The sequence below is a fragment of the Somniosus microcephalus genome, chromosome 20 (assembly GCF_052327205.1).
Source record: "Somniosus microcephalus isolate GS21.2 chromosome 20, FLI_Smic_1.0, whole genome shotgun sequence".
NCBI lineage: Eukaryota > Metazoa > Chordata > Chondrichthyes > Squaliformes > Somniosidae > Somniosus > Somniosus microcephalus.
This window is the reverse complement of record NC_141006.1, coordinates 10,542,274-10,686,452: the sequence shown is the minus strand read 5'-3', so window position 1 is coordinate 10,686,452 and position 144,179 is coordinate 10,542,274. Positions and strand designations below refer to the sequence as shown.

The following is a 144,179-nucleotide window of genomic DNA, read 5'->3' as shown; positions in this document are numbered from 1 at the left end:
GCTAATGTCTGGAATGTTCCACCAGTGTAATCACTAATGCTCCTCCTTAGCCCCGCCCCTCTTCTGGAAGGTTCTACCAAGGGCTGGGTCAGTGATGAACTGTGTTAACTCGATGCCATGTTCTTACTTAATAAAAGCCTTCAGTTCTAAGCTTTAACTTCATGGATTCAGACAGTTATTGGGCACATCACTCTCTTTGTTCGGAACTCTCCAGAACTTTCCTTTCCTTCCTGTATAAAGCACTTCATGTTTGAATCTCTGGGTTCTGAGTTCTAATTGTGTCTAGGTAGAAAGGTACCGACACAACAGGGAGAGAGAGAGAGATAGACTAGGATAGAGAGAGAGAGAAAGAGCGAGAGGGAGAGAGATAGACTAGGATAGAGAGAGAAAGAGAGAGAGAGAGAGAGACTAGGACAGAGCAAGAGAGAGAGAGAGAGAGAGACTAGGACAGGGTGAGAGAGAGAGAGAGAGAGAGAGATAGAACAGGACAGAGAGAGAGAGAGAGAGAGACTGACTAGGACAGAGTGAGAGAGAGAGAGAGAGAGAGAGAGATAGAACAGGACAGAGAGAGAGAGAGAGAGAGAGAGACTAGGACAGAGTGAGAGAGAGAGAGAGAGAGAGAGAGATAGAACAGGACAGAGAGAGAGAGAGAGAGAGAGACTAGGACAGAGCGAGAGAGAGAGAGAGAGAGAGAGAGACTAGGACAGAGTGAGAGAGAGAGAGAGATAGAACAGGACAGAGCGACAGAGAGAGAGAGAGAGAGAGACTAGGACAGAGCAAGAGAGAGAGAGAGAGAGAGATAGACTAGGATAGAGAGAGGGAGAAAGAGAGAGAGGGAGAGAGATAGACTAGGACAGAGCGAGAGAGAGAGACTAGGACAGAGCGAGAGAGAGAGAGAGAGACTAGGACAGAGAGAGAGAGAGAGAGAGAGAGAGGGAGAGAGATAGACTAGGACAGAGCGAGAGAGAGAGAGATAGACTAGGACAGAGCGAGAGAGAGAGACTAGGACAGAGCGAGAGAGAGAGAGAGAGAGAGAGAGAGAGAGACTAGGAAAGAGCGGGGGAGAGAGAGAGTGAGAGAGAGACCAGGGCAGAGCAGGAGAGAGTACTGAAGACTTGTGCTCCAGAATTAGCTGCGCCCCTAGCCAAGCTGTTCCAGTACAGCTACAACACTGGCATCTACCCGGCAATGTGGAAAATTGCCCAAGTATGTCCTGTCTACAAAAAGCAGGACAAATCCGACCCGGCCAATTACCGTCCCATCAGTCTACTCTCAATCATCAGCAAAGTGATGGAAGGTGTCGTCGACAGTGCTATCAAGCGGCACTTACTCAGCAATAACCTGCTAACTGACGCTCAGTTTGGGTTCCGCCAGGGCCACTCAGCTCCTGACCTCATTACAGCCTTGGTCCAAACATGGACAAAAGAGCTGAACTCAAGAGGTGAGGTGAGAGTGACTTCCCTTGACATGAAGGCAGCATTTGGTCGAGTGTGGCATCAAGGAGCCCTAGCAAAACTGAAGTCAATGGGAATCAAGGGGAAAACTCTCCATTGGTTGGAATCATACCTAGCACAAAGGAAGTTGGCTGTGGTTGTTGGAGGTCATTCATCTCAATCACATGACATCACTGCAGGAGTTCCTCAGGGCAGTGTCCTAGGCCCAACCATCTTCAGCTGTTTCATCAATGACCTTCCCTCCATCATAAGGTCAGAAGTGGGGATGTTCGCTGATGATTGCACACTGTTCAGCACCATTCGAGACTCGTCAGATACTGACGCAGTCCGTGTCCATATGCAGCAAGACCTGGACAACATTCAGACTTGGGCTGACAAGTGGCAAGTAACATTCGCACCACACAAGTGCCAGGCAATGACCATCTCCAACAAGCGAGACTCTAACCATCTCCCCTTGACATTCAATGGCATTACCATTGCTGAATCCCCCACTCTCAACATCCTGGGGGTTACCATTGATCAGAAACTGAACTGGACCAGCCATATAAATACTGTGGCTACACGAGCAGGCCAGAGGCTGGGAATTCTGCGGCGAGTGTCTCACCTCCTGACTCCCCAAAGCCTTTCCACCATCTACAAGGCACAAGTCAGGAGTGTGATGGAATACTCTCCACTTGCCTGGATGAGTGCAGCTCCAACAACACTCAAGAAGCTCGACACCATTCAGGATAAAGCAGCCTTCTTGATTGGCACTCCATCCACCACCTTCAACATTCACTCCCTCCACCACCGGCGCACTGTGGCTGCAGTGTGTACCATCTACAAGATGCACTGCAGCAACTCGCCAAAGCTCCTTCAACAGCACCTTCCAAACCCGCGACCTCTACCACTTAGAAGGACAAGGGCAGCAGACACATGGGAACATCACCACCTACAAGTTCCCCTCCAAGCCACACACCATCCTGACTTGGACCTGTATCGCCGTTCCTTCAGTCACTGGGCCAAAATCCTGGAACTCCCTTCCTAACAGCATTGTGGGTGTACCTACACCATATGGACTGCAGCGGTTCAAGAAGGCGGCTCACCACCATCTTCTCAAGGGCAATTAGGGATGGGCACTAAATGCAGGCCTAGCCAGCGACACCCACATCCCATCAATGAATATAAAAAAAAGATAGAGAGAGAGAGAGAGACCAGGATAGAAAGAGAGAGAGAGAGAGAGAGAGAGAGAGATAGACTAGGTCAGAGCGGTAGACAGAGAGAGAGAGAGAGAGATAGACTAGGTCAGAGCGGTAGAGAGAGAGAGAGAGAGAGAGACTGGGACAGATTGGGAGAAAGAGAGAGCGAGAGAGACCAGGACAGAGCGAGAGAGAGAGAGAGCGAGAAAGAGACCAGGACAGAGCGAGAGAGAGAGAGACACAGCGAGAGAGAGAGAGAGATAGACCAGGACAGAGAGAGAGAGAGAGAGAGAGAGAGAGAGAGAGAGACCAGGACAGAGAGAGAGAGAGAGAGAGAGAGTGACCAGGACAGACAGAGAGAGAGAGAGAATGAGAGAGTCCTGTCGTGGTCTCTCTCTGTCTCTCTCGCTCTGTCCTGGACTCTCTCAATTTCCCTCTCTCTCACTGTCCTGGTCTATCTCTCTCTTTCTCTCTCTCTCTCACTGTCCTGGTCTATCTCTCTCTCTCTCTCTATCTCTCTCCCACTGTCCTGGTCTATCTCTCCCCCTCTCTCTCTCCTGCTCTGCCCTGTTCTATCTCTCCCTCTCTCTCGCTCTGCCACCTGCAAATGATAGAAACATAGAAGATAGGAGCAGGAGTAGGCCATTCGGCCCCTCAAGACTGTTTCACCATTTAATGAGATCATGTCTGATCATCCAAATTCAGTACCCTGTCCCTGCTTTCTCCCCATGTCCCTTGATCCCTTTAGCCTTGAGAAATACATCTAACTCCTTCTTGAATATATTTAATGTATTGGCCTCAACTGCCTTCTGTGGAAGAGAATTCCACAGGTTCACCACTCTCTGGGTGAAGAAATTCAGAATCACAGAAATCACAGAAACCCCACAGTGCAGATAGAGGCCATTTCAGCCCATCGAGCCTGCACCGACACATATCCCACCCGATCCCCGTAACCCCTACACCAACACATATCCCACCCTATCCCCGTAACCCCACATATTTAATCCCTCTAACACTAAGGGTCAATTTATCATAGCCAATCATCCTAACCCGCACATTTTTGGACTGTGGGAGGAAACCGGAGCACCCGGAGGAAACCCACGCAAACACGGGGAGAATGTGCAAACTCCACACAGACAGTTACCCGAGGCCGGATTCGAACCCGGGTCCCTGGCGCTGTGAGGCAACAGTGCTAACCACTATGCCACCGTGCTGCCTCCTCATCTCTGTCCTAAATGGCTTACCCCTTATCCTTAGACTGTGACCCCTGGTTCTGGACTCCCCGGCCATCGGGAACATCCTTCCTGCATCTAGTCTGTCCAGTCCTGTCAGAATTTTATAAGTTTCAATGAGATCCCCCCTCATTCTTCTAAACTCTAGCGAATATAAGCCTAATCGACCCAATCTCTCCTCATACGTCATTCCTGCCATTCCAGGTATCAGTCTGGTGAATCTTTGCTGCACTCTCTCCATGGCAAGAACATCCTTCCTCAGATAAGGTGACCAAAACTGCACACAATACTCAAGGTGTGGTCTCACCAAGGCCCTGTACAACTGCAGCAAGACATTCCTGCTCCTGTACTTGAATCCTCTCGCTATGAAGGCCAACATACCATTTGCCTTCTTAACCGCTTGCTGCACCTGCATGCTTACCTTCAGTGACTGGTGCACAAGGACACCCAGATCTCATTGCACTTCCCCTTCTCCCAATCTATTGCCATTCAGATAATAATCTGTCTTACTGTTTTTGCCACCGAAGTGGATAACCTCGCATTTATTCACATTATACTGCATTTGCCATGCATCTGCCCAATCACCCAACCTGTCCAAATCATACTGAAGTTTCTCTGCATCCTCCTCACAGCACACACGCCCACCCAGCTTTGTGTCATCTGCAAACTTGGAGATATTGCATCCAGTTTCCTTGTCTAGATCATTTATATATATTGTGAATAGCTGGGGTCCTAGCACCGATCCCTGCGGTACCCCACTAGTCACTGCCTGCCACTCGGGAAAAGATTAGTTTATTCCAACTCTTTGCTTCCTGTCTGCCAACCAGTTCTCTATCCAAGACAGTACCTTACTCCCAATCCCGTGCGCTTTAACTTTGCACGCTAATCTCTTATGCGGGACCTTATCGAAAGCCTTCTGAAAGTCCAAATACACCACATCCACTGGTTCTCCCTTATCTATTTTACCAGTTATATCCTAAAAAAATTCCAGTAGATTAGTCAAGCATGATTTACCTTTTGTAAATCCATGTTGACTTTGTCCGATCCTGTCACTGTTTTCCAAGTGCTCTGCTATTACATCTTTTATCATGGACTCTAATATTTTCCCCACTACCGATGTCAGGCTTACCGGTCTGTAATTCCCCATTTTCTCTCTACCACCTTTTTTAAATAGTGGGGTTACATTAGCTATCCTCCAATCCATGGGAACTGTTCCAGAGTCTATAGAATTTTGGAAGATGATCAGCAATGCATCTATTATTTCTAGGGCCACTTCCTTAAGTACCCTAGGATGTAGATTATCAGGCCCTGGGGATTTATCGGGCTTCAATCCCGTCAATTTGCCTAACACCATTTCCCTACAAATACTGATTTCATTCAATTCCTCCCTCTCATTAGACCCTATGTTCCCTGACATCTCTGGGAGGTTATTTGTGTCCTCCTTTGTGAAGACAGAACCAAAGTATGTATTTAATTGGTCTGCCATTTCTTTGTTCCCCATTATAAATTCCCCTGATTCTGACTGCAAGGGACCTATGCTTGACTTCACCAATCTTTTTCTCTTCACATATCTATAGAAGCTTTTACAGTCAGTTTTTATGTTCCCTGCAAGCTTACTCTCATAATCTATTTTCCCCCTCTTAATTAATCCCTTTGTCCTCCTTTGCTGAATCCTAAACTGTTCCTAATCCTCAGGTTTGCTGCTTTTTCTGGCCAATTTATATGTCCTCTCCTTGGATCTTATGCTATCCCTAATTTCCCTTGTTAGCCATGGTTGAGTCACCTTTTTGTTTTATTTTTATGCCAAACAAGGATGAACAAATTCTGTAGTTCATCCATGCGATCTTTAAATGTTTGCCATTGCCTATCCACCGTCAACCCTTTGGTGAAAACTCCTTTTTAATGGTGGAGCTGCAGCTGTTAGTAAGCAATCCACTTGTGAAGCTGCCAGGATTAACTGGCGTGTTCCAGAGGAGACGTGCAGGACGGGGGAAAGTATTAAATTCAGAAAGGCCTTTCAAAATGGGATTATAGAGGCAATTAACTGGTTGTTAAGGGCCTTAAGGGCCTATCCCGCCTCTTTTAGGTGGGATGGAAATGGGGTCTGAAACCCCGATTCTGGGAAAATTGCTCGGAGGCGGGATCGGAGCTGCCCGCCACTTTTTGCAATTTTATCACCTCACACGCCTCCAATCCCGCCTCCTCGGGCCTGGCAAAATCAAGCCCCTTGTATCTCTCTCTCTCTCCCTCACTGTCCTGCTCTATCGCTCTCTCTGTGTATTGGCATTAGGAATGACCAACCTGTAAAATTGTACAGGGCTCCGACAGTATTTAGTCTCATTGTCCCATAAAATATCAATGCCTGGAGTTTCCTCCATCTGCCCAACCCAGAAATTAGACTCAAGATTTCACCAGAAGCTGCCAGTAGCCTGATTATTCCTTCCAATCTCATCAGAATACGCCGGAACTTAAAATGTGCATAAATCAGCGTAAACAATCAGAGCCCGAGGACGGCATCGAGCCCACACCGCATATTCCTTCTTCAAGTGTGAACAGTTATGTTTCAACTTATTTAACCACCATTCATGCACATCAGACAGAGCATGTTTAGGACCCTGCTATCAAGGTAGCGGCATGGTATACTTGCTCTCGAGGCGGTTCAGAGAAGGTTCACTCGGTTGATTCCAGAGATGAGGGGGTTAACGTATGAGGAAAGGTTGAGTAGGTTGGGACTCTATTCATTGGAGTTCAGAAGAATGAGAGGCGATCTTATCGAAACATATAAGATTGTGAGGGGCTTGATCGGGTGGATGCGGTGAGGATGTTTCCACTGATGGGTGAGACTAGAACTAGGGGGCATAATCTAAGAATAAGGGGCTGCCCTTTCAAAACTGAGATGAGGAGAAACTTCTTCACTCAGAGGGTAGTAAATCTATGGAATTTGCTACCCCAGAGAGCTGCGGAAGCTGCAACATTAAATAAATTTAAAATGGAGATAGACAGTTTCCTAGCAGATAAGGGAATTAGGGGTTACGGGGAGAGGGCAGGGAAGTGGACGTGAGTCTAGATTCGGATCAGCCATGATCCTATTGAATGGCGGAGAAGGCCCGAGGGGCCGTATGGCCTACTCCTGCTCCTACTTCTTCTGTTCTTATGTTATGTTCTTATGGTGCTGTAACTGGACTAACCCGCCGCATCTGCTCCGACGATGCCACCTTCCACACCAGTGCTTCTGACATGTCTTCCTTTTTCCTCAACCGAGGAATCCCCTCTACCGTGGTTGACACGGCCCTCGACCGGGTCCATTCTATCTCCTGCACTTCTGCCCTCACCCCTGCCCCTCCCTTCCGGAACCATGATAGGGTTCCCCTTGTCCTCACCTTTCACCCCACCAACCTCCACATTCAACGGATCATCCTCCGCCATTTCCGCCACCTCCAACGTGACTCCACCACCAAACACATCTTCCCCTCCCCTCCCATTTCAGCATTCCGTAGGGACCGCTCCCTCCGAGACACCCTAGTCCACTCCTCTATCACCCCCAGCACCCCTTCCCCTTGGCCCGTCACCTTCCCATGCAAGCGGAGGAGATGTAACACCTGCCCATATACCTCCTCCCTTCCCACTGTCCAGGGCCCCAAACGCCCCTTCCAGGTGAAACAGCGATTTACTTGTTGTACTTTCAATTTAGTATACTGTATTCGCTGCTCACGATGTGGTCTCATCTACACTGGGGAGACCAAATACAGATTGGATAACCACTTTGTGGAACACCTCTGTTCATTCTGCAAGCATGACCCTGAGCTTCTGGTCGCCTGTCACTTTAATTCTCCGTCCCACTCTCACTCCCACCGCTCTGGCCTCCTACACTGTTCCAATGAAGCTCAACATAAGCTCGAGGAACAGCACCTCATCTTTCGATCAGGCACGTTACAGCCTTCCGGAGTCAACATCGAGTTCAACAATTTCAGATCATAACCTCTGCTCCCAGTTATTCAGCCAGCGGGTGCTGGTAATGACTCTGCTCTTGTTTAAATCACTCCTGCCCTCCACCCTATCACAGACCTCGCCTTCCGTTCGTTCCTCCCCTGCCCCACCCCTTTCCCTGCCTCTGCACTTGCTTAAAACCCGTTACATCTCCAGCATTTTCCAGTTCTGACGGAAGGTCCCAGACCGGAAACGTTAACTCTGTTTCTCTCTCCACAGATGCTGCCTGACCTGCTGAGGATTTTCAGCACTTCCTGCTTTTATTTTTGAATAAAAAGCTGTTCTCAGTAAAAGTGACCATGAAGCTGTTGATTGTCGTAAAAACCCATCTGGTTCACTAATGTCCTTTCGGGAAGGAAATCTGCCGTCCTTACCTGGTCTGGCCTATATGTGACTCCAGACCCACACCAACATAGTTGACTTTTAACTGCTCTCAGAAATGGCCTCACAAGCCACTCGGTTGTGTCAAAACTGCTACAAAAAAGGAATGAGAATAAACCCAAATGTACCGCCCGGCATCGACCTCGGCAACGGCACGCCCAACCCAGTCGACCCTGCAAAGTCCTCCTCACCAACATCTGGGGACTTGTGCCAACATTGGGAGAGCTGTCCCACAGACTAGTCAAGCAACAGCCTGACAAAGTCATACTCACAGAATCATACCTTTCCGCCAATGTCCCGAACTCCTCCATCACCATCCCTGGGTACGTCCTGTCCCACCAGCAGGACAGACCCACCAGAGATGGCAGCACAGTGGTATACAGTCAGGAATGAGTGGCCCTGGGAGTCCTCAACATTGAGTGCAGACCCCATGATTTCTCATGACAGTAGGTCAAACATGGGCAAGGAAACCTCCTGCTGATTACCACCTACTGTTAGATCCGTGATTCTGAGAGTATGATGTTTTTCAATAACTACACGGGTGCTGTAACTTAACAATCAACAGGTATTTACTGGAGTAGGGTAGTCTCAAGACTGGGGGTACAGAGGCATGCTGAAGGCTTATATACAGGTGTGGTCACTGCCGGTACTACAGTATACAGGAGCTGTAAAAGTAGTTCTCTCTTAAAGGTACATACACTACAATTCCTCCCGTTTTAGATTAGCCCATAATATTCAAATAACAATTAACACTTTAACATGTACATTAAACAACAATAGTCTATTTATAGATTCAGTCTTTGGGGCGGCTTCCTGATCCTTTCGGGATAGCGCCTTTCCTGAGGTTCTTTTTCTTGCTGCGGAGGCGATTCTGGCCCCTTTTTGTCGGTTAGTTCATCGGTTTCCACTGCTACTGGTTTGGAGGTAGATGCTACCAGTATGTCGGGTTCATCCCCAGGTACGCGAGACATGGGGTTGACTCGTTCCTGTGACGCTAAGATCTGATCGACGTGGCGTCTCACAATGTTCTCCCCGACATCCACTGTGTACATTAATGGCCCCTGCCTTGTGCATATCGTTCCGGGTTGCCATTTCTCTGTTCGGTAGTCACGGGCCAAGACTGGTTGTCCTACGTTGAAGCTCCTTGTCGGCTTCTCATTGATGTGCTGGAATTGTTTATCCTCAACATTTCTTCGCACATTTGGTCTGAGCAAGTCCAGACGAGATCTCAACCTTCGGTTAAAGAACATCATGGCCGGGGTCTGGTTGGTAACTGCATGTGTCGCGTTTCGGTAGGCTAATAAGAAATTGTCCACCTTATGCTGTAGTGGAATTTCATCGTCGCACATGGCCTTTATCGCCTTTTTAAAGGTTTGTACGAACCTCTCAGCCAATCCATTTGTGGCTGGATGATACGGGGCAGATGTGTAATGCCTTACCCCATTCCTTCTCATAAATTTTTGAAACTCTTCGGACACAAACTGTGGTCCATTATCAGAGCAAATCTGCTCTGGCAAGCCGTTCTTGGCAAATATGGTCCCTAGGACTGCAATCGTTTTCTCTGTAGTGGTTGAGGACATTTTTATCACCTCAGGCCATTTCGAATGAGCATCCACTGCTATTAAGAACATTGAGTCCATGAATGGACCAGCAAAATCAATATGCACCCATTGCCATGGAGAGGAGGGCCACTCCCATGGGTGTAGAGGGGCATGTGGTGGTGCATTTTGGACCTTCTGGCATCCTGAGCAGCTCTTGGTTAGGTCTTCGATTTGTTGATCGATTCCCGGCCACCACACATAAGCCCTAGCCAGGCTTTTCATTTTCACTCCCCCCAGATGACCTTAATGAAGCTCATTTAGCACTCTCTCCCTTAACTTGGGTGGAATCACCACTCTGGATCCACACATCACTGTCCCCTGGCATACTGACAGCTGTTCTCTTCTGGATGAGAATGCTGGCAACAGTGAGTCGCCATGTGTTGGCCATCCCCTCACCGTCAAATCATATACCCGAGACAGCGTCGGGTCATTGCGGGTCTCCTTCTCTATATCCGCGTTCGTTGCTGGCAATCGTTCAATTATTGACAAATAAAATATCTCGATAGGGTCCACTGCTGGTGCTTCCTCCACAGTAGGCAGTGGCAAGCGTGATAGCCCATCAGCGTTTCCATGCTGTTTCGTGCCTTTATATTCTATTTCATATTGATTTGCCCCTAGAAACAGGGACCATCTTTGTAACCGTTGTGCAGTCATCACTGGAACGCCCTTCTTTGGATTAAAGATGGAGACAAGTGGTTGGTGGTCAGTCAGCAAGGTGAACTTCTGCCCATGCAGATAGTGGTTGAATTTTTTTACTCCCCATACTAGGCTGAGGGCCTCCCTGTCAATCTGGGCGTAGTTGCGCTCGGCTGAGGTTAGTGACCGAGACGCAAAGGCTACTGGCCTCTCCAACCCGTCTGGGAATTTGTGCGACAGCACCGCTCCAATACCAACGAATTGGTAGTGCTGGGTTGAAATGGGCCAACACCTCTTTTGACGTGATCAATCCTTTGCACTTCTGGAAACCTCATCTACGTTCGTCATTCCACTTCCATGGTATCCCTGTTTGCAGTAGGGTGTTCAGTGGGTGTAATACCGAGGACAAATTTGGTAAGAACTTATGGTAGTAGTTTACCAGCCCGAGGAACGACCTCAGTTGTGACACATTTTCCGGTGCTGGAGCCTTGCCTACTGCCTCAATCTTTTCAGGGGACTTATGTAACCCCTCTTCATCGATGACGTGGCCACAATACGAGATCTGCTTCTGGAAAAACTCGCACTTGTGGCGATTAGCTCATAGCCCATATTCCTTTAATCTGGTGAGCACCTCCTCCAAGTTGGCGAGGTGATCACTGTCATTTTTGCCCGTGACCAGGATGTCATCCAAATAACACTGGGTCCCTGGAATCCCTTGCAGGACTTGATCCATCGCCCTTTGCCAAATAGCCGGAGCCGATGCTACCCCGAACACCAGCCAGTTGTATTGATAGAGACCTTTATGAGTGTTGATCGTGAGGTATTGTTTCGAGGCTTCTTCTACCTCCATTTGCAAGTACGCCTGGGCTAGATCAATTTTGGTGAAGCGTTTACCTCCAGATAGCGAGGTGAAAATATCCTCAATTCGTGGAAGCGGATATTGTACCGTGTGAAGGACTGGGTTCACTGTCACCTTAAAATCCCCACAGATGTGGACCTTCTTTGGTTCCCCAGGCGTATTACTCAACGTTAGGCCACAGCTGGAATACTGCGTGCAGTTCTGGTCGCCACACTACAGGAAGGATGTGATCGCATTGGAGAGGGTGCAGAGGAGGTTCACCAGGATGTTACCAGGGCTGGAGCGCTTCAGCTATGAAGAGAGACTGGGCAGATTGGGTTTGTTTTCCTTGGAGCAGAGGAGGCTGAGGGGGGACATGATTGAGGTGTACAAAATTATGAGGGGCATAGATAGGATGGATGCTGAGGAGCTTTTTCCCTTAGTAGAGGGGTCAATAACTAGGGGGCATAGATTCAAGGTAAAGGGCGGGAGGTTTAGAGGGGATTTGAGAAAGAACTTTTTCACCCAGAGGGTGGTTGGAGTCTGGAACTCACTGCCTGAAAGGGTTGTGGAGGCAGGAACCCTCACAACATTTAAGAAGCATTTGGATGAGCACTTGAAATGCCACAGCATACAAGGCTACGGACCAAATGCTGGAATATGGGATTAGATTAGACAGGGCTTGATGGCCGGCGTGGACACGATGGGCCGAAGGGCCTCTATCCGTGCTGTATAACTCTATGACTCTATGACTCTATGACCTCTTCATTACAGGAATGATGGGTGTAGCCCACTCGCTCCAGTCTACTTTGGACAGTACTCCTGAACGTTCCAACCCTTCCAGCTCTGCTTCAACGGCTGGTCTGATCGCATAAGGCACTGGTCTGGCCTTAAGAAACTTTGGGCTTGCATTTTCCTCTATTTTAATCATTGCTGTTATGCCTTTTTAGTGTTCCGAGTCCCTCCTGGAACACTTCTTTTGCATCAGTTAGCATTTTTGACAGTCGTCCAGGTGTGACGTCATCATCCTTTTTGGCCTCAACCTTCAGTGCCTGTATGGAATGCCAATCTAATTGTATCTTCCGGATCCATTCACGTCCTAGCAGTGGTGGTCCTCCATCTGGCAATACATATAAGTCCATTTTAGGTATTTCCTGGCCTTTGTATATCACTTTCACCCTTATTTTTCCTTTGGGGTAGACTTTTTGCCCCGTGTACGTCTTCAAGACAATCTCAGTAGCTTTCAAGGGTATATGTGAAAATAGCCGCTCGTAGTCCCTTTGGTTTATGACTGTTAGGGCTGATCCTGTGTCCAATTCCATTTTCACTTGGACTCCGTCTATCTTGAGTGTAACCCAGATAGTCTGGTGATCCTCCATTTTGGTTACCTTATGTAGTTTCAGACAACCCAGCTCCCTGCTTCCGGAGTCTGTGTCACTTTTCTGTTCGTCTGGACTACTGTCCATCACCTTGTGTACCTTTTTGTACTTCTCCTGTGGAGATTTCTTGCTGTTGGTTTTCTTCCCAGACCTGCAGACTCTTGCTATGTGTCCTGCTTTTCCACACTGTCTGCACACTTGGTCCTTGAACCAACAATCCTTCTGGTCGTGTGTTGTTCTGCCGCAGCGATAACACTTCCCTGTTCCATAGGACATTTCATTGGTGCCATATTCTTGCGGTCTCCATTGTATCTCTGCAGCGCCCCTTGCGGCTGCTTCGTGTGATACTGCCATACTGAAAGCCTTGTCCAGCGTAAGATCCTTTTCTGATAGAAGCCGTTTCTGGGTTCCTTCACTTTGAAGCCCACACACAAACTTGTCCCTTAACATATCTGCTAGTCCCACTCCAAACTGGCAGTGTTTCGATAGCTTGCACAGTTCCGTTAAGTACTCAGCATTGCTTTTGTCTTTGTGTTGGTTCCTTTTATGGAACTTAAATCGTTCTGCTATCAGCAGCGGTGTGGGGTTTAAGTGGTCCTGTAGGATTTCTACTATGCTTTTGAAATTCTTATTCACGGGCTTCTCTGGGGTTATTAGGTTTCGCAGTAACCCATAAGTTTTTACGCCCGTGGAATTTAACAAAACCAGTGCTTTCCTAGCATCTGGCACTTCATTCACCCTGCAGTACACCTCAATACGTTCCACATATGTTGCCCAATCTTCGACTTCATTGTCGAACGTAGAGATACTGCCACTCTTCGGCATCCCTGGGTGTGATTTAACTGTCCAAAAATGGCGTCTCCCGTGCTTTCCCTTCTTCTCTGCTGGCACAAAATGGCGTCTCCCGCGCTTTCCTTTCTTCCCGCGCTTGCCCTTCTTCTCCGCTGCGGATTCTAAAAATGGCATCTCCCGCGCTCTTCCTTCTTCTCCGCGGCTGAATGGCGTCTCCCACGCTCTCCCTTCTTCTCCCCGCGGACACTGTTCAGCCCTTGAGCCCTGGCTGTGCTCTGCGCGTTTTGTTTTTTTTCTGTGCGCCTTTCCCATTTCCGCCGCTCGGTCCTGAACCCGACTGCTGCTTTACCCTCTCTCTCTCCGTTTTGTTTTTCCTCGACGCCGCTCGGTTTTGAACCCCCGGCTGCGCCCTGTGCGCTTCACCCTCTATCTTACCCCGTCGACGCTGCTCGGCTTTTTCTCTGCCGTCGGTCGGCTCCAGTTGCCGCTGTCCGGGAAGGGTCTGCGCTGTACCTGTCGTCAGTCTGTTGCTGATCGTCGTGGCTGGGGAACCAAGCCCGGCTCTCCACAGCCTCCCCTGCGATGTTCACTCTCTCTGCCGGACGACTGGGCAGTTGCTCGTGGTCGACGCCCGTGTTTCTGGCCTCGACTTTCTTCCACCGCGAATCCTCGAAGGGAAATGCAGAGTTGCAGGTAGATTCGAATCGACACTCGTCGCCACTGTTAGATCCGTGATTCTGAGAGTATGATGTTTTTCAATAACTACACGGATGCTGTAACTTAACAATTAACAGGTATTTACTGGAGTAGGGTAGTCTCAAGACTGGGGGTACAGAGGCATGCTCAAGGCTTATATACAGGTGTGGTCACTGCCGGTACTACAGTATACAGGAGCTGTAAAAGTAGTTCTCTCTTAAAGGTACATCCACTACACCTGCCGCCCTCCCTCAACTGATGAATCAGTACTCCTCCATGTTGAACACCACTTGGGAAAAAGCACTGAGAGTAGCAAAGGCACAGAATGTACTGTGGGTGGGGGATTTCAATGTCCATCACCAAGAGTGGCTCATTAGTATCTCCACTGACCGAGCTGGCCGAGTCCTGAGGACATAGCTACCAGCCTGGGCCTGCGACAGGTGGTGAGAGAACCAACATGAGGGAAAAACCTACTTGATCTCGTCCTCACCAATCTACCAGTCGCAGATGTATCTGTCCATGACAGCACTGGTAGCAGTGACGAAAGGAAAATCAGGAATGCGGTCGGGCCACTAAGGGATGCACAAGGTATAGCCACAGGTAATGACAGCGAAATGGCAGAAATATTGAATAATTACTTTGCTTCAGTATTTACCAGGGAAACTAACATGGTGGACATGACATTAGAGGAAGAGATCAAAAAAGATATAACAACATTTAATATATATATGTGGGAGGTAATTGTTAAACTAATCAAACTTAGAGAGGACAAAACCCCTGGTCTTGAAAAGTTAGTGAAGAGATAGCAGAGGCACTATTATACATATATATAAAAATTAATTCAAAAAGGGAATAGTGCCAGAGGACTTGCGGACAGCTAATGTGATTCCTGTATATAAAAAGGGAGATAGAACAAGTCCAGGGAACTATAGACCAGTTAGCTTAATGTTGGTGGTAGGAAAGATAATGGAACCTTTACTAAAAGATTCTTTTTTAAATTTATTCACGGGATGTGGTCGCTGATGGCAAGGCCAGCATTTATGGCCCATCCCTAATTACCCTTGAGAAGGTGGTGGTGAGCCGCCTTCTTGACAACGGAGTGGCTTGCTAGGCCATTTCAGAGGGCAGAGGGGCAGTTAACAGTCAACCACATTGCTGTACGTCTGGAGTCACATATAGGCCAGACCAGGTACGTGACGGCAGATTTCCTTCCCTGAAGGACATTAGTGAACCAGATGGGTTTTTACAACAGTCAGGTAGTCATTGATACGAGCTTTTTATTCCAGATTTTTATTTAATTGACTGAATTTAAATTCCCCAGGTTGCCGTGGTGGTATTTGAACTCATGTCTCTGGATCATTAGTCCAGGCCTCTGGATTACTAGTCCAGTAACACAACCACTACGCTACCATTCCAGAGAAACATAGAAAAACCAAACATTTATTAAAGAATAGTCAGCATGGATTTCAAAATGCAAGGTCATGCTTGACCAACCTTATTGAAATCTTTGAAGAAGTAACAGAAAATTTAGACATGGGTAATGTAGTAGATGTAATATACTTGTATTTTCAAAAGGCCTTCGATAAAGTACTGCATAGTAGATTCATAAGTAAGGTCAGAGCATGTGGAGCCAGGGGATAAGTAGCAGAATGAAGAGTAAGCTGGCTACAAAACAGAAAACAGAGAGTAGGGGTTAAAGTTAGTTACTCAGACTGACGGAAGGTGGGAAGTGGTGTTCCACAGGGATCAGTGCTGGGACTACTGTTGTTCTAAATTTACATAAACAATTTGGACGTGGGAATCGGAGGTACAATTTCAAAATTTGTGGGTGACACCAAATTGGGATGTATAGTCAATACTGAGGAAAACTGCGACAAAATTATTCTTCATTAAGGAAGCAGTAGCAGGGCATTTGGAAAATCATAATGCAGTCAAGCAAAGCCAGCATGGTTTTATGAAAGTGAAATTATGTTTAACAAATTTGCTGGAGTTCTTTGAGGATGTAACGAGTAGGGTGGACAAAGGTGAGCCAGTGGATGTGGTGTATTTGGATTTCCAGAAGACATTCGATAAGGTGCCACATAAAAGGTTACTGCATAAGATAAGAGCTCACGGAATTGGGGGTAATATACAAGCATGGATGGATAGAGAATTGGCTAACTAACAAAAAGCAGAGAGTCGGGATAAATGGGTCATTTTCCGGTTGGCAAACGGTAACTAGTGGGGTGCCACAGGGATCAGTGCTGGGGCCTCAGCGATTTACACAAAACATTAATGACTAGGATGAAGGGACCGAGTGTAATGTAGCCAAGTTTGCGGATGATACAAAGATGGGTGGGAAAGCAAGTTGTGCAGAGGACTCAAAAAATCTCCAAAGGGGTATAGACAGGCTAAGTGAGTGGGCAAACATTTGGCAGATGGAGTATAATGTGGGAAAGTGCGAGGTTATCCACTTTGGCAGGAAAAATAAAAAAGCAAACTATTACTTAAATAGAGAGCGATTACAAAATGCTACAGTTCAGAAGGACCTGGGGGTCCTTGTGCATGAAACACAAAGTTAGCATGCAGGTGCAGCAAGTAATCAAAAAGGCAAATGGAATGTTGGCCTTTACTTAAAGGGGGTTGGAGTATAAAAGCAGGGAAGTCCTGCTACAACTGTACAGGGCATTGGTGAGACCACACCTGGAGTGCGGCGTACAGTTTTGGTCTCCTTATTTAAGGAAGGATATACTTGCATTGGAGGCAGTTCAGAGATGATTCACTACGTTGATTCCAGAGATGAGGGGTTTGACTTATGAAGAAAGGTTGAGCAGGTTGGGCCTATATTCCCCTCATGGGGAAATCTAGAACTCGGGGGCACAGTCTCAGAATAAAGGGTCGCCCTTTTAGAACTGAGATGAGGAAGAACTTCTTCTCTCAGAGGGTCGAAAATCTGTGGAATTCTCTGCCCCAGAGAGCTGTGGAAGCTGGGTCATTAAATACATTTAAGGTGGAGATAGACAGATTTTTACAAGATAAGGGAGTGAAGCGTTATGGGGAGTGAACAGGGAAGTGGCTTTGAGCCCAAGATCAGCCATGATCTTATTGAATGGCGGAGCAGGCTCGAGGGACCAAGTGGCCTATTCCTGCTCCTATTTCTTCTGTTCTTAAAATGCAGGAAGACATTAATAAACTTGCAGAATTGGTGTGTAAATGGCAAATAAATTTTAATATAGATAAGTGTGAGGTGCTGCATGTTGGCAGGATGAATCAGGAGGCCACATACTCCTTGGAAATAAGAGTCTAAAAGGGGTAGAGGAGCAAAGGGATCTAGGGGTACAGATACACAAATCATTAAAAGTAGGTTAACAAGACCATAAAAGTGCAAAAAAAGCACTGGGATTCATATAGAAACATAGAAACTAGGAGTAGGCCATTCGGCCCTTCTCTGCCATTCAACGAGATCATGGCTGATCATCCAAACCCTAGCACCCGGTCCCTACACCAACAGCCATCCCACCCAAGCCCTATCCCCGTGTATTTAATCCCCCCTAACACTAAGGGCCAATTTTTTATCATGGCCAATCAACCTAACCCACACATCTTTGGACTGTGGGAGAAAACCGGAGCACCCGGAGGAAACCCACGCAAACACGGGGAGAATGTGCAAACTCCACACAGACAGTCACCCGAGGCCGGATTTGAACCTGGGTCCCTGGCGCTGTGAGGCAACAGTGCTAACCACTATGCCACCGTGCTAGAGGAATAGAATTGAAAAGTATGAAAGTTATGTTAAACTTCTATAGAACCTTGGTTAAGCCACACATAGAGTACTCATCTTTTGATCAGGCACTTTACAGACTTCCGGACTCAACATTGAAGTCAACAATTTCAGACCATAACCACCGCTCCCATTTTTCGGACAGCAGGTGCTGATAATGATTCTGCTGTTGCCATTTACACCTCCTCTAGACTCATCTTTTGTTTCTTTACTTGTCCCATTACTAACCCGTTCACTTAAAACCTGTTACATCTCTAACTTTTTGCAGTTCTGATGAAAGGTCCGCGACCTGAAATGTTAACTTTGTTTTTCTCTCCACAGATGCTGCCTGACCTGCTGAGTATTTCCAGCATTTTCTGTTTTTATTTGAGAGTACTGTGAACTGTTCTGGTCACCATATTACAAAAAGGATACAGAGGCGTTGGAGAAGGTGCAACAAAGACTTGCAAAGATGATACCGGACTGAGAGGTTATAACTATCAGGAAGGGCTGAACAGACGAGGGCTCTTTTCTCTAGAAAAGGCTGACCTAATAGAGGTCTTTAAAATGATGAAGGGGTTTGATAGGGTAGACATAGCGAAGATATTTCCACTTGTGAGGAAGTCCAAAACGAGGGGCCAAAAATATAAAATAGTCACTAATAAACCCAATAAGGAATTCAGGAGAAACATCTTTATCCAGAGAGTGGTAAGAATGTGGAACTTGCTGCCACAGGGAGTGGTTGAGGCAAATAGTATTGACACCTTTAAGGGGAAGCTCGATAAGTACATGAAGGAGAAAGGAATAGAAGGTTATGCAGATAGAGTTCGATGAAGTAGCGGTGGGAGGAGGCCTGTGTGGAGCATAAACACCAGCACAGAGCAGTTGGGACGAATGGTCTGTTTCTGTGCTGTAAATTTTATGAAATAATTCTATGTAATTCTATGTATTGACTACCGCACAGTCCTTTTGGAGACCAAACCCTGTTTTTACACTGAAGACACCCTCTATCGTGTTTCAACTAAATATTGGGCATTGTCTTCGGTCCCCTCCACAAACTCCGTTCCCGAGCCACCGACTCCATCTCTCTCCCGAGCATCTGTCTGAGGCGGAACCACACTGTTCACAACCTTGATGTCGTATTTGACCCCGAAATGAGCTTCCGACCACATATCCGCTTCATAACTAAGACCGCCTATTTCCACCGCCGTAACATTGCCCGACTCCGCCCCACTTCAGCTCATCTGCTGCTGAAACCCTCATCCATGTCTTTGTTACCCCTCAACTTATCTATTCCAACGCACTCCTGGCTAGCCTCCCACATTCTACCCGCCGTAAACTTGAGGTCATCCGAAACTCTGCTGCCCGTGTCCTAACTTGCACCAAGTCCCGTTCGCCCATCTCCCCTGTGCTCGCTGACCTAAATTGGCTCCCGGTTAAGCAACACCTCAATTTTAAAATCCTCATCCTTGTTTTCAAATCCCTCCATGACTTCACCCCTCCCTATCTCTGTAACCTCCTCCAGTCCTACAACCCTCCCCTGAGGGAGGATTCGATATTGGATCTAGTAATGGGGAATGAACCAGAGCAGATAAGAGAAGTAAAGGTAGGGGAACATATAGGCAATAGTGACCATAATATAATATGCTTTAAGATGATAATTGAGAAGGACATAAGTATGACGAAAACCAGGTTACTAGATTGGAGAAAAGCTGATTTTGAGGGGCTGAGAATAGAACTTGGGAAACAATAATGGGCAACAATATTGGCAAACAAAGATGCAGAACAGCAATGAGAAACATTTAAAATGGCGTTCAACAGAGTGCAGGAAAAATATATTCAGCTAAAAGGAAAGAACAAACTAAACAATAATGAGACTCCATGGATGAATAAAGACATAAGGGAACAATTGAGGGTAAGAAAAGAGGCATTCATTAAGTACAGAGACAGCAGGGGAGTGCATGATAAGAGAGAATACAAAAAGATTAGGAGAGAAGTCAAAAAAACAATTAGGGAGGCAAAGAGAAACTATGAAATTAAATTATCAAGGAACATGAAACAAAATAGTAAAACATTTTATAGGCACATCAATATAAAAAGGAAGGTTGGGATGGGAATAGGGCCATTAAGGGATAGACAGGATAATACCACAGGTAACGATAGAGAGATGGCAGAAATATTAAATAATTATTTTGCTTCAGTGTTTACCAGGGAGATAGAACAGGTGGACATGACATTGGATGCTGGAGATTAGTAATGAGATAAGTGCATTTAAAATTTAAAAAGGGTATATATTAAATAAATTAATCAAACTCAAAGAGGATAAAACCCCTGGTCTGGACGGATTGTAGCCACACATTTTTAAAGAATCTAGGGAAGAGATAGCAGAGGCATTACTACACACATTTAATAATTCGTTAGAAAAAGGCATAGTGCCAGAGGACTGGCGGATAGCTAACATAATACCAATATTTAAGAAGGGAGATAGAACATGTCCAGGGAACTATAGGCCAGTCATCTTAACATCGGTGGTAGGAAAAATAATGGAATCCCTACTAAAGGAGAAAATAGAAGAACATCTAGAAACAAAAAATATAATAATGAATAGTCAACATGGATTTCAAAAGGGAAAGTCTTGCTTGACCGACCTTATTGGATTTTTTGAAGAGGTAACAGAGAGAGTAGACAAGGGTAATGCAGTAGATGTAATTTATCTGGATTTTCAAAAGACCTTCGATAAGGTGCCCCATAATAGACTGATGAATAAGGTCAGAGAGTGCGGAGTCAGGGAACAAGTAGCAGAATGATTGCTGGCTGGCTTCAGGAGTAAAGGGCAGCTATTCATGGTGGCAGAAGGTGGGTAGTGGTGTTCCACAAGGATCAGTGCTGGGACCACTGCTGTTCACAATTTACATTAATGATTTAAACATAGGAATCAAAAACACAATTTCTAAATTTGTGGATGACACCAAATTGGGATAGTCAATACTGAGGAGGACTGCAACAAGTTACAGGAGGACATTAATAAACTTGCAGAATGGGCATATAATTGGCAAATGAAGTTCAACTCAGGTAAATGTGGGGTATTACATTTTGGTAGGAAGAATAGGGAGGTCACTGATCACTTGGAGGGTGCGAGTCTAGGTGGGGTAGAGGAACAAAGGGATCTAGTAGTACAAATACACAAACCACTAAAAGTTGCGACACATATTAGCAAGGCCATAAAAAAGCAAACCAAGCACTAGGGTTTATTTCTAGAGGGGTAGAATTGAAAAGTAGGGAAGTTATGCTAAACCTGTATCGAACCTTGGTTAGACCACACTTGGAGTATTGCGTACAATTCTGGTCGCCATATTATAAAAAGGATATAGAGGCACTGGAGAGGGTGCAGAGAAAATTTACAAGGATGATACCAAAAATGCGAGGGTATACATATCAGGAAAGGATGAACAGGCTGGGTCTCTTTTCTCATGAAAAAATAAGGGTGAGGGGTGACCTAATAGGGGCTTTAAAATTATGAGAGGTTTTGATCGAGTGGATACAGAGAGAATGTTTCCATTTGTGGGGAAGAGCATAACTAGAGGCCATCAATATAAGGTAGTCACCAAGAAATCCAATAGGGAATTCAGAAGAAACTTCTTTACCCAAAGAGTGGTGAGAATGTGGAACTCGCTACCACAGGGAGTGGTTGAAGTGAATAGTATCGATGCATTTAAGGGGAGGCTGGACAAGCATATGAGGGAAAAGGGAATAGAGGGTTATGCTGATAGATTTAGATGAGGAAAGACAGGAGGAGGCTCGAGTGGAGCATAAACGCCGGCATGGACTGGTTGGGCCGAATGGCCTGTTTCTGTGCCGTATATCCGATGTAATCCTATCTGCGCTTCTCTAATTCTGCTCTCCTGAGCACCCCTGATTTCAGTCACTCAGCCATTGGTGGCTGTGCCTTCAGTTGCCAAAGCCCTAAGCTCTGGAATTCCCTCCCTAAACTTCTCCGCCTCTCTTTGCTCCTTTAAGACACTCCTTAAAAGCTACCTACTTGACCAAGCTTTTGGTCATCTGCCCTAATATCTCCTTATTTGGGTTGCTATTCTTGTTCTTGATCTTTGTTCTTTTTTCTTGTTCTTGTTCTTTGGACCTACCACCGTGCTAAATGGGATAGATTCAGAACAGATCTAGCAATGCAAAACTGGGCCTCCATGAGGCACTGTGGTCAACAGTAGCAGCAGAATTGTGTTCCACCACAATCTGTAGCCTCATGCCCAGCATATCCCTCACCCTACCATTACCATCAAGCCAGGGGACCAACCTTGGTTCAATGAGGAGTGTAGAAGAGCATGCCAGGAGCAGCACCAGGCGTACCTAAAAATGAGGTGCCAACCTGGGGAAGCTGCAACACAGGACTACATGCAAGCTAAACAGAGGAAGCAGCATCTATAGACAGAGATAAGCAATCCCACAACCAACAGATCAGATCAAAGATCTGCAGTCCTGCCACACCCAGTCGTGAATGGTGGTGGACAATTAAACAACTAACGAGAGGAGGAGGCTCCATGAACCTAACCATCCTCAATGTTGGCAGCCTGGCATTGAGTGCAAAAGACAATGCTGAAGCGTTTACAACCATCTTCAGCCAGAAGTGCTAAGTGGATGGTCAATCTCGGTCTCCTCCTGAGCTCCCCACCATCAAAGAAGCCAGTCTTCAGCAAATTTGGTACACTCCAGGTGATATCAAGAAACGGCAGAGCACACTGGATAGAGCAAAGGCTGTGGCCCCGACAATATCCCGCTGTAGAGCTGAAGACCTGTGCTCCAGAACTAGCCGTGCCTCTAGCCAAGCTGTTCCAGTACAGCTACAACACTGGCATCTACCCAACAAAGTGGAAAACTGCCCAGGTATGTCCTGTCCACAAAGAGCAGGACAAATCCAAACCAGCCAATATCCTCCCCATCAGTGTACACTCAATCATCAGCAAAGTGATGGAAGGTGTCATCGACAGTGCTATCAAGCAGCACTTACTCACCAATAACCTGCTCACCGATACTCAGTTTGGGTTCTACCAGGACCACTCAGCTCCAGGCCTCATTACAGTTTTGGTCCAAACATGGACAAAAGAGCTGAATTCCAGAGGTGATGTGAGAGTGACTGCCCTTAACATCAAGGCAGCATTTGACTGAGTGTGGCATCAAGGAGCCCTAGTAAAACTGAAGTCAATGGGAATCGGGGGAAAAACTCTCCACTGGGTGGAGTCATACCTAGAGCAAAGGAAGGTCTCTTCTTCTTTTGTATGGCAGTAGCAAAACAAATCAAATGTCAATATCTAAGTCAGATATCCAGGCCAAAGCTTCCGGTGTAACAGCGTGGATATCTTGTAGGCTGCTTGTGAATTTCCTCTGAGGGCAGTGCTCAATGATGTGCTCTAGGGACTGATCAGGAGCTCCACAGTCGCATGATGGGGATGCTTTAATCTTCCATCGATGGAGAAGGTGGCAGCATCTACCATGCTGTTCTGAGAGGGTTGATGGGTGTTCACTGTTTGCGAGGAAGGTTTGATCCTTCAGGTTGTACTGTGGGGTCCTCTATAAGGAATCCATTCCGTATGTCGCAGTTCTTCCCAGCATTTCGCCATTGATCATCAAGGCTGAGGGGAGATCGCTGAAGGGCTTCAGCGACGGTCCAAAATGACCTTCTAGAGTTGAGACGGGTTGGTGCTAGGTTGTTCAAGTCGGCCTGGATTGGCATGTCTTTGCTGGTGTAACGGTTCTATTCTCTGGAGACTGCATATTCACGGTGTAGGTGTGGTGGTGTGATGTTTGCAAGCACGGGCAGCCAAGGTGTTGGTGTTGATAAAAGCATACCAGTGATAATTCTCATAGTAGAGTTCAGTTGGACATCAACATAATTGACATGCGGACTTGAAACCATGCCGGAGCCGGAGAGCAGTGCTCTGCTGTAGAGTACACCAGGGCGAGTGCTGCCCTAACAGCTTTAATAATTCCTATAAATCTGTTGAAGGCTTTGGTGGTTGGTGGAATCCACCTGATGTTGGTGCCAACTGACCTTTGGAAGGTTTCCCTGTCTGCTTTTTTGAAGTTCCGTCGTGGTTCCGGTGTTGATGTAATGACAGGAATTTCGATGCCAATGTTGATGATTGAGGGCCTGTGTTGACTGTTGGGGAAATCATCAAGAACGGTTCTGGAGGCGATGATTGGGTTTCCTTTGCTGCCTTTAGAGAGGAAACATAGGTCTGGGTTAGATTCCCTCTGCCACCTTGACGAATGGAACGTTCCTCGATCTTTGGCATCAAAAAGGTGGAATTTATTCTCTAGTGAAGCCCACTGTACAACTGCTTCTCCGTTATAGTCAGCGTCTGCAGAGCCCCACATTGTGTGGTGGCTGTTAAAGTCTCTGAGATGGATGATGGATGTTGACTAGGAGGGAGTGGTGGGTCAGGCCACTGTGTGAGTGGTGGTTTGTAGACGTTGGAGATTGTTCGCTCTCCTACACGTATATTGCTGTAGTGAAAACTCCGGTAGTCCTGGTCTGCTCGAGTTCGGTGCAGCCTTCGATGCCTTGTTTGACAGAGCACGTCCGGTCATATTTGGGATGGTTATTGCAAGCGATTGGGTCAAAACCTGTGATACGTCCTCTTGTGTCGAATTGGTGGATGTGTTCGATGTGTGTTTCCTCAAGAACCAGGACATCGACGCTGTGTTTCTTCAGTAAGAGGTGCCTTTGATGTTAAGTTGGCATATTCGGAGGGTTGGGGTTACATTTGGTTTTCTTTGGTCCTGACGTGGACCAATCAATTTGCTTGATTTGTTACTGTCACCAGGAGGTCAATTTAACGACAAGTTGAGTGTCCTTTGAGACGACATTAGTTGTGATCTAAGATCACGTAACAGGGTGGGCCATGAGAAGGCTGTTATCATTGACAAAGGAAGGTGATCATGGTTGTTGGAGGCCAATTATCTCAGCCCCAGGACATCACTGCAGGAGTTCCTCAGGGCAGTGTCCGAGGCCCAACCATCTTCAGCTGCTTAATCAATGACCTTCCCTCCATCACAGGATTAGAAGTGAACTATTCGCTGATGATTGCACAGCGTTCAGCTACCTTTGCAATTCGTCAGATAATGAAGCAGTCCGTGCCCATATGCAGCAAGATCTGGACAACATCCAGGCTTGAGCTGATAATTGGCAAGTAACATCTGCGCCACACAAGCAGCAGGCAATGAACATCTCCAAGAAGAGAAAGTCTAACCACCTCCCCTTGACATTCAATGGCATTACCAATCGTCGAATCCCCAACTACCAACATCTTGCAGGCCACCATTGACAGAAGCTCAACTGGGCTAGCCACATAAATGCCATGGCTTCTGGAGCAGGTCAGAGGCTGGGTATTCTGCAGCGAATGACTCACCTCCTGACTCCCCAAAGCCTTTCCACAACCTACAAGGCACAAGTCAGTAGTGTGATGGAATACTCCCCACTTGCCTGGATGAGTGCTGTAGGATAGGGTGTACCTGTAGGATTTAGTAAACATTATTAAGATTCTATAACCATTTTTATATAACTATAATATGTTAAATTGTATGTTAAAAACCTAAAAAGCCTGTATAAAATGGCAAGTGGCAGAGAGCAAAGCAGGATGGGAAATTATACCAACCTGACTAAAACCTCTGTTATAAATTACTGAAGTAATGGAATGTTGTGTTAAGTAAACCCAGAGATAGTAGGAGGCATGGAATTCAGTAATGTTATGGAAAAGAGATAGAAGTTGGAGACAACCTTCATTTAAGAAGCTGCAGAATAGACAAACTGTTTAGAAAATACCTCAAGGATGTTCTGTAAAGCTCACAGCAGAAAAGGGGAGGGAATCATAAACCGTACTTGTGAAGGTCAGAATGGTGAAATAGCCCAAGCAGCTGCAAGTTGCTATGTATTTTGAAGGGAATAAAGGTATAAAGGAACAGCTATTGAACACTGGAAGCAGTGCAAAACCAGAGGATGAGAAGCTTCAGTCAACAGAACACAGCAAGAGAATAAAGAGACCGTGCCAGTCACTTGGAAGGAACGCCGGGGTTCGATGAACAGACTGTGACTACAACAGTCAAGAAGCTCAACACCATCCAGGACAAAGCAGTCCACTTGATCAGTAGCCCATCCGCCACCTTAAACATCCACTCCCTCGAGCGCATAGTGGCTGCAGTGTGTACCATCTACAAGATGCACTGCAGCAACTCACCAAGACTTCTTCAACGGCACCTCCCAAACCCACAACCTCTACCACCTGGAAGGACAAGGGCAGCAGGCGTATGGGAGCACCACCACCTCCAAGTTCCCCTCCAACTCACACACCATCCTCACTTGGACATATATTGCTGTTCCTTCATCGTCGCTGGGTCAAAATCCTAGAACTCCCTCCCTAACAGCACTGTGGGAGTACCTTCACCACACGGACTGCAGTGGTTCAAGAGGACAGCACACCACCACCTTCCCAAGGGCAATTAGGGATGGGCAATAAATGCCGGCCTTGCCAGCAATGCCCATAACCCAAGAATTTGTAATGTGACTTCTACTGACACCATAAAACTCCATTCAAAAAACAAGTACAGAGCAGGTCTCTGTGAGGATAAATTTTTAAACGCTCAAATGATTGCAATAAAACACCAGAAAAATGACTTTATTTCCATCTGCGCCTGAAAATCTGGTTGCGATTTTGAGAGACCCCTGAACAAGTAAAATTGGAGGATTCTCGCGTCTGAGAGTCGGGTCGTAGACACATTCAGACCAAGGGTTTGATGGCAAAATATAAAAGATGGAGGAGGCTTGGGCATATTGTAGTTACGCTCGTAACTCACATACACCCAAAATGCGCGATCACATGATTGGTCGGCACCCAGATTAAGTGTCTCTCTGGGCACAAATAACTCCAGGCCAGACCCCAAAACCTGTACAGGGCCCCAGTAATGAGAAAACTGACCCTGCTCTCTCCCAAACCCTTACCGCCAATCACCTCCTCTCTCTCATCCCTCACCCCAATCACCTCCTCTCTCTCATCGCTTACCCCATCACCTCTTTCTCTCATCCCTCACCCCAATCACCTCCTCTCTCTCATCCCTTCCCCATCACCTCCTCTCCCAAACGTTTACCCCAATCACCTCCTCTCTCTCATCCCTCACCCCAATCACCTCCTCTCTCTCATCCCTTCCCCCATCACCTCTCTCTCATCCCTTCCCCCAGTCACCTCTGTTATGTTCATTAATAACTAGTTGTTTGCATTATGAACAGCTAGCTTAGAGCTAGACATTTATTCAGTACACGTTCTCTAGGTACAGCATCTGTAGAGATTCCACATGTGTACTTCTGTGTGCAGGCAGCCATCTTGACTACTGCCTCCTGGGTACCTTAGTGCATCATGGGTAGTGTAGTCTTAAACACATACAAATAAATATACAGCTCTATGGCTCCATCTAGTGTACCACTCCAGAATGACATGTTATTGATCATTACATCCCCCTTTCTTTGAGGTTAACAAAATCAATATCAATCAACTTTCAAGAAAAACGATAAAGATGATATCAGTAACACTTTTGTTAGTGCTCTATAAACATAAACGTTTTCACAACAGTCAATACTGTTGTGTCTGTGTATAATAAGACACAGACTGCAGGAGAAACGGTACAACAGGTGTTTACTGAATGAGGGTTACTCTAGAACTAACTATACAGATCACTACTCAGGGTTTATATGCAGGTGTGGTCACTGCTCGGTACTACAGTATACAGGAGCTGTAAAAAGTAGTTCTCCCCTTAAAGGTACATACATTACAATTCCTCCCCTTTTAGATTAACAGTACCATAACACTCATTTAACAATTAAATATCAAACTAATTACAATTAACACTTTTAACATGCAACATTAGCTGAAAATAGTCTATTTATAAATTCAGTCTTTGGGGAGGCTTCCTGATCCTTTCTGGATAGCGCCTTTCCCGAGTGTCTTGCTCTTGGTGCGGAGGCGATTCTGGTCCCCTGTCGTCGGTTGGTTCATCAGCTTCCGATGCTACTGTTTCTGGGGTAGATGCTACCTGTACGTCGGGTTCATCACCAGGTACGTGTGGGCGAGGCATGGGGTTGACTTGTTCCTGTGACTCTAGGATCTGGTCAGCATGGCGTCTCACGGTGCTCTCCCCAACGTCCACTGTGTACATTAGTGGGCCCTGCCGTGTGCATATCGTTCCTGGTTGCCATTTTTCTGTTCGGTAGTGGCGGGCTAAGACTGGTTGCCCGACATTGAAGCTCCTTGTTGGCTTCTCATGGGTGTGCTGGAATTGCTTACTCTCAACATCTCTTCGTACATTTGGTCTGAGCAAATCCAGGCGAGATCTTAACCTTCGGTTAAAGAACATCATGGCTGGGGCCTGGTTGGTGACTGCATGTGTCGCATTCCGGTAGGCGAACAGGAAATTGTCCACCTTGTGCTGCAGCGGAATGATGTCATTGTACATAGCCTTTATTGCCTTCTTAAAGGTTTGTACGAACCTCTCAGCCAATCCATTTGTGGCTGGATGATACGGGGAGGATGTGTAATGCCTTACCCCATTCCTTTTCATAAATCTTCGAAACTCTTCGGACACAAACTGTGGTCCGTTATCAGAGCAAATCTGCTCTGGCAAGCCGTTCCTGGCAAAAAATGTCCGTAGGACTGCAATAGTTTTCTCCGTGGTGGTGGAGGACATTTTGATCACCTCTGGCCATTTCGAGTGCGCATCCACGGCTATTAAAAACATTGAGTCCATGAATGGACCAGCAAAATCAATATGCACCCATTGCCATGGAGATGAGGGCCACTCCCATGGGTGTAGAGGGGCATGTGGTGGTGCATTTTGGACCTTCTGGCATCCTGAGCAGCTCTTTGTCAGGTCCTCGATTTGCTGATCGATCCCTGGCCACCACACATAAGCCCTAGCAAGGCTTTTCATTTTCACCCCTCCCAGAAGACCTTCGTGAAGCTCATTGAGCACTCTCTCCCTTAACTTGGGTGGAATTACCACTCGGGATCCACACATCAAGGTCCCCTGGCATACTGACAGCTGTTCCCTTCTGGATGAGAATGCTGGCAACAGTGAGTCGCCATATGCTGGCCATCCCTTCACCGTCAAATCATATACCCGAGACAGTGTCAGGTCATTTCGGGTCTCCTTCTCTATACCAGCGTTAGTTACTGGCAAGTATTCAATTATAGTCGAATGAAATATTTCGACAGGATCCACTGCTGGTGCTTCCTCCGCAGTAGGCAGTGGCAGGCGTGATAGCCCATCAGCGTTTCCATGCTGTTTCGTGCCCTTATACTCGATTTCGTATTGGTGCGCCCCTAGAAAAAGGGACCATCTTTGTAGCCGTTGCGCAGTCATCACCGGAACGCCCTTCTTTGGATTAAAGATGGAGACAAGTGGTTGGTGGTCAGTCAGCAAGGTGAACTTCTGCCCGTGCAGATAGTGATTGAATTTTTTCACTCCCCACACTAGGCTGAGGGCCTCCCTGTCAATCTGGGCGTAGTTACGCTTGGCTGAGGTTAGTGATCGTGACGCAAAGGCTATTGGCCTCTCTGAGCCGTCCGAGAATTTGTGCGACTGCACCGCTCCAATGCCGTAGGGTGACACATCACATGCCAACCGAATTGGTAATGCCGGGTTGTAATGGGCCAATACCTCTTTCGATGTGATTAGTGTTTTGCTCTTCTGGAAAGCTCGTCTACATTCGTCACTCCACTTCCATGGCACCCCAGTTTGCAGTAGGGTGTTCAGTGGGTGTAGTATTGTAGACAAATTTGGCAAGAACTTATGGTAGTAGTTTACCAGCCCGAGGAACGACCTCAGTTGTGACACATTTTCCGGTGCTGGAGCCTTGACTACTGCCTCAATCTTCTCTGGGGACTTATGTAACCCCTCTTTATCGATAACGTGGCCACAATACGAGATCTGTTTTCTAAAAAACTCGCATTTGGGGCGGTTAGCTCGGAGCCCATATTCCTGCAATCTAGTGAGCACCTGCTCCAGGTTGGCAAGGTGATCACTGTCATTTTCGCCCGTGACCAGGATGTCGTCCAAATAACACTGGGTCCCTGGGATCCCTTGCAGGACTTGTTCCATTGCCCTCTGCCAAATAGCCGGAGCTGATGCTACCCCAAATACCAGCTGGTTGTATTGGTAGAGACCTTCATGGGTGTTGATTGTGAGGTATTTTTTTTGATGCTTCTTCTACCTCCATTTGCAGATACGCCTGGGCCAGATCAATCTTAGTGAAGCGTTTCCCTCCAGATAGCGAGGCGAAAATATCTTCAATCCACGGAAGTGGATATTGTACGGTGTGAAGGACCGGGTTCACTGTTACCTTAAAGTCCCCACAGATGCGAACCTTCCTTGGTTCCCCAGGCGTGCTGCTCAACGACTTTTTCATCACAGGGACGATGGGTGTAGCCCACTCGCTCCAGTCTACCTTGGACAGTACACCTGAATGTTCCAAACTCTCCAGCTCTGCTTCGACGGCTGGGCAGATCGCATAAGGTACCGGTCTGGCCTTAAAAAATGTTGGGCTTGCGTTTTCTTCAATTTTAATCGTCGCTGTCATGCCTTTTACTGTTCCGAGTCCTTGCTGGAACACTTCTTTCACGTCAGTTAGGATCTTTGACAGTCGCCCAGGTGTGACGTCGTCATCCTTTTTGTCAGCCACAGTCAGTGCATGTATGGAATGCCAATCTAGCTGTATCTTCCGGATCCATTCACGTCCTAGTAGTGGTGGTCCTCCATCTGGCAATACATATAGGTCCATTTTTGGTGTTTCCGTGCCGTTATATATAACGTTCACCCTTATTTTTCCTTTGGGGTGGACTTTTTGCCCCATGTACGTCTTCAAGACAATCTTTGTATCTCTCAAGGGTATATGTGAGAATAGCCGCTTGTAGTCCCTTCGGTTTATGAATGTTAGGGCTGATCCTGTGTCCAATTCCATTTTCACTTGGACTCCTGCTATCTTGAGCGTGACCCAGATAGTTTGGTGATCCTCCGTTTTGATCACATTATGTAGTTTCAGACAACCCAGCTCCTTGCTTCTGGAGTCTGTATCACTCTTCTGTTCGTCTGAACTACTCTCCGTCACCTTATGTACCTTCTTGTACTTCTCCTGTGGAGGTTTCTTGCTGCTGGTTTTCTTTCCCGACCTGCAGACTCTTGCTATGTGTCCTGATTTTCCACACTGTCTGCACACTTTGTCCTTGAACCAGCAATCATTATGGTCGTGTGTGTTCTGCCGCAGCGATAGCACTTCACTGTTCCGTATGACATTTCATTTGTGCCATATTCTTGCGGTCTCCGTTGTATCTCTGCAGCGCCCCGTGCGGCTGCTTCATGTGTTACTGCAATGCTGAAAGCCTTGTCCAGCGTAAGATCCTTTTCTGATAGAAGCCATTTCTGGGTTCCTTCACTTTGAAGCCCACACACGAACTTGTCCCTTAAAGTATCTGCTAGTCCCGTTCCAAACTGGCAGTGTTTCGATAGCTTGCGCAGTTCCGTTAAATACTCAGCATTACTTTCATCTTTATGCTGGTTCCTTTTGTGAAACTTAAATCTTTCTGCTATCAGCACTGGTGTGGGGTTTCAGTGGTCCTGTAGGATTGACACTATGTTTTCAAAATCCTTTTCTACTGGCTTCTCTGGGGTTACTAGGTTTCGTAGTAAGCCATACATTTTTGCACCCATTGAATTCAACAATACCAGCGCTTTCTTGTCATCTGGCACTTCATTCGCCTTGCAGTATACTTCTATGCGTTCGACATATGTCGTCCAATCTTCGACTTCATTGTTGAACGCTGTGATACTGCCACTCTTCGGCATTTTTGGGTGTGGTTAGACTGGCTTAAAATGGCATCTACCACGCTTTCCTTTCTTCCCCGCTGCGGCTTAAAATGGCATCTCCCGCGCTGCTGCCAACGCCGCTCTCGGCAGTCCTCATGGCAAATGGCGACGCCCTGTGGGTTTCGTGCACTGCTCCTGCGCTGCTGCCAACGCCGCTCTCTGCGGTCCTCGTGGCAATGGCAGCGCCTCGCGTTTTCCTGCGCGCCTCTCTCCCCCGTTCATGCTGCTCAGCCCTTGAACACCGGCTGCGCTCTGCTCTCTCTCGCCTCTCTCCCCCGTTGACGCCGCTCGGTCCTGAACACCAGCTGCGCCCTGTGCGCTCTGCCCTCTCTCTCTCCCCCATCGACGCTGCTCGGCCTTTTTCTGTGCCGCTTAGTCAGGCTCTAGCCCGTCGCTGTCCGGGAAGGGTCTGCGCAGTACCTGTTGCCAGCCCGTTTCGCTGGACCACCGTGACTGGAAAACCAAGCCTGGTTCTCGACAGCCTCCCCTGCGATGCTCAAATCTCCGCTGGATGACTGGGCGGTTGCCCGTGGTCGACGCCCGTGCTTCTGGACTCGACCTTCTTCCACTGTTCCCCAGGAGCGAATCCCTGGGAGGTGATGCAGAGTTGCAGGTAGGTTCGAATCTGCTTGTCGCCAATGTTGTGTCTGTGTATAATAAGACACAGACTGCAGGAGAAACGGTACAACAGGTGTTTACTGAATGAGGGTTACTCTAGAACTAACTATACAGATCACTACTCAGGGTTTATATACAGGTGTGGTCACTGCCGGTACTACAGTATACAGGAGGTGTAAAAAGTAGTTCTCCCCTTAAAGTTACATACATTACAAATACATTTTCAATATAGTTTTTCTTTGTACTCAAAGATTAAGTCTATCAGGCTTTTTTACTACACGTGTGGGTCTTCTCAGCACGGGTAAGTCTGATGTGTTTTCATGAGATTGTTCTGGTGGTGAATGACAAGATTCAGTTGCGGCATTGTCATCAATCTGCTCTTGGATAGTTTCTTGTGTTTTTAGGAGGGAACGGCGGTTCCTCCTGAGAATCTGTCCTTCCTCAGTTCTAACAGTGTATGACCTTGCTTCCTCAAGAACTGTAGCTTTCCTGTTCCATGCATCTGGATCCTCAATCCTGACAACATCATCCCTTGTCAATGGTTTTAGAATTTTGGATGACTTGTCATAGTATGATTTCTGTTTCAGCTTTAACAGTTGAAGTCTCTGTCTCAGTTCCTTACTTTGCTGTTCTTTTGCACAGCAGGGTAGCGTGGTGTGCAACGTGCGACCCATTAGTAGTTCAGCAGGTGAAGAACCACAGTCTAAAGGTGAGGCTCGGTAGCTCAGCAGGGCGAGATAAGGATCAGACTTGCTTTCTGTCGCTTTCTTCAGTAGCTGCTTGAGAACTTGAACACCTTTCTCTGCCTTACCATTCGACTGAGCATACAGAGGACTGGATGTGATGTGCTGAAAGTCATAATGTGCTGCAAACTGTTGCCACTCATTGCAGTTGAAGCACGGACCATTGTCGCTAACGGCAATCCTGGGAATTCCATGTCTGGCGAAGATGGATTTCACATGCATTATGACACTGCTTGCTGATGTGCTTGAGAGCAGCGCCATCTCAGGATAGTTAGAATAGTAGTCAATCACTATTAGATATTCTTTACCATTTAAATGAAAGAGGTCCATACCAACCTTTTGCCATGGTGCTGTTGGTAAGTCAGCTACTATCATTGGTTCCATTGTTTGTTTGTTTTGGTGTTTCTGACATGTCTCACATTTGCCTATCATGTTCTCAATGTCCTTATTTATGCCAGGCCAATAAACAGTGTCTCTTGCTCTCCTTTTGCATTTTTCAATTCCGAGGTGTCCCTCATGAATCCTTTTGAGCATGTCTTGACGTAGAGCCTGTGGAATGACTATTTTGTTCTGTTTTAGTAATAGTCCACTTGCGACACTCAATTCTGACCTTATGTGAAAATATTTTGAACAGGAACCTTTTGGCCAACCATGATGAATGTTCTCTATTACTGTTTGTAATACTGTATTATTTACTGTTTCTTCTGCTATTTGCTTTGATTTTGTGTCTGACATACTCACTGGGTTAGTGACGCAGCAGTGACCATACTCACATGAACATCCACGTCTTCTTCAGTAGAGCTCACATGACTCATTGTGGGTGCTCGGGATAGTGCATCTGCTAACACTATGTATTTGTCTGGTGTGTAGATCAGTTCAAAGTCATATCTTTGCAGCTTCATCATGAGTCGTTGAATCCTTGGAGACATCTTTTTTTTATGATGGCAACCAGTGGGCTGTGGTCTGTCTCAACTGTGAAGGTGGGAAGTCCATATATGTAGCCATGGAACTTTTCTAATCCAACTACCAAGCCTAGACATTCCTTTTCAATCTGGGCGTATCAACACTCAGTATCAGTCATAGACCTGGAGGCATAGGCAACAGGCTTCCAATCTTCACCCTCTGCTTGTAGCAAGACCGCGCCTAGGCCATCTTTTGATGCATCCGTTGACACTTTGATTCTCTTTGTCGGGTCAAAGAAAGTGAGTACAGGTGTGGTTGTCAGCACTGTTTTGAGGTTCATCCACTCTTGTTCATGTCTTTCTGTCCATGCGAACTCATTTGTTTTATGTAGCAGGTCTCGCAGACAGGTTGTCTTGGCTGACAAGTTAGGAATGAACTTTCCAATGAAGTTTATCATCCCCATGATGCGTAGTACTCCTTTTTTGTCAGTGGGTCGGGGCATTTTGAGTATGGCGTTTACTTTTTCCATATCTGGCTCTATTCCTTTAACAGATAGATTATCTCCTAGGAAAGTGACTTCCTGGACGCCAAACTGACACTTGGCTTTGTTGAGCTTCAGTCCATTCTGGCGTATGCTCTGTAGCACTTTAGTCAGTCTCTCATTGTGTTCTTTCAATGTGGAGCCCCAGATGATGATGTCATCAACATAGACCCGAACTCCTTCCAGACCTTCAATTATGTGTTCCATCGCTCTATGAAAGATTTCAGATGCAGATGTTATCCCGAAAGGCATTCTGAGGAAACAATACCTGCCAAATGGTGTGTTGAAGGTACAGTATTTGGTGCTCTCTTCATCCAATTTTAGTTGCCAAAATCCTTGTGAGGCATCGAGCTTTGTAAAGTATCTGGCACCTGACATTTCACTGGTGATTTCTTCTCGCTTGGGAATCTGGTAGTGTTCACGTTTTATGTTTGCATTTAAGTCCTTTGGATCCATGCATATTCTTAGATCATTGTTCTTTTTCTTTACACATACCATGGAGTTAACCCAGTCTGTTGGCTCTTCGACTTTCCTGATGACTCCTAGTGTGGTCATTCTGTCCAGTTCTTTCTTGAGCCGGTCACGCAGGGGTGCTGGAACTCTTCGTGGAGCATGTACCACTGGCTGAGCATCCTCCTTTAGCTGGATCTTGTAAATGATTGGTAGAACTCCAAATCCTTTGAACACATCCTGGAAATTGTTTACTACAGAATCCACTGAGTCATCTGGTCTGCTTATGGCACAGTTTATACGGTAGACTCTCTTGACCAGTTCTAAGTCTTCACAAGCTTTGTCACCCAGTAGTGAATCAAGTCCTTCAGCCACAACAGAAAACATGAGATGATGCACTTTGTCTTTGACTGTCACTTTAAGTCTGCATACACCTAAGCTATCTATTTTCTGTCCAATGTAGCTCTTCAGTAGTACTGACTTTTTCTGTATTTTGGGCTTTTCTTTCATATTTTTAATGTCACTCATACTGATTAAATTTGCTTTTGCCCCAGTGTCTAGTTTCAATGTAACTAATGCTCCATTTACCTGCAGTGGGATCATCCATTTGTCCTCTTTTACTGCATTGACGTTATGTTTAGCATTGTTTATTCCTGAGGGCTGCTCATTTTCTGTATCCTTTTCTATATTGTCACATGACACCATTCCTACAAAAAATGTCTCACTTAAATCAGTGTCCTCAATCACATTAACTCGGACTTGTTGCCCTTTCTTTGTTTTTACTTTTGAAAAGCATTGTTTGGCAAAGTGATTCTTTCCATGACATTTTGTGCACGTTTTTCCAAACGCTGGGCATTGTTTTAACTGGCGTTTGTAACCACAGCGTTTACAATTAAAAATTCCTTCCTCCGATTGCTTTTCATTTCTGTTCTGCCCATGTTGCTTCCCCTTGTAGAACACAGCACCGACAGCAGCACTTACTACAATCGCATCATTATTGATTTCACTGAAAGTCTTTGCGTGCTGTCGAGCTAGCTCACTGGCTTGGCATATATTCACAGCATTTTCCAATGTTAGTTAGGTTTCTCTCAACAGACATTCCCTGACTTTTTTATCATGAATACCAAACACAATCTGGTCACGAATCATGCATGCTTTCAGCTCAGAGAAATTACATGTCTGTGCTTTCAGTTTCAGATCGGTCACAAAGCTATCAAAAGTCTCATTTTGCCGCTGTGTCCTCGAACGGAACACGTATCTTTCATAGGTTTCATTCTTTTTGGGAGAACAATGTGTATTAAATTTCTTTAGCACATCGTCTAAATTTTCTCTGTTCTCCTCTGGATTAAATACAAATGTATTAAATACCTCTATCGCCTGTGGGCCTGCAACCGTGAGCAGCAACGCTATTTTACTTGCGTCTGGCTTCGTACCGAATCCGATGACAGCAATGTAGAGTTCGAATTGTTGTTTGAAAGTCCGCCAATTGTAGTCGACATTTCCCGTGAGATTCAAAAACTCCGGTGGCCTCAAATTCTCCATGTCACTTTTCACAATTTTCAGCAGATCTTCACCAATCCTGGTACCATGTTATGTTCATTAATAACTAGTCGTTTGCATTATGAACAGCTAGCTTAGAGCTAGACATTTATTCAGTACACGTTCTCTAGGTACAGCATCTGTAGAGATTCCACATGTGTACTTCTGTGTGCAGGCAGCCATCTTGACTACTGCCTCCTGGGTAGCCTAGTGCATCATGGGTAGTGTAGTCTTAAACACATACAACTAAATATACAGCTCTATACAGCTCTACGGCTCCATCTAGTGTACTACTCCAGAATGACATGTTATTGATCATTACAACCTCCTCTCTCTCATCCCTTACCCCATCACCTCTCTCTCTCATCCCTCACCCCAACCACCTCTCTCTCTCATCCCTCACCCCAACCACCTCTCTCTCTCATCCCTTACCCCAATCACCTCCTCTCTCATCCCTTACCCCAACCACCTCTCTCTCTCATCCCTTACCCCAATCACCTCCTCTCTCATCCCTTCCCCCAATCACCTCTCTCTCTCATCCCTTACCCCAATCACCTCCTCTCTCATCCCTTACCCCATCACCTCTCTCTCTCATCCCTTACCCCAATCACCTCCTCCATCTCAACCCTTCCCCCAATCACCTCTCTCTCTCATCCCTTACCCCAATCACCTCCTCTCTCATCCCTTACCCCAATCACCTCCTCTCTCATCCCTTACCCCAACCACCTCCTCCATCTCAACCCTTCCCCCAACCACCTCTCTCTCTCATCCCTTACCCCAATCACCTCTTCTCTCATCCCTTACCCCAACCACCTCCTCCATCTCAACCCTTCCCCCAACCACCTCCTCTCTCTCATCCCTTACCCCAACCACCTCTCTCTCTCATCCTTTACCCCAACCACCTCCTCCATCTCAACCCTTCCCCCAACCACCTCCTCTCTCTCATCCCTTACCCCAACCACCTCTCTCTCTCATCCTTTACCCCAACCACCTCTCCCTCATCCCTTACCCCAATCACCTCTCTCTCTCATCCCTTACCCCAACCACCTCTCTCCCTCATCCCTTACCCCAATCACCTCTCTCTCTCTCATCCCTTACCCCAATCACCTCTCTCTCTCATCCCTTACCCCAATCACCTCCTCTCTCATCCCTTACCCCAATCACCTCTCTCTCTCATCCCTTACCCCAATCACCTCTCTCTCTCATCCTTTACCCCAACCACCTCCTCTATCTAACCCTTACCCCAACTACCTCCTCTCTCTCATCCCTTACCCCAACCATCTCTCTCTCCGTAGTTGTATCTGTCTTTGTCTGCCCCTCTCTCTATATATATATTTGTTTCTCTGTCCCTGGTGTCTGTCCTCATATATCTGTCTCTCTATAAATATATATCTGTCTCTCTCTCTGTCCCCGTGTCTCTCTCTCTATATATATCTGTCTGTCTGTCTCTGTCCCCGGTGTCAGTATCCCGCTCTCTCTCTCTCTCTCTATCTGTCCCCCGCTCTCTCTCTCTCTCTCTCTATCTGTCCCCCGCTCTCTCTCTCTCTCTCTCTATCTGTCCCCCGCTCTCTCTCTCTCTCTATCTCTATCTCTCTCTCTATCTGTCCCCCGCTCTCTCTCTCTCTCAGGTTAGTGCCGCCGACTCCTATGGATCCGAGCAGGAAGAACGGGGCCCCGGGACCGGCCGCTCACTGTCTGTCCCCCAGGAAGAAGCCGAAAACGGTAAATGTGTTGACTGGCGGGAGGCTGAGGCCCGGGAGAGAGGAGCGGGGCCACACTGTCAGAACAAGCTGCTCCAGCCGGTTTAGAGAGAGAGAGAGACTGGGAGAGAGAGAGGGAGAGGGAGGGAGGGAGAGAGAGTCTGGGAAAGAGAGGGGGAGGGAGGGAGAGTGAGAGAGAGAGAAATAGGTAGGGTGAGAGAAGGAGGGAGAGAGGGTGAGAGGGAAGGAGCGAGGGTAAGAGAGGGAGGGAGAGAGAGGGAGCGAGATGGAGAGAGGAAAGGAGAGACAGACAGGGGGAGGGAGAGACAGACAGAGGGAGGGAGGGAGGGAGAGAGAGACTGGGAAAGAGAGTGAGGGAGAGAGCAGGAGAGAGAGAGAGATGGAGGGAGGGAGAGAGAGATGGAGAGAGAGAGGGAAGGAGGGAGGGAGAGAGGGAAGGAGCGAGGGTAAGAGAGGGAGGGAGAGAGAGACTGGGAAAGAGGGAGGGAGGGAGGGGGAGAGTGCGTGAGAGTGGGAGGGAGGTAGAGAGGGAGAGAGGGAGGGAGAGAGGATGAGAGAGGGATGGAAGGAGAGAGTGGGAGGGAGGGAGAGAGAGGGTGAGCAAGGGAGGGAGAGAGAGAGAGGGTGAGAGAGAGAGACAGAGAGAGAGGGAGGGAGAGAAAGAGAGGGAGAGAGAGATGGATGGAGGGAGGGAGGGAGAGCGCGATGGAGGGAGTGAGAGGGAGAGAGAGAGGGGGAGAGAGAGAGGGAGAGAGAGAGAGAGGGAGAGAGAGAGAGGGAGAGAGAGAGAGAGGGAGAGAGAGAGAGGGAGGGAGTGAGAGGGAGAGTGAGAGAGAGGGAGGGACCTGAACCCACAACCTTTTGACTCAGAGGCGAGAGCGGGATCCACTGAAACAGGCTGATTTGTGAGTGGATTGCAGGAGTGATAGGCAGGGTTGTACAGGGGTGATGGGCAGGGTTGTACAGGGGTGATGGGCAGGGTTGTACAGGGGTGACGGGCAGGGTTGTACAGGGGTGATGGGCAGGGTTGTACAGGGGTGACGGGCAGGGTTGTACAGGAGTGATGGGCAGGGTTGTACGGGAGTGATGGGCAGGGTTGTACGGGAGTGATGGGCAGGGTTGTACGGGAGTGATGGGCAGGGTTGTACAGGGGTGACGGGCAGGGTTGTACAGGGGTGATGGGCAGGGTTGTACAGGGGTGACGGGCAGGGTTGTACAGGGGTGATGGCAGGGTTGTACGGGAGTGATGGGCAGGGTTGTACGGGAGTGATGGGCAGGGTTGTACGGGAGTGATGGGCAGGGTTGTACAGGAGTGGTGGGCAGGGTTGTACGGGAGTGATGGGCAGGGTTGTACGGGAGTGATGGGCAGGGTTGTACGGGAGTGATGGGCAGGGTTGTACAGGGGTGATGGGCAGGGTTGTACAGGAGTGATAGGCAGGGTTATCCAGGAGTGATGGACAGGGTTGTACGGGAGTGATGGGCAGGGTTGTACAGGGGTGATGGGCAGGGTTGTACGGGAGTGATGGGCAGGGTTGTACAGGGGTGATGGGCAGGGTTGTACAGGAGTGATGGACAGGGTTGTACAGGGGTGATGGGCAGGGTTGTACAGGAGTGGTGGGCAGGGTTGTACAGGGGCGATTGGCAGGGTTGTACAGGGGTGATGGGCAGGGTTGTACAGGGGTGATGGGCAGGGTTGTACAGGAGTGATGGGCAGGGTTGTACAGGAGTGATGGGCAGGGTTGTACAGGGGTGATGGGCAGGGTTGTACAGGGGTGATGGGCAGGGTTGTACAGGGGTGATGGGCAGGGTTGTACAGGAGTGATGGGCAGGGTTGTACAGGAGTGATGGGCAATGTTGTACAGGAGTGATGGGCAGGGTTGTATAGGGGTGATGGGCAGGGTTGTACAGGAATGATGGGCAGTGTTGTACAGGAGTGATGGGCAGGGTTGTACAGGAGTGATGGGCAGGGTTGTACAGGAGTGATGGGCAGCGTTGTACAGGAGTGATGGGCAGGGTTGTACAGGAGTGATGGGCAGGGTTGTACAGGAGTGATGGGCAGCGTTGTACAGGAGTGATGGGCTGGGTTGTACGGGAGTGATGGGCAGGGTTGTACAGGGGTAATGGGCAGGGTTGTACGGGAGTGATGGGCAGGGTTGTACAGGAGTGATGGGTAGGCTTGTACGGGGTGATGGGCAGGGTTGTACAGGAGTGATGGGCTGGGTTGTACGGGAGTGATGGGCTGGGTTGTACGGGAGTGATGGGCAGGGTTGTACAGGGGTGATGGGCAGGGTTGTACGGGAGTGATGGGCAGGGTTGTACGGGGTGATGGGCAGGGTTGTACAGGAATGATGGGCAGGGTTGTACAGGGGTGATGGGCAGGGTTGTACAGGAGTGATGGGCAGGTTTGTACAGGAGTGATGGGCAGGGTTGTACAGGAGTGATGGGCAGGGTTTTACAGGATTGATGGGCAGGGTTGTACGGAGTGTGGATAATGCACCTACTGACGGGATGTTCCTTTTCAGAGGGACAGATTTACAAATAGTGTTACATGGCAATTGTTTTACCCGTTTGTCCCGTAGCCAAGTCCACAGTATGCTACGACCATCGCAGTGTCATCCCGGGCCCTCTTTAACATGGAGGAGGAAACTAAGATCTTCCAGAAGGATGGGGTGGAGGCGTATGTCAAATACCAAGTCGAACATGAGAGTGAGCCTTTTGCACCAGGTGCTGCGTTCCCCTTCATCCAGGTAGGAGTCAAGAGTCCTCCCCCTCCGCACATCACCTGCACTGGGCATGCAGTACAGCATCAGCAATGGATCCTTGCTTCTGGTACCCAGAACTGAACACAGTGTCCAGATGGGGTCTGACCAGAGCTCTGTACAGCTGTAACATAACTTCACCCCATTGTATTCCAGCCCCCTTCAGATAAAGGCCAATCTACCATTAGCCATTTTGATTGTTTTTTTGTATCTTTCCAATAACTTTTAGTGACTTGTGTACATGGACACCCAAATCTCTCTGTTCATCCACAGTTCCTCGTCCCTCATCATTAAGAAAATATTCTGATTTGTTTTTCTTGGATCCAAAGTGGATGACCGCTCCCTTCCCCACATTGAACTCCATCTGCCACAGTTTTTCCCACTCACTATCTATCTGTTGGAGCTGCACTCATCCAGGCAAGTGGAGAGTATTCCATCACACTCCTGACTTGTGCCTTGTAGATGATGGAAAGGCTTTGGGGAGTCAGGAGGTGAGACACTCGCCACAGAATACCCAGCCTCTGACCTGCTCTTGTAGCTCTTCAGCAGTGAAGTTAGGAAACACTTCTACACAAAGGGTGGTAGAAGTTTGGAACTCTCTTCCATAAATGGCAATTGATGCTGGATCAATTGTTAATTTTAAATCTGAGATTGATAGATTTTTGTTAACCAAAGGTATTAAGGGATATGGGCCAAAGGCGGGTATATGGAGATAGGTCGCAGATCAGCCATGATCTCATTGAATGGCAGAGCAGGCTCGAGGGGCTGAATGACCTCCTCCTGTTCCTGTGTTCATTGGATGGCGGAGCAGGCTCGAGGGGCTGAATGGCCTCCTCCTGTTCCTATGTTCATTGGATGGCGGAGCAGGCTCGAGGGGCTGAATGGTCTCCTGTTCCTGTGTTCATTGAATGGCGGAGCAGGCTTGAGGGGCTGAATGGCCTCCTGTTCCTGTGTTCATTGGATGGCGGAGCAGGCTCGAGGGGCTAAATGGCCTCCTCCTGTTCCTGTGTTCATTGGATGGCGGAGCAGGCTCGAGGGGCTAAATGGCCTCCTCCTGTTCCTGTGTTCATTGAATGGCGGAGCAGGCTCGAGGGGCTAAATGGCCTCCTCCTGTTCCTGTGTTCATTGGATGGCGGAGCAGGCTCGAGGGGCTGAATGGTCTCCTGTTCCTGTGTTCATTGAATGGCGGAGCAGGCTCGAGGGGCTGAATGGCCTCCTCCTGTTCCTGTGTACCAACAGTTTCCTGACCTGCTTCTTTCAATACCCTGGGATGGAAACCATCGGGTCCTGGGGAATTGTCTATCTTTAATCTCATTAGTTTCTCCATCACCATGTTTTCACTTACCTTGTATCGAGTTTGTTGTGTATGTACCTTTAAGAGAATAACTGGCCTCAGACTGCAGTACCGGCAGTGACCACCCCTGTATAAAAGGCGCTAGTAAGCCTCTGTAGTTTCAGTTTCCCGATTGACTCCATTCAGTAAAGACTTGTTTTGTTCAACTCCTGCTGTCCGTGTCTCAATCATACACGGATATAATACTGGCGACGAGCAGATACGAACTTACCTACAGTCTGCACCACCTCCTGGGATCCATTCCTGCAGCGAAGTGAGCAGAGGTCGAGGCCAGAAGGAAGAAATAAGCAGTAGAAACAGACGTCGACCGTGGGCATCCACCCCTGTGTTAGCGGAGTTGAAGATTGCTGGAGAAGCTGTCGAAAGCGGGGCCTGGTTCCTGTCGACGGTGCTTCAGCTAACCGGGCTGGTGGCAGGTAGTACACTGATCCTTCCTGGGCTGCGGCGGTCGCGAACTCGAGCGGGTGGCTTGCAACGGGGCCGAGCAGCGTTGTCGGGAAGAGGAGAGAGAGAGGGTGGAGCACACAGGGCGCGGCCGGTGCTACGAAGCCGGGCTGCGTACAGACCCGAGAAGAGGGAGGCAAGAGTCCCACAGGGTTGTTCCACGACGGGAAAATAATAAAAAAAGAAATATTAAATGCGCAGGAAACCGCGAGGAGCTGCAGGTTACAACGGAAACCGCGGAAAGCAGCGCTAGCAACAGCGGGGAAGAAGGCAAAGCGCGGGAGGCGCCATCTTAATCAGCGGGGAAGAAGGCAAAGCGCGGGAGGCGCCATTTTGTTAAATCGGGGAAGAAGGCAAAGCGCGGGAGGCGCCATTTTAGATTTTCAAGATGCCGAAGACTGGCTGTATCACTGCCTTTGATAATACAATAGAGGACTGGACCACGTATGTGGAAAGAGTCGAGGTATATTGCGAGGCAAACGAAATAGCCGATGAGAAAAAGGCATCGGTATTGCTAAACTTAATGGGCGCTAGAACGTACGGCCTAGTGCGGGACCTGATTACTCCAGCCAAACCGAAGGCGAAGAGTTTTAACGAAATTGTTGCTGTCCTACAGGAACACCTAAACCCTGCACCGCTGCTGATAGCAGAAAGATTTAAATTCCACAGGAGAACTCAGCATAAAGATGAGAGCAATGCTGAGTACCTTACAGAACTACGCAAGCTATTAAAGCACTGCCAGTTCGGAGCAGGACTGGCAGATACCCTACGGGACAAATTTGTCTATGGACTCCTGAGTGAAGGAACACAGAAGAAGTTACTCTCAGAGAAAGAGCTGACGCTAGATAAGGCTTTCAGCGTGGCAGTATCGTACGAAGCAGCAGCCAGGGGAGCTGCGGAAATACAACAAAAGCCACAGGAATACGGCACCTACAAAATGACACGGGGATTTGCAAAATGTTATCGCTGCGGCAGAACTAACCATGACCATAAGGACTGCTGGTCCAAGGACAAAATATGCAGGCAATGCGGAAAGATGGGACACATTGCACGAGTTTGCAGGTTTGGGAAGAAGACCAGCGACAACAAAAAGGCTACTAAGGAACCGTACAAGAAAGTACAAAAGATGACGGACAATAGTTCCGAAGACCAGATGAGCGATAGTGAATCCGGGAACAAGAGACTAAGCTGTCTCAAACTTCACAATGTAATCGCAAAAGAGGATCACCGAACCATTTGGGTCACCCTCACGATAGCAGGGTCCCAAGTTAAAATGGAATTGGATACAGGATCAGCGCTAACCGTCATGAATCGACGAGACTACGAGCGGCTATTCTCACACATACCCTTGAGAGAGACATCCATTGTCTTGACGACATATATGGGGCAAAAAGTATACCCCAGAGGAAAAGTAAGGGTGCCTGTCGAATACAACGGCAAGAAAATACGGAAATTGTATCTCTACATACTGCAAAATGGTGGACCACCGTTATTGGGACGTGAATGGATCAGGAAGATAAGCCTAGATTGGCACTCCATTCATGCAATGACGGTGGATGGTAAAAAAAATGAAGACGTCACTCCTGGACGATTGTCAACAATCTTAGCTAACGCCAAAGAGGTATTTCAACAAGAACTGGGCACTCTTAAAGGCGTAACCGCCTCGATAAAAATAGAAGAGAATGCAATTCCCAAGTTTTTCAAAGCAAGACGGTACCATATGCAATTCGCCCAGCCGTCGAGGCAGAGCTGGAGAATCTGGAGAAGACAGGCGTGTTGTCTAAGGTCGACTGGAGCGAGTAGGCAACACCCATCGTTCCTGTCATGAAGAAAATGTTAAGCAATAAGTCTGAGGAGCCAAGGAAGGTTCGCATCTGTGGGGACTTCAAGGTGACGGTGAACCCAGTCCTTCACACAGTACAATATCCTCTTCCAAGGATAGAAGACATCTTCGCCTCACTGTCTGGAGGGAAGCGTTTTACAAAAATTGACCTAGCACAAGCACATTTGCAGATGAAGGTTGAAGAATCCTCTAGGAAGTGTCTCACGATAAACACTCACAAAGGTCTTTACCAGTATCATCGATTGGTATTCGGAGTAGCATCGGCTCTGGCGATATGGCAAATAGCGATGGAACAAGTCCTGCAAGGGATTCCGGGGACTCAGTGTTACTTGGACGACATCCTTGTGACAGGTGAAGATGACAGTGAACACCTTAACAACCTAGAACAGGTGCTCACTTTCCTACGGGAACATGGGCTACGAGCCAACCGCCCCAAGTGCGAGTTTTTTAAGAAACAGATATCGTATTGTGGCCACGTGATTGATGAAGAGGGGTTACATAAGTCCCCTGACAAAATTGAAGCGGTTGTTAAGGCCCCAGCGCCTGAAAATGTGTCGCAACTGAGGTCATTCCTCGGATTGGTGAATTACTACCATAAGTTTTTACCGAATTTGTCCACAATTCTGCACCCACTGAACGCCCTACTACGAACGGGAGTAGCATGGAAATGGAGCAATGACTGTAAGCGGGCCTTTCAGAAGAGTAAGGACTTAATCACTTCAAGAGAAGTATTGGCTCACTACAACCCAGCACTGCTGATCAGATTGGCGTGTGATGCGTGTCCCTACGGCATTGGGGCGGTACTGTCACATAAATTCCTTGATGGTTTAGAGAGCCCGATAGCTTTTGCGTCATGCTCGTTAACTTCTGCCGAGCGTAACTGCGCCCAGATTGACAGAGAGGCCCTCAGCCTAGTGTGGGGGGTGAAGAAGTTCAATCACTACCTGCACGGTCAAAAATTTACTCTACTAACCGATCATCAACCTCTTGTCTCCATTTTCAACCCTCAGAAGGGCATACCGATAATGACAGCGCAACGGCTGCAGAGGTGGTCCCTTTTCCTAGGGGCACACCAATATGACATCGAGTACAAAGGAACTAAACAGCATGGGAATGCTGATGGATTGTCACGCCTACCGTTGCCGACGTTGGAAGAAGACCTTGCAGTGGATCCAATGGAGATATTCCACTCAACCATAGTCGAATGTCTCCCTGTGACGAATGCAAACATAGAAAAGGAAACACGAAATGACCCGACAGTATCCCGGGTCTATGATTTAATGGTGAAGGGATGGCCAGCACATGGCGAACCACTGCTGCCAGCAAACTCGCCGAGAAGAGAACAGCTGTCAGTGTGCAGAGGAACCTTGATGTGTGGATCCAGAGTAGTAATTCCACCTAAGTTGACGGATAGAGTGCTCAATGAGCTTCATGAGGGTCATCTGGGTGGGGTAAAAATGAAGAACTTAGCCAGAGCATTTGTGTGGTGGCCGGGAATCGATAGAGAAATCGAAGAGATGACCAAGAGCTGTGCAGGATGCCAGAAGGTCCAAAACGCCCCACCAGAAGCTCCTCTACATCCATGGGAGTGGCCCTCACCTCCATGGCAAAGGGTGCACATTGATTTTGCTGGTCCCTTCATGGACTCATGTTTTCAATTGCGGTGGATGCACATTCAAAGTGGCCAGAGGTAATAAAAATGTCCTCAACCACCACAGAAAAAACTATCACAGTTTTACGAACCATATTCGCCAGGAATGGGCTGCCTGAACAGATTTGCTCTGACAATGGACCACAGTTTGTGTCTGAAGAGTTCCGGAGGTTCTTAAAGAACAATGGTGTAAAGCATTACACATCTGCCCCATATCATCCAGCCACTAATGGATTCGCCGAGAGGTTTGTTCAAACATTCAAGAAGGCTATCAAGGCAATGTGTAATGAAGATATACCCCTACAACACAAGGTGGACAACTTCTTATTTGCCTACCGGAATGCGACACATGCGGTTACCAACCAAACTCTAGCCATGATGTTCTTCAATCGAAGACTACGATGCCGCTTGGATTTGGTTAAGCCAAACGTCCGAAGAGATGTGGAGAACAGGCAGTTTCAGAATATGAATGAAAGGCCGACCAGGAGTTTTAAGATAGGTCAACCAGTTTTGGCCCGGGACTACCGCACTGAGAAATGGCTGCCAGGAACGATTTGTACACGGCAAGGACCTCTCATGTATACCGTGGACGTTGGAGAGAGCATTGTAAGACGCCATGCTGACCAGATTCTAGAGTCACTGGAAAACGTCAACTCCACACCACGATCTGATACACCTGGCAATGAAATCGACGTACCAATTGCAGCTACCGCAGAATCGGTGATATTGGAAGCAGATGAACCAAACAACGACATTGGTCCCGACTCAACCTTGCCAGAAGAACCTGATACCCCAAAGAGGCGTTATCCAGACAGAATCAGGAAGCCTCCTCAAAGACTGAACTTATAATTGCTTAAACTCAACCAATGTATCTAGCAACCGTAATTGTGATTGTAATTAGTTATCATTTAGTTGTTAAATGAATGTTATGTACTGTTTATCTGAAAGGGGAGGAATTGTTGTGTATGTACCTTTTAAGAGAATAACTGGTCTCAGACTGCAGTACCGGCAGTGACCACCCCTGTATAAAAGGCGCTAGTGAGCCTCTGTAGTTTCAGTTTCCCGATTGACTCCATTCAGTAAAGACTTGTTTTGTTCAACTCCTGCTGTCCGTGTCTCAATCATACACGGACATAATAGTTATTTTTAGTTTTCCTCATAGCTCATCCTCCACTGTGAAGACTGATACAAAGTAGCTATTTCATTAGTCTGCCATTTTCTGATTTCCAATTACAGTATCAATTAAATAGTTAATTGTCCTCGCCCCTCCTTAGCTCTCTGTAAGCTGCCCAGGTCCTGAGCTCTGGAAACCTCTTCGCCTCTCTACCTCTCTTTCCCCTTCTTAACACCAACCTCTGTGACCAAGCTTTTGGTCACCTGTCCTAATATCTCCTTACGTGGCTTAGTGTGAATTTTTGTCTGATTACTCTCCCGTTCAGTGCCTTGGGGCGTTTTACTACATTAAAGGCGCTATATAAATACAAGTTGTTGTTTGTGTTTAGGCTGTGGAGGCTGTCAACGAGCAACTGCGAGATCTGTACCCAGACACTGAGGAGCTCTTTGATATTGTTCTGGTGACCAACAATCACGCTCAAGTAGGTGTGCGGCTCATCAACAGCATCAACCACTACGGTAAGTGAAGTGCTGCCCTCGCACGCTGCCCTTGCACACTGCCCTTGCACACAGCCGTCTCTCTCACACACACTCCTCTCTCTCACACACTCCTCTCTCTCACACACTCCTCTCTCACACACACTCCTCTCTCTCACACACTCCTCTCTCTCACACACTCCTCTCTCTCACACACTCCTCTCTCACACACACTCCTCTCTCTCACACACTCCTCTCTCTCACACACTCCTCTCTCTCACACACTCCTCTCTCACACACACTCCTCTCTCTCACACACACTCCTCTCTCACACACTCCTCTCTCACACACACTCCTCTCTCACACACACTCCTCTCTCTCACACACTCCTCTCTCTCACACACTCCTCTCTCTCACACAATACAATACAATACAATACAAATCGCTTTATTGGCATGATAAGGTACATCTTATGTTGCCAAAGCATCAAAATACATTTATGGTTGAACACATAAACGCGGTTCCATTCATACAGTGTATAAACAGGTATATCCCTGAGTTTATAAATATATTTTCGCCTTGTTTATATATACTCTTGTCTTAGTTTACTGGTTGTCCCTCTGTTCATGGCAGGCTGTAACATAGTGTGCCGCCAGTGTTACACAGCTTCTCTCCTCCCCCAGTAGGAATGGGAGTTTTTGGTTGTCAGTCAGATTTCTGAATTCAGGGCATATTTGTGAGAATTTTTGATAGAAATTCTCTCTGATGCCCTGATATTTTCCACAGGCTGTGAGGAAGTGCAGCTCTGTCTCAACTACTCCCTGACTGCAGTGAGAGCATATCCTGTCTTCTCTTGGCAGCCTGGTCTGCCTGTGTCTGCCTTTTTCGATCGCTAGGCTATGTTCGCTAAGTCTGTACCTTGTCAAGGTTCTTCTCAGTTTGTTATCCTTTACCATGGTCAGGTAATCAGCTATGTTGTATTGTCTGTTTAGGGCCAAGTAGCAATTGAGTTTGCTTTGGGTTTTTGTTGTTTCTGCCCAATATGACAGATATTTTTCCTTTTGCTTAGCGACGATTGTGTTGGGTCGAATTCTTTGTGTTACCCTGTCACTGTCCTGGGGCTGGTTATTGTTAGTATTGTTATTAGTTACTTTATTGAGTCCCAGGACTAGTTGACTGAGGGTATTCTTCTTTATGGTCAGCTCTTGGCATTTCAGGGCGTCGTAGTGATAGCATTGGGGGTTGCTCATTTGTAGGTGATTCCAAAATTTGGTGGCTCTTTTTTGGATAGTGATTATTAATGGGTATTGGCCTAGTTCCGCCCTGCATGCGTTGTTTACTGTTTTCCTTTGAGTCCGGAGGATACTTTTACAGAATTCCGCATGTAGGATCTCAATTGGGTGTTTGTCCCATTTTGCAAAATCTTGTTGTGTTAGTGGTCCCCAGACCTCACTGCCATAGAGTGCAATTGGTTCAATTACTGATTTGAAAATTTTGAGCCAAATGCTAGTTGGGATTTCTATTTGGATTGATTTTTTGATGGCATAGAAAGCCCTTCTTGCTTTCTCTTTCAGTTCATTCACAGCCAGTTTGAAGTTTCCCGTAGAACTGATTTTTAAGCCCAAGTATGTGTAGTGAGTGGTTTGTTCAATTTTGGTTGTTCCGACTGTGAAATTTATTGTGGGTCCATGTTGTTTGGATCTTTGCTGGAACACAAGGACTTTGGTTTTTTGGGGATTTATTGTCAGGGCCCAAGTCTGGCAGTACGACTCCAGCAGGTCCAGGTTCTGCTGTAGACCCTCCTTAGTTGGTGACAGCAGAACCAGGTCGTCGGCATAGAGGAGGAATTTAACCTTGGATTCATATAGGGTGAGGCCGGGTGCTGTAGATTGTTCAAGTAGTTTTGCCAATCCATTAATGTAAATATTAAAGAGTGTCGGTGAGATTGGCGAGCCCTGCGTCACCCCCCGCCCCTGTGGGAAGTATTTTGTTTGTTTGTCTCCAATTTTAACTGCACATTTATTGTTTGTATACATTGATTTAATTACATCATATGTTTTACCTCCTACCCCGCTTTCGATAAGTTTCAGGAATAAACCGTCATGCCAGATGGAGTCGAAAGCCTTCTGGAAATCTACAAAGCATGCGTAGATTTTGCTTTTGTTATGGTGAACGTGTTTGTCAATTAGGGTCTGTAGGGTGAAGATATGATCGGATGTTCTATAGTTTGGCAGGAATCCAATTTGGCTTTTACTCAAGACATTGTGCTCTTCAAGGAAGTTTATAAGTCTTTTGTTTATGATGCTACAGAATACCTTCCCCAGGTTACTGTTTACACAGATGCCTCGATAGTTGTTTGGGTCGATTTTGTCCCCACTTTTGTATATGGGTGTTATGAGTCCTTTGTTCCAGATGTCAGGGAAATAACCGACACTCAGAACCAAGTTGAAGAGTTTTAGGATAGCCAGTTTCAGTTTGTCGTCTGCGTGTTTAATCATCTCGTTTAGTATGCCGTCTGTCCCGCAAGCTTTTCCTGGTCGCAGGTCCTTGAGTTTTTCAAGAAGTTCTTTTTCTGTTATTATGGCGTCTAGCGGGTTTTGGTTATCTTTTATGGCCATTTCAAGCTTTTCAAGTTTTTTGCGTATTTGGTGTTGCTCTGGTCCTAGTGTGTTTTTCTGGTATAATTTTTCAAAGTGGTTTACCCATGTGTCCCCATTTTGAATGGACAAATCGTCGTGTTGTTTTTTGTGTAGTGTTTTCAAGTTGTCCCAGAAACAATTCGACTCAATGGATTCCTCCATGGAGCTGAGTGTATTCTTAATAAATTGCTCTTTTTTGGTCCTGAGTGTGTTTCTGTATTGTGTTAGCGTCTGACAATAAGTAAGGCGTAATTCCTCGTTTTCTGGATGTCTGTGTTTTTGGTTTGATAGTTTTCTAAGTTTTTTCCTCATGTTATGGCAATCATGGTCAAACCATTTTTCATAGTTTTTTGTTTTGGGTTTGTTCTTGCGAGCTTTCAAGTTTGCATTTGTTGCCAAATTATCAAAAATATTGTTTAGTTTACTAACTGCCCGGTTTACGCCTTCTTTATTGTGAGTGTATATGTTATCCAGAAAGGTGTCTAAGAGAGCTTGAGTTGATGCATTGCTAATTGTTTTCTGGTATTTTTCCGTGTCGTTTTTGGCCCATCTGTACGATTTTTTGGTGTTGTACAGTTTACTGGGTTGTGTTTCTATGTTGTTTGTTTCTGTCTTTTTGAGAAACATAGTAATTTGACTGTGATCTGACAGTGTTGTTTGTGGTTTGACTGTGAATGCTCTGAAAGAGGATGGGTCCAAGTCTGTAATCATATAGTCTACTGTGCTGCAGCCAAGAGGTGAGCAGTAGGTCGATCTTCCTAGGAGGTCTCCTATGAACCTACCATTGACAATGTACAGACCCAGGTTTCGACAGAGCTGTAGTAGCTGTTTACCGTTGGTATTTGACTGCTTGTCGCAGTTATGCCTGTATGGAAGGGAAGGGATGTCAAAGTGGTTATTCCCGAATACGTAATTGTTTCCCTGATTATTGGTGAAGTCTGGTTCTTCGCCCGTTCTTGAATTGAGGTCCCCACAGATCAACACGTTCCCCTGGGCCTGGTATTGGATAATTTCCCCCTCCATGTTGGAGAAGGTGTCCTCTTTGTAGTACGGGGAATCGATTGGAGGGATATAAAGTGCGCAAATATAAACATCTTGGGTGTTTGAGATAATCTCCCTCTCAAGTTTGAGCCACATATGGTTTTCGCCCTTTTTTATAAATTTGATGTAATTCTTAAGTTCTGTTTTAAACCAGATCAGTATGCCTCCGGAGTCTCTGCCTTGGGTTACACTTGGTAATTTATTGGAGGGGACCACTAGCTCAGTGTACCCTTGGGGACAGCCGGTGTGTCCTTTTCCTTTATACCAAGTTTCCTGTAAAATGATAATATCTAGATCTTTAGTTTCCTCTATGAACTCTGGGGTCCTACTCTTCACTTCTCGCAGTGAAGAGCGTAGACCTTGGATATTCCAGGTCGAAATATATAAGGATTTCATGTTAAGTTTTATCTTTTTCTATGATAGGTTAAAGAGTGGAACGTGTTTGTCGTGTCTAAGTGTGGGGAAAAAAAAAGATCACCCCAGTTGTCTACAAAAGTTAATACAATTTGGTTACAGTTCTTTCTATTAATTAGTCCTTGATCCATAAGGCGGAAGTAGATGCTGCTGCACATCTGCTTATTGTCTCTTAATGGATTGTTTCTGTCTGAGGTATTGCGTACGTCCTGTGCATCTCTCCCTCTGTCTGGCTGGTAGCGGTCCTATTCCCCTGTGGGACAGGAGTGGTGCAGGTCTGATAATGTTGTTTTGCATGGGGATCCTCTCCGGTCTCGGTTGGTGTGGTGGTGGTCTTTGTAGTGTTCCTGATATGTACCCCGCTGATCTCTGGTGGTCGGGGGGGGCTCCTCTTGGAGTCTGGGTATGGACCCGGTTAAAAGCGACGTCCTTCAGGGCTTTAGCAAAGATCGATATTTTTTGCCTTTGGATGTGGACGTGGTCGTAAAGACATTCTTCATCGAGGGTGGGGTGTTGGGCCAGGTGTACGTTGTGGTTTGATTCGCATTCTGTTGCTATGCTGGCATTTATCTCATGAATTGTGTTGTTGTTGAAGTCTGTTCTCGGCAATATTGTGGAAACAGTGATTCTAGTGTTTGGAAATGTACTGCTTGCCTTCCTAATCATTGCTCTGAGCGATGTTGCTACCTCTTTCTGTTTGGCCTTTAGGTCATTTGTGCCCGTGTGTATTATTATGTGTTGGGGGGAGCCTAATCTGGCTTTGGTCAGCCATCCCATGGCTCTGTCTGTTGTTGGGCACCAAATCTCCTCTCTCTCACACACTCCTCTCTCTCACACACTCCTCTCTCACACACTCCTCTCTCTCACACACACTCCTCTCTCACACACACTCCTCTCTCACACACACTCCTCTCTCTCACACACACTCCTCTCTCTCACACACACTCCTCTCTCACACACACTCCTCTCTCACACACACTCCTCTCTCACACACACTCCTCTCTCACACACACTCCTCTCTCACACACACTCCTCTCTCACACACACTCCTCTTTCACACACACACTCCTCTCTCACACACACTCCTCTCTCACACACACTCCTCTCTCACACACACTCCTCTCTCACACACACTCCTCTCTCACACACACTCCTCTCTCTCACACACACTCCTCTCTCACACACACTCCTCTCTCTCACACACACTCCTCTCTCACACACACTCCTCTCTCTCACACACTCCTCTCTCTCACACACACTCCTCTCTCACACACACTCCTCTCTCACACACACTCCTCTCTCACACACACTCCTCTCTCACACACACTCCTCTCTCTCACACACACTCCTCTCTCACACACACTCCTCTCTCACACACACTCCTCTCTCTCACACACTCCTCTCTCTCTCTCACACACTCCTCTCTCTCACACACACTCCTCTCTCTCACACACTCCTCTCTCTCACACACACTCCTCTCTCACACACACTCCTCTCTCACACACACTCCTCTCTCTCACACACTCCTCTCTCACACACACTCCTCTCTCACACACACTCCTCTCTCACACACACTCCTCTCTCTCACACACTCCTCTCTCTCACACACTCCTCTCTCTCACACACACTCCTCTCTCACACACTCCTCTCTCACACACACTCCTCTCACACACACTCCTCTCACACACACACTCCTCTCTCTCACACACTCCTCTCTCACACACACTCCTCTCTCACACACTCCTCTCTCACACACACTCCTCTCTCACACACTCCTCTCTCTCACACACTCCTCTCTCACACACACTCCTCTCTCACACACTCCTCTCTCACACACACTCCTCTCACACACACTCCTCTCTCACACACACTCCTCTCACACACACACTCCTCTCTCACACACTCCTCTCTCACACACACTCCTCTCTCACACACTCCTCTCTCACACACACTCCTCTCTCACACACTCCTCTCACACACACACTCCTCTCTCACACACTCCTCTCTCTCACACACTCCTCTCTCACACACACTCCTCTCTCACACACACTCCTCTCTCACACACACTCCTCTCTCACACACACACTCCTCTCTCTCACACACTCCTCTCTCACACACTCCTCTCTCACACACACTCCTCTCTCACACACACTCCTCTCTCTCACACACTCCTCTCTCTCACACACACTCCTCTCTCACACACACTCCTCTCTCACACACACTCCTCTCTCACACACACTCCTCTCTCACACACACACTCCTCTCTCTCACACACTCCTCTCTCACACACACTCCTCTCTCACACACACTCCTCTCTCTCACACACTCCTCTCTCTCACACACACCTCTCTCTCACACACACTCCTCTCTCACACACTCCTCTCTCACACACTCCTCTCTCACACACACTCCTCTCACACACACTCCTCTCTCACTCACTCCTCTCTCACACACACTCCTCTCTCACACACTCCTCTCTCACACACACTCCTCTCTCTCACACACTCCTCTCTCTCTCACACACTCGTCTCTCACACACACTCCTCTCTCTCACACACACTCCTCTCTCACACACACTCCTCTCTCTCACACACTCCTCTCTCTCACACACTCCTCTCTCACACACACTCCTCTCTCACACACACTCCTCTCTCACACACACTCCTCTCTCACACACACACTCCTCTCTCTCACACGCACTCCTCTCTCACACGCACTCCTCTCTCTCACACACACTCCTCTCTCTCACACACACTCCTCTCTCACACACACTCCTCTCTCACACACACTCCTCTCTCTCACACTCCTCTCTCTCACACACACTCCTCCCTCACACACACTCCTCTCTCTCACACACACTCCTCTCACACACACACTCCTCTCTCACACACACTCCTCTCTCTCACACACACTCCTCTCTCACACACACTCCTCTCTCACACACACTCCTCTCTCACACACACTCCTCTCTCTCACACACACTCCTCCCTCACACACACTCCTCTCTCACACACACGCCTCTCTCACACACACTCCTCTCTCACACACACGCCTCTCTCACACACACTCCGCTCTCTCACACACTCCTCTCTCACACACACTCCTCTCTCACACACTCTCCTCTCTCACACACACTCCTCTCTCACACACACTCCTCTCTCACACACACTCCTGTCTCTCACACACTCCTCTCTCACACACACTCCTCTCACACACACACTCCTCTCTCACACACACTCCTCTCTCACACACACTCCTCTCTCTCACACACTCCTCTCACACACACACTCCTCTCTCACACACACTCCTCTCTCACACACACTCCTCTCTCTCACACTCCTCTCTCTCACACACACTCCTCCCTCACACACACTCCTCTCTCTCACACACACTCCTCTCACACACACACTCCTCTCTCACACACACTCCTCTCTCTCACACACACTCCTCTCTCACACACACTCCTCTCTCACACACACTCCTCTCTCACACACACTCCTCTCTCTCACACACACTCCTCCCTCACACACACTCCTCTCTCACACACACGCCTCTCTCACACACACTCCTCTCTCACACACACTCCTCTCTCTCACACACTCCTCTCTCACACACACTTCTCTCTCTGTCTCTCTCCCACTCCTCTCTCACGTACATGTGGCTTTCTCACACACTCTCTCCTCTAGAATCCTAGAATGGTTACAGAATGGAAGAATGGAAGGAGGCCATTCGACCTGTCAAGCCTGTGCCAGCTCTCTGCAAGTGCACTTCAGCTAGTTCCACAGCTCCGCCCTTTCCCCGGAGCTCTGCAAATGTTTTGCATTGTGGTAGTTACCCAACTCGCTTTTGAAAGCCCTGATTGTGTCTGCCTCCACCACCCTCTCAGGCCGTGCATTCCAGATCCTTCCCACTCGCTGAGTAAATAAAGTTTTTCCTCATGTCGCCTTTGGTTCTTTTGCCAATTACCTTAAATCTGTGTCCTCTGGTTCTCGACCTCTCTGCTAATGGGAACAGTTTCTCTCTCTCTACTCTGTCCAGACCCCTCATGATTTTGAACACCTCTATCAAATCTCCTCTCAACCCTCTCTGTGGCTTTGCAGTAACGTTTCGTGATCTACTGAGATCATTGAAAGGTTAGTGCCATTGCAGCCTGGTCCTCCTGACGACATCCCTGCTTGTGTCCTCCTGTGCAATGTGCAACCAGGCTCCTGGGGAGGTCTCTTCCACCCATTGGAGGGAGTCATGGGAGAGCCTGTGTGCAGCCGTGCACCTCTGTGCAGTGCTTGCAGCATCTCACTGCGGTAGAACACTGACAGCACAACTGTCAAAATCAATTTGCGCATGGTCCCTTTAAGGAAACCGGCTGATGATGCATCATCAAATGACATCATCAGACACGCTTCCTTCAATTGGCCGGCAAACTCACTGGGCAGGCTTAACAAGTCCAATCAGCGTAAAATTCATTTCACAGAGTGGGCTGGAGCCAGCATCGGGGTTGCACCCTGCCACCGACCCCGGCCGCACCAGACCCGCCTCAGTAGGCGAAATCGCGGCCCGTGTCTTTTATCAATATTGCTCCTCCTCCTCCTCCTTTCCCAATTTCCCAGTCCTTTCTATAGATTCTCTAGCCTGGAATATTTAGCTCCCAGTCATGCCCAGCCTGTAGCCAGATCTCTGCAATGGCCACTACATCATCCCTTTTAAGCTGAATTTGTGCTTCTAACTCATTTGTTTAATTTCTTATGTTACGTGTATTTGTGTACAGATTCCTATTTGGGTACCTGACCCCCCCCCCACCCTGCACATCTGTCCTGATGGTGTATTTCTCTCACTTTTTAACTGACCACACCTTTGCTTACTGATGCTCTGTACATTGCTATACAGGCAATTTAATGTTCATTCATCTTTCATTAATCCTGCCTCATTTTTAACAGGTATTTTATTATTGCTTCCTATAATGGTTTCTGTTCCCAGAGTATTTATGTTATTTTGATCACTGTTTGTACTCTGACCTTTGCTCATATTCCTTCATTTCCTTATCTTGAAATTAGTCTGATTTCCACCCACACCCTTTGCTGGTTTAAAGTCCATTCTACAATCCGGTGATGGTGAATGTGTCATTTTCATCCTGTTTCCCACACTGCGCTGTGAGAATTAACCAGCAGTTAGTTTCTTCTTGTCTTTTTTAAGAGAAATAAATTCCTTCTGAACGCGATTGATCCACCTTTTCTCACTGCCGTTCTATCTCTATTCGGATTGTCTTAAGTACAGCCCAGTAAAGTATACAGTTGTTACAGTTAATAAGTTGCGACCTGCTTCCTGAATTAAGGATTATTATCTCATTATAAGAAAGAACTTGCATTTCTACAGTGCCTTTATATGACCCCAGGACGTCCCAAAATGCTTCACAAATAATAAAGTACTTTGAAGTGTGGTCACTGTTGTAATGTAGGAAACGCGGCAGCCAATTTGCGCACAGCAAGCTCCCACAAACAGCAATGTGATAATGGGCAGACAATCTGTTGACAGGCCTTCCAGGCACACAGCCCACGATTACAGGGAGAATGGAGGAGTCCGGCTCAAGCATGAGTGGGAGGATGTCGCAGGGAATTGCGAGGATGTCTTCTTCCATGGATAGAGTGGCCAACTCCGTGGAACATCAAACGCGGCAAACACGAGTCCATGCAGGCCTAGACCACGGCCGTGCAGACTCTGGATACCAGCGCGTTTGGCATCTTAAACAGGATGACAGATACCCTAGCCTTGGCCTTACAGTGCCGCACTGATCTGCACCAAAGTGCTCTCCAGCAGAGTGGCCGCAGTGAAGTGTGGCTGACCCATGAGAGGGATGATGGCGAAAGGGGACATGGAAGTGGGAACTCCACTCAAAGTGCTCCCACTCCTCACCCGTTGCCCCCGCTGAGTCAGTACCCCACATGCTGCCTCGTCTCCCGATGCCCCTGTACAGGTGCAGGTGGAGCAGTCTTTGGCGGGGCTCTCACAGGCTCCAAAACCCAGAGCTCGTCGGCCAAGAGCATCTCAGTATTCAGAGCAGGGACAGGAGCAGCCTGCCTCAACTCTGCTGAAGCCACAGGGGCTGCACCACATAGGAGCAGTAGGAAAAGGAAGAGTGAAGCTTTGTAGTTGCACAAGGGTATGCACACGGGGGTATGAGAAAATGTTATGTTGTGAAGTTTCTGTTCTTTAGTTCAATCACAAATATTATTTTGCACCACTTTCCTGTCTTGTCCATTCTTGGGTACTGGGTGGCAAGTCACTTTTTAACTTGTTTGATGAAGGGGAAGCCATGATTTGATGGGGACCAATGGGGGGCTGTCCAAGGGCTGGTTGGTTGTTTGCGGGACTGCTTCGTGTCAGTGGCATTGCGGGGCAGCAGGATTCTCCTTGACCAATACTACCACCCCACCGCCTTTCTTTCCTGCCCTATCTTTCCTAAACATCTTATATGCCGGACTATTTAGTACCCAATCCTGCCCTTTTTTGAGCCGGGTCTCTCTTATTGCCATGACGTCATATTCCCATGTGGTTACTTGACCCTGCAGCTCACCAGCCTTGTTACTGTGCTTCATGTATTCACATACACACACTGTAAACCTAGCTTAGACCGTCCTGTGTTCTCTCTTAGTCTGACCCCACCTAATAACTTACTATTTCTTGCTTTAGTCCAACTGTCTCTCCCAATCCTTTGTGCCCTTTGTTTCTCCTTCTCTAATACCACATCCTGGTGCCCATCCCCCAGCCAACTCAGTTAAACCCTCCCCAACAGCACGAGCAAACCTCGCTCACACTCACTCCTCGCTCGCACTCACTCCTCGCTCACACTCACTCCTCTCTCACACACACTCCTCTCTCACACACACTCCTCGCTCGCACTCACTCCTCGCTCGCACTCACTCCTCGCTCGCACTCACTCCTCGCTCGCACTCACTCCTCGCTCACACTCACTCCTCTCTCACACACACTCCTCTCTCACACACACTCCTCGCTCGCACTCACTCCTCGCTCGCACTCACTCCTCGCTCGCACTCACTCCTCGCTCGCACTCACTCCTCGCTCGCACTCACTCCTCTCACACTCACTCCTCTCTCACACTCACTCCTCGCTCATTCACTCCTCGCTCACAGTCACTCCTCTCTCACACTCACTCCTCGCTCACACTCACTCCTCGCTCGCACTCACTCCTCGCTCGCACTCACTCCTCGCTCGCACTCACTCCTCTCTCGCACTCACTCCTCGCTCGCACTCACTCCTCTCACACGCTCACTCCTCGCTCACACTCACTCCTCGCTCACACTCACTCCTCGCTCACACTCACTCCTCTCTCACACTCACTCCTCTCTCACACTCACTCCTCTCTCACACTCACTCCTCGCTCACACTCACTCCTCGCTCACACTCACTCCTCTCTCACTCACTCCTCTCTCACACTCACTCCTCTCTCACACTCACTCCTCTCTCACACTCACTCCTCTCTCACACTCACTCCTCTCTCACACTCACTCTTCGCTCACACTCACTCCTCTCTCACACTCACTCCTCGCTCGCACTCACTCCTCGCTCGCACTCACTCCTCGCTCGCACTCACTCCTCGCTCGCACTCACTCCTCGCTCGCACTCACTCACTCCTCGCTCACACACACTCCTCTCACGCTCACTCCTCTCTCACACTCACTCCTCACACTCACTCCTCTCTCGCGTTCACTCCTCTCACGCTCACTCTCACACTCACTCCTCTCTCACTCACTCCTCTCACACTCACTCCTCTCTCACACTCACTCCTCTCTCACACTCACTCCTCTCTCACACTCACTCCTCTCTCACACTCACTCCTCTCTCACACTCACTCCTCTCTCACACTCACTCCTCTCTCACACTCACTCCTCTCTCACACTCACTCCTCTCTCACACTCACTCCTCTCTCACACTCACTCCTCTCTCACGCTCACTCCTCTCTCACGCTCCTCTCACACTCACACCTCTCTCACACTCACACCTCTCTCACGCTCACACCTCTCTCACGCTCACACCTCTCTCACGCTCACACCTCTCTCACGCTCACTCCTCTCTCACGCTCACTCCTCTCTCACGCTCACTCCTCTCTCACGCTCACTCCTCTCTCACGCTCACTCCGCTCACACTCACTCCTCTCTCACGCTCACTCCTCTCTCACGCTCACTCCTCTCTCACGCTCACTCCTCGCTCACGCTCACTCCTCTCTCACGCTCACTCCTCTCTCACGCTCACTCCTCTCTCACGCTCACTCCTCTCACACTCACACCTCTCTCACACTCACACCTCTCTCACACTCACACCTCTCTCACACTCACTCCTCTCTCACGCTCACTCCTCTCTCACGCTCACTCCTCTCTCACGCTCACTCCTCACTCACGCTCACTCCTCTCACGCTCACTCCTCTCTCACGCTCACTCCTCACTCACGCTCACTCCTCTCACGCTCACTCCGCTCACGCTCACTCCTCTCTCACGCTCACTCCTCTCTCACGCTCACTCCTCTCTCACGCTCACTCCTCTCTCACACTCACTCCTCTCTCACACTCACTCCTCTCTCACACTCACTCCTCTCTCACACTCACTCCTCTCTCACACTCACTCCTCTCTCACGCTCACTCCTCTCTCACGCTCACTCCTCTCTCACGCTCACTCCTCTCACACTCACACCTCTCTCACACTCACTCCTCTCTCACACTCACTCTTCTCTCACGCTCACACCTCTCTCACACTCACACCTCTCTCACGCTCACACCTCTCTCACACTCACACCTCTCACGCTCACTCCTCTCACGCTCACTCCTCTCACGCTCACTCCTCTCACGCTCACTCCTCTCTCACGCTCACTCCTCTCTCACGCTCACTCCTCTCTCACGCTCACTCCTCTCTCACGCTCACTCCTCTCTCACGCTCACTCCTCGCTCACACTCACTCCTCTCTCACGCTCCTCTCTCACGCTCACTCCTCTCTCACGCTCACTCCTCTCTCACGCTCACTCCTCTCTCACGCTCACTCCTCTCTCACGCTCACTGCTCTCTCACGCTCACTCCTCTCTCGCACACCCTGTCTCTCTCGCACACCCTAGGGGCTAAATTCGATAGCCCCCGTAAACGGGCATGGAGATCATGATTAACCCGCGTCCATTCACTGTGATGCAGGCAGTACGCCAACTAACCATGCTGTTGATTGGCTGCACGCATGAGCAGGGGGACCAAATTGGTGAGAGGTTTGCACCACTTACAGCGAGCCTGCACCTTTAAAGGGACGGTGCATTGAGGCTGGAGCTGGTGGTGGAACTCGTTGTACAACAGATTTTGACCTGGGAAACACTCAATAATGGCACAACATGGGAGAGAGCAGGCTCCAAGTTTCCCGATGCTGCACTGAAGGCCTTGGCGGAAGAGTTGTAAAGGAGGAGAGATGTGTTGTATCCACAGGGGGTCAGGAGGCCCCCCAGATAAACGCTCAGACAGCAGATAGCTATGGCAGTCAATGGCAGGAGTCAAGCCTCAAGGACCTGGATGCAGTGCTGCAAAAATTCAAAAACCTCACACGAGTGATCAAGGTCAGTGAATACATCTTCAAATGCCATATTGCACCAATTGCACCACTAGCCTCACACACTGCTCAATGCACCACACCCCCAGCACTCACCTACCAACAATCTTGATCAATCAGGACTCATACCTCACAGTCATAGCTTCACCTCACTCTCACACACTTAGCACTGCTGCAATCCTCACACCCACATCTCACAGCTTACACACACTGCCAGCTATTCAACCATCACCCAAACAGATTTCACCACAGTCACTGACACACTTCCCTCTCTCTTGCAGGACAAGGTGGCGCACAAACAGAGGCAGCAGGACCTAACCGGCGGGGGACAGGCGCACCTGCTTGTCCTTAGCCCCATGGAGGAGACGGTGCTCACCGTCATTGGAACGGCCACTGCTGAGGCCGTGGCCAATGGCGAGGCTGAAACCACAGAAGATGCCGGTATCCTCATACCTAATCCCCCTTCTCACATCCCACTTCCCCCTCATCCCATAATCTCTTGTGATTTACAAGCTGCAGGTGGTGTACGCATGCACCTTTTGTTTACTGCCCCTCCCCTCACCACAGCCTTACCCTTGTGCCTTTCAGAGACTCAAGAACTGCAACCTGGCCGGGCAGTGGTGTAAGAGCAGGTAGAGAGTGATGATGAAGAGACACCGTCACTCGATTTCACACTTGCAGCCACCAGCTCAGATACTGACACTGCACATAATTTGGAGGATAGCATAGAGGTGAGACACCGAGCACGATTGGGCTGCTGCCAGTGCAGTGTGCGGGGACGGTGCAGGGTGCGGGGACGGTGCAGTGTGCGGGGACGGTGCAGGGTGCGGGGACGGTGCAGTGTGCGGGGACGGTGCAGTGTGCGGGGACGGTGCAGGGTGCGGGGACGGTGCAGTGTGCGGGGACGGTGCAGTGTGCGGGGACGGTGCAGGGTGCGGGGACGGTGCAGGGTGCGGTGACGGTGCAGTGTGCGGGGACGGTGCAGTGTGCGGGGACGGTGCAGTGTGCGGGGACGGTGCAGGGTGCGGGGACGGTGCACTGTGCGGGGACGGTGCAGTGTGCGGGGACGGTGCAGTGTGCGGGGACGGTGCAGTGTGCGGGGACGGTGCAGTGTGCGCGGACGGTGCAGTGTGCGGGGACGGTGCAGTGTGCGGGGACGGTGCAGTGTGCGGGGACGGTGCAGTGTGCGGGGACGGTGCAGTGTGCGGGGACGGTGCAGGGTGCGGTGACGGTGCAGTGTGCGGGGACGGTGCAGTGTGCGGGGACGGTGCAGTGTGCGGGGACGGTGCAGTGTGCGGGGACGGTGCAGGGTGCGGGGACGGTGCAGGGTGCGGGGACGGTGCAGTGTGCGGGGACGGTGCAGTGTGCGGGGACGGTGCAGGGTGCGGGGACGGTGCAGTGTCCGGGGACGGTGCAGGGTGCGGGGACGGTGCAGGGTGCGGGGACGGTGCAGTGTGCGGGGACGGTGCAGGGTGCGGGGACGGTGCAGTGTGCGGGGACGGTGCAGTGTGCGGGGACGGTGCGGGGACGGTGCAGTGCGCGGGGACGGTGCAGTGCGCGGGGACGGTGCAGGGTGCGGGGACGGTGCAGGGTGCGGGGACGGTGCAGTGTGCGGGGACGGTGCAGTGTGCGGGGACGGTGCAGTGTGCGGGGACGGTGCAGTGTGCGGGGACGGTGCAGGGTGCGGGGACGGTGCAGGGTGCGGGGACGGTGCAGTGTGCGGGGACGGTGCAGGGTGCGGGGACGGTGCAGTGTGCGGGGACGGTGCAGTGTGCGGGGATGGTGCAGGGTGCGGGGACGGTGCAGTGTGCGGGGACGGTGCAGTGTGCGGGGACGGTGCAGTGTGCGGGACGGTGCAGTGTGCGGGGACGGTGCAGGGTGCGGGGACGGTGCAGGGTGCGGGGACGGTGCAGTGTGCGGGGACGGTGCAGTGTGCGGGGACGGTGCAGTGTGCGGGGACGGTGCGGGGACGGTGCAGGGTGCGGGGACGGTGCAGGGTGCGGGGACGGTGCAGGGTGCGGGGACGGTGCAGGGTGCGGGGACGGTGCAGTGTGCGGGGACGGTGCAGTGTGCGGGGACGGTGCAGTGTGCGGCGACGGTGCAGTGTGCGGGGACGGTGCAGTGTGCGGGGACGGTGCAGTGTGCGGGGACGGTGCAGTGTGCGGGGACGGTGCAGGGTGCGGGGACGGTGCAGGGTGCGGGGACGGTGCAGTGTGCGGGGACGGTGCAGTGTGCGGGGACGGTGCAGTGTGCGGGGACGGTGCAGTGTGCGGGGACGGTGCAGGGTGCGGGGACGGTGCGGTGTGCGGGGACGGTGCGGTGTGCGAGGACGGTGCGGTGTGCGAGGACGGTGCGGTGTGCGAGGACGGTGCGGTGTGCGCGGACGGTGCGGTGTGCGGGGACGGTGCGGTGTGCGGGGACGGTGCAGTGTGCGGGGACGGTGCAGGGTGCGGGGACGGTGCAGGGTGCGGGGACGGTGCAGGGTGCGGGGACGGTGCAGTGTGCGGGGACGGTGCGGGGACGGTGCAGTGTGCGGGGACGGTGCAGTGTGCGGGGACGGTGCAGTGTGCGGGGACGGTGCAGTGTGCGGGGACGGTGCAGGGTGCGGGGACGGTGCAGGGTGCGGGGACGGTGCAGTGTGCGGGGACGGTGCAGTGTGCGGGGACGGTGCAGGGTGCGGGGACGGTGCAGGGTGCGGGGACGGTGCAGGGTGCGGGGACGGTGCAGGGTGCGGGGACGGTGCAGTGTGCGGGGACGGTGCAGTGTGCGGGGACGGTGCAGGGTGCGGGGACGGTGCAGTGTGCGGGGACGGTGCAGTGTGCGGGGACGGTGCAGTGTGCGGGGACGGTGCAGGGTGCGGGGACGGTGCAGGGTGCGGGGACGGTGCAGTGTGCGGGGACGGTGCAGTGTGCGGGGACGGTGCAGTGTGCGGGGACGGTGCAGTGTGCGGGGACGGTGCAGTGTGCGGGGACGGTGCAGGGTGCGGGGACGGTGCAGTGTGCGGCGACGGTGCAGGGTGCGGGGACGGTGCAGTGTGCGGGGACGGTGCAGTGTGCGGGGACGGTGCAGTGTGCGGGGACGGTGCAGTGTGCGGGGACGGTGCGGGGACGGTGCAGGGTGCGGGGACGGTGCAGGGTGCGGGGACGGTGCAGGGTGCGGGGACGGTGCAGGGTGCGGGGACGGTGCAGGGTGCGGGGACGGTGCAGTGTGCGGGGACGGTGCAGTGTGCGGCGACGGTGCAGTGTGCGGGGACGGTGCAGTGTGCGGGGACGGTGCAGTGTGCGGGGACGGTGCAGTGTGCGGGGACGGTGCAGTGTGCGGGGACGGTGCAGGGTGCGGGGACGGTGCAGTGTGCGGGGACGGTGCAGTGTGCGGGGACGGTGCAGGGTGCGGGACGGTGCAGGGTGCGGGGACGGTGCAGGGTGCGGGGACGGTGCAGTGTGCGGGGACGATGCAGTGTGCGGGGACGGTGCAGTGTGCGGGGACGGTGCAGTGTGCGGGGACGGTGCAGGGTGCGGGGACGGTGCAGGGTGCGGGGACGGTGCAGTGTGCGGGGACGGTGCAGTGTGCGGGGACGGTGCAGTGTGCGGGGACGGTGCAGGGTGCGGGGACGGTGCAGGGTGCGGGGACGGTGCAGTGTGCGGGGACGGTGCGGTGTGCGGGGACGGTGCAGGGTGCGGCGACGGTGCAGGGTGCGGGGACGGTGCAGTGTGCGGGGACGGTGCAGGGTGCGGGGACGGTGCAGTGTGCGGCGACGGTGCAGTGTGCGGGGACGGTGCAGTGTGCGGGGACGGTGCAGTGTGCGGGGACGGTGCGGGGTGCGGGGACGGTGCGGGGTGCGGGGACGGTGCGGGGTGCGGGGACGGTGCGGGGTGCGGGGACGGTGCGGTGTGCGGGGACGGTGCGGTGTGCGGGGACGGTGCGGTGTGCGGGGACGGTGCGGTGTGCGGGGACGGTGCATTGTGCGGTGACGGTGCAGTGTGCGGGGACGGTGCAGTGTGCGGGGACGATGCAGGGTGCGGGGACGGTGCAGTGTGCGGGGACGGTGCAGTGTGCGGGGACGGTGCAGTGTGCGGGGACGGTGCAGGGTGCGGGGACGGTGCAGTGTGCGGGGACGGTGCAGTGTGCGGGGACGGTGCAGTGTGCCGGGACGGTGCAGTGTGCGGGGACGGTGCAGTGTGCGGGGACGGTGCAGTGTGCGGTGACGGTGCAGTGTGCGGGGACGGTGCAGTGTGCGGGGACGGTGCAGTGTGCGGGGACGGTGCAGGGTGCGGGGACGGTGCAGTGTGCGGGGACTGTGCAGTGTGCGGGGACGGTGCAGTGTGCGGGGACGGTGCAGGGTGCGGGGACGGTGCAGTGTGCGGGGACGGTGCAGTGTGCGGGGACGGTGCAGTGTGCGGGGACGGTGCAGTGTGCGGGGACGGTGCAGTGTGCGGGGACGGTGCGGGGACGGTGCAGTGTGCGGGGACGGTGCAGGGTGCGGGGACGGTGCAGTGTGCGGGGACGGTGCAGTGTGCGGGGACGGTGCAGTGTGCGGGGACGGTGCAGTGTGCGGGGACGGTGCAGTGTGGGGGGACGGTGCAGTGTGCGGGGACGGTGCAGTGTGCGGGGACGGTGCAGGGTGCGGGGAAGGTGCAGTGTGCGGGGACGGTGCAGTGTGCGGGGACGGTGCAGTGTGCGGGGACGGTGCAGGGTGCGGGGACGGTGCAGTGTGCGGGGACGGTGCAGTGTGCGGGGACGGTGCAGGGTGCGGGACGGTGCAGGGTGCGGGGACGGTGCAGGGTGCGGGGACGGTGCAGGGTGCGGGGACGGTGCAGTGTGCGGGGACGGTGCAGTGTGCGGGGACGGTGCAGTGTGCGGGGACGGTGCAGTGTGCGGGGACGGTGCAGGGTGCGGGGACGGTGCAGTGTGCGGGGACGGTGCAGTGTGCGGCGACGGTGCAGGGTGCGGGGACGGTGCAGTGTGCGGGGACGGTGCAGTGTGCGGGGACGGTGCAGGGTGCGGCGACGGTGCAGGGTGCGGGGACGGTGCAGTGTGCGGGGACGGTGCAGTGTGCGGGGACGGTGCAGGGTGCGGGGACGGTGCGGTGTGCGGGGACGGTGCGGTGTGCGGCGACGGTGCGGTGTGCGGGGACGGTGCGGTGTGCGGGGACGGTGCGGGGTGCGGGGACGGTGCGGGGTGCGGGGGGGGTGCGGGGACGGTGCGGGGACGGTGCGGGGTGCGGGGACGGTGCGGTGTGCGGGGACGGTGCGGTGTGCGGGGACGGTGCAGTGTGCGGGGACGGTGCAGTGTGCGGGGACGGTGCAGGGTGCGGGGACGGTGCAGTGTGCGGGGACGGTGCAGTGTGCCGGGACGGTGCAGTGTGCCGGGACGGTGCAGTGTGCGGGGACGGTGCAGTGTGCGGGGACGGTGCAGTGTGCGGGGACGGTGCAGTGTGCGGGGACGGTGCAGTGCGCGGGGACGGTGCAGTGCGCGGGGACGGTGCAGGGTGCGGGGACGGTGCAGTGTGCGGGGACTGTGCAGTGTGCGGGGACGGTGCAGTGTGCGGGGACGGTGCAGGGTGCGGGGACGGTGCAGTGTGCGGGGACGGTGCAGTGTGCGGGGACGGTGCGGGGACGGTGCAGTGTGCGGGGACGGTGCAGGGTGCGGGGACGGTGCAGGGTGCGGGGACGGTGCAGCGTGCGGGGACGGTGCAGCGTGCGGGGACGGTGCAGTGTGCGGGGACGGTGCAGTGTGCGGGGACGGTGCAGTGTGCGGGGACGGTGCAGTGTGCGGGGACGGTGCAGTGTGCGGGGACGGTGCAGTGTGCGGGGACGGTGCAGTGTGCGAGGACGGTGCAGGGTGCGGGGATGGTGCAGTGTGCGGGGACGGTGCAGTGTGCGGGGACGGTGCAGTGTGCGGGGACGGTGCAGTGTGCGAGGACGGTGCAGGGTGCGGGGACGGTGCAGTGTGCGGGGACGGTGCAGTGTGCGGGGACGGTGCAGTGTGCGGGGACGGTGCAGGGTGCGGCGACGGTGCAGTGTGCGGGGACGGTGCAGTGTGCGGGGACGGTGCAGGGTGCGGGGACGGTGCAGTGTGCGGGGACGGTGCAGGGTGCGGGGACGGTGCAGGGTGCGGGGACGGTGCAGTGTGCGGGGACGGTGCAGTGTGCGGGGACGGTGCAGTGTGCGGGGACGGTGCAGTGTGCGGGGACGGTGCAGTGTGCGGGGACGGTGCAGGGTGCGGGGACGGTGCAGTGTGCGGGGACGGTGCAGGGTGCGGGGACGGTGCAGGGTGCGGGGACGGTGCAGTGTGCGGGGACGGTGCAGGGTGCGGGGACGGTGCAGGGTGCGGGGACGGTGCAGTGTGCGGGGACGTTGCAGTGTGCGGGGACGGTGCAGGGTGCGGGGACGGTGCAGGGTGCGGGGACGGTGCAGTGTGCGGGGACGGTGCAGTGTGCGGCGACGGTGCGGGGACGGTGCAGGGTGCGGGGACGGTGCAGGGTGCGGGGACGGTGCAGGGACGGTGCGGGGACGGTGCAGTGTGCGGGGACGGTGCAGGGTGCGGGGACGGTGCAGTGTGCGGGGACGGTGCAGTGTGCGGGGACGGTGCAGTGTGCGGGGACGGTGCAGTGTGCGGGGACGGTGCAGTGTGCGAGGACGTTGCAGGGTGCGGGGACGGTGCAGTGTGCGGGGACGGTGCAGTGTGCGGGGACGGTGCAGGGTGCGGGGACGGTGCAGTGTGCGGGGACGGTGCAGTGTGCGGGGACGGTGCGGGGACGGTGCAGTGTGCGGGGACGGTGCAGTGTGCGGGGACGGTGCAGTGTGCGGGGACGGTGCAGTGTGCGGGGACGGTGCAGTGTGCGGGGACGGTGCAGTGTGCGGGGACGGTGCAGGGTGCGGGGACGGTGCAGTGTGCGGGGACGGTGCAGTGTGCGGGGACGGTGCAGTGTGCGGGGACGGTGCAGTGTGCGGGGACGGTGCAGGGTGCGGGGACGGTGCAGGGTGCGGGGACGGTGCAGGGTGCGGGGACGGTGCAGTGTGCGGGGACGGTGCAGGGTGCGGGGACGGTGCAGGGTGCGGGGACGGTGCAGTGTGCGGGGACGGTGCAGTGTGCGGGGACGGTGCAGGGTGCGGGGACGGTGCAGTGTGCGGGGACGGTGCAGTGTGCGGGGACGGTGCAGTGTGCGGGGACGGTGCAGTGTGCGGGGACGGTGCAGGGTGCGGGGACGGTGCAGTGTGCGGGGACGGTGCAGTGTGCGGGGACGGTGCAGTGTGCGGGGACGGTGCAGTGTGCGGGGACGGTGCAGGGTGCGGGGACGGTGCAGGGTGCGGGGACGGTGCAGTGTGCGGGGACGGTGCAGTGTGCGGGGACGGTGCAGGGTGCGGGGACGGTGCAGTGTGCGGGGACGGTGCAGGGTGCGGGGACGGTGCAGGGTGCGGGGACGGTGCAGTGTGCGGGGACGGTGCAGTGTGCGGGGACGGTGCAGTGTGCGGGGACGGTGCAGTGTGCGGGGACGGTGCGGGGTGCGGGGACGGTGCGGGGACGGTGCAGGGTGCGGGGACGGTGCAGTGTGCGGGGACGGTGCAGGGTGCGGGGACGGTGCAGTGTGCGGGGACGGTGCAGTGTGCGGGGACGGTGCAGTGTGCGGGGACGGTGCAGTGTGCGGGGACGGTGCAGTGTGCGGGGACGGTGCAGTGTGCGGGGACGGTGCAGTGTGCGGGGACGGTGCAGTGTGCGGGGACGGTGCAGTGTGCGGGGACGGTGCAGTGTGCGGGGACGGTGCAGTGTGCGGGGACGGTGCAGGGTGCGGGGACGGTGCAGTGTGCGGGGACGGTGCAGTGTGCGGGGACGGTGCAGTGTGCGGGGACGGTGCAGGGTGCGGGGACGGTGCAGTGTGCGGGGACGGTGCAGGGTGCGGGGACGGTGCAGTGTGCGGGGACGGTGCAGTGTGCGGGGACGGTGCAGTGTGCGAGGACGGTGCAGTGTGCGGGGACGGTGCAGTGTGCGGGGACGGTGCAGGGTGCGGGGACGGTGCAGGGTGCGCGGACGGTGCGGGGACGGTGCAGTGTGCGGGGACGGTGCAGTGTGCGGGGACGGTGCAGTGTGCGGGGACGGTGCAGTGTGCGGGGACGGTGCAGTGTGCGGGGACGGTGCAGGGTGCGCGGACGGTGCAGTGTGCGGGTACGGTGCAGTGTGCGGGGACGGTGCAGTGTGCGGGGACGGTGCAGGGTGCGGGGACGGTGCAGTGTGCGGGGACGGTGCAGTGTGCGGGGACGGTGCAGTGTGCGAGGACGGTGCAGGGTGCGGGGACGGTGCAGGGTGCGGGGACGGTGCAGTGTGCGGGGACGGTGCAGTGTGCGGGGACGGTGCAGTGTGCGGGGACGGTGCAGTGTGCGGGGACGGTGCAGTGTGCGGGGACGGTGCAGTGTGCGGGGACGGTGCAGGGTGCGGGGACGGTGCAGTGTGCGGGGACGGTGCAGTGTGCGGGGACGGTGCAGTGTGCGGGGACGGTGCAGTGTGCGGGGACGGTGCAGTGTGCGGGGACGGTGCACGGTGCGGGGACGGTGCACGGTGCGGGGACGGTGCAGTGTGCGGGGACGGTGCAGTGTGCGGGGACGGTGCAGTGTGCGGGGACGGTGCAGTGTGCGGGGACGGTGCAGTGTGCGGGGACGTTGCAGTGTGCGGGGACGGTGCAGTGTGCGGGGACGGTGCAGTGTGCGGGGACGGTGCAGTGTGCGGGGACGGTGCAGGGTGCGGGGACGGTGCAGTGTGCGGGGACGGTGCAGGGTGCGGGGACGGTGCACGGTGCGGGGACGGTGCAGTGTGCGGGGACGGTGCAGTGTGCGGGGACGGTGCAGTGTGCGGGGACGGTGCAGGGTGCGGGGACGGTGCGGGGACGGTGCAGTGTGCGGGGACGGTGCAGTGTGCGGGGACGGTGCAGTGTGCGGGGACGGTGCAGTGTGCGGGGACGGTGCAGGGTGCGGGGACGGTGCAGGGTGCGGGGATGGTGCAGTGTGCGGGGACGGTGCAGTGTGCGGGGACGGTGCAGTGTGCGGGGACGGTGCAGGGTGCGGGGACGGTGCAGTGTGCGGGGACGGTGCAGTGTGCGGGGACGGTGCAGGGTGCGAGGACGGTGCAGTGTGCGGGGACGGTGCAGTGTGCGGGGACGGTGCAGTGTGCGGGGACCGTGCAGTGTGCGGGGACGGTGCAGGGTGCGGGGACGGTGCAGTGTGCGGGGACGGTGCAGTGTGCGGGGACGGTGCAGTGTGCGGGGACGGTGCAGTGTGCGGGGACGGTGCAGTGTGCGGGGACGGTGCAGTGTGCGGGGACGGTGCAGGGTGCGGGGACGGTGCAGCGTGCGGGGACGGTGCAGTGTGCGGGGACGGTGCAGGGTGCGGGGACGGTGCAGGGTGCGGGGACGGTGCAGTGTGCGGGGACGGTGCAGTGTGCGGGGACGGTGCAGGGTGCGGGGACGGTGCAGTGTGCGGGGACCGTGCAGTGTGCGAGGACGGTGCAGGGTGCGAGGACGGTGCAGTGTGCGGGGACGGTGCAGTGTGCGAGGACGGTGCAGTGTGCGGGGACGGTGCAGTGTGCGGGGACCGTGCAGTGTGCGAGGACGGTGCAGGGTGCGAGGACGGTGCAGTGTGCGGGGACGGTGCAGTGTGCGGAGACGGTGCAGTGTGCGGGGACGGTGCAGTGTGCGGGGACGGTGCAGTGTGCGGGGACGGTGCAGTGTGCGGGGACGGTGCAGTGTGCGGGGACGGTGCACTGTGCGGGGACGGTGCAGTGTGCGAGGACGGTGCAGTGTGCGGGGACGGTGCAGTGTGCGGGGACGGTGCAGGGTGCGGGGACGGTGCAGGGTGCGCGGACGGTGCGGGGACGGTGCAGTGTGCGGGGACGGTGCAGTGTGCGGGGACGGTGCAGTGTGCGGGGACGGTGCAGTGTGCGGGTACGGTGCAGTGTGCGGGGACGGTGCAGTGTGCGGGGACGGTGCAGGGTGCGGGGACGGTGCAGTGTGCGGGGACGGTGCAGTGTGCGGGGACGGTGCAGGGTGCGGGGACGGTGCAGGGTGCGGGGACGGTGCAGGGTGCGGGGACGGTGCAGTGTGCGGGGACGGTGCAGTGTGCGGGGACGGTGCAGTGTGCGGGGACGGTGCAGTGTGCGGGGACGGTGCAGTGTGCGGGGACGGTGCAGTGTGCGGGGACGGTGCAGTGTGCGGGGACGGTGCAGGGTGCGGGGACGGTGCGGGGACGGTGCAGTGTGCGGGGACGGTGCAGTGTGCGGGGACGGTGCAGTGTGCGGGGACGGTGCAGTGTGCGGGTACGGTGCAGGGTGCGGGGACGGTGCAGGGTGCGGGGACGGTGCAGTGTGCGGGGACGGTGCAGTGTGCGGGGACGGTGCAGTGTGCGGGGACGGTGCAGGGTGCGGGGACGGTGCAGTGTGCGGGGACGGTGCAGTGTGCGGGGACGGTGCAGGGTGCGAGGACGGTGCAGTGTGCGGGGACGGTGCAGTGTGCGGGGACGGTGCAGTGTGCGGGGACCGTGCAGTGTGCGAGGACGGTGCAGGGTGCGGGGACGGTGCAGTGTGCGGGGACGGTGCAGTGTGCGGGGACGGTGCAGTGTGCGGGGACGGTGCAGTGTGCGGGGACGGTGCAGTGTGCGGGGACGGTGCAGTGTGCGGGGACGGTGCAGGGTGCGGGGACGGTGCAGTGTGCGGGGACGGTGCAGTGTGCGGGGACGGTGCAGGGTGCGGGGACGGTGCAGGGTGCGGGGACGGTGCAGCGTGCGGGGACGGTGCAGCGTGCGGGGACGGTGCAGGGTGCGGGGACCGTGCAGTGTGCGAGGACGGTGCAGGGTGCGAGGACGGTGCAGTGTGCGGGGACGGTGCAGTGTGCGAGGACGGTGCAGTGTGCGGGGACGGTGCAGTGTGCGGGGACCGTGCAGTGTGCGAGGACGGTGCAGGGTGCGAGGACGGTGCAGTGTGCGGGGACGGTGCAGTGTGCGGGGACGGTGCAGTGTGCGAGGACGGTGCAGTGTGCGGGGACGGTGCAGTGTGCGAGGACGGTGCAGTGTGCGGGGACGGTGCAGTGTGCGGGGACCGTGCAGTGTGCGAGGACGGTGCAGGGTGCGGGGACGGTGCAGTGTGCGGGGACGGTGCAGTGTGCGGGGACGGTGCAGTGTGCGGGGACGGTGCAGTGTGCGGGGACGATGCACTGTGCGGGGACGGTGCAGTGTGCGAGGACGGTGCAGTGTGCGGGGACGGTGCAGTGTGCGGGGACGGTGCAGGGTGCGGGGACGGTGCAGGGTGCGCGGACGGTGCGGGGACGGTGCAGTGTGCGGGGACGGTGCAGTGTGCGGGGACGGTGCAGTGTGCGGGGACGGTGCAGGGTGCGGGGACGGTGCAGTGTGCGGGGACGGTGCAGGGTGCGGGGACGGTGCAGTGTGCGGGGACGGTGCAGTGTGCGGGGACGGTGCAGTGTGCGGGGACGGTGCAGTGTGCGGGGACGGTGCAGTGTGCGGGGACGGTGCAGTGTGCGGGGACGGTGCAGTGTGCGGGGACGGTGCAGTGTGCGGGGACGGTGCAGGGTGCGGGGACGGTGCAGTGTGCGGGGACGGTGCAGTGTGCGGGGACGGTGCAGTGTGCGGGGACGGTGCAGTGTGCGGGGACGGTGCAGTGTGCGGGGACGGTGCACGGTGCGGGGACGGTGCAGTGTGCGGGGACGGTGCAGTGTGCGGGGACGGTGCAGTGTGCGGGGACGGTGCAGTGTGCGGGGACGGTGCAGTGTGCGGGGACGGTGCAGTGTGCGGGGACGGTGCAGTGTGCGGGGACGTTGCAGTGTGCGGGGACGGTGCAGTGTGCGGGGACGGTGCAGTGTGCGGGGACGGTGCAGTGTGCGGGGACGGTGCAGTGTGCGGGGACGGTGCAGTGTGCGGGGACGGTGCAGTGTGCGGGGACGGTGCAGGGTGCGGGCACGGTGCAGTGTGCGGGGACGGTGCAGTGTGCGGGGACGGTGCAGTGTGCGGGGACGGTGCAGGGTGCGGGGACGGTGCAGTGTGCGGGGACGGTGCAGTGTGCGGGGACGGTGCAGTGTGCGGGGACGGTGCAGTGTGCGGGGACGGTGCAGGGTGCGGGGACGGTGCACGGTGCGGGGACGGTGCAGTGTGCGGGGACGGTGCAGTGTGCGGGGACGGTGCAGTGTGCGGGGACGGTGCGGGGACGGTGCAGTGTGCGGGGACGGTGCAGTGTGCGGGGACGGTGCAGTGTGCGGGGACGGTGCAGGGTGCGGGGACGGTGCAGGGTGCGGGGACGGTGCAGTGTGCGGGGACGGTGCAGTGTGCGGGGACGGTGCAGTGTGCGGGGACGGTGCATGGTGCGGGGACGGTGCAGTGTGCGGGGACGGTGCAGTGTGCGGGGACGGTGCAGTGTGCGGGGACGGTGCAGTGTGCGACGACGGTGCAGTGTGCGGGGACGGTGCAGTGTGCGGGGACGGTGCAGTGTGCGGGGACGGTGCAGTGTGCGGGGACGGTGCAGGGTGCGGGGACGGTGCAGTGTGCGGGGACGGTGCAGTGTGCGGCGACGGTGCAGTGTGCGGGGACGGTGCAGTGTGCGGGGACGGTGCAGTGTGCGGGGACTGTGCAGGGTGCGGGGACGGTGCAGGGTGCGGGGACGGTGCAGTGTGCGGGGACGGTGCAGTGTGCGGGGACGGTGCAGTGTGCGGGGACGGTGCAGTGTGCGGGGACGGTGCAGTGTGCGGGGACGGTGCAGGGTGCGGGGACGGTGCAGCGTGCGGGGACGGTGCAGCGTGCGGGGACGGTGCAGCGTGCGGGGACGGTGCAGCGTGCGGGGACGGTGCAGCGTGCGCGGACGGTGCAGGGTGCGGGGAGGGTGCAGTGTGCGGGGACGGTGCAGTGTGCGGGGACGGTGCAGTGTGCGGGGACGGTGCAGTGTGCGGGGACAGTGCAGTGTGCGAGGACGGTGCAGGGTGCGGGGACAGGTGCCAACTCGCCGGAGGGCGAGGTCGCTCAGGAGTTCAGCTACAGAGGATTCAGATGAGGACTTCGATGTACCAGTCTACAGAAGGAGGCTGATGGGTGTACACAACAAAGTGTTTGGTGCAATGGGAAGCTTGCCAGGAAGCCTGCGTTCAATGTCAAGGAGCATGGACGAATCCATCACCAGTTTGGCGCAGGGTTTTGCGCAGAGCTTGGAGCCCATCCATTCCTGCATGGAACTGATGGCCAACTCCCTCAACACACTTGTGGAACTAACCATCATGCACCATCCGATGGCTGATGTCACAGCTTCTATTGCAGCACAAGCAGCAGCCACCCAACGTCTGAGTGCTGCAGCGGAAGCTCAGACTGCCCTGATTCCAGTGTACAAAGGACATGCATGGTTTCAATGCAGTCCAGCAATCTATCCTCCAACAGATTCCTAGGATTGCTGAGATGCTGCCCCAGGGGTGTGGCAGTGGCTCCGTGAAGCACGAACCTGCTGTCCTCTCTCAGGATGACAGCATTCATCCTCCCACCCTTGTCACTCCACCCGTGCCCTAGCTGTTGCCTGTCAGCCAGCCAGCCCAGACTGCTATCGCCCAGGCTGAGATAGTGCAGTCTGAAGCCGGGCCTTCGAGGCCCAGAGCTGCTCGAGGTCGTCCTCCAAGGCCATCTGCAGTCTCCCCCACTGAAAGTCAGCAGCCTTCCACCAGCCAAGCTGTAGCCACTGGGGTAACACTGCGTAGGAACACTAGGACAGTCAAAGGCACGTGGAAAACAGGCACTAAGTGAATGCACAAGGGTGATTGGTTTATGTTTGTATGCAATATGGCATGAGTTAATTTATAAATTTGTTTTGCAATATTTATTTTCTGTTGGCTTTTGCTTTTGCATCGTGGCCAAGCGGATGCTGTGATGGTCAGTGACAGAGGGAAAGTAAGTAGTGGGACTGTTGGTGAATGGGGAATTGGGGTTGTTTTTCCAGGTATCGCAGTCTGATGCGTTCTTCACGGACAGCCCAACCAGAAAGGGGCTGTTTAGGTTGCCTCCTCCCTTCCTCCACCTCCTCAGAAGCGTTGTTTCAGCACGCCAATGGTCTGCTCTATTACATTTCGTGTGGCAGCATAGCTTTCATTGTATACCTGCTGCCCACATGTGCGTGGGTTGCACACCAGAGTCATGAGCCATGTCGTCAGCGGACAGCCCTTGTTGCCAAGTAGTCACCCATTGGTTTGTCGTGGTGGCTCTCTCTCACACCCTGTCTCTCTCTCGCTTGGTAGCCCTAATTTTGCTTTTGTTAGCAGGCACTTAACTCTTACCTACATCTGATGTATTGAATTATCTGCCTTCCTCTAACTAATGGAGTTCTTAAACTGCACTGAACTCCTGTAACCTCTTTCTCTCCATCTCTCTCTCTCTCCCTATCTCGCTCTCTCACTCTCTATCTATCTCACTCTCTTTCCTATCTACCTATCTCTCTCGCTCTGTCTTTCTCTTTATCTCCCCCATGTCTCTTTCCCTCTCCCATTTCACTCTGTCTGTCTGTATCTCTCACTATTTCTCTCTCTCATATATATATCTATAATATATATATAAATAGTATGTCTGTCTGTCTGGCTCTCTGTCTGTCTCTCTCTGTCTATCTTTCTGTCTGTCTGTCCGGCTATACAATCAAAAGTTATAGAGCGTACCTACACATATGTTATATCAAAAGAAAGCTTATCATTAGGGGACTCTCGTAGGTGTATTTACTTTTTCGTCTCACAAAAATTGTTATGACAATATACAAAAAAGGCTCAAAAATCCTACCTGTCATTAGCGTTGACTGACGTGCTGCTTGACCAATCCTACAGTTCAGTCCCCTGATGGTTGACCAATCAGTGCGTCACGGGCGGGTCCTAATCCTCCAGTCTCCCTAAACTTTGCCGCCATTTTTTCCATCCCCACAGGGACAGCAACACCAAAACAAACCTCCACATTCCGGCTCCCGATCCCGCTCCCGCCCCACCGGAGCGGCAGGTAAGTTGGGCTCACTCGGGCCGTGCCTTGCAACCGCTCGGCCCGACACACACAGCGGTCGGCCGTCAGCCGCGCGATCCGCGGGGGAGCTCAGCTCGGGTCCATCTCGGCCCGACAGCCCGGCCGCGCCTCAACCGCTAGGCCCCGCATGGCCGCTATCACAACGGCACCGGGCCTCAGGTGCTAGGCAGGGAGAGGGGAGGGAGGGAGAGGACAGCACAGGGAGACGAGGAGAGGGACAGAGAGGGGGGACACACAGGGGCACGGAGACCGTGCGGCCCAAAATTGCCCTGGCAACGCCGGGCTCCCCTGCTATATATATATATATTTCTCTCTATGGAGGGAATTTTAACCGGGAGGATGTATGAGCTTGGGTGCGGGTAGGGGGTGAAAACTGGGAAATATGTCAGCCCATCAGGAAGCTGATTCCAATCCATTGACATCCGGGTTTAACTGGAGTCTGTTTTCGGCTGCTTGTGCACAACCCCCTCGGGAAAGTGGGAAAGGGTTTATTCACAGTACTTTTGCTGAGAGTTTATTTTCTGCATTTTGAAGGTTTTCTGAATCACATTAGGCCGAGTGGGTGGCACCTTGGCTCCCTTAGATTGTAGCTCAGAGGAGCAGCAATATGACCAGCTCGCAGGAGGCACTGCCCGCGACACAGGGTCTGCAGGCAGAGGCTCAGCTTCCTCGCCATGTCTAACACCAGTGTCTCAGGAGGCTCAGGATGCTCAGGATGTCACGTCAGGTGGTGGCAGACACCTGCAGCCTGATAAAAGAAGACCTGCTCCCTGCTGGACCTGGTGGTCATGCGTTACTGTGTTGTGGCGAGTGGCTGTCAAAGTCAACACCGCCCTCAACATTTTAGCCTTGGGTCCTTCCAGGGTTCTGCCGGAGACATATCCAGGATCTCCCAGTCAGCGGACCACAATTGCATAAGGCAGGTGATTGATGGCTTGTTTGCCAGAGCCGGAAATTATGTCAACTTCGCCTGCGATGATCCAGTCAGAATGAGCCGGCACTCGGGTTTGTGTCTCTGGCTGGCTTCCCACAGGTGCAGGGCGCCATCGACTGCACACGTGGCAATCCAGGCACCCCCAGATCACCGAGGAATATTCGTGAGCCATAAGGGCTTCCACTCCATCAATGTGCAGCTGGTGTACACCCACAAAAAGATATTTCTGCAGATGTGCGCAAGATTCTTGGGGAGCTGCCATGATGCTTTCATCCTGCGGCACTCCAAGCTCCCTGACATCTTCAGACCTGCAAGCACACTAAAGGTGTGGGTGCTCAGAGACAAAGGATACCCCCTTCAAACTTGGCTGATGATACCCGTCAGAAACCTGAGCAATGAAGCCCAACAGCGCCACAATGACTGCCATATGACCACCAGATGTGTGATTCAACAAGCCATCGGCATGCTGAAGATGATCTTCAGGTGCCTGGACAGATCTGGAAGCGCCCTTCAGTACGTACTAGCCAGGATCTCCAGAATGCTCATGGTGTGCTGCGCTCTGCACAACATTGCGTGGCGAAGTTTTGACCTGCAGGAGGAACAAGGTGCAGAGCTCCGATCCTCCTCGGATGATTTGGAGGGGGAGGAGGAGGATGTGCAGAAGGAAAGTGATGAGGGCAATGCAGCACCAGCTACTCACATTGCTGTCAGGGCTGACTTTATTAATGCAGAGTTCACTTAGGTTGCACCAGTGGACCTATGTCAGAACCACATGAGGCTTCCTGCTGCCCCGCAATGCCACTGACACAAAGCAGTCCCGCAAACAACCAACCAGCCCTTGGACAGCCCCCCATTGGTCCCCATCAAATCATGGCTTCCCCTTCATCAAACAAGTTAAAAATTGACTTGCCACCCAGTACCCAAGAATGGACAAGACAGGAAAGTGGTGCAAAATAATATTTGTGATTGAACTAAAGAACAGAAACTTCACAACATAACATTTTCTCATACCCCCGTGTGCATACCCTTGTGCAACTACAAAGCTTCGCTCTTCCTTTTCCTACTGCTCCTATGTGGTGCAGCCCCTGTGGCTTCAGCAGAGTTGAGGCAGGCTGCTCCAATCCCTGCTCTGAATACTAAGATGCTCTTGGCCGACGAGCTCTGGGCTTTGGAGCCTGTGAGGGCCCCGCCAAAGACTGCTCCACCTGCACCTGTACAGGGGCAGTCTCGGCCATCGGGAGACGAGGCAGCGTGTGGGGTACTGACTGAGCGGGGGCAACGGGTGAGGAGTGGGAGCACTTTGAGTGGAGTTCCCACTTCCATGTCCCCTTTCGCCATCATCCCTCTCATGGGTCAGCCACACTTCACTGCTGTCACTCTGCTGGAGAGCACTTTGGTGCAGATCAGTGCGGCGCTGTAAGGCCAAGGCTAGGGTATCTGTCATCCTGTTTAAGATGCCAGACAGGCTGGTATCCAGAGTCTGCATGGCCGTGGTCTAGGCCTGCATGGACTCGTGTTTGCCGCGTTTGATGTTCCACGGAGTTGGCCACTCTATCCATGGAAGAAGACATCCTCGCAATGCCCTGCGACGTCCTCCCACTCATGCTTGAGCCGGACTCCTCCATTCTCTCTCTAATCGTGGGCTGTGTGCCTGGAAGGCCTGTCAACAGATTGTCTGCCCATTATCACATTGCTGTTTGTGGGAGCTTGCTGTGCGCAAATTGGCTGCCGCATTTCCTACATTACAACAGTGACCACACTTCAAAGTACTTTATTATTTGTGAAGCATTTTGGGACGTCCTGGGGTCATATAAAGGCACTGTAGAAATGCAAGTTCTTTCTTATAATGAGATAATAATCCTTAATTCAGGAAGCAGGTCGCAACTTATTAACTGTAACAACTGTATACTTTACTGGGCTGTACTTAAGACAATCCGAATAGAGATAGAACGGCAGTGAGAAAAGGTGGATCAATCGCGTTCAGAAGGAATTTATTTGTCTTAAAAAAGACAAGAAGAAACTAACTGCTGGTTCATTCTCACAGCGCAGTGTGGGAAACAGGATGAAAATGACACATTCACCATCGCCGGATTGTAGAATGGACTTTAAACCAGCAAAGGGTGTGGGTGGAAATCAGACTAATTTCAAGATAAGGAAATGAAGGAATATGAGCAAAATTCAGAGTACAAACAGTGATCAAAATAACATAAATACTCTGGGAACAGAAACCATTATAGGAAGCAATAATAAAATACCTGTTAAAAATAAGGCAGGATTAATGAAAGATGAATGAACATTAAATTGCCTGTATAGCAATGTACAGAGCATCAGAACATAAGAAATAGGAGCAGGAGTAGGCCAATCGGCCCCTCGAGCCTGCTCCACCATTCAATAAGATCATGGCTGATCTGATCCTAACCTCAAATCTTCTATCACTCTGCATCCACCCGAACCCATGTGATCTCCCGGGAGAGGCGAAAAACCAGATAAAGACCCAATGGCCAATTTGGGAGAAAAAAATCTGGGAAATTCCTCTCCGACCCATCTAGGCGATCGAAATTCTTCCAGGAGATCACTCTGTCCCTATATTTTCTACAGTACTTACCTTCTGTAAAGGCGATCTCCACCCCAGCCAGGAACAGGAATAAAACCATCTCCTGAAATCTAACACAGAATTAGAACACAGTAGGAGCAGAACCAGGCTACATGGCCCCTGGGCCCACTCCACTACCCACAGAGCCATGACCATTCCGAACCTAGACTCATGTCCAATTTCCTGCCCGCTCCCCGTAACCCTTAATTCCCTTTACTTCTAGGAAACTATCTATTTCTGTTTTAAATTTATTTAATGATGTAGCTTCCACAGCCTTCTGGGGCAGCAAATTCCACAAACCCACCACCCTCTGAGTGAAGAAGTTTCTCCTCATCTCAGTTTTGAAAGAGCAGCCCCTTATTTTAAGATTATGCCCCCTAGTTCTAGTTTCACCCTTCATTGGGAACATCCTCACCGCATCCACCCGATCAAGCCCCTTCACAACCTTATATGTTTCAATAAGATCGCCTCTCACTCTTCTGAACTCCAATGAGTAGAGTCCCAATCTACTCAACCTCTCCTCATATGACCACCCCCCTCATCCCCGGGATTAACCGAGTGAACCTTCTTTGTACTGACTCGAGAGCAAGTATGTCTTTTCTTAAGTATGGACACCAAAACTGTATGCAGTATTCCAGGTGCGGTCTGACCAATACCTTGTACAACTGCAGCAATACCTCCCTGTTTTTATATTCCATCCCCCTAGCAATAAAAGCCAACATTCCATTGACCTTCTTGATCACTTGCTGCACCTGCATACTAACTTTTTGAGTTTCGTGCACCAGGACCCCCAGATCCCTTTGTACTACAGTACTTTCCAGTTTCTTGCCATTAAGATAATAACTTGCTCTATGATTTTTCCTGCCAAAGTGCATAACCTCACACTTTCCAGTATTGTATTCCATCTGCCAAATCTCTGCCCACTTACTTAGCCTGTCTATGTCCCTTTGCAGGTTTTTTATGTCCTCCTCACTCACTACTTTCCGTCCCATCTTTGTATCATCTGCAAACTTTGATATGTTACACTCGGTCCCCTCCTCCAAATCGTTAATATAGATTGTAAAGAGTTGGGGGCCCAGCACTGACCCCTGCGGAACACCACTAGTTACTGATTGCCAGTCTGAGAATGAACCATTTATCCCAACTCTCTGCTTTCTGTTAGAGAGCCAATCCTCCACCCACGCCAGAATATTACCCCCAATCCCGTGATTTTTTATCTTGAGCAATAATCTTTTGTGTGGCACCTTGTCAAATGCCTTTTGGAAGTCTAAATACACTACGTCCACTGGTTCCCCTTTATCCACCCTGTATGTTACATCCTCAAAAAACTCAAGCAAATTTGTCAAACATGACTTCCCCTTCATGAAACCATGCTGACTTTGCCCTATTAAATTATGTTTATCCAAATGTCCCGTTACTGTCTCCTTAATAATGAACTCTAACATTTTACCAACCACAGATGTTAGGCTAACCGGTCTATAGTTTCCAGCCTTCTGTCTACTGCCCTTTTTAAATAAGGGTGTTACATTAGCAGTTTTCCAGTCTGCCGGGACCTTTGCTGAGTCCAGTGAGTTTTGGAAAATTATTACCAATGCATCCACAATCCCTACCGCCACTTCCCTCAAGACCCTAGGATGCAAGCCATCAGGTCCAGGGGATTTATCCGCCTTGAGTCCCATTATTTTACCAAGTACCACTTCGTTCGTGATTTTAATCGTATTTAGTTCCTCCCCCCCTAGAGCCCCCTGTTTGTCCAGTGTTGGGATATTCTTAGTGTCCTCTACTGTAAAGACTGATACAAAATAATTGTTCAGTGTTTTTGCCATCTCCATGTTTCCCACCATTAATTTCCCGGTCTCACCCTCTAAGGGACCAACATTTACTTTAGCCACCCTTTTTCTTTTTATATAACTATAGAAACTTTTGCTGTCTGTTTTTATATTTTTTGCTAATTTACTTTCATAATCTATCTTCCCTTTCTTAATCAATCTTTTAGTTATTTTTGCTGTCTTTTAAAGGCTTCCCAATCTTCCATCCTCCCACTAGATTTGGCTACCTTATATGCCCTTGTTTTTAGTCGGATACTATCCTTAATTACTTTACTTAGCCACGGATGGCTATCTTTTCTTTTACACCCTTTTTTCCTCAGTGGAATATATTTTTTTGGAAGTTGTAAAATAACTCCTTAAATGTACACCACTGATCATGTACCGTCTTACCCTTTAATCTATTTTCCCAGTCCACTCTAATCAATTCCGCTCTCATACCTTCATCGTCTCCTTTATTCAAGCTCAGCATGCTTGTTTGAGATCCAACCTTCTCACCCTCTAATTGAATATGGAATTCAACCATGTTATGGTCACTCATTCCAAGGGGATCCTTTACTTGGACATTTTTAATTAATCCTGTCTCATTACACAGGACCAAATCTAAGGTTGCTTGCCCCCTGGTTGGTTCAGTTACATACTGCTCAAGAAACCCATCCTAATACACAAAATGAACTCATCCTCAAGGCTGCTCTGCCCAATTTGATTTGTCCAGTTAATATGATAATTAAAATCCCCCATAATTATAGCTGTTCCCTTATTACAAGCCTCAACTATTTCCTGATTAATACTCCGTCCAACAGAGTTGCAACTGTTCGGAGGCCTATAGATCAGTAAGCAAAAGTGTGGTCAGTTAAAAAGTGAGAGAAATACACCATCAGGACAGATGGGCAGGGTGGGGTCAGTTACCCCAAATAGGAATCTGTACACAAATGCACGTAACATCTATATATATAACAGGATATGTCTGCCTGTCTGTCTCTCTGTCTGTCTGTCTCTGTCTGTCTGTCTCTCTGGCCGGCTATACAATCAAAAGTTATAGAGCGTACCTACACATATGTTATATCAAAAGAAAGCTCATCATTAGGGGACTCTTGTAGGCGTATTTACTTTTTGCTCGGACAAAAATTGGACAAAATTTGTGCCGATGGTATCCAAAAAACGTTCAAAATTCCTCTCATTATCCGCTCATTTGCATCGAGTGGGGGCGGGTTCATTGTGTGTGCGGGTGGGCCATCCTACAGTGGAGTGACGTGATGATTGACCAATCCTACAGTTCAGTGACCTGACGGTTGACCAATCGGTGCGTGTGTGGGCGGGCCTTATCATTCTGAACCGAGGCGAGTCGCCGCCATCTTGATTCCAAACTTTTCATTTCTTTTTCCCACTTTCTGCGTGTTTCTTTTCAAATCTGCATTTCCAGCAAAAAAAAAGTAGCTTTTAAAACACAAATTGTTTTTAAAAAAAAGTTAATTAATTTGTAAATCTTTTCTCTAACATCTAGAATTTTCCTACCTTTCACCGTTTTTTCCAGGCCTGTAAGCCTGGGCCTCTGTTGCCCAGCCACGCCCGAGCTAGGCACCACCCGTCGCGCTCAACAAGCGGCTCCCAATCGCCGCCATCTTTGTGAAGGCTGGAGGGGGGCGGGCCTGAGCCGAGCGTCGCCACCGCCGCCATCTTAGTAAAGGCGGGTGGGGCAGGAGTCAGCGCGCGCGACTTGAGTCCGGCCGGGCCTCATGCGGTAGGTTGCGCGGCGGCGTCTCTCTCTCTGCTCTTGAAGCCGGCTCGGGTGGGGGGCGGGGCTCGGGAAATCGGGGGCGTGGCTCGGGGACTCCCCCCCCTCCTTCCACCTTCCCCCCTCTCCCCTTCCTTCCCCCTTCCCCCCCGTTGCCGGCAGAGGGGAGAGGGTCTGCTGGCTCCCCCCTCCCTTTCTCCCCCCCCTCCTTCCCCCACCTCCCCCTCTCCTCCCCTCCCCTCCTCTCCCTCCCCTCCCCTCCTCCCCCCCGCCCCCTCTCTCCTCCCCTCCTCCTCCTCCCCCCTTTGCCCCCCCTTCCCCCCTCCCCTCCTTCCCCCCTTCCTCCCCTTCCCCCCTCCTCCTACCCCCCTCCTCCTTCCCCCCTTTCTCCCCCCCCGCTACTCCCCCCCCTCCCCTCCCTTCCCCCCCTCCCCTCCCCTTTCCCCCCTTCCTCCCACCCCTTCCCCCCAGTCGCGCTCTCTCTTCCCCCGTCGCGCTCTCTCTTCCCCCCAGTCGCGCTCTCTCTTCCCCCCAGTCGCGCTCTCTCTTCCCCCCAGTCGCGCTCTCTCTTCCCCCCAGTCGCGCTCTCTTCCCCCCAGTCGCGCTCTCTCTTCCCCCCAGTCGCTCTCTCTCTCTCTTCCAACAACAACTTGCCCTCAAAAATCCCTCGGCACCGCCGGGCCCTTCAGCAAGAAATAAAACAAATGAGTTAGAAGCACAAATTCAGCTTAAAAGGTATGATGTAGTGGCCATTGAAGAGATCTGGCTACAAGCTGGGCATGACTGGGAGCTAAATATTCCAGGCTAGGGAATCTATAGAAAGGACTGGGAATTTGGGAAAGGAGGAGGAGCAATATTGATAAAAGACACAGGCCGCGATTTCGCCTACTGAGGCGGGTCTGGTGCGGCCTGGGTCGGTGGCGGGGTGCAACCCCGATGCTGGCTCCAGCCCACTCTGTGAAATGAATTTTACGCTGATGGGACTTGTTAAGCCCGCCCAGTGAGTTTGCCGGCCAATTGAAGGAAGCGTGTCTGACGATGTCATTTGATGATGCATCATCAGCCGGTTTCCTTAAAGGGACCAGGCGCAAATTGATTTTGACAGTTGTGCTGTCAGTATTCTACCGCAGTGAGATGCTGCATGCTTATGGAGGGAGTCACAGCACGCAGGGAGGTTCTCTTCTCTTCCCATGGGTGGAAGAGACCTCCCCAGGAGACCAATGCAGCCTGGTTGCACATTGCCCAGGAGGACACAAGCAGGGATGTCGTCAGGGGTCCATGGCTGCAGTGGCACAAACCTTTCAATGATCTCAGTAGATCACGAAACATTACTGCAAAGCCACACTCAACCTCATCCTGCTGTGCCACTGATCACATCCCCATCACTCTGCCTTCCCTCCCGTACTCCTGCACATCTTTACTCATACCAACTTACCTTGTACCTCCACCCATCCCTCTCTATCTACATTATCACTTCCCTATCTCACTAGTCACCCCTCACACTCACCCTCATCCTAGTCCAATAATAAGAATAAAACCGGAAGGACCACCCAGCATTGGCACACACCCCGCCCAGTCAACCCTGCAAAGTCATTCTCACCAACATCTGGGGACTTGTACCAAAATTGGGAGAACTGTCCCACAGACTAGTCAAGCAACAGCCTGACATAGTCATACTCACAGAATCATACCTTTCAGCCAATGTCCCGAACTCCTCCATCACCACCCCTGGGTAGGTCCTGTCCCACCGCCAGGACAGACCCACCAGGGGTGGTGGCACAGTGGTATACAGTCGGGAAGGAGTGGCCCTGGGAGTCCTCAACATTGACTCCGGACCTCATGAAGTCTGATGGCTTCAGGTCAAGCATGGGCAAGGAAACCTCCTGCTGATTAGGATCTATCGCCCTCTCTCAGCTGATGAATCAGTACTCTTCCATGTTGAACACCACTTGCTAGAAACACTGAGAGTAGCAAGGGCACAGAATGTACTCTGGGTGGGGGACTTCAATGTCCATCACCAAGAGTGGCTTGGTAGCACCACTACTGACAGAGCTAGCCGAGTCCTGAAGGACATAACTGCCAGTCTGGGCCTGCGACAGGTGGTGAGAGAACCAACACGAGGGAAAAACCTACATGACCTCGTCCTCACCAATCTACCTGTCGCAGATGCATCTGTCCATGACAGTATTGGTAGCAGTGACCACCGCACAGTCATTGTGGAGACAAAGTTCTGTCTTCACACTGAGGACACCCTCCATCCTGTTGTGTGGCACTACCATCGTGCTAAATGGGATAGATTCAGAACAGATCTAGCAGCTCAAAACTGGCCATCAGCAGCAGCAGAATTGTATTCCACCACAATCTGTAACCTCATGGCCCGGCATATCCCTCACTCTACCATTACCATCAAGCCAGGGGACCAACCCTGGTTCAATAAGGAGTGTAGAAGAGCATGCCAGGAGCAGCACCAGGTGTACCTAAAAATGAGGTGCCAACCTGGGGAAGCTGTAACACAGGACGACATGCATGCTAAAAAGCAGAAGCAGCATGCTATAGACAGGGCTACGCAATCCCACAATCAATGGATCAGGTCAAAGCTTTGCAGTCCTGCCACATCCAGTCGTGAATGGTGCTGGACCATTAAACAACTAACAGGAGGAGGAGGCTCCATGAATATCCCCATCCTCATTGATGGTGGAGCCCAGCACGTGAGTGCAAAAGACACAGCTGAAGCATTTGCAACCATCTTCAGCCAGAAGTGCCGAGTGGATGATCCATCTCGGCCTCCTCCTGAGGGCCTCACTATCACAGAAGCCAGTCTTCAGCCAATTCGATTCACTCCACGTGTTATCAAGAAACGGCTGAGCGCACTGGATACAGCAAAGGCTATGGGCCCCGACAACATCCCGGCTATCGTGCTGAAGACTTGTGCTCCAGAACTAGCCGCGCCTCTAGCCAAGCTGTTCCAGTACAGCTACAACACTGGCATCTATCCAACAATGTGGAAAACTGCCTAGGTATGTCCTGCCAACAAAAAGCAGGACAAATCCAATCCGGCCAATTGCCGCCCCATCAGTCTACTCTAAATCATCAGCAAAGTGATGGAAGATGTCATCGACAGTGCTATCAAGCGGCACTTACTCACCAATAACCTGCTCACTGATGCCCAGTTTGGGTTCTGCCAGGGCCACTCGGCTCTTGACCTCATTACAGCCTTGGTCCAAACATGGACAAAGGAGCTGAATTCCAGAGGTGAGATGAGAGTGACTGCCCTCGACATCAAGGCAGTATTTGACCGAGTGTGGTATCAAGGAGCCCTAGCAAAACTGAAGTCAATGGGAATCGGGGGGGGAAACTCTCCACTGGCTGGAGTCATAGTTAGCACAAAGGAAGATGGTTGTAGTGGTTGAATGTCAATCATCACATCCCCAGGACATCACTGCAGGAGTTCCTCAGGGCAGTGTCCTAGGCCCAACCATCTTCAGCTGCTTCATCAATGACCTTCCCTCCAACATAAGGTCAGAAATGGGGATGTTCACTGATGACTGCACAGTGTTCAGTGCCATTCACAACTCCTCAGATAATGAAGCAGTCCATGCCCGCATGCAACAAGACCTGGACGACATTCAGGCTTGGGCTGATAAGTGACAAGTAACATTCACGCCACACAAGTGCCAGGCAATGACTATCTCCAACAAGCGAGAGTCTAACCACCGCCCCTTGACATTCAACGGCATTACCATCACCGAATCCCCCCATCAACATCCTGGGGTCACCATTGACCAGAAACTTAACTGGACCAGCCACATAAATACTGTGGCAACAAGAGCAGGTCAGAGGCTGGGTATTCTGCAGTGAGTGTCTCACCTCCTGACTCCCCAAAGCCTTTCCACCATCTACAAGGCACAAGTAAGGAGTGTGATGAAATACTCTTCACTTACCTGGATAAGTTCGCAGATGACACGAAAATTGGTGGGGTGGTAAATTGCGAGGAGGAAAGCCTCAGGCTACAGGACAATATAAACGGGTTGGTCAGATGGGCGGAAAAGTGGCAAATGGAATTTAACCCTGAAAAGTGCGAGGTGATGCATTTTGGACGGACAAATAAGGCAAGGGAATACACAATGAGTGGTAGGACCCTAGGAAGTACAGAGGGTCAGAGGGACCTTGGTGTACATGTACATAGATCCCTGAAGGCAGCGGAACAGGTAGATAAGGTGGTTAAAAAGGCATATGGGATACTTGCCTTCATTAGCCGAGGCATAGAATATAAGAGCAGGGAGGTTATGATGGAGCTGTACAAAACGCTGGTGAGGCCACAGCTGGAGTACTGTGTGCAGTTCTGGTCGCCTCACTATAGGAAGGATGTGATTGCTTTGGAGAGGGTGCAGAGAAGATTCACCAGGATGTTACCTGGGATGGAGCGCCTCAGCTATGAAGAAAGACTAAACAGGCTGGGGTTGTTTTCCTTGGAGCAGAGAAGGCTGAGGGGGGACCTGATTGAGGTGTACAAAATGATGAGGGGCATAGATAGGGTAAAGAGGAACTTTTCCCCTTAGTAGGGGGGTCAATAACAAGGGGGCATAGATTCAGGGTAAGGGGCAGGAGATTTAGAGGGGATTTGAGGAGGAACTTTTTCACCCAGAGGGTGGTTGGAATCTGGAACTCACTGCCTGAAAGGGTGGTAGAGGCAGGAACCCTCACAACATTCAAGAAGCATTTGGATGAGCACTTGAAATGCCATTGCATACAAGGCTATGGACCAAATGCTGGAAAATGGGATTAGACTGGACAGGGATGGATGGGCGGCGCAGACACGATGGGCCGAAGGGCCTCTTTCTGTGCTGTAAAACTCTATGACTCTATGAGTGCAGCTCCAACAACACTCAAGAAGCTTGACACCATCCAGGACAAAGCAGCCCACTTGATTGGCACCCCATCCACCACCTTAAACATTCACTCCCTCCACCACCAGTGTACCGTGGCTGCAGTGTGTACCATCTACAAGACGCACTGCAGCAACTCGCCAAGGCTTCTTCGGCAGCACCTCCCAAACCCGTGTCCTCTTCCACCTATGGTGTGGAGATGCCGGAGTTGGACTGGGGTGGACAAATGTAAGAAGTCACACAACACCAGGTTATAGTCCAACAGTTTTATTTGAAATCACAAGCTTTCGGAGCGCTGCTCCTTCGTCAGGTAAGACTTCACCTGACGAAGGAGCAGCGCTCCGAAAGCTTGTGATTTCAAATAAAACTGTTGGACTATAACCTGGTGTTGTGTGACTTCTTACACTCTTCCACCTAGAAGGACAAGGGCAGCAGGCGCATGGGAACACCACCACCTGCAAGTTCCCCTCCAAGTCACACACCATCCTGACTTAGAAGTATATCGCCGATCCTTCATCGTCACTGGGTCAAAATCCTGGAACTCCCTCCCTAACAGCACCGTGGGAGTACCTTCACCACACGGACTGCAGCGGTTCAAGAAGGCAGCTCACCACCACCTTCTCGAGGGCAATTAGGATGGGAAATAAATGCTGGCCTTGCCAGTGACGCCCACATCCCATAAACGAATAAAAAACAAAAAACACCCGACCTCCTTACCTGATGTGATCCCCGAGCAGTAGGGAAGCCATTGGCGAACTCCATGGCCTAGAAATTCAGTGGCCTGCGCCACCAGTTTGCACCCAAAGAGGGCTTTTGCGCCACTGTGCAAACCTACCGCGATATTTAGCGGGGCGCTAATGGCGGCGTTAGCCATTAGCGCTGCGCCGCCACCGATGACGTCATCGGTGTGCGCAGCGCCCCGCTATCGCCCCGCTGGCCATATTTAGTTGCTGCCACCTCCCCCGCGCCGGCTGCAAACAGCGACCGGTACACGGGGCCTACCTGTGGCGGTAGTGGGGCGAGTTAAGGTGGAGGTGCGGCCGGCCGCTTTTTTGGCGGCCGCCTGCCCGCACCTCCGTCCCCGGCCTCCTACACCCCCCCCGCCCCCCCCGCGGCATTGCCGGCTGTTTCCAGAGAGCCCGGCACTTCTCCTTGGTGCCGGGCTCATTTGCCGGCACTCGCGAGCGGGGATCGCGCTGTTGCAGGCACCTCCCCCTTAAGAGTGGGAGGAAGGCCTGCAGTACCGCAGGCTGCCGTGCCGCAGCGGGTGGCGCTGCGGCACTTTACACGCCGATATTCAGTTTCAGCGCCCCAAGCGGGGCGCCGAAACCCTTGTTTAGCGGCCGGCTTCCACTTGGGGCGCTGAAAGTGAATTTCCCGCTGGCGCAAGTGGCTCCGCGCGCAGCGGTAATTCCGGTGCCCAGGCGAGCTGGGCGCCCCTAACTGAATTTCTAGGCCTAAATATCTAAAGGTGAGCTTAAAATAGTTTTTAAGTGCCTGTTAACAAGTTCTTAATAATCTAAATTGCCTCCCCTGCCGCTTGGTGTCAGGTCTGTTCGGTGATGACAGACCCGATATCTGGAAGACTAGCGCCCCCTGACTCCCTGAAAAATTCTCCCACAATTCTAGCAGTAGAAAGGATTTCAGCAATAAATAAAGTACTAAGAGTTGCTAAAATGAACATGAAAAATACTTGCAAGGGCTGTCAAAGCTAAGAGCCAAAGCTTTTATCAATATATTAAGAGAAAGAGAGTGGTAAAGGGAATATGGGCCCATTAAAGACATATGCTGGTGAGACAATAAGGAAATGGCAGACTTGTTAAATGAAGACTTTGTATCTGTTTCACAGTAGAGGAAGAGGACAAAATACCAGCGGTACATGAGAACCTAAAAATAAATCAATGGGAGGAACTTGGTGGATTTCCTATAAATGTTTTAAATGGTAATGGAAAAAATAATGGGACTTAAGATGGACAAATCTCCAGGACTTGATGGTTTCCACCCCAGAGTATAAAAGAAAAAGGTGCAGAAAAATACAGATGCTTTAGTATAATTTTCCAAAGCTCTCTAGATCAAGAATTGTGCATTTAGATTGGAAAATTAAAAATGTCACTCCATTACTTAAGAAAGGAGGGAGAGATAAACCAGGAGACTACGGTCCTGCCAATTTAACAGTGGTTGTGGGGAAGTTACGGGAATCTATCAACAGGGCAGAGTGACTGAGCACTTGGACAATATCAGCTGATCAAAGAGTCAGCGTGGGTTAGTGAAGGGGAGGTCATGTCTGACTATTCTAGCTGAAGTTTTGAGGAGGTCATTAGCATGGTGGATAGAGCAGTGTCTATGGATGTTGTCTGTATGGATTTCCAGAAGGCATTTGATAAGGTTCTGCACAAGAGATTGTTAGCAAACATGAGATTGTATGGGATTGGAGGTAAGCTTGTGACATGGGTCGGTGATTGGTTGGGAGGCAGGAGACAGAGAGTGGGGATAAAGGGAATATACTCTGATTGGCGGGATGTGACAAGTGGTGTTCCCCAGGGATCTGTACTGGGGATTCAGCTTTTCACCATATTTATCAATAACAATGAAGGAATAGACAGTTGTATATCCAAGTTTGCTGATGACACAGTTAAGAGGCACAGTAGATGGGAGCAGGAAGTTACAACAGGACATTATCGAATTTTCAAAAGGCATTTGATAAGCCACATAAAAGGTTATTACACAAGATTAGGGCTCATGGGGTTGGGGGTAATATAGTAGCATGGATAGAGGATTGGTTAACGGGCAGAAAACAGAGTAGGGATAAACGGATCTTTTTCAGGTTGGCAGGCTGTAACGAGTGGGGTGCCGCAAGGATCAGTGTTGGGGCCTCAGCTATTTACAATCTATATTAATGACCTAGATGAAGGGACCGAGTGTAATGTATCCAAGTTTGCTGATGATACAAAGCTAGGTGGGACAGTGAGCTGTGAGGAGAGCACAGAGAGTCTGCAAAGTCTGAAGGCTTTGTGTCTTAATGCGAGGAGCATTCGTAATAAGGTGGATGAATTAGCTGCGCAAATAGAGGTAAATGAATATGATTTGATTGGGATTACGGAAACATGGCTCCAGGGTGGCCAAGGCTGGGAACTCAACATCCAGGGGTATTCAATATTCAGGAAAGATAGCCAAAAAGGAAAAGGAGGTGGGGTAGCATTGCTGGTTAAAGAGGAGATTAACACAATTGTAAGGAAGGATATTAGCTCTGATGTTGTGGAATCTGTATGGGTAGAACTGAGAAATACCAAGGGGCAGAAAACGTTAGTGGGAGTGGTATATAGACCTCCAAACAGTAATGCGGAGGTTGGGGATGGCATTAAAAGGGAAATTAGAGAAGCGTGCAATAAGGGCACAGCAGTTATCATGGGTGACTTTAATCTACATATAGATTGGGCTAACCAAATTAGTAACAATACTGTGGAGGAGGAATTCCTGAAGTGTATACGGGATGGTTTCCTGGACCAATATGTCGAGGAACCAACTGGAGATCAGGCCATCTTAGACTGGGTATTATGTAATGAGAAAGGATTAATTAGCAATCTTGTTGTACGAGGCCCCTTGGGTCAGGGCGATCATAATATGATAGAATTCTTCATTAAGATGGAGAGTGAAGTAGTTGACTCAGAGACTAGGGTCCTGAATTTAAATAAAGGAAACTACTATGGTATGAGGCGCGAGTTGGGTAGGATTGATTGGGGAATGTCACTCAAAGGGTTGACGGTGGATAGGCAATGGCAAACATTCAAAGACCGCATGGATGAACTACAGAATTTGTTCATCCCTGTTTGGCATAAAAATAAAACAAAAAAGGTGACTCAACTGTGGCTAACAAGGGAAATTAGGGCTAGCATAAGATCCAACGAGAGCACATATAAGTTGGCCAGAAAATGCAGTAAACCTGAGGATTGGGAGCAGTTTAGGATTCAACAAAGGAGGACAAAGGGATTAATTAAGAAGGGGAAAATAGAGTATGAGAGTAAGCTTGCAGGGAACATAAGAACTGACTGTAAAAGCTTTTATAGATATGTGAAGAGAAAAAGATTGGTGAAGTCAAGCGTAGGTCCCTTGCAGTCAGAATCAGGGGAATTTATAATGGGGAACAAAGAAATGCCTGACCAATTAAAAACATATTTTGGTTCTGTCTTCACAAAGGAGGACACAAATAACCTCCCAGAGATGTCGGGGAACATAGGGTCTGATGAAAGGGAGGAACTGAAAGAAATCAGTATTTGTAGGGAAATGGTGTTAGGGAAATTGACGGGATTGAAGGCCGATAAATCCCCAGGGCCTGATAATCTACATCCTAGGGTACTTAAGGAAGTGGCCCTAGAAATAGTAGATGCATTGCTGATCATCTTCCAACATTCGATAGAATCTGGAACAGTACCCATGGATTGGAGGATAGCTAATGTTACCCCACTATTCAAAAAAGGTGGTAGAGAGAAAACAGGGAATTACAGACTGGTAAGCCTGACATTGGTAGTGGGGAAAATGCTAGAGTCCATTATAAAAGATGTAATAGCAGAGCACTTGGAAAACAGTGACAGGATCGACAAAGTCAACATGGATTTACAAAAGGTAAATCGCGCTTGACTAATCTGGAATTTTTTGAGGATGTAACTGGTAAAATAGATAAGGGAGAACCAATGGATGTGGTGTATTTGGACTTTCAAAAGGCTTTCGATAAGGTCCCGCATAAGAGATTAGCGTGTAAAGTTAAGGCACATGTGATTGGGGGCAAGGTATTGACTTGGATAGAGAACTGGTTGGCAGACAGAAAGCAAAGAGTTGGAATAAACATGTGATTGGGGGCAAGGTATTGACTTGGATAGAGAATTGGTTGTCAGGCAGAAAGCAAAGAGTTGGAATAAACGGGTCTTTTTCCGAGCGGCAGGCAGTGACTACTGGGGTACCGCAGGGATCAGTCCTTGGACCCCAGCTAGTCACAATATATATATTAATGATCTAGACGAGGGAACTAGATGTAATATCTCCAAGTTTGCAGACGACACAAAGCTGGGTGGGCGTGTGTGCTGTGAGGAGGATGCCGAGAAACTCCAGTATGATTTGGACAGGTTGGGTGATTGGGCAGAAGCATGGCAGATGCAATATAACGTGGATAAATGTGAGGTTATCCACTTTGGTGTCAAAAACAGGAAGGCAGATTATTATCTGAATGGCAGTAGATTGGGAGAAGGGGAAGTGCAATGAGACCTGGGTGTCCTTGTGCACCAGTCACTGCAGGTGCAGCAGGCGGTTAAGAAGGCAAATGGTATGTTGGCCTTCGTAGCGAGAGGGTTTGAGTACAGGAACAAGGATGTCTTGCTGCAGTTGTACAGGGCCTTGGTGAGACCACATCTTGAGCATTGTGTGCAGTTTTGGTCACCTTATCTGAGGAAGGATGTTCTTGCCATGGAAGGAGTGCAGCGAAGATTCACCAGGCTGATACCTGGGATGGCAGGAATGACGTATGAGGAGAGATTGGGTCGATTGGGCTTATACTCGTTGGAGTTTAGAAGAATGAGAGGGGATCTCATTGAAGCTTATAAAATTCTGACAGGACTGGACAGACTAGATGCAGGAAGGATGTTCCCGATGGCCGGGGAGTCCAGAACCAGGGGTCACAGTCTAAGGATAAGGGGTAAGCCATTTAGGACAGAGATGAGGAGGAATTTCTTCACCCAGAGAGTGGTGAACCTGTGGAATTCTCTACCACAAAAGGCAGTAGAGGCCAATTCATTTAAAATATATTCAAGAAGGAGTTGGATATATTTCTTAAGGCTAAAGGGATCAAGGGATATGGAGAGAAAGCAGGGACAGGGTACTGAATTTGGATGGTCAGCCATGATCTCATTGAATGGCGGAGCAGGCTCGAGGGGCCGAATGGCCTACTCCTGCTCCTATCTTCTATATATATAGACTAAGTGCGTGTGCAGTAAAGTGGCAGATGGAGTAAAATGTAGGGAAATATGAGGTTATTCACTTTGGTAGGAAGAATAGAAAAACAATATTTTTTAAATGGTGAGAAATTTTCAAATGTTGGTGTTCAGAGAGATTTGGGTGTCCTCGTGCAAGAAACACAGAAAGTTAGCATGCAGGTACAGCAAGCAATAAGGAAGGCAAATGGCATGTTGGCCTTTATTGCAAGGGGGTTGGAGTATAAGAGTAAGGAAGTCTTGCTACAATTGTACAGGGCCTTGGTGAGACCACACCTGGAGTACTGGGCACAGATCTGGTCTCCTTATCTAAGGAAGGATATACTTGCCTTGGAAGCGGTGCAACGAAGGTTCACTCGATTGATTCCTGGGATGAGAGGGCTGTCCTATGGTGAGCGATTGTGTAGAATGGGCCGATACTCTCTGGAGTTTAGAAGTATGAGAGGTGATCTCATTGAAACATACAAGATTCTGAAGGGGATTGACTGGGTAGATGCTGAGAGGTTGTTTCCCCTGGCTGGAGTGTCTAGAACTAGGGGGCACAGTCTCAGGATAAGGGATCGTCCATTTAATACCGAGATGAGGAGGAATTTCTTCACTCAGAGGGTGGTGAATCTTTGGAATTCTCTGCCCCAGAGGGCTGTGAATGCTGAGGCTTTGGGTATATTCAAGGCTGAGATCGATAGATTTTTGGACTTTAGGGGAATCAAGGGATATGGAGATCGGGCGGGAAAGTGGAGTTGAGGTCGTTGATCAGCCATGATCTTATTGAATGGCGGAGCAGACTCGAGGGGCCATATGGCCGACTCCTGCTCTTAATTCTTATGTTCTTATTGATAGATTAAGTGAGTGAGCAAAACTATGGCAGATGGAGTTCAACGTGGGGAAACATAGAAACAGGAGTAGGCCATTCGGCCCTTCGAGCCTGCTCCGCCATTCAACGAGATCATGGCTGATCATCCAAACCCTAGCACCCGGTCCCTATACCGACAGCCATCCCACCCAAGCCCTATCCCCGTAACCCCACGTATTTAATCCCCCTAACACTAAGGGCCAATTGTTATCATGGCCAATCAACCTAACCCGCACATCTTTGGACTGTGGGAGGAAACCGGAGCACCCGGAGGAAACCCACGCAAACACGGGGAGAATGTGCAAACTCCACACAGACAGTCACCTGAGGCCGGATTTGAACCCGGGTCCCTGGCGCTGTGAGGCAACAGTGCTAACCACTATGCCACCGTGCTGAAGTGTGAGGTAATCATCTTTGGATCTGAGAAAGATAAATCAGAGTATTTTCTTAATGGCATGAGACTAAGAACTGTGAATGAGCAGAGAAATTTAGGTGTCCATGTATACAAATCACTAAAAGCTAGTGGGCAGGTACAAAAAATAATGTAAATGGCTAATGGAATGTTGGCCTTTATCTGAAGGGGGCTGGAATACAGTGGGGTGAAGTTATGTTCCAGCTGTACCGAGCTCTGGTTAGACCCCGTCTGGACACTGTGTTCAGTCTGGGCCCCGCCCCTCAGGAAGGATATACTGGCCTTGGAGGGGGTGCAGCGCAGATTTATCAGAATGATACCGGGGCTAAAAGGGTTAAATTATGAGGACAGGTTGCAGTGACTGGGCTTGTCTTCCCTTGAGTTTAGATGATTGAGGGGTGATCTGATTGAGGTTTTTATATAATGATAAAGGAATTGATAGGGTAGAGAGAAACTATTTCCTCTGGTGGGGGGGGGGCGGTGGCGGAGTCCAGAACAAGGGGCATCACCTTAACATTAGAGCCAGGTCATTCAGGGAGGGGTGATGTCAGGAAGCACTTCTTCACACAAAGGGTGGTGGAAATCTGGAACTCTCTCCCCAAAAATCTGTGGGTGCTGGGGGTCAATTGAAAATGTCAAAACTGAGATTGATAGAGTTTTGTCAAGTAAGGGTATCAAGGGTATGGAGCTAAGTCGGGTAACTGGAGTTGAGTTACAGGTTTAATAGAATGGTGGAATAAGCTCAAGGGAATCTGACGCCTGAATGGTCTCCTCCCGTTCTCGGCTTCCAATTTCCCTATATTCCTACGGCACTCGTATATGACAAATTGTTGTCCATTTGGGAACTCACCAAACCTAGGAATTATATGGTCATCAGCTTAAAGCTTTGCTGCCAATATCTAAAGGGATGTGGCCACTTAAAGATAAAGGGGCTGCATTTGAGGCAAAAATTGTCTCAGCCTTTTCAAAACTGTATAGGAAAATTGGCTACAGACAGCGAGGGCAGGCAGAGTAAATTGGGAGGCGGGAATGGAGCCTGTGGGCAAGTGACAGAGGAGCACAGACTCTGAACCCCAGTGTGATGGGCTAATGGCAGAGCTCAGTAACTGCTTCCCAATGGAATGAGTATCCCTCAATCATTGCTCCATCCTTCCTGTGGTTCCTGGTATAATGGTGGTTGTGAGCAGCCAGGCCTTGGTATAATGGTGGTTGTGAGCAGCCAGGCCTTGGTATAATGGTGGTTGTGAGCAGCCAGGCCTTGGTATAATGGTGGTTGTGAGCAGCCAGGCCTTGGTATAATGGTGGTTGTGAGCAGCCAGGCCTTGGTATAATGGTGGTTGTGAGCAGCCAGGCCTTGGTATAATGGTGGTTGTGAGCAGCCAGGCCTTGGTATAATGGTGGTTGTGAGCAGCCAGGCCTTGGTATAATGGTGGTTGTGAGCAGGTGCCTGATGATCTCCCTGCCATACCTCCTTCCATCCAGCATCACTTCTACCACACTATTATTTTGTGCCCTTTAAAAGCAGACCTTATGAATAATTTTGCCAGGACCTACAGATTAGCACCAGACCTCCAGCTCGCACTGAACTACCCAGCGTCTGTCCGAGTTCCCATGGAAGCTGCTGTTAGTTCTTGGGTTGGATTTCCCCCACTGCTGCCAGTCACAATCGGGAGTGAGGAATGTGTTGGGATGCTGCGTCACTGGTTTTCCAACATCCTCCAGCGCCTCTGGGTCAATTCGGGTGGTCGTAGTCAAGGGATGCGTCCTTCAACCTCAGCCATGCTGATCATCAGGGGTACCCAGTGTCGCCATGGCAGTGGAGCAGGGTTCAAAGGTTAACGGGCCAAAATATTTAAAAATTTTAAAGTTGTTTCTGTTCTGTCGCTGGTCACTCTGAGTCGCTGGTCACTCTGAGTCACTGGTCACTCAGTTGCTGGTCACTCTGAGTCACTGGTCACTGAGTCGCTCATCACTCTGAGTCGCTGGTCACTCTGAATCGCTGGTCACTCTGAACCGCTGGTCACTCTGAGCCGCTGGTCACTCTGAACCGCTGGTCATTCTGAGTCGCTGGTCACTCTGAGTCACTGGTCACACTGAGTCACTGGTCACTCTGAGTCACTGGTCACTCTGAGCCACTGGTCACTCTGAGCCACTGGTCACTCTGTCACTGGTCACTCTGAGTTGTTGGTCACTCTGAACCGCTGGTCACTCTGAACCACTGGTCACTCTGAGTCACTGGTCACTCTGGGTCGCTGGTCATTCTGAGTCATTGGTCACTCTGAACCGCTGGTCACTCTGAGTCACTGGTCACTCTGGGTCACTCTGGGTCACTGGTCACTCTGGACCACTGGTCACTCTGGACCACTGGTCACTCTGAGTCACTGATCACTCTGAGTCACTGGTCACTCTGAGTCACTGGTCACTCTGAGTCACTGGTCACTCTGAGCCGCTGGTCACTGTGAGCCGCTGGTCACTCTGAACTGCTGGTCACTCTGAGTCGCTGGTCACTCTGAGTCACTGGTCACTCTGAGCCACTGGTCACTCTGAACCGCTGGTCGTTCTGAGTCCCTGGTCACTCTGAGTCGCTGGTTTCTCTGAACCGCTGGTCGCTCTGAGTCGCTGGTCACTCTGAGTCACTGGTCACTCTGAACTGCTGGTCACTCTGAACCGCTGGTCACTCTGAGTCCCTGGTCACTCTATGTCGCTGGTCACTCTATGTCGCTGGTCACTCTGAGCCACTGGTCACTCTGAGTCACTGGTCACTCTGAGCTGCTGGTCACTCTGAGCCGCTGGTCACTCTGAGCCGCTGGTCACTCTGAGTCGCAGGTCACTCTGAACCACTGGTTACTCTGAGCCACAGGACACATTGAACCGCTAGTCACTCTGAATCACTGGTCACTGAGTCATTGGTCACTCTGAGTCGCTGGTCATTCTGAGTCATTGGTCACTCTGAACCGCTGGTCACTCTAAGCTACTGGTCACTCTGAGCCACTGGTCACTCTGAGCCACTGGTCACTCTGAGCCACTGGTCACTCTGAACCACTGGTCACTCTGAACCGCTGGTCACTCTGAACCGCTGGTCACTCTGAGTCGGTGGTCACTCTGAGTCGGTGGTCACTCTGAGTCGGTGGTCACTCTGAGTCGGTGGTCACTCTGAGCCACTGGTCACTCTGAGCCACTGGTCACTCTGAGTCACTGGTCACTCTGAGTCGCTGGTCATTCTGAGTCACTGGTCATTCTGAGTCACTGGTCACTCTGAGCCACTGGTCACTCTGAGCCAGTAGTCACTCTGAGTCGCTCGTCACTCTGAGTCGCTGGTCATTCTGAGTTGCTGGTCACTCTGAGTCACTGGTCACTCTGAGTTGCTGGTCACTCTGAGTAACTGGTCACTCTGAACCACTGGTCACTCTGAGTCACTGGTCACTCTGAACCACTGGTCACTCTGAGTCACTAGTAACTCTGAGTCACTAGTCACTCTGAACCGCTGGTTGCTCTGAGTCGCTGGTCACTCTGAGCCACAGGTCACATTGAACCGCTGGTCACTCTGAATCACTGTTCACTCTGAACCACTGGTCACTCTGAACCACTGGTCACTCTGAACCACTGGTCACTCTGAACCACTGGTCACTCTGAGCTGCTGGTGACACTGAGTCACAGGTCACTCTGAACCACTGGTTACTCTGAGCCACAGGACACATTGAACTGCTAGTCACTCTGAATCACTGGTCACTCTAAGCTACGGGTCACTCTGAGCCGCTGGTAACTGTGAGTCACTGGTCACTCTGAACCGCTGGTTACTCTGAGTCGCTGGTCACTCTGAGTCACTGGTCACACTAAACCGCTGATCACTCTAAACCGCTGGTCATCTGAGTCCTTGGTCACTCTGCGTCGCTGGTCACTCTGCGTCGCTGGTCACTCTGAGCCGCTGGTCACTCTGAGCCGCTGGTCACGTTGAACCGCTGGTCACTCCGAATCACTGGTCACTCCGAACCGCTGGTCTCTCTGAGCCGCTGGTCACTCTGAGTTGCTGGTCACTCTGAGCCGCTGGTCACTCTGAGCCACTGGTCACTGAGCCACTGGTCACTCTGAGCCGCTGGTCATTCTGAGTCGCTGTTCACTCTGAGTCGCTGTTCACTCTGAGTCGCTGGTCACACTGAGTCGCTGGCCACTCTGAACCGCTGGTCACTCTGAACCGCTGGTCACTCTGAATCGCTGGTCACTCTGAATCGCTGGTCACTCTGAATCGCTGGTCACTCTGAGTCACTGGTCACTCTGAGTCGCTGGTCACTCTGAGTCGCTGGTCACGTTGAACCGCTGGTCACCGATAAACGTCACGCCCGATAAACGTCACGCCCCGCTCACTGACCCATTATTTGTTCCTCTCCAGGACTATCGGTTGAAAGATTCTGCATGACTGGTGGGAAGAGTCCGATCGAGTATTTGAAAGCTTATCACACCAATCTTTATCTATCGGCTGATTCGGAGAAAGTGCAGGATGCCATCGAGCAAGGTAAGCACAGAGCAACCATTCAGCTCTCGGTTTCCATAGAAACTCATAGCACACACCACAGAAATCTTCCAGTGGCACAACAATGACAGAGGCAGGAAACCCACCTGCTGCAAACTTCAGCCAAGGTGACAGACCTTGTAACGACCTTGTGGAGACGATTGGCCACTTTCAGCTGAGTCTGGCTCTCTTCCACTGTTGGCCAGAGCACCGACTCAGTTACACTCCTGGAGCGAGAATCCCGAGGGACAGGCTCCCCAGAAGGAGTTTTCGGATATGGTACCTGAACATGAGAAGTTTCCCCTGTGCAAACTCTTCCACTGCCACTCTGTCTAAGGCACACCCCATCACTCAGGATTCAGTTGTTACCTTGCAATGCGAGGATACCTGGACCATAACAAGCCCTCAGGGTGAGGCGGGGGCCTGGTGTACGGAGGATGGGAGCGAGCCTTCAGTAGCCAGTGTCCACACACTGCCCATCCATCCTGCCCTATTATAAGGTACAGGAGTCCAGTGACTGCAAAAGGCAAGGAGAGTTTGGGGCACAAGTCCTAACTTTTTCACTTAATTAACGGATTTTATGTTTAAATTGCATTAGTAACTTCATTTCAGCTGTTCAATCCCGGGAGCTGTTTAAACCTTGTTACTTGGTGCCTTACCTGTGGGCTGGTTAGACCTGGTAAAGAGGTAGTTAATTGGTTACAATTGAGGTGCTCCAGTGCTGTTCCCTGGCAGATTTTCCCAGCCGCAGTTGGGCCTTTGTACAAGTGAAGATAGTTTGACAAGGGTAATCGCAGGGAGAGGTCAGAGAGTAATCGCAGGGAGAGGTCAGAGAGTAATCGCAGGGAGAGGTCAGAGAGTAACCGCAGGGAGAGGTCAGAGAGTAATCGCAGGGAGAGGTCAGAGAGTAATCGCAGGGAGAGGTCAGAGAGTAATCGCCGGGAGAGGTCAGAGGGTAATCGCAGGGAAAGGTCAGAGAGTAATCGCAGGGAGAGGTCAGAGAGTAATCGCAGGGAGAGGTCAGAGAGTAATCGCAGGGAGAGGTCGGAGAGTAATCGCAGGGAGAGTTCAGAGAGTAATCGCAGGGAGAGGTCAGAGAGCAATCGCAGGGAGAGGTCGGAGAGTAATCGCAGGGAGAGTTCAGAGAGTAATCGCAGGGAGAGGTTGGAGAGTAATCGCAGGGAGAGGTTGGAGAGTAATCGCAGGGAGAGGTCGGAGAGTAATCGCAGGGAGAGGTCAGAGAGTAATCGCAGGGAGAGGTCAGAGAGCAATCGCAGGGAGAGGTCGGAGAGTAATCGCAGGGAGAGGTCGGAGAGTAATCGCAGGGAGAGGTCGGAGAGTAATCGCAGGGAGAGGTCGGAGAGTAATCGCATGGAGAGTTCAGAGAGTAATCGCAGGGAGTGGTCGGAGAGTAATCACAGGGAGAGGTCAGAGAGTAATCGCAGGGAGAGGTCAGAGAGTAATCGCAGGGAGTGGTCAGAGAGTAATCGCAGGGAGAGGTCAGAGAGTAATCGCAGGGAGTGGTCAGAGAGTAATCGCAGGGAGAGGTCAGAGAGTAATCGCAGGGAGTGGTCAGAGAGCAATCGCAGGGAGAGGTCAGAGAGTAATCACAGGGAGAGGTCAGAGAGTAATCGCAGGGAGAGGTCAGAGAGTAATCGCAGGGAGAGGTCGGAGAGTAATCACAGGGAGAGGTCAGAGAGTAATCGCAGGGAGAGGTCAGAGAGTAATCGCAGGGAGTGGTCAGAGAGTAATCGCAGGGAGAGGTCAGAGAGTAATCGCAGGGAGTGGTCAGAGAGCAATCGCAGGGAGAGGTCGGAGAGTAATCACAGGGAGAGGTCGGAGAGTAATCGCAGGGAGAGGTCAGAGAGCAATCGCAGGGAGAGGTCAGAGAGTAATCGCAGGGAGAGGTCAGAGAGCAATCGCAGGGAGAGGTCAGAGAGTAATCGCAGGAAGAGGTCAGAGAGTAATCGCAGGGAGTGGTCAGAGAGTAATCGCAGGGAGTGGTCAGAGAGTAATCGCAGGGAGTGGTCAGAGAGTAATCGCAGGGAGTGGTCAGAGAGTAATCGCAGGGAGAGGTCAGAGAGTAATCGCAGGGAGAGGTCAGAGAGCAATCGCAGGGAGAGGTCAGAGAGTAATCGCAGGGAGTGGTCAGAGAGTAATCGCAGGGAGTGGTCAGAGAGTAATCGCAGGGAGAGGTCAGAGAGTAATCGCAGGGAGAGGTCAGAGAATAATCGCAGGGAGAGGTCAGAGAGTAATCGCAGGGAGTGGTCAGAGAGTAATCGCAGGGAGAGGTCAGAGAGTAATCGCAGGGAGAGTTCAGAGAATAATCGCAGGGAGAGGTCAGAGAGTAATCGCAGGGAGAGGTCAGAGAGTAATCGCAGGGAGAGGTCAGAGAGTAATCGCAGGGAGAGGTCGGAGAGTAATCGCAGGGAGAGGTCCGAGAGTAATCGCAGGGAGAGGTCGGAGAGTAATCGCAGGGAGAGGTCAGAGAGTAATCGCAGGGAGAGGTCAGAGAGTAATCGCAGGGAGAGGTCAGAGAGTAATCGCAGGATCACAGAGTAATTGCAGGGAGAGGTCAGAGAGTAATCGCAGGATCAGAGAGTAATCGCAGGGAGAGCTCAGAGAGTAATCGCAGGGAGAGGTCGGAGAGTAATCGCAGGGAGAGGTCAGAGTAATCGCAGGGAGAGGTCAGAGAGTAATCGCAGGGAGAGGTCGGAGAGTAATCGCAGGGAGAGGTCGGAGAGTAATCGCAGGGAGAGGTCAGAGAGTAATCGCAGGGGGAGGTCAGAGAGTAATCGCAGGGAGGTCAGAGAGTAATTGCAGGGAGAGGTCAGAGAGTAATCGCAGGGAGAGGGGATGCAGGAACAGAGCGACTGGGGGTGTGTGTACACAAATCTTTGAAGGTGGCAGGACAAGTTGATAAAGCTGTTTAAGAAGCACACGGGATCCTGGGCTATATAAACAGAGGCATTCGGGCTGGATTTTCATTGAGGAGGCGGGTAGGAGGCGGGACTACAACTTTCGGAGTGTAGTCCTGCCTCCATCGAGTTGTGGCCAACCCACGCGATTTTCACTTGATTGACCTTGTTGAGCCCGCCCAATGGGCTCAGCAGGCCAATTGAGGGCCACCCGGCAACAGGTGATATCACAGATTGACATTTCATCTGTCAAAGACTTTTGACAGATGAAATATCAGCATTTGACAGCTGTTTGAAGCTATCAAACACTGACAATCTGTACTCCAAGTTAATTCCTTCCTCTCAGGCTGATTTAGAGACCTCCCCGGAACAGAAAGCAGAATGCTGCAACTTTTGACAGATCGTGGCCATTCTGCTTTCTGTGCCGGTGAGATGAGGGACTCCCGAGACCTGAAGGAAGGAAGGCTGTAAAGGTAAGTAAAGGTAAGTAAAACTTCTTTAAACACTTTACACACACCAAACACACTTACCTCTGCACTCATGCACCCATCACTCACCTGAACACCGGACATCTCGAACGCTCCAAGCCCTTCAGCCCGACGGTCCGCCTCGCTAACTTGGCGTGGTTTGGAGCCGTCGGGAATCTCACACTTCAGGGATAAAAATAGGGATTAGGCTAAAAACTGTCTGTTAACTACCTGTTAACAGGCAGTTAATTGGCACTAATCCCCTTCCCGCCTCAGGGAGGCGGCTCCCAGCACAGGTCGGGTAGCCGCCTCCTTTGAAACTGGCATGGAGGCGGGTTGGGGGCGGGATGGGTTCGTGCCCCCCGATTTCGAGATTTCAACCCCCCACACACCTCCAATCCCACCTCCATGACCCAATGAAAATCCTGCCCAGAGAGTGCAAAAGCAAGGAAGTTATGCTAAACCTTTATAAAAACACTGGTTGGTTGCGTTCAATTCTGGGCACCCCACTTTAGGAAGGATGTCAAGGCCTTGGAGAGGCTGCAGAGGAGATTTACTAGAATGGTTCCAGGGATGAGGGGTTTCATTATGTGGAGAGACTGGAGAAGCTGGGATTGTTTTCCTTAGAGCAGAAAAGGTTAAGAGGAGATTTAACAGAGGTGTTCAAGTTTATGAAGCGTTTTGATAGAGTAGATAAGAAAAAACTTTCCACTCCAGGAGGATCAGTAACCAGAGGACACAGATTTTAGGTCATTGGCAAAAGAGCCAGAGGGGAGATGAGGAGAATGTTTTTTACGCAGCGTGTTATTGTGATCTGGAACTCTGAAAGGGTGGTGGAAGCAGAACCAATCGTAACTTTCCAAAGGGAATTAGGAGTGGGACTAATTGGATAGCTCTTTCACAGGCATGATGGGCCGAATGGCCTCCCTGTGTGCTATAAGATTCGATGATTTCGGAAGATGGAAGTGGAGCAGCCAGAAGTCGTGGTTCATGGTGGAACCAATGACACAGGAAGAATCGAATTGGGATCCTGTAATAGGCGTTTCAGCAATTATAAATATTAAAGAGCTCAAGGTATGGAATCTGAGGATTGCCCCCAGCGCCAGGCAGTGTACGAATAGTCAAATAGGAAGTTAAATGACTGGAGAGATGGTGCAGGAGGGACGGGTTCAAATTCCTGGGCCCAGGTCTGGGGCAGGAGTGGCCTGTACTGGGTGGACGGGCTTTACCTGAACAAGGCTGGGACCAAACTCCTCCCTGGGAGAGTAAGTAGTGATGTGGGGAGGGTTTAAAGTAATATGGGGAGAGGGGAAACGAGAATGGAGAATATACTTTTAGTCTAAAGAAGGCGGCAGTGGTGAATCTAGTAGGTAATGTGAGGGTAGGGAGAACATGGATCAAACAGTGACCGGAACATCATAAGTTTGTTCCCTCACCTTTTCAACAACAACAACAACAATTGCATTTACTTAACGGCCCAGAAATTCGGGTCGGGGGCTTCCCACGGGTGCAAGCCTCGGACCTGCACTTACCTTGTGCGCTGGCTGTTGAGCTGTGGGCCCGCGTGGGATTCCGATCCTGGGCCTGCTCCAACTGCTGGCGCACAGTGCTTGCGTATCCCAGGGGCGCTGCCTCTCTGGCGCACGTGTTCAACCTGTGAACCCCTTCCTTTAAGGGAACGGAAGTTCCGGTTTCCCGCGCATGTGCAGTGCATGCACGAAACCGGCACTTTCGTTGGGCCTACGGGTGAGTACCCAGCACGTACTCACCCGTGGGGACCCGAACTTCTGGCCCATTGTATTTCAGGAAGGAGAATAAGGAGGACATGAACACTAAATGGTAAAACTTCAGAAGGAGATGCGGAGCAAAGAGACTAAGATACTGAAAGTGGGAAAACAAGTTGATAAAACTGTTCATCTAAACAGGGGCATGGCATATAAAACCCCAAGAGGTAACAGTAAACCGGTATAAATTATTGGTCAGACTGCAGGCACAACATTGTCTCGGGTGTTGGACACCCTATTGAAGAAAAGGAAGACTTGCATTTATATAGCGCCTTTCACGACCACCGGACATCCCGAAGTGCTTTACAGCCAATGAAGCACTTTTTGAAGTGTAGTCACTGTTGTAATGTGGGAAACGCATTGTATGGCGGAGCAGGCTCGAGGGGCCGAATGGCCTGCTCCTGCTACTATCTTCTCTGTTTCTATAGCACTATTTCGAAGATTTGAAGAGGAGCAGGGGCGTCATCCCCGGTGTTCTGGCCAATATTTCCCCTCAATCAACATCGCTAAAAACAGATTATCTGGTCATTATCAGTTTGCTGTTTGTGGGAGCTTGCTATGGCAGGAATGACGTATGAGGAGAGAGTGGGTCGATTGGGCTTATACTCGCTGGAGTTTAGAAGAATGAAAGGGGATCTCATTGAAACTTATAAAGTTCTAACAGAACTAGACAGACTAGATGCAGGAAGGATGTTCCCGATGGTCGGGGAGTCCAGAACCAGGGGTCACAGTCTAAGGATAAGGGGTAGGCCATTTAGGACAGAAATGAGGAGGAATTTCTTCACCCAGAGAGTGGTGAACCTGTGGAATTCTCTACCACAGAAGGCAGTAGAGGCCAATACATTAAATATACTCAAGAAGGAGTTGGATATATTTCTTAAGGCTAAAGGGATCAAGGGGTATGGGGAGAAAGCAGGGACCGGGTACTGAATTTGGATGATCAGCCATGATCGCATTGTATGGCGGAGCAGGCTCGAAGGGCCGAATGGCCCACTCCTGCTCCTATCTTCTATGTTTCTATGTTTCTCTGGGTGAAGAAATTCCTCCTCATCTCAGTCCTAAATGGCTTACCCCTTATCCTCAGACTGTGATCCCTGGTTCTGGACTCCCCCGCCATTGGGAACATCCTTCCTGCATCTAGTCTGCCTAGTCCTGTTAGAATTTCATAAGTTTCAATGAGATCCCCTCTCATTCTTCCAAACTCTAGCGAATATAAGCCTAATCGACCCAATCTCTCCTCATACGTCATTCCTGCCATCCCAGGTATCAGTCTGGTGAATCTTCGCTGCACTCTCTCCATGGCAAGAACATCCTTCCTCAGATAAGGCGGCCAAAACTGCACACAATACTCAAGGTGTGGTCTCACCAAGGCCCTGTACAACTGCAGCAAGACATCCTTGCTCCTGTACTCGAATCCTCTCGCTATGAAGGCCAACATACCATTTGCCTTCTTAACCGCCTGCTGCACCTGCATGCTCACCTTCAGCGACTGGTGCACATGGACACCCAGGTCTCGTTGCACTTCCCCTTTTCCCAATCTATTGCCGTTCAGATAATAATCTGTCTTCCTGTTTTTGCCACCGAAGTGGATAACCTCACATTTATCCACATTATACTGCATTTGCCATGCATCTGCCCAATCACCCAACCTGTCCAAATCGTACTGGAGTTTCTCTGCATCCTCCTCACAGCACACACGCCCACCCAGCTTTGTGTCGTCTGCAAACTTGGAGATATTAAGCATCTAGTTCCCTCGTCTAGATCATTAATATATATTGTGAATAGCTGGGGTCCGAGCACCAATCCCTGCGGTACCCCACTAGTCACTGCCTGCCACTCGGAAAAAGACCCGTTTCTTCCAACTCTTTGCTTCCTGTCTGCCAACCAGTTCTCTAGCCAAGACAGTACCTTACGCCCAATCCCATGTGCTTTAACTTTGCACGCTAATCTCTTATGCGGGACCTTATCGAAAGCCTTCTGAAAGTGCAAATACACCACATCCACTGGTTCTCCCTTATCTATTCTACCAGTTACATCCTCAAAAAATTCCAGTAGATTAGTCAAGCATGATTTACCTTTTGTAAATCCATGTTGACTTTGTCCAATCCTGTCACTGTTTTCCAAGTGTTCTGCTATTACATCTTTTATAATGGACTCTAGCATTTTCTCCACTACCGATGTCAGGCTTACCGGTCTATAATTCCCCGTTTTCTCTCTACCACCTTTTTTAAATAGTGGGGTTACATTAGCTATCCTCCAATCCATGGGAACTGTTCCAGAGCCTATCGAATTTTGGAAGATGACCAGCAATGCATCTATTATTTCTAGGGCCACTTCCTTAAGTACCCTAGGATGTAGATTAACAGGCCCTGGGGATTTATCGGTCTTCAATCCCGTCAATTTCCCTAACGCCATTTCCCTACAAATACTGATTTTATTCAATTCCTCCCTCTCATTAGACCCTATGTTCCCCGACATCTTTGGGAGGTTATTTGTGTCCTCCTTTGTGAAGACAGAACCAAATTATGTATTTAATTGGTCAGCCATTTCTTTGTTCCCCATTATAAATTCCCCTGATTCTGACTGCAAGGGACCTACGCTTGACTTCACCAATCTTTTTCTCTTCACATATCTATAGATGCTTTTACAGTCAGTTTTTATATTCCCTGCAAGCATACTCTCATAATCTATTTTCCCCCTCTTAATTAATCCCTTTGTCCTCCTTTGCTGAATACTAAACTGCTCCCAATCCTCAGGTTTGCTGCTTTTTCTGGCCAAATTATATGTCCTCTCCTTGGATCTTATGCTATCCCTAATTTCCCTTGTTAGCCACGGTTGAGTCACCTTTTTTGTTTTATTTTTATGCCAAACAGGGATGAACAAATTCTGTAGTTCATCCATGTGATCTTTAAATGTTTGCCATTGCCTATCCACCGTCAACCCTTTAAAGTAACGTTCCCCAATCCTAGCCAACTCGTGCCTCATACCATCGTAGTTTCCTTTATTTAAATTCAGGACCCTAGTCTCTGAATCAACTACTTCACTCTCCATCTTAATGAAGAATTCTATCATATTATGATCGCTCCGCCCCAAGGGGCCTCGCACAACAAGATTGCTAATGAATCCTTTCTCATTACATAATACCCAGTCTAAGATGGCCTGATCTCTAATTGGTTCCTCGACATATTGGTCCAGGAAACCATCCCGTATACACTCTAGGAATTCCTCCTCCACAGTATTGTTACTAACTTGGTTAGCCCAATCTATATGTAGATTAAAGTCACCCATGATAACTGCTGCGCCCTTATTGCACGCATCTCTAATTTCCCGTTTAATGTCATCCCCAACCTCAGCGTTACTGTTTGGGGGTCTGTATACAACTCCCACAAATGTTTTCTGCCCCTTGGTATTTCTCAGCTCTGCCCATACAGATTCCACATCATCAGAGCTAATATCTTTCCTTACTATTGTGTTAATCTCCTCTTTAACCAGCAATGCTGCCCCACCTCCTTTTCCTTTTTTCCTGTCCTTCCTGAATATTGAATACCCTTGGATGTTAAATTCCCAGTCTTGGTCACCCTGGAGCCATGTCTCCGTAATCCCAATTATATCATATCCGTTTACATCTATTTGCGCAGCTAATTCATCCACCTTATTACGAATGCTCCTCGCATTAAGACACAAAGGGGGCGAAATTCAGTTGGCTGCGCCACCCGTTAGCACCTTAAGAGGGCGATAAGTGGGGCGCGAGGCGGCTAGCGCCCGGGCGCGGCGAGACCTGCGCCTCTCGCAAAATTGAGCGGACATTTAGCAGCGGCGCTAAACCGCAATGCCCGCTCAGCTGCGCGCGCAGCTCCTGACGTCATTTCATGGTGCAACGCCCTTGGGGCGCCCCGAACCGGAACTTCAGTGGTGCCCCCTTCCTTTCCGCCTGTCACTCCCAGCGACTGGTTGACTGGAACGGTTTCCAGTCGCTGTGGGGCTGGGGGGGTGCTATTTAAAGGGGGCTCTTCCTGGCTTCTTAGTGGTAGCCATTTTTGCACCACTCCTGTGTGAGAGAGAGAGAGATTTGCAGAGAGACAGAGGGAGAGAGCTTTCTGCATTGACTCAGCGCTCGCACAGGTACTTCTGGCTTCGGCCCAGAACTTTGCAGTTGGTTTGCTTTTTCACTGGCATAACCTTGAGTGGCCACATACTATGGGGGCTGCAATGGGTGGGAACGTTGGGCTTCTCCATTACATTGAGAGGGCTCAGAGACGCCGAGAGAGAGTGCCAATCATGGCCAGACGGAGGAGGGCCAACAGGCGTCGGCACACGAGACCTTACCGTCCCAGGGTTTTCCCACCAACAGTTCTCATACCTCAACATGTCTGAGGAGCAGTGTTTTCGGAGGCTGCGATTCAGCAGGGAGGTGGTCACTGAGCTCTGCCACCTGCTTCAGCCAGATCTGCAGCCTCAACTGAGGAGCAGGACGTCTCTGTCGGTGGCAGTGAAGGTCACAGTGGCTCTCAACTTCTATGCCACTGGCTCCTTTCAATCCGCTACTGGGGACATTGCCAATACAGTATCTCCTAGTTCGCGGTGCATTGCTGCATCCGTCAAGTCACGAATGCCCTCTTTAAAAGGAGACGTCAGTACATTTCCTTCCCCATGACCCCGGACAAGCAGCAAGAGCGCGCAATGGGATTTGCAAGAATAGCGGGCTTCCCCATGGTCCAGGGCGCCATTGACTGCACGTATGTGGCTTTGCGGATGCCGCAAGAGAATGCCGAGGATTACCGCAACCGGCAGGGGTTCCATTCGTTGAACGTCCAGTTGGTGTGTGACCACAGACAGCTGATAGTCGCCGTCAATGCCCGCTTTCCAGGCAGCAGCCATGACGCCTTCATCCTGCGCCAGACTTCTGTGGCAGACCTTTTTGAGGCCCCGGCTCACCCAGGAGGCTGGCTTCTCGGGGACAAGGACTATCCTCTGTGCACCTGGCTGATGACCCCGCTCCGTTCGCCCAGCATCCCTGCTGAAGAACGATACAATGAGAGCCATCAAGCGACCAGGAACATCATTGAGCACACAATCGGCGTGCTAAAGCAACGATTCCGCTGTCTGGACCATTCCGGGGGAGCCCTTCAGTACTCGCCTGAGCGAGTCTCCCATTTTGTTGTAGTGTGCTGCATGCTGCACAACCTGGCAATCCTCAGGACTCAGCCACTGCCACCAGACATTGGAGCACCAGCGGAGGAGGAGGAGGAGCAGCAGCACCAGGACGGGAGGGAGGCACAAAGTGCAAGGGCCGTCCGTCAGCAGCTTATTGCAAGTCGGTTCTAGGACCCCTCTGAGGGAATGGCTTCTGCCATTCAAAGAACATGAATGGAACCGTGCCGCAACCCCTAAGCCGGTCAAGGCAACAAATACTTCAAAGAACAAACATGCACAATCTGAATAAAGACACTTCTTTATTTAACAAACTGTGTGCCCTCCCCGCACGACAAAGTAATAGAGAGAAACCCCAAAAAGCAGTCAGTCACATAACTGGCTCTCACACCCTGGAGACAATGAACAAAACAGTAACCAAAAAATGACCACGATCCTCAGCCTTCAATAAAACATTTAACAGCATTTTGCCACACCTCCTACTTTTTGCCCTTCGAGGGTGATCTGCTTCGCTTGCGAGATTGGCCCCTTCCCACCCTGCAGCTCCTCTGCAGTGGGACCCCAGTGGCTGCAGCAAGGCTGGTGGAAGGCTGCTGAGTGTCAGAAACTGAGACTGCAGATGCCCTTGAGGGGCGGCCTGGACCAGCTCTGGGCCTGGAGGGCCCGGCTGCTGACTGCTCCAACTCTGCATGGGTGGCAGCAGTCTGTCCTACAGGTGGTGGCAGCTGCAGTGGAGAAGTGACAGTGTTGGCAGCAGGAATGCTGCCATCCTGACAGAGGACAGCCACTCCCTGGTCGGACGACACACTGGCACTCCCACGGGGCAGCACTGCAGCATGCGGAGCAATCTGCTGAATCACAGACTGCTGGCCTGCTGCGGCACGGCGAGGGCCCCGGCGATTCATGCCCGATCCAGCGAGGGTGGCAGCAGTTAGTGCTCGTGTGGCCTCAATCTGCGTCTGCATGAGACCAGCCACTGACTGCATTGCAGCACTAAGCACTTGCGTGGCAGCCGCCTGTGCTGCGCCGAAGTCCTGGACACTCCTTGCCTGTGCTGCGCCGAAGTCCTGGACACTCCTTGCCAGTGACGCGCCGAAGTCCTGGCTCCTTGCCAGTGACTCAATGGATTCGGGCATCCTTGCCACTGCAGCCATGAGCTCAGTGTGCCTGTGCTCCGCCTGGGCGCTCATTTCAGCGAGGAGCCGCACCTCTTCTGTGCTCACTGTAGCAGGACTCGAGGCCAGACTCTCCCTCCGGGGAGAAGGCCACTGAGCTTTCCTACACCCCCGCCCCCCCCCCCCCCCCGCATTGCTGCAGCCCGCTGGGCCCCGGAGCTTCACCCTCCTCAGACCATTCCCCCCTGCTCCCCTCCAGGGAAGACGTGTCCCCATTATGGCCATGGGCTGCCTCGGCTGAGGGTGGCACTGATGGTCCCGCTTCCTCCTCGTCGTCGCCTTCAGAGTCACTCACAGTGGCAGCTTGAGGGCCCGCCTCCTCACCTGGTGAATCAGCATCTGAAAGCAGGGAGGTACAAGAGTGGCTTTAGCGTGAGGACAGGGTGGCAGCGAGGGAGGCATGAGTGCTGCAATGTACTGTATTGGTTCGATAGTGGCAAAGGATGCTGGTGTGAGGCACAAGTGGAAGGGGAGAGGTCAAAAAGGTGATGACCTTACCATTGCTGTCCAGAACGGGGTCGGCATCTCCAGTGGCGACGGGGCCAATCATCCGGCCTGCCATAATCCGCTGGACTCGCTGCTCCAGATCGGTGAGGGCTTGATGGTGAGGCCGGCCTCCCCCGGTCCGTTGCTGCTGCCTCCTGTTATGGGCCAGCTTGCCCTGCAAGAGAAAGGATGGGCTCTGAGTACAGTGTGAAGCCCTGATCTTGGCTGCACTGCCTCCCATGGTGGAATAGCCCTTACAGTGTGAAGCCCTGATCTTGGCTGCACTGCCTCCCATGGTCGATTAGCCCTTACAGTGTGTAAAGTGCTGAATGTGCTTGTGAGTTTCATGAAAGGCCCATAGGTGTTGGATGAGGGCTGGGCATTGGGGCTTTCAGGACCCTTTGGTCATAAAGTGAGGTCAACATGCAGGGATGAAGAGGATTCTGAAAAGGGCACTCACCCTGACGACCCGAGTGAGGTCGTTGAACTTCTTCCTGCATTGCACAGGGGTCCTAGGCACCATGCTGCTGGAGGTCACTCAGTGAGCCACCTCCCTCCAAGCTTTGTGATAGTCGGGTGGCAGCGGCCTCCTGCCACTGTCCGGAAACAGGATAGATCGCCTGCGCTCCACCGTGCCAACCAGAACCTGCAAGGCCCCCTCGCTGAACCGCTGCGCTCGCTCCCTGGCCCTCTCCATGGTCCTAGGCATAAGAATGTGGCAGCAGGTCTGTCCAGGCCGAGAATCAGCGCTCTGATGTGCAGGGTGTGGCTGCAATCCAAGATCGAACCTCCCCTTTAAGAGCTGACCGGTTCCAGCGTGTCTGCGTTCAATCGCTAACTGGCTGCACCTGCGCTGCGCCCGCCCTCGGTGGTCGCGCCTCGCTTCTCAGGCTTAGCACCTTAAGACAGTCGTGCAGCGCCTGTTTTAGCGTTCCAAGCACCTCCTGGGGCGAAGCAGGTCAATTTACCAGTAGGTGGCGATAATTTGCGCCGGGCGCAAAATTTTGCGCCCGGTCGATACTTACGCCCCAAACGGGACGATACTGAATTTCTCCCCCCAAGCCTTCAGGCTTGATTTTTTAACACTCTTAGTCCTTTTAGAATTATTATTTAGTGTGGCCCTGTTTGATTTACACCCTTGATTTCTCTGCCTTCTACTTTTGCTTTTCTCCTTCCTGTCTTTTGTTTCTATCCTTGCTTCCATTTCCTCTGTCTCCCTGCACAGGTTCCCAAGCCCCTGCCATTTTAGTTTAAACCCTCCCCAACAGCACTAGCAAACACTCCCCCTAGGACATCGGTTCCGGTCCCGCCCAGGTCCAACCCGTCCAGTTTGTACTGGTCCCACCTCCCCCAGAACTGGTTCCAATGTCCCAGGAATTTGAATCTCTCCCCCTTGCACCATTCCTCTAGCCACTTTTTACGTCCACCTGAGAGGGCAGACGTGGCCTCAGTTTAACGTCTCATCTGAAAGACGGCACCTGCAACAGTGCAGCACTCCCTCAGTACTGCACTCGAGTGTTAGCCTAAGTCTCTGGAGTTGAACCAACAACCTTCTGACTCAGAGGTGAGTGTGCTACCACGGCTGAAGAACAATATCAAGGATGCAGAAGAGATTGACTAAGAGGAGCCTTCAGTTCTGAGGAGAGACTACAGGAACAGAAAGAAACTGAAGAGGAGATCGAACAGAGATGTTCAAAGTTATGCGGGTTTTACTCAAGTAAATCAGGAAAAACTATTTCCACTCTTAGTGAGTTAATAACTGGAGGTAGTTAATTGAAGACCAAAAGGAGAGTTAGGAGAACTACTTCCCGCAGAGGGTTGTTCAGACATAGGCTGTCTGGCAAGACACAGTGGAGGAAGCAAAATCCAGAATAGCGTTTAAAAGGGCGCTTCATAAACATTTAACAAAGGCCGTGGGAGTGAAGAGCTCTGTCAGAGAGCAGGCACTGGCATGATGGGCCGAATGGCCTCCCTCTGTGCTGTATGATTCTCTGATAGTGTCTGATGTGAGTGTTTCTGATTCTCCTGCTGCAATTTAATATTGCTCAGCCCCCACTTCACCTGTTGCCTCCTGTTATCGTGGCTGCATTCGTGGCATATCTTGACACTGCAGAGGCATAGCTGCCCATATATAGCAGTGCGACACATGCCAACCACAGCAGATTTAGACCCGCAGTCAGCTGGCAGAGAAAGTCACCCTCACACAGAATCAATGGCGAACCCACCATTCTCCAGAGGCTGATGGTGTGTTAGAGACTGGAGACTGTCACACAACAATCCCCCTCCCCCTCCACAATCCCCTCCCCCTCCGCGATCCCCTCCCCCTCCGCGATCCCCTCCCCCTCCGCGATCCCCTCCCCCTCCGCGATCCCCTCCCCTCCGCGATCCCCTCCCCTCCGCGATCCCCTCCCCCTCCGCGATCCCCTCCCCCTCCGCGATCCCCTCCCCCTCCGCGATCCCCTCCCCCTCCGCGATCCCCTCCCCTCCGCGATCCCCTCCCCTCCGCGATCCCCTCCCCTCCGCAATCCCCTCCCCTCCGCAATCCCCTCCCCCTCCCCTCCGCAATCCCCTCCCCTCCGCAATCCCCTCCCCCTCCGCAATCCCCTCCCCTCCGCAATCCCCTCCCCCTCCGCAATCCCCTCCCCCTCCGCAATCCCCTCCCCTCCGCAATCCCCTCCGCTCCGCAATCCCCTCCGCTCCGCAATCCCCTCCCCTCCGCAATCCCCTCCCCCTCCGCAATCCCCTCCCCTCCGCAATCCCCTCCCCTCCGCGATCCCCTCCCCCTCCCCTCCGCGATCCCCTCCCCCTCCCCTCCGCAATCCCCTCCCCTCCGCAATCCCCTCCCCCTCCGCAATCCCCTCCCCTCCGCAATCCCCTCCCCCTCCGCAATCCCCTCCCCCTCCGCAATCCCCTCCCCCTCCGCAATCCCCTCCCCCTCCGCAATCCCCTCCCCCTCCGCAATCCCCTCCCCCTCCGCAATCCCCTCCCCTCCGCAATCCCCTCCGCTCCGCAATCCCCTCCCCTCCGCAATCCCCTCCCCTCCGCAATCCCCTCCCCCTCCGCAATCCCCTCCCCTCCGCGATCCCCTCCCCTCCGCGATCCCCTCCCCCTCCGCAATCCCCTCCCCCTCCGCAATCCCCTCCCCCTCCGCAATCCCCTCCCCCTCCGCAATCCCCTCCCCCTCCGCAATCCCCTCCCCCTCCGCAATCCCCTCCGCTCCGCAATCCCCTCCCCTCCGCAATCCCCTCCCCCTCCGCAATCCCCTCCCCCTCCGCAATCCCCTCCCCCTCCGCAATCCCCTCCCCCTCCGCAATCCCCTCCCCCTCCGCAATCCCCTCCCTCTCCGCAATCCCCTCCCTCTCCGCAATCCCCTCCCCCTCCGCAATCCCCTCCCCTCCGCAATCCCCTCCCCTCCGCAATCCCCTCCCCTCCGCAATCCCCTCCCCCTCCGCAATCCCCTCCCCCTCCGCAATCCCCTCCACAATCCCCTCCCCCTCCACAATCCCCTCCCCCTCCACCATCCCCTCCCCACCACAATCCCCAGCCTCACCCCCAGCCCCACAGTCACCCTTCCCTCCATCAAAGATCAGAAGTGGGGATTTTCACTGATGAATGCACAGTGTTCAGTTCCATTCACAACTCCTCAGATAATGAAGCAGTCCATGCCCGCATGCAACAAGACCTGGACGACATTCAGGCTTGGGCTGATAAGTGGCAGGTAACATTCACACCACACAAGTGCCAGGCAATGATCATCTCCAACAAGAGAAAATCTAACCACATCCCCTTGACTTTCAATGGCATTACCATCATCGAATCCCCCACCATCAACATCCAGGGGTCACCATTGGCCAGAATCTTAACTAGACCAACCACATAAATATTACGGCTGCAAGAGCAAGGTGGGTATTCTGCGAAAGTGTCTCACCTCCTGACTCCCCAAAGCCTTTCCACCATCTACAAAGCACAAATATAGAAAGTTCAGAGAAGTGAAAAAGAAAATAAGAGGGGCAAAGAGAGGGTATGAGAATAGAATGACAGCCAACATAAAAGGTAATCCAAAAGTCTTCTATAGGCATATACATAGTAATTGGGTAGTAAGAGGAGGGGTGAGGCCGATTAGGGACCAAAAAGGAGACCTACACATAGAGGCAGAGGGTATGGCTGAGGTACTAAATGAGTACTTTGCATCTGTCTTCACCAAGGAAGAGGATGCTGCCATAGACATAGTGAAGGAGCAGGTAGTTGAGATACTGGATGGGATAAAAATTGATAAAGAGGAGGTACTAGAAAGGCTGGCTGTACTTAAAGTAGATAAGTCACCAGGACCGGATGGGATGCATCCTAGGATGCTGAGGGAAGTGAAGGAAATCGTGCAGGTACTGACCATAATCTTTCAATCCAACTTAGAAACAGGGCTGGTGTCAGAGGACTGGAGAATTGCAAATATTAAACCCTTGTTCAAAAAAGGGTGTAAAGATTAACCCAGTAACTATAGGCCGGCCAGTTTAACCTCGGTAGTGGGGAAGCTTTTAGAAACAATAATCAGGGACAAAATTAACAGTCACTTGGACAAGTGTTGATTAATTAAGGAAAGCCAGCACGGAATTGTTAAAGGCAAATCGTGTTTAACCAACTTGATCGAGTTTTTTGATGAAGTAACAGAGAGGGTTGATGAGGGCAATGCGGTTGACGTGGTGTACATGGATTTCCAAAAGGCATTCGACAAAGAGCCACATAATAGGCTTGCCAGCAAAGTTTAAGCCTATGAAATAAAAGGGACAGTGGCAGCATGGATACAAAACTGGCTAAGTGACAGGAAACAGATTAGTGGTGAATGGTTGTTTTTCGGACTGGAGGAAGGTACACAGTGGTGTTCCCCACGGGTCGGTTCTAGGACCACTGCTTTTCTTGATAAATATTAACGACTCTGACTTGGGTGTACAGGGCACAATTTCAAAATTTGCAGATGTCACAAAACTTGGAAGTATCGTGAACAGTGAGGAGGATAGTGATAAACTGAAAGAAGACATAGGCTGGTGGAATGGGCGGACACATGGCAGATGAAGTTTAATGCAGAAAAGTGAGAAGTGATACATTTTGGTAGAAAGAATGAAGAGAGGAACTCTAAACTAAAGGATACAATCCTAAAGGGGGTGCATGAACAGAGAGACCTCGAGATGTATGTGCACAAATCGTTGAAGGTGGCAGGGCAGGTTGAGAAAGCAGTTAAAAAAGCTTACGTGATCCTGGGCTTCATGAATAGAGGTATAGAGTACAAAAGTGTGGAAATTATGATGAAGCTGTATAAAACACTGGTTCAGCCTCAACTGGAGTATTGGTTCCAATTCTGGGCACCGCACTTTAGGAAGGATGTGAAGGCCTTAGAGAGGGTGCAGAAAAGATTTGCGAGAATGATTCCAGGGATGAGGGACTTCAGTTATGTGGATAGACTGGAGAAGCTTGGGTTGTTCTCCTTAGAGCAGAGTAGATTGAGAGGAGATTTGATAGAGATGTTCAACATCATGAGGGGTCTGGACACAGTAGATAGAAAGAAACTGTTCCCATTGGCTGAAGGGTCAAGAATCAGAGGACACAGATTGGCAGAAGAACCAAAGGCAACATGAGGGAAAACTTGTTTACGCAGCGAGTGGTTAGGATCTGGAACGCACTGCCTGAGAGGGTGGTGGAGGCAGATTCAATCAGGGCTTTCAAAAGGGAATTAGATAATTACCTGAAAGAAAATAATTTGCAGGACTCTGGGGAAAGGGCGGGGGAGTGGGACTGGCTGAGGTGCTCTTGCAGAGGGCCGGCACGGTCTCGACAGGCTGTAACCATTGTATGATTCTAAGTCAGGAGTGTGATGAAATACTCTCCACTTGCCTGGATGAGTGCAGCTCCAACAACACTCAAGAACCTCGACACCGTCCAGGACAAAGCAGCCCGCTTGATTGGCACCCCATCCACCACCTTAAACATTCACTCCCTCCACCACCGGCGCACTGTGGGTGCAGTGTGTACCATCTACAAGATGCACTGCAGCAACTCGCCAAGGCTTCTTCGGCAGCACCTCCCAAACCCGCGACCTCTTCCACCTAGAAGGACAAGGGCAGCAGACGTATGGGAACACCACCACCTCCAAGTTCCCCTCCAAGTCACACACCAAATTGACTTGGACATATATCGCTGTTCCTTCATCATCACTGGGTCAAAATGCTGGAACTCCCTCCCTAACAGCACTGTGGGAGTACCTTCACCACATCATAGAATCATAGAAAGTTACAGCACCGAAGGAGGCCATTCGGCCCATCGTGTCCGCGCCGGCCAACAACGAGCTATCCAGCCTAATCCCACTTCCCAGCTCTTGGTCCGTAGCCCTGCAGGTTGCAGCATCCCAAGTGCACATCCAAGTACTTTTTAAATGTGGTTAGGGTTCCTGCCTCTACCACCCTTTCAGGCAGTGAGTTCCAGACCCCCACAACTCTCTGGGTGAAGAAATGTCCCCTCAAATCCCCTCTAAACCTTCCCCAATTACTTTAAATCTGTGCCCCCTGGTTTTTGACCCCTCTGCTAAAGGAAATAGGTCCTTTCTATCCACTTTATCTAGGCCCATCATAATTTTATACACCTCAATAAGGTCTCCCCTCAGCCTTCTCTGTTCCAAGGAAAACAGACCCAGCCTATCCAGTCTTTCCTCATAGCGAAGATTCTCTACTCCCGGCAACATCCTTGTAAATCTCCTCTGTACCCTCTCTAGTGCAATCACATCTTTCCTGTAATGTGGTGACCAGAACTGCACGCAGTACTCTAGCTGAGGCCTAACTCGTGTTTTATACAGTTGAAGCATAACCCCCCTGCTCTTGTTTTCTATGCCACGGCTAATAAAGGCAAGTATTCCGTGTGCCTTCTTAACCACCTTATCTACCGGGCCTGCTACCTTCAGGGATCTGTGGACATGCACTCCAAGGTCCCTTTGTTCCTCTACACTACTCAGTGTCCTACCATTTAATGTGTATTCCCTTGCCTTGTTCGCCCTCCCCAAATGCATTACCTCACACTTCTCCGGATTGAATTCCATTTGCCACTGTTCTGCCCATCTGACCAATTTATTGATATCTTCCTGCAGTCTACAGCTTCCTTCTTCAGTATCAACCACACGGCCAATTTTAGTATCATCTGCAAACATGGACTGCAGTGGTTCAAGAAGGCAGCTCACCACCACCTTCTCAAGGGCAGTTAGGGATGGGCAATAAATGCTGGCTTTGCCAAAAATGCCCAGATCCTGTGAATGAATTAAAAAAAACACCCTTACCCCATCCCCCAACCTTGACCTCGCGTTGTCCACACCCCACCCTCCTGTAGCAGTGCGCAGGGACTGTCCTGGTTCTGGGGATGTTCCAATCACTGTCTGATTTGGACTCAGGTACTGACTGAGGTTTTTCTCTTTGCCAGGGATTGCTGCTGCGACGATCTTCAGTCCCAATAAAGACATCAATGTGTCGGAGAGCCAGCTGAGGGTGGCTTTTGATGGAGATGCTGTCCTTTTTTCAGATGAATCAGAACAGATTGTCAAGGAGCTTGGATTAGATAAATTCTTTGAGCATGAACAGACCAATGAAAACAAACCATTAGCCACGGTAAGATTCCTTGCAGATTGAAGTGTGAACAAGGAGCTGGTGGAGTGCGGAGAATGGTGGGGATGAAGTGTGAGTGTGGCGCCTCGCTCACACTGAGTGTGTCGTGTGTGTGACTGATTGCAAATGTCGCAGCGGCTCCGCTGTGTGGGGCAGCGAAGTTCCTCAGTCACCAGTGATTCACTGTGAGGTACAGATCCCATCGTAACACTGAGCATTCAGGGTCAGTGTGAGGCACAGATCCCATCGTAACACTGAGCATTCAGGGTCAGTGTGAAGTACAGATCCCATCGTAACACTGACCATTCAGGGTCAGTGTGAGGTACAGATCCCAACATAACACTGACCATTCAGGGTCACTGTGAGTGTGAACACTCTGCACTGAGTGCGAATGATCTCTGCATTGTGAGTGTGAACACTCTGCACTGTGAGTGTGAACACTCTCTGCACTGAGTGCGAATGATCTCTGCATTGTGAGTGTGAATATTCTGCACTGTGAGTGTGAACACACTCTGCACTGAGTGTGAATGATCTCTGCACTGTGAGTGTGAACACTCTGCACTGTGAGTGTGAACACTGCACTGAGTGTGAACACTGCACTGAGTGAATGATCTCTGCACTGTGACTGTGAACACTCTACACTGAGTGTGAAAACTATCTACACTGTGAATGTGAATGATCTCTACTGTGAGTGTGAACACTCTGCACTGTGAATGATCTCTGCACTGAGTGTGAACACTATCTGTACTGTGAGTATGAACATTCTCTGCATTGTGAGTGTGAACACTACACTGAGTGTGAACACTCTCTGCACTGTGAGTGTGAATGATTTCTGCACTGTGAGTGTGAACACTATCTGCACTGTGAGTGTGAACATTATCTGCACTGTGAGTGTGAACACTGCACTGAGTGTGAATGATCTCTGCACTGTGAGTGTGAACGCTCTGCACGGAGTGTGAAAACTATCTACACTGTGAGTGTGAATGATCTCTGCACTGTGAGTGTGAACACTCTGCACTGTGAATGATCTCTGCACTGAGTGTGAACACTCTGCACTGTGAGCGTGAACATTCTCTGCACTGAGTGTGAACACTATCTGCACTGTGAGTGTGAACACTCTACACTGAGTGTGAAAACTATCTACACTGAGTGTGAATGATCTCTACTGTGAGTGTGAACACTCTGCACTGTGAATGATCTCTGCACTGAGTGTGAACACTATCTGTACTGTGAGTATGAACATTCTCTGCATTGTGAGTGTGAACACTACACTGAGTGTGAACACTCTCTGCACTGTGAGTGTGAACACTATCTGCACTGTGAGTGTGAACATTATCTGCACTGTGAGTGTGAACACTGCACTGAGTGTGAATGATCTCTGCACTGTGAGTGTGAACGCTCTGCACGGAGTGTGAAAACTATCTACACTGTGAGTGTGAATGATCTCTGCACTGTGAGTGTGAACACTCTGCACTGTGAATGATCTCTGCACTGAGTGTGAACACTCTGCACTGTGAGCGTGAACATTCTCTGCACTGAGTGTGAACACTATCTGCACTGTGAGTGTGAACATTCTCTGCACTGAGTGTGAACACTGTCTGCACTGAGTGTGAACGCTCTCTGCACTGTGTATGTAAATGCTCTGCACTGAGTGTGAACACTCTGCATTGTGTGAACGTTCTCTACACTATGAGCATGAACGTTCTCTGCACTGTATGAACATTCTCTGCATTGAGTGTGAACACTCTACACTGAGTGTGAACACTCTCTGCACTTTGAGTGTGAATGATTTCTGCACAGTGAGTGTGAACACTATCTGCACTGTGAGTGTGAACATTCTCTGCACTGTGAGTGTGAACATTCTCTACACTGTGAGTGGGAACACTATCTGCACTGTGAGCGTGAACATTCTCTGCACTGTGAGTGTGAACATTCTATACACTGTGAATGTGAACATTCTCTACACTGTGAGTGTGAACACTCTCCACTGTGAGTGTGAACATTCTCTGCACTGAGTGTGAATGATCTCTGTACTGTGAGTGTGAACACTCTGCACTGTGAATGTGAACATTCTCTGTACTGTGAGTGTGATCACCATCTGCACTGAGAGTGTGAATGATCTCTGCACTGTGAGTGTGAACACTCTCTGCACTGTGTGAATGATTTCTGCACTGTGAGTGTGAACACTATCTGCACTGTGAGTGTGAACATTCTCTGCACTGAGTGTGAACATTCTCTACACTGTGAGTGTGAACACTATCTGCACTGTGAGTGTGAACATTCTCTGCACTGAGTGAACATTCTATACACTGTGAGTGTGAACACTATCTGCACTGTGAGTGTGAACACGCTCTGCACTGTGAATGTGAACATTCTCTACACTGAGTGTGAACACTCTCCACTGTGAGTGTGAACATTCTCTGCACTGAGTGTGAATGATCTCTGCACTGTGAGTGTGAACACTCTGCACTGTGAATGTGAACATTCTCTGCACTGAGTGTGATCACCATCTGCACTGTGAGTGTGAATGCTCTCTGCACTGAGTGTGAACACTATCTGCACTGTGAGTGTGAATATTCTCTGCACTGTGAATGTGAACACTCTGCACTGAGTGTGAACATTCTCTGCACTGTGAATGTGAACATTCTCTGCAGAGTGTGAACACCCTGCACTGTGTGTGAACACTCTCTGCACTGAGTGTGAACACTCTGCACTGTGAGTGTGAACATTCTCTGCACTGTGAGTGTGAACACTCTCTGCACTGTGAGTGTGAACACTCTCTGCACTGAGTGTGAACACTAACTGCAATGTGAGTGTGAACATTCTCTGCACTGAGTGTGAACACTATCTGCAATGTGGGTGTGAACACTGCACTGAGTGTGCACATTCTGCACTGTGAACACTCTCTGCACTGAGTGTGAACACTATCTGCAATGTGAGTGTGAACACTGCACTGTGAGTGTGAACATTCTTTGCACTGAGTGTGAACACTATCTGCAATGTGAGTGTGAACTCTCTGCAATGCGAGTGTGAACACTCTGCAGTGAGTGTGAACACTATCTGCAATGTGAGTGTGAACACTCTGCACTGAGTGTGAACACTATCTGCACTGTGAGTGTGAACATTCTCTGCACTGAGTGTGAACACTGTCTGCACTGAGTGTGAACGCTCTCTGCACTGTGTATGTAAATGCTCTGCACTGAGTGTGAACACTCTGCATTGTGTGAACGTTCTCTACACTATGAGCATGAACGTTCTCTGCACTGTATGAACATTCTCTGCATTGAGTGTGAACACTCTACACTGAGTGTGAACACTCTCTGCACTTTGAGTGTGAATGATTTCTGCACAGTGAGTGTGAACACTATCTGCACTGTGAGTGTGAACATTCTCTGCACTGTGAGTGTGAACATTCTCTACACTGTGAGTGGGAACACTATCTGCACTGTGAGCGTGAACATTCTCTGCACTGTGAGTGTGAACATTCTATACACTGTGAATGTGAACATTCTCTACACTGTGAGTGTGAACACTCTCCACTGTGAGTGTGAACATTCTCTGCACTGAGTGTGAATGATCTCTGTACTGTGAGTGTGAACACTCTGCACTGTGAATGTGAACATTCTCTGTACTGTGAGTGTGATCACCATCTGCACTGAGAGTGTGAATGATCTCTGCACTGTGAGTGTGAACACTCTCTGCACTGTGTGAATGATTTCTGCACTGAGTGTGAACACTATCTGCACTGTGAGTGTGAACATTCTCTGCACTGAGTGTGAACATTCTCTACACTGTGAGTGTGAACACTATCTGCACTGTGAGTGTGAACATTCTCTGCACTGAGTGAACATTCTATACACTGTGAGTGTGAACACTATCTGCACTGTGAGTGTGAACACGCTCTGCACTGTGAATGTGAACATTCTCTACACTGAGTGTGAACACTCTCCACTGTGAGTGTGAACATTCTCTGCACTGAGTGTGAATGATCTCTGCACTGTGAGTGTGAACACTCTGCACTGTGAATGTGAACATTCTCTGCACTGAGTGTGATCACCATCTGCACTGTGAGTGTGAATGCTCTCTGCACTGAGTGTGAACACTATCTGCACTGTGAGTGTGAATATTCTCTGCACTGTGAATGTGAACACTCTGCACTGAGTGTGAACATTCTCTGCACTGTGAATGTGAACATTCTCTGCAGAGTGTGAACACCCTGCACTGTGTGTGAACACTCTCTGCACTGAGTGTGAACACTCTGCACTGTGAGTGTGAACATTCTCTGCACTGTGAGTGTGAACACTCTCTGCACTGTGAGTGTGAACACTCTCTGCACTGAGTGTGAACACTAACTGCAATGTGAGTGTGAACATTCTCTGCACTGAGTGTGAACACTATCTGCAATGTGGGTGTGAACACTGCACTGAGTGTGCACATTCTGCACTGTGAACACTCTCTGCACTGAGTGTGAACACTATCTGCAATGTGAGTGTGAACACTGCACTGTGAGTGTGAACATTCTTTGCACTGAGTGTGAACACTATCTGCAATGTGAGTGTGAACTCTCTGCAATGCGAGTGTGAACACTCTGCAGTGAGTGTGAACACTATCTGCAATGTGAGTGTGAACACTCTGCACTGAGTGTGATCACCATCTGCACTGTGAGTGTGAATGATCTCTGCACTGAGTGTGAACACTATCTGCACTGAGTGTGAATATTCTCTGCACTGTGAATGTGAACACTCTGCACTGTGAGTGTGAACATTCTCTGCACTGTGAATGTGAACACTCTGCACTGTGAGTGTGAACATTCTCTGCACTGTGAATGTGAACATTCTCTGTACTGAGTGTGAACACCCTGCACTGTGTGTGAACACTTTGCACTGAGTGTGAACACACTGCACTGAGTGTGAACACTCTCTGCACTGTGTGTGAACATTCTCTGCACTGTGAGTGTGAACACCAACTGCAATGTGAGTGTGAACATTCTCTGCACTGAGTGTGAACACTATCTGCAATGTGAGTGTCAACATTCTCTGCACTGAGTGTGAACACTATCTGCAATGTGGGTGTGAACACTGCACTGAGTGTGAACATTATGCACTGAGTGTGAACACTATCTGCAATGTGAGTGTGAACACTGCACTGTGAGTGTGAACATTATTTGCACTGAGTGTGAACACTATCTGCAATGTGAGTGTGAACTCTGCACTGTGAGTGTGAACATTATCTGCAATGTGAGTGTGAACACTCTGCACTGAGTGTGAACACTATCTGCACTGTGAGTGAACTCTCTGCAATGTGAGTGTGAACACTCTGCACTGAGTGTGAACACACTGCAATGTGAGTGTGAACACTCTCTGCACTGAGTGTGATCACCATCTGCACTGTGAGTGTGAATGATCTCTGCACTGAGTGTGACCACTGCACTGTGAATGTGAACATTCTCTGCACTGTGAGTGTGATCACCATCTACACTGTGTGTGAATGATCTCTGCACTGTGAGTGTGAACACTATCTGCACTGAGTGTGAATATTCTCTGCACTGTGAATGTGAAACTCTGCACTGAGTGTGAACATTCTCTGCACTGTGAACGTGAACACTCTGCACTGTGAGTGTGAACATTCTCTGCACTGTAAATGTGAACATTCTCTGCACTGTGTGAACACCCTGCACTGTGTGAACACTCTCTGCACTGATTGTGAACACTTTGCACTGAGTGTGAACACTCTGCACTGAGTGTGAACACTCTCTGCATTGTGAGTGTGAACACTAACTGCAATGTGAGTGTGAACACGCTGCAGAGTGTGAACACTGCATTGTGAGTGTGAACACTCTCTGCATTGTGAGTGTGAACACTCTCTGCACTGTGAGTGTGAACATTCTCTGCACTGTGAGTGTGAACACTAACTGCAATGTGAGTGTGAACATTCTCTGCACTGAGTGTGAACACTATCTGCAATGTGAGTGAACATTCTCTGCACTGAGTGTGAACACTATCTGCAATGTGGGTGTGAACACTGCACTGAGTGTGAACATTCTTTGCACTGAGTGTGAACACTCTGCAATGTGAGTGAACACTGCACTGTGAGTGTGAACATTATCTGTAATGTGAGTGTGAACACTCTGCACTGAGTGTGAATACTCTCTGCACTGTGAGTGTGAACACTATCTGCAATGTGAGTGTGAACACTGCACTGTGAGTGTGAACATTCTTTGCACTGAGTGTGAACACTATCTGCACTGTGAGTGAATACTCTCTGCTCTGTGAGTGTGAACGATCTCTGCACTGTGAGTGTGAACATTCTCTGCACTGAGTGTGAACACTCTACACTGAGTGTGAACACTCTACACTGTGAGTATGAACACGCTCTACGCTCTCGGTGAATTGTATTAATTCCGTGTTTACAGGGGCCTCTCAAAGGATTTTTGGAATCGCTGGGAAAGTTACAGAAGAAGTTTTACGCGAAAGGCCAGCGTTTGACGTGCCCAATCCGCACGTACCTGGTGACAGCCCGGAGTGCAGCCAGCTCGGGTGCGCGGGCGCTGAAGACGCTGCGCAGCTGGGGCCTGGAGACGGACGAGGCTCTGTTCCTGGCCGGCGCGCCCAAGGGGCCGCTCCTGCAGAAAATCCGGCCCCACATTTTCTTTGATGATCAAATGTTTCATGTGGAAGGTGCGCAGGAAATGGGCACGATTGCAGCCCATGTTCCTTATGGAGTTGCTCAGAGACACAGGAGGACGGAGCAGTAGGAGGACGGAGGGGAGTCGGAGCAAGGTGTGGGCTGGAGCTTGTTCCTGAGCATCGTGTGTGCTGGGATGTACGGGAATCTGACATTAGCCCAGCCTCTGATCTGAATGTTTTTGCAGTAGTTTCCATATGACCAGATTCTCTTTGCTGCTCCTCCACCTGCTAGTTCTACCCCGGACCGACCAGTCATTCCTCAGCTGATCCGCTGCCAATCCCTGCTCTTCATAGGGCCGATTCCTGCCCCTCCCCCTCTGCCCCAGCACTGGGCGGGACCGTGCCACCCGATGCCCCCTGTTCCTGTCCGGACCCAGCAGTGCCGAGGTACCCCGGCCTGGGCCACTGACATGGTCTCAGACACCCTCAGCACAGGCCTGTCCCAGGTGAGGAGGGGGCAGATTTCTGCTCAGCTCTGGGCCTCTCCCCACCCTACAGCAGAAAGCGGGGTTCCCCGGTCGGGAGTCAAGGTCGGGAGTCTAGGTCGGTGCAGGTCAGCAAGCAAGGGGCATGCTGAAGGGGGGCTTTAAAATTCAACTTACCTCCCTGTCTCCAGCCCACACCCAAGATTCCCACAGGCCCCTGGGTGAGGGATCAGGGCCAGCCATAGCACCAGGTGTCACTGGGCCCTGCACTGAGGCACACAGCAGGTCAGGCAGGAGGTTGGGAAACGCCCCTCCCTCCCGAGACCCGCCCCTCCCCCCAGGAACTGCCCCTCCCTCCCGAGACCCGCCCCTCCCCCTGGGAACCGCCCCTGCCTCCCGAGACCCGCCCCTCCCCCCCGGGAACCGCCCCGCCCTCCCGAGACCCGCCCCTCCCCCTGGGAACCGCCCCTCCCTCCCGAGACCCGCCCCTCCCCCTGGGAACCGCCCCTCCCTCCCGAGACCCGCCCCTCCCCCCGGGAACCGCCCCTCCCCCCCGGGAACCGCCCCGCCCTCCCGAGACCCGCCCCTCCCCCTGGGAACCGCCCCTCCCTCCCGAGACCCGCCCCTCCCCCTGGGAACCGCCCCTGCCTCCCGAGACCCGCCCCTCCCCCCGGGAACCGCCCCTCCCTCCCGGGAACTGCCCCGCCCTCCCGAGACCCACCCCTCCCCTGGGAACCGCCCCTCCCTCCCGGGAACCGCTCCGCCCGAGACCCGCCCCTCCCTCCCAAGACCCGCCCCTCCCTCCCGAGACCCGCCCCTCCCCCCCCGGGAACCGCCCCTCCACCCCCCCCCCCCCGAGACCCACCCCTCCCTCTCGAGAACTGCCCCTCCCTCCCGAGACCCACCCCTCCCCCCCGAGACCCACCCCTCCCCCCCGGGAACCGCCCCTCCCTCCCGAGATCCGCCCCTCCCCCCCGGGAACCACCCCTCCCCCCCCAGACCCGCCCCTCCCTCCCGAGACCCGCCCCTCCCCCCCCGGGAACCGCCCCTCCCTCTCGAGAACTGCCCCTCCCTCCCGAGACCCACCCCTCCCCCCCGGGAACCGCCCCTCCCTCCCGAGATCCGCCCCTCCCCCCCGGGAACCACCCCTCCCCCCCCAGACCCGCCCCTCCCTCTCGAGAACTGCCCCCCCCTCCCGAGACCCGCCCCTCCCTCCCGAGACCCGCCCCTCCCTCCCGAGACCCGCTCCTCCCTCCCGAGACCCGCCCCTCCCCCCCCAGGAACTGCCCCTCCCTCCCGAGACCCGCCCCTCCCCCCCCGGGAACCACCCCTCCCCCCCCAGACCCGCTCCTCCCTCCCGAGACCCGCCCCTCCCCCCCCCCGGGAACCGCCCCTCCCTCCCGAGACCCACCCCTCCCCCCCCGGCACTGCCCCTCCCTCCCGAGACCCACCCCTCCCCCCCCGGCACTGCCCCTCCCTCCCGAGACCCACCCCTCCCCCCCCGGCACTGCCCCCCCCTCCCGAGACCCGCCCCTCCCTCCCGAGACCCACCCCTCCCCCCCCGGCACTGCCCCCCCCTCCCGAGACCCGCCCCGCCCGAGACCCGCTCCTCCCTCCCCCCGGCACTGCCCCTCCCCCCCCCCGGCACTGCCCCTCCCTCCCAAGACCCGCCCCTCCCTCCCGAGACCCGCCCCCCCCTCCCGAGACCCGCCCCTCCCAAGACCCGCCCCTCCCCCCCCCGGCACTGCCCCTCCCCCCCCCCCGGCACTGCCCCTCCCTCCCAAGACCCGCCCCTCCCCCCCCGGCACTGCCCCTCCCCCCCCCGGCACTGCCCCTCCCCCCCCCCCCGGCACTGCCCCTCCCTCCCAAGACCCGCCCCTCCCCCCCCCGGCACTGCCCCTCCCCCCCCCGGCACTGCCCCTCCCTCCCGAGACCCACCCCTCCCCCCCCGGCACTGCCCCTCCCTCCCGAGACCCGCCCCTCCCTCCCGAGACCCACCCCTCCCCCCCCGGCACTGCCCCTCCCTCCCGAGACCCACCCCTCCCCCCCCGGCACTGCCCCTCCCTCCCGAGACCCGCCCCTCCCTCCCGAGACCCACCCCTCCCCCCCCGGCACTGCCCCTCCCTCCCGAGACCCACCCCTCCCCCCCCGGCACTGCCCTTCCCTCCCGAGACCCGCCCCTCCTTCGTTAGATGGGGGCTCCCGAGTTAGGCGGGAGGGGAGGTGGGGGTTCACTGGCATTAGACGGGGTGGGGGGGGCTCCCTGGCCTGTGTGCAGCTTCAGCCCAGCCCTGACCCCGAGGAAAGCAAGCAGTACCCCAGAAGATAAAGAGCGGAAAGACAACATCATGGCTCTCGGTGCCTTTTACCTCATTGTTGCGCCTGGAAAGTGGGGCAAGGGTGGGAGACCTGCCCTCAGTTCACTGTCCCGCCCATACCCCGCCCCCCGACCCACCTGTTCCGACCCACCCAATCCCCTGACCCGCCCGTTCCCCACCCGCTCCCCACGCCCCGACCCACCCATACCCCACCCCCCGACCCACCTGTTCCCACCCCCCGACCCACCCAATCCCCTGACCCGCCCGTTCCCCACCCGCTCCCCACGCCCCGACCCACCCATACCCCGACCCACCTGTTCCCACCCCCCCGACCCACCCGATCCCCACGCCCCGACCCACCCAATCCCCTGACCCGCCCGTTCCACGCCCACTGTCCCAGGTGCTTGAAACATGCATCATGTGAGTCAAATACGTCGTCACTAAGTGTTGCTGTCAGGTGGAGCTGGAACCAGAGCAAATCCCACGGTCACGGCTTTGCTCTGGGCTCTGTCACCTGGTGACTAAGCAGATCTTGGGTATTCCGGTGATTAAAAAAGTGGAAACCTATCTATTATATAAAATCTAAGATCACAGAACTCGTTGGAACTTCAAGAACTGTTAAGCTTAGAGTGGAGATGCTTTAAGCAGGAAATGTTTTATCGTTTAACTGAATTGTGTGTGTTTTAAAATCCCCCAAACTTTGCTGAAATTTGTTCTGCATGTTGCACTTTGATAAGGAGGAGGTGTGGTTAGACTCGGCCCGCAGCATCCTGAGTAGCTCAGAGCTTCAGTGGCAGCTTTGCTTGTTTTGTCTGTAGTAGCACTTTATACAGTCGGACTGGGTGTAACAGCTCCTTGTCCACCCAGGCCCTGACACTGTGTACATGGGAGTGGAGACCATGGAGTGAGCATGTTGGTAATCTGGCCATGGGGAAATTGGAGTCTGCTTTACCTGAATGGCCAGCGATGGTCCCAGAGTAATATGGAAATCACCTGGATCAGTTAGAACTGATTGAAAACAGTGGTGGGGAGACAGGTTGTCCCAGCGTAGGATCTGAGAGTGAGAGTGAGAATCTGTGGGCCGGGGCCAGGGTGGATCCTTTATACCCAAACCCAGAAGCTACTCTGTTATTGCATACAATATATTATCAGGGGTGTTTGTAAGGGTCTCTTCCCTGTAACAATCCCACCATATTCCTCAACCCCACTCACCCACACCCCACCATATCCCTCAACCCCACCTACCCACATCCCACCATATCCCTCAACCCCACCTACCCACATCCCACCATATCCCTCAACCCCACCTACCCACATCCCACCATCTTCCTCAACCCCACCTACCCACACCCCACCATATCCCTCAACCCCACTCACCCACACCCCACCATATCCCTCAACCCCACCTACCCACATCCCACCATATCCCTCAACCCCACCTACCCACATCCCACCATATCCCTCAACCCACCTACCCACACCCCACCATATCCCTCAACCCCACCTACCCACACCCCACCATATCCCTCAACCCCACCTACCCACATCCCACCATATCCCTCAACCCCACTCACCCACACCCCACCATATCCCTCAACCCCACCTACCCACACCCCACCATATCCCTCGACCCCACCTACCCACACACCACCATATCCCTCAACCCCACTCACCCACACCCCACCATATCCCTCAACCCCACTCACCCACACCCCACCATATCCCTCGACCCCTCACCCACACCCCACCATATCCCTCAACCCCACCTACCCACATCCCACCATATCCCTCAACCCCACTCACCCACACCCCACCATATCCCTCAACCCCACTCACCCACACCCCACCATATCCCTCGACCCCACTCACCCACACCCCACCATATCCCTCAACCCCACCTACCCACATCCCACCATATCCCTCAACCCCACCTACCCACATCCCTCCATATCCCTCAACCCCACCTACCCACACCCCACCATATCCCTCGACCCCACCTACCCACACACCACCATATCCCTCAACCCCACCTACCCACATCCCACCATATCCCTCAACCCCACTCACCCACATCCCACCATATCCCTCAACCCCTCACCCACACCCCACCATATCCCTCAACCCCACCTACCCACACCCCACCATATCCCTCAACCCCACCTACCCACATCCCACCATATCCCTCAACCCCACCTACCCACACCCCACCATATCCCTCAACCCCACCTACCCACACCCCACCATATCCCTCAACCCCACCTACCCACACCCCACCATATCCCTCAACCCCACTCACCCACACCCCACCATATCCCTCAACCCCACCTACCCACACCCCACCATATCCCTCAACCCCACCTACCCACACCCCACCATATCCCTCGACCCCACATCCCACGATATCCCTCAACCCCACTCACCCACACCCCACCATATCCCTCAACCCCACCTACCCACACCCCACCATATCCCTCAACCCCACTCACCCACACCCCACCATATCCCTCAACCCCACTCACCCACACCCCACCATATCCCTCAACCCCACTCACCCACATCCCACCATATCCCTCAACCCCACTCACCCCACATCCCACCATATCCCTCAACCCCACTCACCCACATCCCACCATATCCCTCAACCCCACTCACCCACATCCCACCATATCCCTCAACCCCACTCACCCACATCCCACCATATCCCTCAACCCCACTCACCCACACCCCACCATATCCCTCGACCCCACTCACCCACACCCCACCATATCCCTCAACCCCACCTACCCACATCCCACCATATCCCTCAACCCCACCTACCCACATCCCTCCATATCCCTCAACCCCACCTACCCACACCCCACCATATCCCTCGACCCCACCTACCCACACACCACCATATCCCTCAACCCCACCTACCCACATCCCACCATATCCCTCAACCCCACTCACCCACATCCCACCATATCCCTCAACCCCTCACCCACACCCCACCATATCCCTCAACCCCACCTACCCACACCCCACCATATCCCTCAACCCCACTCACCCACATCCCACCATATCCCTCAACCCCACTCACCCACATCCCACCATATCCCTCAACCCCACTCACCCACATCCCACCATATCCCTCAACCCCACCTACCCACATCCCACCATATCCCTCAACCCCACTCACCCACATCCCCATATCCCTCAACCCCACTCACCCATATCCCTCAACCCCACTCACCCACATCCCACGATATCCCTCAACCCCACAGTGGCCCCTGTTCTATTACCCATTAGTACCCGCCCCTCGTCCACTGGCCCTCGTTCTATTACTGGCTTTGCTCCTGTCGAATGCTTTGTACATGTCTGGAATGTGGAGAAGTGTGTAACACTGAGTAAGCCCTCTAGGCCGGGGAGAGCTGGCGTGTTTCACTGCCGACAGGATCTGTATGAAGCAAGCTCGATACTGAGAGCAATTCGGCTCCTTTGATTAGTAGCCTGAGTGAAGATTTGAAATATTTGTATGCTTGAGGTTTTGCTGTAATATTGAATGATGTTATCTACTAGACAATGAATGTTATATTTATGCTATACATAGACAGAGTTAATTATAGGTCGTTGGAGCACTTTATGTCAATTCACTTGATATTCCATCAAACTGGAAGGAGTGAAATTTTGTCATAAGAATATACCAAACAAAAACATGTACCGTCGCAGTACAGTGCTGACACAGTGAGGGGGGTGGTGGGGCTGTGACTGGGGGGGGGGGGCTCTGGGACCGGTGGAGGGGGGGGGGGGGGGGGGGGTGAGGGGAGGGCTCTGGGACCGGGGGAGGGGGCGCAGGCTCTGTAACAGTGGTGACTGTATTCCTTCATTAGTCACTATTATTGTGCTTCTCAGTTACTCTCGCTCTATTACTGTACTCTTACTCTCGCTCTATTACTGTACTCTTACTCTCGCTCTATTACTGTACTCTTACTCTCGCTCTATTACTGTACTCTTACTCTCGCTCTATTACTGTACTCTTACTCTCGCTCTATTACTGTACTCTTACTCTCGCTCTATTACTGTACTCTTACTCTCACTGTTACTAACAGTGATACTGTACCACTCCTATGACGTTGTGACTATTACTGTCAGCTGTGGCTCAGTGGGCAGCACTTTCACCTCTGCGTCAGAAGGTGTGGGTTCAAGTCCCACTCCAGAGACTTGAGCAAAAAAATCCAGGCTGACGCTCCCAGTGCAGTGCTGAGGGAGTGCTGCACTGTCGGATGAGATGCCCCCTCAGGTGAATGTAAAAGATCCCCTGGCACTATTTCGAAGTAGAGCAGGGGGAGGTATCCCCAGTGTCCTGGCCAATACTTATCCCTCAATCAACATCACTAATACAGATTACCTGGTCATTATCTCAGTGCTGAGTGTGGAGCTTGCTGTGCCCCATTAGCTGCATTACAACAGTGACTACACTTCAAAGGTACTTCATTGACTGGAACATGTTTTGGGATGTCCTGTGCTGGTGAAAGGCACTATCGTTCTTTTTTTGATATTGTGTCTATTACTGTCATTTTATTAGTGTTACATTACCACAGCAATGAAGTGATGCAGTAACTGTACAAGTGTCCATCTGTTATTGTGACTGTATTAAAGTGTCATTCGGCCACGATACTGTGACTCTGTTAGACTGTGACTGTTACAGGATCACTCTGTTAGTGGGACTGTAACTATTACTGAGCCACAGGAACAGTTACTGTCACACTCTGACTGGATCACTGTCATTCTATTGCTGTATTGCTGCGACTGCATCCGTGTCATGGAGTCACTCAATATTAAGTCACAGTATTAATGGATCACGATCACTGCGTCATTTTATTGAAAAGATTGTATCACGCCATTCACTTCTTCATTGGAAGTCTGTTTACTTTGGGGGGAAATTATTTTTGACTTTGGACACTCCTTTAATAAAAAAGCTCAATCCTGCTCCTGCCTGATGTCAGCTGTGAGAGGACACAACATGGAGGAGAGTTGCAATCTGCCTTGTTTGTGGGAACCAGAGCTCACCCAGAGTGTCTCGGACCCTACCCACTGTGCCTGCTCCAACCCGTTGTACCTGCCCCAGCCCCAGCCCGCTATGCTTGCCCACCCCAAGTCCCCACATCCTTCTCTCCAAAGACAAATGACACCCCAGATCACTGACTCGACCCACTGCACTGGTTTAGTTGAAGATCTGTCTGAATTCAGCGTTGCTGATTGAATGCTGCACCTTGTGCCAGGACTGTACTTCACAGGTCTGGTGTCATTTTCAACCAGCGATAGGTTCTGCAGGATATTAACCCTGTGTATTTCTCCCTCTCTGTGCGAGGGCCACAGTCACTCACTGCATACAGTCACATATCAGGACCTGAACTCTGTATTGCTTGCACTGTTTTACTCTTATATTTTAGGAGATTGTGTTTGTGCTCTGAATAAATCTCAAGGTGAATCAGGCTCAGGTCTATCTGTGGGTTTCTTAGGTATGGTGTCATTCTGAAAATGTACACACTTCTAACTGACAGCAACGGCAGCCTGTGCTTTAACAGAGCAATGCAAGGATTGAACCTCTGGCACACAACTAGGAAACCCAAGTGAAACTTCATTCCAGGCTGGTATTGGAGCTTGGCCTGTTCCTGGAGCTGTTGGGCCAAGATTTTCCATCAGCATTAATGACAGGAATCAGGCTGCAGGACGTGTTCTGATGAAAGGTCACTGGGCTGAAACGTTAACTCTGTCTCCCTGTCTGCTCCGATGATGCCTCGCCTGCTGAGTATTTCCAGCATTTCCTGTTTTCATTCCAGAGTTTCAACAGCCGCAGGATTTTGTTGTTGTTGCAGGATGTGCTCGAGCCTGGCACCTGGTGGAGTCTGAGAATGGCACTGATGGTGTTCACAGAGCTCGTCAAAAACTGGACTCCCAACCTTCATTACTGAAATGGAGACTGGGCTGTGAATGGTCAGGGAGACAGGGTTGGTAATTACAGCAACAATCAAGTTCATTTCCTTCATCATTTTATGTTCGCGTCCATTCTTTGACAGATGATCAGTTCATGACTCCACCCCTCTGCTCACTCCGCCCCTCCTACAACTAGCCTCGCCCCTTGTCCCACCCTCACCCCACCCGATCCTCACTTCACACCCTCACCCCAACCCGATCCTCACTTCACTCCCTCACCCCACCCCCCGATCCTCACTTCACACCCTCACCCCAACCCGATCCTCACTTCACTCCCTCACCCCACCCCATCCCCCGATCCTCACTTCACACCCTCACCCCAACCCGATCCTCACTTCACTCCCTCACCCCACCCCACCCCCCGATCCTCACTTCACACCCTCACCCCAACCCGATCCTCACTTCACTCCCTCACCCCACCCCACCCCCCGATCCTCACTTCACACCCTCACCCCAACCCGATCCTCACTTCACACCCTCACCCCAACCCGATCCTCACTTCACTCCCTCACCCCACCCCACCCCCCGATCCTCACTTCACACCCTCACCCCAACCCGATCCTCACTTCACTCCCTCACCCCACCCCTGATCCTCACTTCACACCCTCACCCCAACCCGATCCTCCCTCACCCCAACCCGATCCTCACTTCACTCCCTCACCCCACCCCTGATCCTCACTCCACTCCCTCACCCCAACCCGATCCTCACTTCACTCCCTCACCCCACCCCCGATCCTCACTTCACACCCTCACCCCACCCCTGATCCTCACTTCACTCCCTCACCCCAACCCGATCCTCACTTCACTCCCTCACCCCAACCCGATCCTCACTTCACTCCCTCACCCCACCCCTGATCCTCACTTCGCACCCTCGCCCCAACCCGATCCTCACTTCACTCCCTCACCCCACCCCTGATCCTCACTTCGCACCCTCGCCCCAACCCGATCCTCACTCCACACCCTCACCCCACCCCCTGATCCTCACTCCACACCCTCACCCCACCCCTGAGCCTCACTCCACTCCCTCACCCCTGATCCTCACTTCACTCCCTCACCCCACCCCCTGATCCTCACTTCACTCCCTCACCCCACCCCCTGATCCTCACTTCACTCCCTCACCCCACCCCCTGATCCTCACTTCACTCCCTCACCCCAACCTGATCCTCACTTCACTCCCTCACCCCACCCCCTGATCCTCACTCCACTCACTCACCCCAACCTGATCCTCACTTCACTCCCTCACCCCACCTGATCCTCACTCCACTCCCTCACCCCACCCCTGATCCTCACTCCACTCCCTCACCCCACCCCCTGATCCTCACTCCACTCCCTCACCCCACCCCTGATCCTCACTTCACTCCCTCACCCCACCCCCTGATCCTCACTCCACTCCCTCACCCCACCCCCTGATCCTCACTTCACACCCTCACCCCAACCCGATCCTCACTTCACTCCCTCACCCCACCCCTGATCCTCACTTCACACCCTCACCCCACCCCCTGATCCTCACTCCACTCCCTCACCCCACCCCTGATCCTCACTTCACACCCACCCCGATCCTCACTCCACTCCCTCACCCCAACCCGATCCTCACTTCACTCCCTCACCCCGCCCCTGATCCTCACTCCACTCCCTCACCCCAACCCGATCCTCACTTCACACCCTCACCCCACCCCTGATCCTCACTCCACACCCTCACCCCAACCTGATCCTCACTCCACTCCCTCACCCCACCCCTGATCCTCACTTCACTCCCTCACCCCACCCCCTGATCCTCACTTCACTCCCACCCCCCGATCCTCACTTCACTCCCTCACCCCAACCCGATCCTCACTCCACTCCCTCACCCCACCCCTGATCCTCACTTCACACCCTCACCCCACCCGATCCTCACTCCACTCCCTCACCCCACCCCCTGATCCTCACTCCACTCCCTCACCCCACCCCTGATCCTCACTTCACTCCCTCACCCCACCCGATCCTCACTTCACTCCCTCACCCCACCCCCTGATCCTCACTTCACACCCTCACCCCAACCTGATCCTCACTCCACTCCCTCACCCCACCCCTGATCCTCACTTCACTCCCTCACCCCACCCCCTGATCCTCACTCCACTCCCTCACCCCACCCCCTGATCCTCACTCCACTCCCTCACCCCAACCCGATCCTCACTTCACTCCCTCACCCCAACCCGATCCTCACTTCACTCCCTCACCCCACCCCTGATCCTCACTTCACACCCTCACCCCACCCCTGATCCTCACTTCACTCCCTCACCCCACCCCGATCCTCACTCCACTCCCTCACCCCAACCCGATCCTCACTTCACACCCTCACCCCAACCCGATCCTCACTTCACTCCCTCACCCCAACCCGATCCTCACTTCACTCCCTCACCCCAACCCGATCCTCACTTCACTCCCTCACCCCACCCCCTGATCCTCACTCCACTCCCTCACCCCACCCCTGATCCTCACTTCACTCCCTCACCCCAACCCGATCCTCACTTCACTCCCTCACCCCAACCCGATCCTCACTTCACTCCCTCACCCCACCCCTGATCCTCACTTCACACCCTCACCCCAACCCGATCCTCACTTCACTCCCTCACCCCACCCCCTGACCCTCACCCCACCCGATCCTCACTTCACACCCTCACCCCAACCTGATCCTCACTCCACTCCCTCACCCCACCCGATCCTCACTTCACTCCCTCACCCCACCCCCTGATCCTCACTCCACTCCCTCACCCCACCCGATCCTCACTTCACTCCCTCACCCCCACCCCGATCCTCACTCCACTCCCTCACCCCACCCCCTGATCCTCACTCCACTCCCTCACCCCACCCCCTGATCCTCACTCCACACCCTCACCCCAACCCCCTGATCCTCACTCCACCCCCTCACCCCCACCCCCTGATCCTCACTCCACACCCTCACCCCCACCCCGATCCTCACTCCACACCCTCACCCCCACCCCCTGATCCTCACTCCACCCCCTCACCCCCACCCCGATCCTCACTCCACACCCTCACCCCCACCCCCTGATCCTCACTCCACACCCCCACCCCCACCCCGATCCTCACTCCACTCCCTCACCCCACCCCCTGATCCTCACTCCACACCCTCACCCCACCCCCCTGATCCTCACTCCACCCCCGATCCTCACTCCACTCCCTCACCCCACCCCGATCCTCACTCCACTCCCTCACCCCACTCCCCGATCCTCACTCCACACCCTCACCCCCACCCCCTGATCCTCACTCCACCCCCTCACCCCCTGATCCTCACTCCACACCCTCACCCCCACCCCGATCCTCACTCCACACCCTCACCCCCACCCCCTGATCCTCACTCCACTCCCTCACCCCCACCCCGACCCTCACTCCACCCCCTCACCCCCACCCCCCGATCCTCACTCCACACCCTCACCCCACCCCCAGATCCTCACTCCCCTCCTTACCCCGATCCTCACTCCCCTCCTTACCCCGATCCTCACTCCCCTCCTTACCCCGATCCTCACTACCCCCACCCCTAATCCTTACTCCCCCACTCCTAATCTTCACTCCACTCCTCACTACTCCCACCCCTGATCCTCACTCCACTCCTCACCCCAGATCCTCACTCCCCCACCTCTAATCTTCACTCCACTCCTCACTACCCCCACCCCTGATCCTTACTCCCCCACTCCTAATCTTCACTTCACTCCTCCCACCCGATCCTCACTCCACTCCTCACCCCCCCACCCCAATCCTCACGCCATTCCTCACGCCACTCACCCCCGATCCTCACTCTGCTCCACCCCTTGCCCCGCCCCACCTTTGTTTTCATATATTTACCCCTCCCTTTTTCTGATTGTAGTAACAGAACCAGTTGTTCCAGTGCTGAACAAGAATCTGCACTTAAAACATTAACTCCTTGTTCTCCCACTGACTGACCCGCTGCATGTTTGCAGTATTTCCTGTCTTTGTTTCAAGTTTCCAGCATCCGCAGAACCTTACAGACAATCCAATTAAGATCAATAGTAAAGCACAGTGGGCAGCTGTGTGAAGCAGTGCAAGTAGTTCTGCTCAATCACCCCCAGAGATTATACAGCCTGACAACACAAGACTACAGCACTGCCTGTAGCTCGTCACTGTTAGTGCTGGAAACCTAGCAAGTTATTGCACTGAAACCAAAGAATAAACAGGATCATACTGCTCTGAGTAATCAATAAATAACATGGAGCTCCTGCCAAACCTCAGCTGGGAAGGCAGGTGAGTCTCTGAGCTGGGCACAGGCTGACCTGCTGGGAAGGCCAGTGAGTCTCTGAGCTGGGCACAGGCTGACCTGCTGGGAAGGCCAGTGAGTCTCTGAGCTGGGCACAGGCTGACCTGCTGGGAAGGCCAGTGAGTCTCTGAGCTGGGCACAGGCTGACCTGCTGGGAAGGCCAGTGAGTGAGCTGGGCAGAGGCTGACCTGCTGGGAAGGCCAGTGAGTCTCTGAGCTGGGCAGAGGCTGACCTGCTGGGAAGGCCAGTGAGTCTCTGAGCTGGGCAGAGGCTGACCTGCTGGAAAGGCCAGCGAGTCTCTGAGCTGGGCAGAGACCTGCTGTAACTCAGCGAGAGCAAGATGGATGCAGACTGCACGCGAGCAGTGAACAGACAGCTGTGGTTTGAACAGAGCCAAGTGCAGTCCCAATGATATTTGAATTTGGCCTTCCCTTGCCAGTCTCTGCGATAAGAGGGTTCCTTGAATCCTCAGACCCACCCAGCCTCTGCCCTCTACCTGTGCACCAACTGAGCAACCAGCGATGCTCATGTAGTGTGACAACTTCACCAGCCCCATTATTTCCAGCCTCCAGTCTTGATGCTGCTAGTTGGAGTTGCTGGTTCGGGCTCTAATGAGGAAGCTTGACCTGCAAGAACAGCATTTACATCATATTTACAGCACAGAAACAGGCCATTCGGCCCAACTGGTCTATGCTGGTGTTTATGCTCCACACCAGCCTCCTCCCATCCCCTCTTCATCTAACCCCACCAACATATCCTATTATTCCTTTCTCCCTCGTGTGTTTATCGAGCTTCCCCTTAAATGAATCTATACGGTTCGCCTCAACCACTCCCTGTGGTAGCGAGTTCCACATTCTCACCACTCTCTGGGTAAAGAAGTTTCTCCTGAATTCCCCCTTGGATTTATTAGTGACTACCTTATATTTATGGCCCCTAGTTCTGGTCTCCCCCGCAAGTGGAAACATCTTCTCTACGTCGACCCTATCAGAGGTCTTCCAGATTCTGAAAGGGTTAATCAGGTCAGCATTCAGTCTTCTCCACAGAAAACAGCCCCAGCCTGTTCAGTCATTCCTGATAGTTCTGGTATCATCCTTGTAAATCTTATTTGCACCTTCTCCAGTGCCTCTATCTTTTTTATAATATGAACTATGCACAGTACCAAAGATTTTATAACCAGAACAGTTCACAGTACTCCAAGTGTGGTCTAACCAAGGTTCTATACAAGTTTAACATCACTTCTCTGCTTTACAGTTCTATTCCTCTAGAAATAGACCCCAGTGCTTTGTTTACAAAAGCAAGATACTGCGGATGCTGGAAATCTGAAATAAAAACAAAATGCTGGAAATACTCAGGTCAGGCATTGACCCCCCTCTCACCCCTGACCTCCAGTGCTGACCCTGCCTCTCACCCCTGACCTCCAGTCCCACTACAGAGACTTGAGCACAAAATCTGGGCTGACAAGAGTTGATAAAAAAGAAATAGAATGGCATAAATTTACATATTTCACAATAAAATGATTAAAAGTAAATATAAAGTTGTTTGTGTCTTTGAGAACCTTTATGCACATTTTAAATGAAGACCTCAATCAGGAGGTTGTGGGTTCGAGTCCAACTCCAGAGACTTCATAGAATGATACAGCACAGGAGGCCATTCGGCCCTTCGTGCCTTTGCCGGCTCTTTGATCCCACTCTCCCACTCTTTACCTATAGCCCAGCAGATTTTTCCTTCAAGTATTTACCCAATTCCCTTTTGAAAGTTACTATTGAATCTTCTTCCTTTCAGGCAGCGCGCTCCAGATCACAACATTGGAGCTGGGTTATTTAATTTCCGCTTGCTGACACTTTTTTTCCCCCTCCCTTTTCTCATGGTGTTGTTCATCTTTGTGTCTCATTTTCAAAAACAAATCTGTCTCGAACTACAGGTGAAATATTGACCCGATACTGAAGCCAGGAGCAAACAAAGATCCAAATAAAAAGAAAAGGATTTAAAAAAATATCCCCCTTCAGTAAATTCGAAACCTGGCAATGTCACTAGCTGTTATTTATGGGAGTTTTTTCTATAGTATTGGCATTGGAATGCTGGCCAAGTTGGTGTTTGTGTATCTGGCTGTGTTGGACAGACGTGTGTGAATGTGACATTCTGAAGTTGACTATAACCATCTGGGGATGTAAACATGTCAAACAAGCAACTGGCAATGGTTTGAGACGCTGCAGCAACTGCCAAACCACCGGATCGGTGCCCCGGCCTAGTGCCAGGCTTGGGGCCTGCTGCCCCTCACCATGACTGACCAGGTGGGGATTTCATTCAGCCAGTAGTGTGGACAGCTCACTCACCTCAGCCTCCCATTCTAGGTGTGGCAGGCCAGTCAGGGCTGGCTATCTGTAAATCAGGTAACATATTAATAGACAGACAATGGCACTGCCACTGCGGGAAGGACAAGTGGGCCACTCGCCACGTGATGTGGAAAAAGAGGCTCTGTAACAAGCGGGGACATGTTTAATGTGACAGTCTGGGGCTCGGTTACCATAACAGTGAGTAAACTACCAGCCGTTCCCAGGTGCACTGGCAGTTCCTGGCCATTGTAGAGGCAGAAGGTGGAGGCATGTGGCTGATTAACCATCAGATAATGAAGATTAATAGAATCCCTTACAATCAAGTCTCCTCCCTTGTCTGCTCCACACACGGGCTGTACTCGGACAACACTATAAACATCAATTCACCCGCACCAACCAAACCTGCCTGAGAAAGGTGCTTTAACGTCTTGTGTACAGGGGACCTCATCACAGAAGATCAAGCGTTGGTGAGGATGGGGTGTACTATCAGCTCAAGAGAACCACAGACCAATCGCAGCAACAGTAAAACCAGCAAGAAAGGTAAACACCCTTCAGCACAGCAGAGACCCTTTAATCCTTGGTGGGCAAGCGAGCCGGTCTCTCGCTCGCTCGGCGGGCAAGCGAGCCGGTCTCTCGCTCGCTCGGCGACCCAGCGAGCCGGTCTCTCGCTCGCTCGGCGACCCAGCCTCTCGCTCGCTCGGCGACCCAGCGAGCCGGTCTGTCTCGCTCGGTGACTCAATACAGAATGAATGAAAGTTGTTTGCAGCACAGAGGGAGAACCTTCGGCCCATCGTGTGTGAGTCAACTCTTTGATAGAGCGATCAATCCAACAGTAATTACCCTCTTGTACTTCCTCTCGCTGGCTCGGTATCTTGCTCTGCCTCAAGTGTTTCTGAAAGTCACTTGTGGAGGATGATAAATTTGTTCGCTGACAGGTGCCTGGCAGAGGTCTGGGTGGCCTTTGGAGAAAGGAGTCGCTGTTCCATTGGAGCAGGAGTGAAATTGTTAGTCATGTGGAATAAGGCCCATCACCTACTTAGTCGATCTGTAGCCAGTAAACTGGCCAGAATCAGCACCAGCACATCCACATCTCAACTATTCTCACTGGCCAAGCCCACTGTGTCTGAGCAACTCTACATAAAGAATTCTCCCAACCCCTCTCCTCACTCAGTGACATCGTTCCTCCTCTTCAAACAGACAAAACACTCTTTCCCTTTTCACTATCAAAACACTTCATCATGTTAAATACCAGCTACACCAGCAGGTTCCCAGCCTACACCAGCAGGTTCCCAGCCTACACCAGCAGGTTCCCAGCCTACACCAGCAGGTACTCATCCTTCACCAGCAGGTTCCCAGCCTACACCAGCAGGTTCCCAGCCTACACCAGCAGGTTCCCAGCCTACACCAGCAGGTACTCATCCTTCACCAGCAGGTTCCCAGCCTACACCAGCAGGTACTCATCCTTCACCAACAGGTGCCAGCCTACACCAGCAGGTACTCATCCTTCACCAACAGGTGCCCAGCCTACACCAGCAGGTACTCATCCTTCACCAACAGGTGCCCAGCCTACACCAGCAGGTACTCATCCTTCACCAACAGGTGCCCAGCCTACACCAGCAGGTACTCATCCTTCACCAACAGGTGCCCAGCCTACACCAGCAGGTACTCATCCTTCAACAACAGGTGCCCAGCCTACACCAGCAGGTACTCATCCTTCACCAACAGGTTCCCAGCCTACACCAGCAGGTACTCATCCTTCACCAACAGGTTCCCAGCCTACACCAGCAGGTACTCATCCTTCACCAACAGGTTCCCAGCCTACACCAGCAGGTACTCATCCTTCACCAACAGGTGCCCAGCCTACGCCAGCGGATACCCAGCCTACGCCAGCGGATACCCAGCCTACACCAGCAGGTACTCATCCTTCACCAACAGGTTCCCAGCCTACACCAGCAGGTACTCATCCTTCACCAACAGGTGCCCAGCCTACGCCAGCGGATTCCCAGCCTACGCCAGCGGATTCCCAGCCTACGCCAGCGGATTCCCCACCTTTACCAATTTATACTCACCTTATACAAGCAGATACTGAGCATACACCAGCAAGTAACCTGTCTACACCAACAGACAGAAAGCTTACACCAGGCGATA

General features: G+C 52.0%; 2 protein-coding genes across 3 annotated transcripts; both read left to right on the top strand.

The window, feature by feature from the left end:
- The first annotated feature begins 38,097 nt into the window (after positions 1 to 38,097).
- LOC147103056 (cytosolic 5'-nucleotidase 1A-like) lies at positions 38,098 to 126,777 on the top strand. Of its 2 annotated transcripts, XM_085962328.1 has the most exons (6): positions 38,098 to 38,346; positions 40,925 to 41,092; positions 47,899 to 48,028; positions 100,289 to 100,411; positions 119,842 to 120,026; positions 126,436 to 126,777. In XM_085962328.1, the coding sequence occupies exons 1-6, from the start codon at positions 38,272 to 38,274 to the stop codon at positions 126,775 to 126,777; spliced, it is 1,023 nt and encodes a 340-aa protein (XP_085818454.1). In that variant the 5' UTR covers positions 38,098 to 38,271. The 2 variants fall into 2 exon arrangements, with proteins under 2 accessions (XP_085818454.1, XP_085818455.1); XM_085962329.1 differs by lacking the exon at positions 100,289 to 100,411.
- Positions 126,778 to 127,059: 282 nt separating this feature from the next.
- Positions 127,060 to 132,926, top strand: LOC147103055 (uncharacterized). The gene is made up of 3 exons (XM_085963170.1): positions 127,060 to 127,096; positions 130,618 to 130,891; positions 130,924 to 132,926. Exons 1-3 carry the CDS (start codon positions 127,060 to 127,062, stop codon positions 132,830 to 132,832), a joined length of 2,220 nt encoding a protein of 739 aa, XP_085819296.1. The 3' UTR covers positions 132,833 to 132,926.
- The last annotated feature ends 11,253 nt before the right edge of the window (positions 132,927 to 144,179 follow it).

Bases quoted from the DNA above. Each gene is read 5' to 3' on its own strand.
- LOC147103055 (XM_085963170.1), top strand. From the start codon at position 127,060: ATGCCCCCTGTTCCTGTCCGGACCCAGCAGTGCCGAG. The intron at 127,097-130,617 runs GTACCCCGGCCT...GGTGTTTGTAAG, and splicing joins CCGGACCCAGCAGTGCCGAG to GGTCTCTTCCCTGTAACAAT. The intron at 130,892-130,923 runs CTACCCACATCC...CCCTCAACCCAC, and splicing joins ACCATATCCCTCAACCCCAC to CTACCCACACCCCACCATAT.
- LOC147103056 (XM_085962328.1), top strand. From the start codon at position 38,272: ATGGATCCGAGCAGGAAGAACGGGGCCCCGGGACCGGCCGCTCACTGT. The intron at 38,347-40,924 runs GTAAATGTGTTG...TTTGTCCCGTAG, and splicing joins CCAGGAAGAAGCCGAAAACG to CCAAGTCCACAGTATGCTAC. The intron at 120,027-126,435 runs GTAAGATTCCTT...CCGTGTTTACAG, and splicing joins AAAACAAACCATTAGCCACG to GGGCCTCTCAAAGGATTTTT.